The 113,944-nt window shown below is 43.2% G+C and overlaps 1 protein-coding gene across 1 annotated transcript; it reads left to right on the forward strand.

Moving 5' to 3' along the window:
* The first annotated feature begins 6,729 nt into the window (after positions 1-6,729).
* On the forward strand, positions 6,730-100,125 carry LOC141089389 (uncharacterized). The gene is made up of 10 exons (XM_073575749.1): positions 6,730-6,896; positions 29,257-29,354; positions 29,655-29,733; positions 41,016-41,130; positions 42,084-42,268; positions 43,314-43,468; positions 53,764-53,926; positions 64,893-65,051; positions 69,795-69,962; positions 99,579-100,125. The coding sequence occupies exons 2-10, from the start codon at positions 29,266-29,268 to the stop codon at positions 99,774-99,776; spliced, it is 1,311 nt and encodes a 436-aa protein (XP_073431850.1). The 5' UTR covers positions 6,730-6,896; positions 29,257-29,265; the 3' UTR covers positions 99,777-100,125.
* Positions 100,126-113,944: the final 13,819 nt, after the last annotated feature.

Genomic DNA, 113,944 nt, shown 5'->3' on the forward strand with positions numbered 1-113,944 from the left:
TCTGAGCAACGATTTCTCACACAAAAGTACACTGCTCAAAAAAATGAAGGGAACACGTAAACAGAATATAACTCCAAGTAAATCAGACTTCTGTGAAATCAAACTGTCCACTTAGGAAGCAACACTGACAATCAATTTCACATGCTGCTGTGCAAATGGAATAGACAACAGATGGAAATTATTGGCAATTATCAAGACACCCTCAATAAAGGAGTGGTTCTGCAGGTGGGGACCACAGACCACATCTCAGGACCAATGCTTTCTGGCTGATATTTTGCTCACTTTTGAATATTGGTTGTGCTTTCACACTCGTGGTAGCATGAGACGGACTCTCCAACCCACACAAGTGGCTCAGGTAGTGCAGCTCATCCAGGATGGCACATCAATGTAAGCTGTGGCAAGAAGGTTTGCTGTGTCAACGTAGTGTCTAGAGGCTGGAGGCGCTACTAGGAGACAGTACACTAGGAGGTGTGGAGGGGGCCATAGGAGGGCAACAACCCAGCAGCAGGACAGCTACCTCAGCCTTTTGTGCAAGGAGGAACAGGAGGAGCACTGCCAGAGCCCTGCAAAATGACCTCCAGCAGCCCACAAATGTGCATGTGTCTGCACAAACGGTTAGAAACAGACTCCATGAGGATGGTCTGAGTGCCTGACGTCCACAGATGGGGGTTGTGCTCACAGCCCAACACCGTGCAGGATGCTTGGCATTTGTCACAGAACACCAGGATTGGCAAATTTGCCACTGGGGCCCTGTGTTCTTCACAGATGAAAGCAGGTTCACACCGAGCACATGTGACAGACGTGAAAGAGTCGACGTGGAGAGCGATCTGCCTGCAACATCCTTCAGCATGACCAGTTTGGCAGTGGGTCAGTAATGATATGGGGTGGCATTTCTTTGGAGGGCCACACAGCCCTCCATGTGCTCACCAGAGGTTGCCTGACTGCCATTAGGTACCGAGATGAGATCCTCAGACCCCCCTTATGAGACCATATTCTGGTGCAGTTGGCCCTGGGTTCCTCCTAATGCAGGACAATGCCAGACCTCTTGTGGCTGGAGTGTCAGCAGTTCCTGCAAGATGAAGGCATTGAAGCTATGGACTGGCCCGCCATTCCCCAGACCTGAATCCGACTGAGCACATCTGGGACATCATGTCTCGCTCCATCCACCAATGTCACGTTGCACCACAGACTGTCCAGGAGTTTGCGGATGCTTTAGCCCAGGGCTGGGAGGAGATCCCTCAGGAGACCATCTGCCGCCTCATCAGGAGCATGCCCAGGCGTTGTACAGTAGGGAGGTCATACAGGCACGTGGAGGCCACACAATACTGAGCCTCATTTTGACTTGTTTTAAGGACATTACATTCCACTTTAATTTTGTGTGACTCCAAATCCAGGCCTCCATTGGTTAATGAACTTGATTTCCATTGATGATTTTTGTGTGATTTTGTTGGCACATTCAACTTTGTACAGAGCAAAGTATTCAATGAGAATATTTCATTCAGATCTAGGATGATGTTTGAGTGCTCTTTATTTTTTTGAGCAGTCTAGTTTTCATAGACAAGCGCTTGAAGAAATGGTGAGTCCCTTGCTGTCCCTATTATCACTACAATACCTAGAAAAATCCCTCCCTTTAATGTTGTGCAGTCTAAATGAGCAGAATGGCCCACCAACAAGGCGTGTCTCCTCCTGAAGCACCTATGGACTCTGAACGTAGAACTCCATAGGCCAACAGAACCAATAAAAAAAGGCCAACCACAGTGCAAGAGAAGCGTAGTCACACATCTAGGAAGAATAATTCACAGGGAACATTGTCAAATTACACTTAGCCCAATCCTGGTGACTGATTCCCTTTATGGAATCCGAGAACAGCATAATGTAGGGACAGAGACCCTGAGTCCAGCCACGTCACTTACTGGGCTGCATGTTGTAGTTTCATATAATCATTGTTTTATCAGCTGGAGATTATCACTAGAGGACTAGTAAGAATACGAAAGAAAAACTAATAAATATACAGTATATATATGTCTCTATTTTTATGTATTCATGTCATATAAGGCATCTCCAAAGAAATATATTTTATTTGCCCTATACTAGTAACCCTGCTGGCAAGTTGTCCAACCCGCTCCCATCACTTATTGTCAGCTTTCTGCCTATGCACAGTGTACACAGAAGGCTGTCAATCAGTGGGGTTATACAGAGCACAGCACTCCGTGAACTGCAAGATCTGCAGCAAATAAAACTGATTTTATCAAAACTGCATCACCCAGCAAGGCCGGAGTCACGCCGCCGTGTAATATGGCCGCTTGCTGTGTGATAAAATGTTGCACTCAGCCCAGTGTTCTACTATGGGGCAGCTCAGATCTGCCATTTTCTCATGCCGATTCGGCAGCGAGACTCCGCTCGCTCGCACCCAACATCACACTGCACTCGACTGCAGTGCGATATACGCCGGCAGCAGGGGAGATGGAAGAATTACTTTCTCTGTCTTCGACAAAAAGGAGAGAAAGAAATAGGCCATGAGCAGGGGATCACCCTGAATAGGACATAGAATATATAATACAAATTTTATTAAACACAGCAAACAGCAAAAACTCTTAAAAACATTAAAAATGGTCACAAATGTGACACATACACAAATAATACAATGCTCATAATAGAGCAACCCACCTGCTACCAACTATCACCCTCACCGAGAAAGATGCCTATATCCCTAGGTCCATGTAAACAGGATTCTCAATAGGAGAATTAGTAAGCCCACACATAGGTAATATAGAGCATAGAGTCAGAAACACCAATAATATACAAATACAATGAAAAAATGATGCACTTCCAACCCAATAATTACAAAAAACAGTACAAGGGATAATGTAAACCCAAGAAGATGCTGATCACTATGAGGTGTACAAAAAAGATGCACACTAAATAGACCTCATATATGTGTAGAGGTACCCCAGCCCAAGATCAGGCATAGGGAACATCAAGGACCAGATCAGCCAGACCATTAGGGGCTAGAGAGGGTCTAAGTGGACAGAGAAAATCTCCATAACCACCCCAAATGATAACCACAGGTAGAGCCAGAGGCCCGACGCGTGTCGCCACTCTAGGTGGCTTTGTCAGGGGTACCCTTGATGTTCCCTATGCCTGATCTTGGGCTGGGGTACCTCTACGCATATATGAAGTCTATTTAGTGTGCATCTTTTTTGTACACCTCATAGTGATCAGCATCTTCTTGGGTTTTTTGTAATTATTGGGTTGGAATTGCATCATTTTTTCATTGTATTTGTATATTATTGGTGTTTCTGACTCCTATGCTCTATATTACCTATGTGTGGGCTTATTAATTCTCCTATTGAGAATCCTGTTTACATGGACCTAGGGATATAGGCATCTTTCTCGGTGAGGGTGATAGTTGGTAGCAGGTGGGCTGCTCTATCATGAGCATTGTATTATTTGTGTATGTGTCACATTTGTGACCATTTTTAATGTTTTTAAGAATTTTTGCTGTTTGCTGTGTTTAATAAAATTTGTATTATATATTCTATGTCCTATTCAGGGTGATCCCCTGCTCATGGCCTATTTCTTTCTCTTCTTTTTGTCAAACATATGTACTATTTAGGTCTAGGTTGGATCCCCTTAATTATCCTTTCGGTGGTGCCCCCATTTCTTTGTTTCTCACTTTCGCTGTCTTCTCCGCAGCGGTGCTCTTATCCTGCCATGCGAGAGAAGCGGAGCATGGAGCACAGACGACGCTCGCTCGTAGCAGAGCTGGAGCCGATGGTCCTTAGCATATCGGATTCCATACGCCAGTGTGACTCCAGCCTTAGTGATGAGTTGCTGGAATGTGGGTTTATGCCCCTACATCATGCTCCCGTCAGATGGACTGGGCAGCAATAACCAGGTGACAGATTCCCTTTAAACCTATTGTAGATCACTGTTCTTTGATTATGATTCATGGCAAAAATACACGTTTTGGAACATGGTGTCAAAAGCAAAAAAATAAATTATCAATTTTTTTTTTCATATATTTTAGTAGTAGAAGACAAAAATTAAAGTTTGGCATTGCTGTAATCTTATTTGTCTAAAGAATCACGTCACCAGGGCATTTTTCGGGATAATGAACTCTGCAAAACAAAAACCTCAAAAAACAAAATTGCAGTTTTTTTTTCACAGTTTGAACCCACCTGGAATTTTTTTTCTAATTTTCCAATAAATGATACAGTAAGATGAATGGCGTTAGGGCTAGTTGTGCCAAAAACAAACCCACATACGGCTGTCAACGGAGAAGTAAAAAGATAACTTAGGATACACGCCATTAGGCAAAGGATTCAGTTTTCAGCTGTCATTTTCTCCCCTATCTGTTGGAGGATCTCTGTGATGATGCATGGCGACCTGCAATCATCTAACCAAGGTTACCAGGCTCGCTGGAGCGTTCTGATAACATGTGGGTTTAGAGAACTTCACATTTGTCAGCAGACTAGAGGTGGCCAACTGTGCAAAACCCTGGAAAGCCCAACATCATCTAATCACAATGTTCTCCAATGATGGCAAGTGATTCCTGTAATAGCTGGAAGGGTTGCTATTTCTTAAAGGTTTATTACAATGGCTAGAAGGTGAACCTCTCCTTTAATTATGGGTCACTAGCTGAGAAGAGAGCAGCTGGGTGAGTAGGAAATGAAAGGTTACCTCTACGATGAGGCGCTCTCATGGGTTCAGCTTGTGCATCCCAGTCATGGACCAGAAGAACGTGCTATTATCTGATCGTATATGGACAAGTGGCGTCTATCATAGAGTTACAATTAATGACATTTGTGATCAGTCTGTGCAGATAAGAGAGAAGCGAGTGCACTGCTACGTCTGACTCGTATACTAAGGAACCGTTGTTTTAGTCTCTATTCATAAATCAATAGTACACGTGAAAATAAGCGACTTAGGCCGGTTTCACATTAGCGCTTTTTCAGCGCACGCACGGCCGGTGGTAGCTCCGCCCCCGAGCCGGCTCTCTGCCCGGCGTGCCCGCCCCTTGCTTGTAGCGCCGCCTACTAGCGGACAGCGGCGCCTGCGATCGGCGCACCCTAGTTGCGCTTTGACCTGCGCTGCGCACTTTTGACGGTGCGCCGTGCGCGCCAAAATCCGAAAAGTTCGATTTTGGCGCGCACGGCGCACCGTCAAGAGTGCGCAGCGCAGGTCAAAGCGCAATTTGCGCACGATCTGCGCACCCTATGCTAAAGATAGGGTGCGCCGATCGCAGGCGCCGCTGTCCGCTAGTAGGCGGCGCTACAAGCAAGGGGTGGGCACGCCGGGCAGAGAGCCGGCTCGGGGGCGGAGCTACCCCCGGCCGTGCGTGCGCTGAAAAAGCGCTAATGTGAAACCGGCCTTAGAATCAGATTTCTCTGGCGAGATATGTTACTATCTCCTTCCAGACGGATTATTCATCCTTAATGCAAGGGATAAATCTGTCTTCAGCGAATTCAAGTTTTCCCCTTAGATGACAGTTGGTGCTGATAACGTTCCATGGAGAAGTGTAACGGTCATTTTAGAATGTCTTGCAGCACAATGCCCGGGTCTGCCTCTAATGCAGGAGGAAAGAGAAGCAGATTTTTCTGAGATATGTTACAACGTTTCTTACGGTACATTGATTTATAAAATAAAAATTAAAACATTCGCTCAACCGATCACGGGTGGCAGCAGTGATCTGTTTCAGCCAGTGATTGGCTCAGAGGGCATTCCTGGTGGGGCAGATGGGTGCAATATAATGGGGGGCACTGTAGCATACTCGGGCATCAGTGACGGTGCCAGCTGTGACATTTCGGATTGGAGACTGTTAGAGGACAAACTGGCAGGGCATGCCGCATCATTCCTGAGTACTCATATGGTGGGCCACCATTTTTCTTAAAGAGGTTGTCCACTACTTTTTTCATTGATGACCTGTCCCGAGGATAGGTCATCAATGTCTGATCCGTCGAGGTCCAACACCCAGCACCCCAGCCAATCTGTTATTGGTGTCGGCTGCCAGACAGAAATACTCACTGATGGCGCTGCTCAGTCTACTGCTAGTGGCCGCGGCGCAGTACTGCATCTCCGCCTCCTATTCCAACCAATAGGAGGTAGATGTGCCATACCCTGCCATGGCCACTACCAGCAGCGCCATTAGTACTTCCGGCTGACACAGAGAACAGCTGATCAGTGGGAGTGTTGGGTGTCGGACCCTGGTTGATCAGAAATTGATGACCTATGCTAAGGATAGGTCATCGATGAAAAAAGTAGTGGACAACCTCTCTGAGTGGTCAGTCCTTTTTACCCAGAAGCAGAGTCATCCGCATTGGTTAGGCCTGTTTCACACTTCCGTTTTTGTGTCCGCCAAACGGATCCGTTTCCGTTTTTTTGACGGAAACTGATGCAAACGGATCCGGTTTTTTAAAAACGGATCCGTTTTTTTGACGGATCCGCGGTAACCGTAATGGAAGTCTATGGGACAAAAAAAACGGATCCTGCAAAAAATGGCGGATCCGTTTTTTTACGGAAAACAACGGATTTTGACGGATTTGAAAAAACGGAAGTGTGAAACAGGCCTTAGCGTTGGCTCTCAGAAACTAAAGGTAAAGCTGTAATTTATTGGTTCACTGCCCCTTTCCCTAAAACGAATGAATTTTCTGATTAGCCAATAAAGGTATCACTCCTTGAATACATTAAAGGTGTCCCCATTCTCCAGGAATACAGGGTGACGTGCCTGTCACCAAGCGGACAAAGCCTGGAAGCAGGGGGATGTGGCATGGCAGAGGGGCACAACATGGCTGACAAAGCAGCAGCAGCCCACCAACTCGCAGTGTCTGAAGCATCCACAAGGGGGCGCTCACTGCACACATTCTCACCACGGACAGAGTTTATTGACCGGATGGGTAAGACTACATTATGCCTTATAAAGCGACGGAGCGCTGTATTGGGGCAGCGGCTGCCACCGGAGACCCAGCAGTGTGAGGAATGTATAGAAACGGAAGTCTGGGCCCAGAATAACAACAATAACGTGTTTATTCTGCCGCTACTCGGCTCTCTGGCCGCCTCCATCACACCGGAAGTAGCTGCAGCCATGGCAACCGGCGCCGCGTCCTCCCGCCTACAGGAAGCGTGAGTGACTGCACAGAGAGGAGAGGCCGCCGGCCGCCGTGTTCGGGTAGTGTACACATTTGATAATACAGGGGGCAAACCACGAGCTCCTAAAATGTCGCCCCAACACTGCTCTTGCGTAGAAAAGGATGCGCCGGCGCCTGGCCGCGTGAGGTACAATGTATTGTAGGGCACCTAGCCGCCACTAGATGGCAGTGCTGCAGGGCAGACTCCTATATAGAAAAGAAGCTCTGCCTGTGCCTGTAATTGGGTGTAAATGTCATGTGACCCGCACATAGAATAACTATGACTACCGAGGCTGAAGTTGGTTTCTTATTTGTCAGTTTCTTATTCGGCAATTTTGTCTTTTCTGTTTTGTATAGGTTTAACAACAAAAAATAAGGATCACATTAATAGCATACAATGCAGTGAGGTGCCCTGATGTGAATACACACAAAAACGGGCATCAAAGTGGGCAACGAAGGGCGTTAAACAAAGGGTTAAATGACTTTGGGCCACTGATCTCACACTAAGAATACAAAGATGTGTAATGTGAGATCAGGGGCCCAAAGTCATTTAACCCCTTAAAAACTTCAGTTACTTCTTCAAATCTGTGAACATTGACTGTCTGCCCACTTTGATGGCAGTTCTGATGCCCAGAACCCATTTGGGCCAGGCTGGAGAAACCTGGTTTTGATGCCGGGCTCATATGTCCACAGTGTGAGATCAGTGGCCCAAAGTCATTTAACCCTTTCTTTAACGCTCTTTGGTGCCCACTTTGATGCTCATTTTTGTGCCAGTTTTATAGTTTTTGTAGTTGTTTTTAAGTGTATTCACATCAGGGCACCTCGCTGCATTGTGTTTTATTATTGTTATGCTTTTTTTGTTGTTGTTAAACCTATAAAAAAAACAGAAAATAAGAAACTGACGAAGAAGAAACCAATTTCAGCCTCGTCTTTGACTATAGGATACCCATCCTCCACTAAAGGCCAGCAACCCTAGTAATTTAATCATCAAGGTGATTGTGTGTTCTAATGATAAACATAACTTTGTACAATTAATGTGAAGCATCTACCTTCCACTGACTATAGAGAACAAGGGAAATAGCAGCATCGGTAACATAAAATAGTGCAAATTATAGGACCTTAATGGCCTGGAAGAATAAATACACTACCTTTCAAAAGTTTGTGGTCACTTAGAAATTTCCTTATTTTTGAAAGAAAAGCTCAGTTTTTTTCCAATGAAGCTAATATTAAATGATTCAGAAATACACTCTATACATTGTTAATGTGGTAATTGACTATTCTAGCTGCAAACATCTGGTTTGTAATGCAATATCTTCATAGGTGTATAGAGGCCCATTTCCAACATCCATCACTCCAGTGTTCTTATGTTACTTTGTGTTTGCTAACTGTGAAAGAAGGCTAATAGATGGATAGAATACCCTTGAAAACCCTTTTGCAAGTACAGGGGTTGGACAAAATAATGGAAACACCTAACGTTTTGGCATCATAATCTTCGAACATGTTATAAACATGCAAACCGTGACATATGGTAATGTTTTGTAGTTGATTAATTGTGTCATGTGATATGTGTATGTAAATTAACTGAATTGTAATAACATTGATGAGAACCTGATAAAATGGCAGACCTCTCGGGTTTTCAAAGAGGCCAAATTGTTGGTGCTCGTATGGCAGGCGTTAGTGTAACAGAAAGTGCCCGAATGCTTGGCGTGTCAAGATGTACTGTCTCCAAAGTAATGACTGCGTTTGAAAGAGAAGAAAAAACGTCCGCAGCAAAGCACAGGTCCGGCCGAAAGTCGAAGTTGACTGAGAGAGACCATCGGACTCTAAAGCGAGTTGTGATAGAGGATCGCAAGACCACGGCTCCAAAAATCACTGCTGAGCTCAATGAACACCTACAGAACCCAGTTTCCACGAAAACTGTTCATCGGGAGCTGCACAAATCTGGATTCCAAGGAAGAGCTGCAATTCGAAAACTGCTGCTCTCAATGACAAATGTTTCCAAGCGTTTAGAGTGGTGTAGAAACCTCCAGATTAGGTCCCTCGAGCAGTGGAAACATGTGATATTCTCAGACGAATCATCGTTTACCATACTTCCGTCCTCTGGCCGAGTGTACGTTTGAAGACAGCTGAAAGAAGCATTCCATCCAGACTGCCTTCTCCCAACCGTAAAACATGGCAGAGGTTCTGTGTTGATCTGGGGTGCTATTTCATGGAGATCCGCCGGGACAATGATATCCCTTCATGGAAGAATTTACAGTCGAGATTATTTAGGCATTTTGGGCGACCAAGTGCATTCCATGGTTCAAGCACTGTTCCCGGAGGGGAACGCCATCTTTCAGGATGATAATGCACCAATTCATACAGCTAGAATCGGTAAAGCATGGCACGAGGAACATTCTAATGAAATTGAGCATCTCATCTGGCCCCCACAATCCCTCCCCAGATGTCAACATTATTGATCATTTATGGTCGATTTTAGAGATTCAAGTTAGACGTCGATTTCCGCCGCCATCATAGCTCAAAGAACTGGAGGGTGTTTTAACTGAAGAATGGGCTAAAATTCCTTTGGAAACAATTCACACCTTGTATGAATCCATACCTCGGAGAATTGAGGCTGTAATCGCCGCAAAAGGTGGACCAACACCATATTAAACTAAATTTTGTTGATGTTTCCAGGTGTCTCCATTATTTTGTCCAATCCCTGTATGTTAGCACAGCTGAAAACAGTTTGGATGATTAGAGAAGCTATAAGCCTGACATTCCTTTGAGCTAGTTGAGATTCTGGAGCATTACATTTGTTGGTTCCATTAAACTCTCAAAATGGCCAGAAAAAAAGAACTTTCATGTGAAAGTCAACAGTCGATTCTTGTTCTTAGAAATGAAGGCTATTCCATGAGAGAAATTGCCAAGAAACTGAAGATTTCATACAACGGTGTGTACTACTCCCTTCAGAGGAGAGCACAAACAGGCTCTAACCAGAGTAGAAAGAGAAGTGGGAGGCCCTGCTGCACAACTGAGCAACAAGACAAGTACATTAGAGTCTGTAGTTTGAGAAATCGACGCCTCAAAGTTCCTTAACTGGCAGCTTCAATAAATAGTACACGCAAAACGCCAGTGTCAACATCTACAGTGAAGAGGTGACTCCGGGATTCTGGCCTTCAGGGCAGAGTGGCAAAGAAAAAGCCATATCTGAGACTGGCTAATAAAAGGAAAAGATTAATATGGGCAAAAGAACACAGACATTGGACAGAGGAAGATTGGTAAAAAGTGTTATGGACAGACGAATCCAAGTGTGAGGTGTTTGGATCACACAGAAGAAAATTTGTGAGATGCAGAACAACTGAAAAGATGCTGGAAGAGTGCCTGATGCCATCTGTCAAGCACGGTGAAGGTAATGTGATGGTCTGGGGTTGCTTTGGTGCTGGTAAAGTGGGAGATTTGTACAAGGTAAAAGGGATTTTGAATAAGGAAGGCTATCACTCCATTTTGCAACGCCATTCCACACCCAGTGGACAGCGCTGATTGGAGCCAATTTCATCCTACAACAGGACAATGACCCAAAGCACACCTCCAAATTATGCAAGGACTATTTAGGGATGAAGCAGGCAGCTGGTATTCTATCTGTAATGGAGTGGCCAGTGCAGTCATCAGATCTCAACCCCATTGAGCTGTTGTGGGAGCAGCTTGACCGTATGGTACGCAAAAAGTGCCCATCAAGCCAAACCAACTTGTGGGAGGGGCTTCTGGAAGCATGGGGAGAAATTTCTGCAGATTACTTCAGCAAATTAACTGCTAGAATGCCAAAGGCCTGTAATGCTGTAATTGCTGCAAAGGGAGCATTTTTTGATGAAAGTAAAGTTTGAAGGGGAAATTATTATTTCAAATAAAAATCTTTTATTCGAACCTTGTCAATGTCTGGACTAGATTTTAAATTCATTTGGCAACTCATTTGATTAATAAAAGTATGAGTTTTCATGGAAAACACAAAGTTGTCTGGGTGACCCCAAACTTTTGAACAGAAGTGTACATATATTTATCAAGATATCTATAGATGTATTCTATTCTGTGTATGCATTTGTGCATATATACAGCTCTGGCAAAAATTAAGAGACCACTGCAAAATTTTCAGTTTGTCTGATTTTTCTCTTTATAGGTATATTTTTGAGTAAAATGTAAATTGCTCTTTTATTCTATAAACTACTGACAACATGTTTTCGAATTTCCAAGCAATAAATTTTGTATTTATTTTCAGAAAATGAGAAATGGTCAAAATAACAAAAAAAGCAGTGCTTGCAGACCTCAAATAATGCTAAGAAAACAAGTTCATAATCATTTAGAAACAACAATACTAATGTTTTAACTCAGGAAGAGTTCAGAAATTAATATTTTGTGGAATCACCATGATTTTTAGTCACAGCTTTCATGCGTCTTGGCATGCTTTCCACCAGTCTTTCACACTGCTTTTGGGTGACCTTATGCCACTCCTGGTACAAAAATGTAAGCAGTTCTTTGTTTGATGGCTTGGACAATCCATTTTCCCCTTGATTACATTCCAGAGGTTTTCAGTGGGGTTCAGGTCTGGAGAATTGGGCTGGCCATGACAAGGAAATGATGTGGTGGTCCTTTATCCACACATTGATTGACCTAGCTTTGTGGCATGGTACATTGTCCTGCTGGAAAAACCAGTCCTCAGAGTTGGGGAACATTGCCTGAGTAGAAGTAATCAATTGTTTTTCTAGGATAACCTTGTATGCGGCTTGATTCATACGTCCTTCTCAAAGATTACCCTGCCCAATTCCAGCCTTGCTGAAGCATCCCCAGATCATCAGCGATTCTCCACCAAATTTCACGGTGGGTGCAAGACACTGTGGCTTGTACGCCTCTCAAGGTCTCCGTCTAACCATTAGACGACCAGGTGTTGGGGTGTTGGGCAAAGCTGAAAATTAGACTAATCAGAGAAGATTACCTTACTAAAGGCCTCTATGGTCCAATCCTTATGGTCTTTGGCAAACTTAAGCCTGGCTCTCCTTTGTTTCTCATTGATGAAAGGCTTTTTTCTAGCTTTACATGACTTGAGCCTTGCTTCTAGGAGCCTGTTACGAACTGTTCTTGCCGTGCACTTCACCCCATCAACCATTTGCCATTCCTTTTGTAGGTCACTTGATGTCATCCTGCGGTTGGTGAGTGACATTTGAATAAGATGACGGTCATCCCGGTCAGTGGAGAGTCGTTTTCACCCTCTGCTGGTCGGTAGCTTTGTTGTCCCCAATATCTGCTGCTTGACCTTGTTGTAATGAACTGCCATCTTAGAAATTTTAAGGATGGAGGCAACATGATGCTCACTGTATCCCTGTTCTAGGAAAACCAGAATTGAGCCCTTCTTTTCCTCACTCAAGACTTTTCATTTCAATGCCTTTGGCATGGTTAAAAGTTATTTTTTCATTCCTATTACTTTTGGGATATTACTAGTACTTGATTTGCCATCCAGCTTGTCTTATTGCAAGAGGATTGTGAACACCACAGCAGGGTTTCTTATACTTTCCTTCATTAAATAAGATTTGGTTCAGGTGATCACCTAATCAGAGGCACGTTAAGTAGAATGAGGTGTCCTCTGGTTGGAATTCAACTGACACTGGAATGGAATGACTGTCAGACATGTAGAGAAGATGATTTTTATAAAACGGTGCAGTAGTCTCTTAATTTTTGTCAGAGCTGTATATATAGAGGATCCCCAAATCCTGGTGTGAAAAACTTGTTACATCATTCCCAAGAAGACTCATTGCTGTACTAGCTCAAAATGGTGCTTCTACTCAATACTGAGCAAAGGGTCTGAATACTTATGACCATGTGATATTTCAGTGTTTCTTTTTATATAAATTTGCAAAAATTTCTACATTTCCGTTTTTTTTTCAGTCAAGATGGGGTGCATAGTCTATATTTATGTGAAAAAAATAACTTTTTTTTAATTTACCAAATGGCTGCAATAAAACAAAGAGTGAAAAATTTAAAGGGGGCTGAATACTTTCCGTGCTAACACTGTGTGTATGTATACATATTAATCCCCAATCCCCACAGTTTAAAGCGTGCCCTAAAAATGCATTTGTTCAGACTGGCCTATCGCCTCAGCGCATTAACCCAAATATCCCTGTTTGGCTCATTCAAATTGTTTTTTACCATAACCAGGTTCCTCTCATCATGTTCTCACATTTATGCATTTAATAGCCCTCTGTGTCTGTACTGGTACATATTTAGACTGTTAACTGGTTCATGCAGCATCACAGGAACACCCGCTTCTTTCACTAATGCTGGTCCGAACAATAAAAGCAATTGCTTGTGAGCAGGGCCCTCATTCATCTTGGTATCAAAACTGCCCTCACCTCTGCTAAACAGGCCTACTTCACAACCCTCGTATCTTCCCTATCTTACAACCCAAAACAGTTATTCAAAACTTTTAGCTCCCTCCTCCGCCCACCACTGCCTCCTCCAACCTCCCTCATCTCTGCCGAGGACTTTGCCACACACTTCAAAAACAAGATTGACCAAACAAGGCAAGTATTCATCACTCAACCACCACAACCCCTTTGTATACCAGACCAATGCCCAAACCCCATAACCTCACTCTCCAACATCACTGAAGGGGAGCTTAATCGCCTCTTCTCCAAATCGTACCTCACAACCTGTGCACTTGACCCCATCCCATCAAACTAATCTCCCGATACCTTCCCTCGCGTAATCTCCGGTCCTCCCAAGACCTCCTTCTCTCCTCCACACTTATTCGCTCCTCACCCAACCGCCTCCAAGACTTCTCCCGAATAGCCCCTATTCTCTGGAATTCTTTGCCCCAACAAGTCCGACTATCAACCACATTTGGATCCTTCAGACGGAACCTGAAAACCCACCTCTTCAAGAAAGCCTACAGCCTGCAATGACCCCGCTACCTCCTTCTCTCTTACCACTACCGGTGATCTCACCTCAACCAACACCGAAACTGCTGCAACCCACCAACCTACTGTCTCCTTCCCCACCATCCTGTAGCATGTAAGCCCGAAAGGGCAGGGTCCTCTCTCCCCTCTGTATCAGTCTGTCATTGTTAGTTTGTTTACTGTAAGTTATATCTGTAATTTGTATGTAACCCCTTCTCATGTACAGCACCATAGAACCAATGGTGCTATATAAATAAATAATAATAATATATCTGTTTTGATCTATGTATTAATTGCTATGCTGTAATGTCTATTGTCTGTAGAAGTCCCCTCTGTAATGTAAAGTGCTGCGGAATATGTTGGCGCTATGGAAATAAAATTATTGTTGTTTAATATATATATATATATATATATATATATATACAGTATATATATATTCACACACAGTGCTGCTCACCTTTATTGGCACACCTTCATTTTTTTCATAGACTGTACAATATCTTCAAATAAATGGAAATGTAGTCGTTATATCCTCAGAATTTTTTAATTAGTGGTCCAAAGTAATACAACAAACAATAAGACATTGTTTTTCAACTTACATGTTGAAATTTAAAAGAAGAAACAGAATCAACAGCATGTGCAGCAATAAAAGTACCCCTAATTAATACTTGGTTACACACCCTTTGGCATTGTTGATAGCCTCCAACTGTTTCTTGTAGCCATCTATAAGCTTCTTGCACTTCTCAGCTGGTATTTTCTCCCACTCTTCCTGTACAGTTTTTTGAAGCTCTGTTTGCAGGCTTCTTTTTCCCAATGGCAGATTTCAGCGCACCACAAAGATTGAAGGATTGAGGTCAGGGCTCACTGATGGCCATTTTAAAACAGTCCATTTTTTTTCTTTTTCCACCATTCCTGTGTTCCTTTGTGTTTGTGCTTTGGGTCATTTACTTGCTTGGAGTAACAATGATCTTTGACTAAAACCAAGTTTTCTTACACTGGGTAGGGCATTTTGCTCTAAAATCTCTTGATAATTCTCTGATTTCATGATTCCTGTGATATGGTCAAAGCCTCCAGTACAAATGCAGCAAAGCAACCCCATAGCATTATGGATCCTCCACCATGCTTAATTGTTGGTAGGGTGTCTCATTGCGCCATCTGTAAACAAACTGTTGTTTTGCTTTGCCAAAAAGGTCTATTTTTGTTTCATCTATCCACAGAACATTTTCCCAGAAGGATTGTGGTTTGTCAAGGTACTCTTTGGCAAAGATCACATTTTCCTTTTTTGGTCTTTTCTTCAGCAATGGTTTATTCCTTCGCCTTCTTCCATAAAGCTCTGCTTGGTTTAGTGTGCGGCATATGGTACTTGTTGAAACCAAGACCACAGACTGTTCCAGGTTGACCTTGAGGTCTTTGGATGGTTATCGTGATTATTTTCCACCATTCGCACCAACCTTCGAAGACATCTCTTGTCAATTTTCCTCTTTCCTCCACATCCAAGGGGCTTCTTGATGGTTCCATGCTTGGTAAAATTCTTAATAACATTGGGCACTGATGAAACTGGGATGCCAAGATTTTTGGAGATGGCTTTATACCCTTTGGAAGTCTTGTGTTTGCTAATAATAGCAGTTATGATGTAGCTCCTTTATCTTCACCATTATGACAAAGGAACAGGGCCTACAATGTGCCTTTTTAAAACACTGAAATCATCATTCATTGGCTAATTAATTTCACATGGGCATCGACAATTAATCACAGGTGATTCTCACTTGTGATTTACCACAGGCGAGGCAAAATGTGTTTCCATATTAATTAAATGTAAAGGGTGCCATTTTTTTCAGGAGATATTCCACATTATGTACTTAAACTTCATGGGTGCCAATAACGATGAGCACGACTGTATATATACAGCTCTGGCAAAAATTAAGAGACTACCACATCAAAACCCTATCATTGTCATCCCAATCTCCAGACCTGAACCCCATTGAAAAGCTCTGGAATGTAATCAAGAGGATGATGGATAGTCACAAGCCATCAATCAAAGAAGAACTGCTTTCGTTTTTGTGCCAGGAGCAGTGTGAAAGACTGGTGGAAAGCATGCTAAGATGCATGAAAGCTGTGATTAAAAATCATGGCTATTCCACAAAATATTGATTTCTGAACTCTTCTTGAGTTAAAACATTAGTATTGTTGTTTCTAAATGATTATTAAATTTATTATTATAACGCTATTTATTCCATGGCGCTTTACATGTGAGGAGGGGTATACATAATAAAAACAAGTACAATATTCTTCAACAGTACAAGTCACGACTGGTACAGGAGGAGAGAGGATCCTGGCTGTGAGGGCTCACAATCTACAAGGGCTGGGTGAGGATACAGTAGGTGAGGGTAGAACTGGTTGTGCAGTGGCTTGGTCGATCGGTCGTTACTGCAGGTTGTAGACTTGTCAGAAGAGGTAGGTCTTTAGGTTGTGTTTGAAGGTGTTTATGGTAGGCGAGAGTCTAATATGTTGTGGTAGAGAGTTCCAGAGTAGGGGGGATGTGCTGGAGAGATCTTGAATACGATTGTGGGAAGAGGGAAGTAGAGAAGGAGATCTTGTGAAGATCGAAGGTTGCGTGCAGGTAAGTACCGGGAGGCGAGGTCACAGGTTGTGGATGCCTTTGTATGTCATGGTTAGGATTTTGAACTGGAGTCTTTGGGTAATGGGGAGCCAGTGCAGGGATTGACAGAGGGGAGAGGTCAGGGAATAGCGGGGGGACGTGTGGATTAGTCGGGAAGCAGAGTTTAGAATAGATTGGATGGGTGCGAGAGTGTTAGAGGGGAGGCCACAGAGCAGGAGGTTACAGTAATCAAGGCGGGAGATGATGAGGGCATGGACTAGGGGATTTTGTAGATTCTTGGTTGAGGAATGTACGGATTTGGGAAATATTTTTGAGTTGAAGTTGGCAGGAAGTGGAAAGGGCTTGTATATATGGTTTGAAAGAGAGATCAGTGTCAAGGATAACCCCGAGGCAGCAAGCTTGTGGGACTGGGGAGTGTGGGCAGCCGTTTATTTTAATGGATAGGTCCGTTGAGGGGTCGAGTGAGATGGGGGAAATATGATGAGTTATGTTTTGTCCATATTAAGTTTTAGAAATCTGGCGGAGAAGAAGGATGAAATAGCGGACAGACATTGAGGGATTCTGGTTAGTAAAGTGGTGATATCTGATCCAGAGATGTAGATCTGTGTCATCTGCATAGAGGTGATACTGAAAGCCATGAGATTCTATGAGCTGTTCCAGGCCGTAGGTGTAAATGGAGAAGAGCAGAGGCCCTAGGACTGAACATTGTTATCCTCCGACAGATAGGGGGCACGGTGAGGAGGTGGTGTGTGAGTGGGAGATGCTGAATGTCCGGTCTGTTAGGTATGACGTGATCCAAGATAGGGCCAAGTCTGTGATGCCAAGAGATGAGAGGGTCTGTAGTAATAGGGAAAGGTCCACTGTGTCAAAGGCAGATGACAGGTCCAGGAAGAGGAGAACAGAGTAGTGTCACTTGGCCTTGGCAGTTAATAGATGACCTTTGTTAGGGCAGTTTCAGTGGAGAGGTGTGCCCGGAAGCCAGATTGTAAGCGGTCGAAGAGGGAGCAAGAAGAGAGGTGAGAGGACAGTTCAAGATGGGCGTGTTGTTCCAGTAGTTTTGAGGCATAGGGGAGAAGTAATATGGGGCGATAGCTAGATACAGAGGATGGGTCAAGAGAGGGCTTTTCGGGGATAGGTGTGATTGAGGCATGTTTGAAGCTTGAGGGGAAAACACCAGTTGTTAGTGATCGGTTGAAGAGATGGGTTAGGGTTAGGATGAAGACTGTGGTGAGGTTTGGGATGAAGTGGGATGGGATTGGGTAAAGTGCACAGGTGGTGAGATGTGATCTTGAGAGTAGAGTAATGGTGGAGAAGTTGATTTTGGAGGAGGAGGGCTGGGCAGTTAGGAGGAAGGGCTCTGGGGATTGTCGAACAAAACTCTCTGATATCAATCTTATGCATAAAAAATGAGGCAAAGTCTTCAGCTGAGATGAGTGGAGAGGGAGGAGGTGCTGGGGGACGGAGGAGAGAATTGAAAGTGCTGAATAGCTGTTTAGGGTTGTGAGACAGGTAGGATATGAGAGATGAGAAGTAGGTTTGTTTAGCTGTGGCGAGATGGCCTTGAAAGTAGTGAGGGACTGTTTGAATGCAATGAAGTCCTCTTTGGAGTGGGATCTTTTCCATCTCCGCTCAGCAGCACTGGAAGCCCGTCTCAGTTCTTTGGTCAGGATGGTGTGCCAGGGCTGCCTGTTGATTTTGCGATCTTTGGTATGTGTGAGATGGGCAACTGATTCCAAAGCTACAGCTATTGTGGTGTTATATAGAGTGGCAGCGGCATCCACATTGTGTAGGGAACTTATGTCTGTAAGAGGGAGAAGTTTAAGACTTCTGAGAGGGTGTGCAAGTTTGTGGAGTGGGGACTGTGGACCTGGAGAGGAGAGGGAAGAGAATGTAAGTAGGTTGTGGTCAAAAAGAGGTGAGTTAGAGAAGTTAGATAGGGAGCAGAAGCAGGTAAAGATGAGGTTCAGTGTGTGGCCATCTTTGTGAGTGGCTGCAGAAGACCATTGAGTGAGGCCAAAGGAGGAAATGAGCGATAGAAGCTTAGTGGCAGCTGAGAGGGAAGTGTCAATGGGGATGTTAGTCATTCAAGATGATAGTGGGGATGTCAACGGAGAGGAAATGAAATAGCCAGGTGGTGAAGTGGTCAAAGAACGTGATGGCTGGACCTGGGGGACAGTAAATGACAGCCAGTTGGAGGTTAGAGGTGGAGTAGATGAGCACAGAGTGCACCTCAAAGGAAGGGAGGGTAACAGAGTGGTAGAGGGATTGGGCTGAAGGAGCAGTTATCTGACAGGAGAAAACCAACTCCTCCACCATGCTTGCTGCTTGGGTGGGGGATATGGGAAAGGTGGAATCCACCATATGAAAGTGCATCAGGAGAGGCACTGTCAGAGGGGGTGAACCAGGTTTCAGTGATGGCGAGTAAGAAGGTTTGTTAGTAATAAAAAGATCATGGATGTAGGAAAGTTTGTTGCAGACAGAGCGATTGTTCCACAGAACTCCTGTTATTGGGATGGGAAGCTGGGGCCGGGCGAATGGGTATAAGGTTAGAGAGGTTACAGAAAGTTGTGATAGAGTGTGGATGGAAGGTTGAAATGACTGTGTGGATGTGGTGAGGAGGACCAGGATTTTGAGAGATATCACCAGCAGTGAGAAGGAGCAGAGAAAGTGTTAGCAGGTGGGAGCAGGAGAAGGCATGAGGCGGCTGTCTGTGTTTGGAAACAGAGGATTGTAAGCGAAGGGACAGTTCTGTTGAGGAGTTGAGATGGATGGGAAGGATTGAAGAAGGGATGAACAGTTCCTTACTTTGTGTAGGGATTAGGGGGGTTAGCAGAAAGTGCATGATTATAGGCATCAGAGTGAAAACAATCAGAAACATTGCTTACAGTGATTGTATCCAGTTACCTTCAGTTCCCTTCTGGTTCAGTTCTGGAATAATTCATATGTCACACTTGTATGATACACACTTATAGGTTACTGTGCTATGCAATATATGTGCTACAAAGTGCATTCAGTTGTGAAGCAGAGAGGAGTGGTATGTGCTCATCTTGGTCAGAGAATTAAGAGTGGACCAGATACATGTGATCAAGCCAGAGTAAACAAGGTCATAAATAACACTGGGGTAAAGCAGGAGTTAGTTGAAAGACATACCAAGTGAATACTAGGAGCAGAACTAAGAAAAGTCTGTGTGGAAAACTGTGTGACGCACCTGTGTGGAGAATAGACAAATAGACATGCTGGTTAGAGTTGAGCGAAACGGGTCGGTCAAATTCATAAGTCGCCGACTTTCGCTAAAGTCATGAAACAAAACCCAACCATAGCGTGAGGTCGGCCATGAGGTCGACGACCAGAGCGCCAAAGTCGCGTTTCAAATTATGCTTCCAGCGCCCTTTTTCATCCAATGATGGAGGACGCACACTGTGGGCAACGCAATGACATGGGCAGCGGTCACCACCATCTTTGAGAAGGCCATGCAAGTGATTGCCTTGCTTTGTGTAGCGTCACAGGGGCTATAAAAGGGCGTGCACGCCGACCGCCATCTTCTGCCGATCTCAGCATAGAGAGAGGTTGCTGCTGCTGATTCTGAATAAGGGAGAGCGTTAGGCAGGGAAGAAGAAAAAAAAATGCTGCTGGTAGCAATTTTCACTGTACAACACAGTTTGTGTGCAGTGACAGGGGAGAATATATTTTTGTGCATCAGCTCTGTTGGTTATTAGCCTGCCTTATAAGGCTCCCCGATAGCTGCATTGCTGTTTGCACACTGCTGTGCAAACTGCTTTTTTAAAAGCAAAAATACTTTTCTTCCTCTTTTCTGCACAGTTACCAAGCATTCATTTTTCCACACTTTTGTGTGCAGCAGTCCTGCTTATTAGGCTGCCTTCTGCCATACTTGGACTGAGAGCATCATTGTCAGCCTCCTAAAATCTCTAGGGAGATTCAAATTATCCCCAATACTATATACACCTTGTACCTTGTCATACACCAGCCAATTTCAGCCTGTTAAATTGAGGTGTAATCTATAGTGGGCCTGAGATAATAGTTCAGTCTCCTAAAATCTCTAGGGAGATTCAAATTCTCCCCAATACTATATACACCTTGTACCTTGTTTTACAGTACCATATAGCTGGTGGTATTTTGGGCACATTTTCCCAAAAATGATGAAGTATGGTGGAAGAGGCCGTGGAAGTGGGCTGGGGTTGCCAGCTGGTACTGATGGTGGTGGTGGTAGTGGTGCATCTGCTGGTAGTGGCACAAGCACAATAGCACCTAAGGCAGGAGGTGTTGAGCCTGCGTCATCGTCTGGCTCCACAAGGCCTCGAAGGCTCCCTTTTCTGGGAGTAGGTAAACCGCTTTTAAAGCCGGAGCTTCAGGAGCAAGTTTTGGCTTACATTGCTGACACAGCCTCCAGCTCTATCGCCTCCTCTTCTGAAGTTTAAAAAAATAAAAGCACTGAGTCGTCAGTGGAGGCTCCTGGTCAGGAAGAACCCCTTTCCTTGTGTCCTTCACCCCCATCAAAAGTGAATGATGCAGCAGACCACACTTCACATTAGTCCATGTAGCTCTTTCTCACATACCATGCCTGAGTTATCAAGTCAAATCGTGAATTCCCTAGTCCAAGATGAATCTGACATGGAGTGTGGGTCGCCAGCCAGGGCAGTGGGGTTAATCGGTACCGGGCCGGTGTCTCAGAGGGATGTGTCACGGTGGTGGTGACCCGGTCCGTGACCCTGGGCGTCCATGCAAAGGGGTGAATTACGTTTATAGGTGAATGATACGTGATTCCACCTGTGGTTTCTGATCAGATTGACCAGCGCTGCAGTGTCGCTTCTCTGGGACAGATGTTGTGGTGCAGCTAAGATGTAGAAGCCCTGCACAGGTAGGGCCGTAGTCGCAGGGCAAATGAAAGAGTTGGTAGATGGTGTGCAGTGCAGGATGTGGCAGAGCCGTGCGCCAGGCGCAGAAGAAAGATGACAGACAGTCGTGCAGTTCCTTTACCTGTACTTGGTAAGTGCCGTCCAGTACCCAGAGTACAGATGGAGAAGGAGTTGGTCAGCCTGGAAGCAAATTAGGAATTCTCTCTCTGCAGATAGGTAGTGTAGCCTCCGTTCTAGCGCTTATCTGAGGTACTCGCAGTACTGAGTTCACTGAAGTTCCCCCTGTTGACTCTCTTTTGGAACTTTCTCATATGTCAGGCAGCCGTAGCCTTTTCCTTCTGGCTCACACACGTCGCTGCTGGGGCCTCCGAGCCTTAGTTGGGAACAGAGCATTTACAGCTGCTTCTTCGGTTTCTGCTGCAAGACCGTCAGTGTCCCTACAAATTCGGAGACCGGAATCCAGACCATGCGCTCCAGCTAGGAGTGAGCCTTAACTCTGCTCATCCTCCAGCTCCCCTTCTGACGTCCACACACTTCCCCTTCCCTTCACAGACTGCCCTAACTTCTCTCCTCCTGACCACAGAGAGCAGCTCCTCAGCAGTCAGGTTCAGAGCTCTCCCTGCTGGCCTGGAGTGGGAACTGTGTTGTGTGTTGGTTTAACTGCTAGAGCAGGGGTCCCCAACCGCCGGTCCGCGGCCCAGCACCGGGCCGCTGCAGAGCCATTGCCGGTCCGCGGACACAAGGGGAGCCAGGGGCGGTCAGTGGCGTAGCGGGGGCTGGGTCGGCGCGCAGCAGTTCTTAGCGGCGGCCAGGGAGCGATCAAGCAGCTCCGCTGCCTGCAAGAGGGAATAGCAGGAGCGGAGCTGCAAGGACCCGTCCAGCTTCCTGCCCGCCTCCCGCGCTTCCTGTCTCTGACACAGAGAGGAGAGCGCGGCCGCTGCTGTGTCAGAGTGAGGAATTGCGGGCGGCGGGCAGGTGAGAGGAGAGAGGTGGTGTCTGTGTGTGTATGTATAATGTGTGTGTATGTATGTCTGTGTGTGTGTGTGTGTGTGTGTGTTGGTCTGTGTTTGTGTAGCCTGGCCCTGGAGGAGATGGGGACATGAGGAGAAGGCCATGAGGGGAGTGATGGAGAGACGGCAGTGATGGGGAGAGGGGAGTGATGGGGTGAAGGCAATGATGGGGAGACAGCAGTGATGGGGTGAAGGCAGTGATGGGGAGAGGGGAGTGATGGGGTGAAGGCAATGATGGGGAGAAGGGAGTGATGGGGTGAAGGCAATGATGGGGAGAAGGCAATGATGGGGAGAGGGGAGTGATGGGGTGAAGGCAATGATGGGGAGACAGCAGTGATGGGGTGAAGGCAATGATGGGGAGAGGGGAGTGATGGGGTGAAGGCAATGATGGGGAGAAGGGAGTGATGGGGTGAAGGCAATGATGGGGAGAAGGGAGTGATGGGGTGAAGGCAATGATGGGGAGAGGGGAGTGATGGGGTGAAGGCAATGATGGGGAGACAGCAGTGATGGGGTGAAGGCAATGATGGGGAGAGGGGAGTGATGGGGTGAAGGCAATGATGGGGAGAAGGGAGTGATGGGGTGAAGGCAATGATGGGGAGAAGGGGGTGATGGAGCACTTAATCAAAACCTATGGTGAGTTGAGTCACATTATAAATGTTATTTAATTATAAGTATGCACTGCTACACTACAACCGTGTCCATAGCCCACGCCCCCTTATGACCAAAGCCCCACCCCTGCCACACCTCCATCCCCGCCCTGCCGGGCCATGGAAGAATGGTCTTGCTTGAAACCGGTCCCTGGTGCAAAAAAGGTTGGGGACCACTGTGCTAGAGAGATCCTTCGTTGCTCCAATCTTGACATCACACTCCCTAGGAGGAAGGTAATGCCACTGTGGCGACCGTACTCCTGGGGGCGCCACAAGTGCACTGATGCCCAGCCACTGCTAGATGATTCTGCTGGTCCATTGACCCAGACCACTACATTCCCATCGCACTCTACACAGCCAGAATCTGACCCTGATGAAACTCAGGTTCCCCTTCCCGCATACTAGACCACCTTACACGGAGACAAAGAAAGGTGCAGATGAAAGTGCAGGTTCCTTAAGCAGGTGGGGGGGGCATACTCATGGGCGACGGCACTGGCACAGGGCCCCTCATAGTACGCAAAAGTGTCTCTGCTGTACTATGAGGGGCCCTGTGCCAGTGCCGTCGCCAACTAGTGGGCCCCCCCTGCTTGCTCAGGATCACAGCACTTGCAAAGTTGAAATACCTCTCCCTGCTCCACCGCCGTGACGTCTTCCGCGTTTCCTGACAGTGATATTCTGGTCAGAGAGCGCGATGACATCACATCACATCACGCCCTCTGCCTAAACAGTCCAAGTGCAGAGAGATGGAAGATGGGGACGACGAGGAGTACAGGGATTCCCTAGCGAGGAGACTTATTTAATTGTTTTAAAGGTTGGGAGCAATTTTTGGGGAGCACTATACTCTGGAGAATGATATATGGGGCCCACCATACACTGGAGCATTCCAAAGGTGGACATCAGACTCTGGAGCAGCGTTTACAGGGCCCATTATACACTGGAGCATTAGAAATGGGGCCTATTATATATGGAGCATTATTTGGGCCCATAAGACACTGGAGCATCATCCATGGGGCCCATCATATACTGGAGCATTGTAAATGGGGCAGATTATATATGGAGCATTATTTGGACCAATCGTACACTAGAACATCATCCGTGAGGCCCATCATATGCTGGAGCTTTCCAAATAGGGGACATCAGACACTGGAGCAGCATTTACAGGGCCCATTATACACTGGAGCATTAGAAATGGGGCCCATTATATATGGAACATTATTTGGGCCCATAAGACAGTGGAGCTTCATCCATGGGGACCAACATATACTGTAGCATTATGTGGAGCTCATCATATACTGTATCGAACATTATATGGGACCAATGATTCTGTATGGAGAAATATACACTCACTGGCCACTTTATTAGGTACACCTGTCCAACTGTGTGTTAAGACTTAATTTCTAATCAGCCAATCACATGGCGGCAACTCAGTGCATTTAGGCATGTAGACATGGTCAAGACAATCTCCTGCAGTTCAAACCGAGCATCAGTATGGGGAAGAAAGGTGATTTGAGTGCCTTTGAACGTGGCATGATTGTTGGTGCCAGAAGGGCTGGTCTGAGTATTTCAGAAACTGCTGATCTACTGGGATTTTCACGCACAACCATCTCTAGGGTTTACAGAGAATGGTCCGAAAAAGAAAAAAAATCCAGTGAGCGGCAGTTCTGTGGCCGGAAATGCCTTGTTGATGCCAGAGGTCAGAGGAGAATGGGCAGACTGGTTCGAGCTGATAGAAAGGCAACAGTGACTCAAATTGCCACCCGTTACAACCAAGGTAGGCAGAAGAGCATCTCTGAACGCACAGTGCGTCGAACTTTGAGGCAGATGGGCTACAGCAGCAGAAGACCACACCGGGTACCACTCCTCTCAGCTAAGAACAGGAAACTGAGGCTACAATTTGCACAAGCTCATCGAAATTGGACAGTAGAAGATTGGAAAAACGTTGCCTGGTCTGATGAGTCTCGATTTCTGCTGCGACATTCGGATGGTAGGGTCAGAATTTGGCGTAAACAACATGAAAGCATGGATCCATCCTGCCTTGTATCAACGGTTCAGGCTGGTGGTGGTGGTGTCATGGTGTGGGGAATTTTTTCTTGGCAATCTTTGGGCCCCTTGGTACCAATTGAGCATCGTTGCAACGCCACAGCCTACCTGAGTATTGTTGCTGACCATGTCCATCCCTTTATGACCACAATGTACCCAACATCTGATGGCTACTTTCAGCAGGATAATGCGCCATGTCATAAAGCTCGAATCATCTCAGATTGGTTTCTTGAACATGACAATGAGTTCACTGTACTCAAATGGCCTCCTCAGTCACCAGATCTCAATCCAATAGAGCATCTTTGGGATGTGGTGGAACGGGAGATTCGCATCAGGGATGTGCAGCCGACAAATCTGCGCCAACTGTGTGATGCCATCATGTCAATATGGTCCAAAATCTCTGAGGAATGCTTCCAGCACCTTGTTGAATCTCTGCCACGAAGAATTGAGGCAGTTCTGAAGGCAAAAGGGGGTCCAACCCGTTACTAGCATGGTGTACCTAATAAAGTGGCCAGTGAGTGTATAGGCCTCATTACTCTGTATGGCGCACTATGCGGTGGCCATAATACTGTATGGAGTAATATACTGTCCGTTTTTAGAGCTATTGGAGAATTTAAAATGGATATCAAGTCATGTGATGTAAGAAGTGAAGTATTTTTCATTGTACTATACCGCTATTTCTCTGCCGTATCAGAGGATCATGAATTGTGGCATGTGTTAAAGGAGCCCAGTGACACTCTTTGGCCCCGGGCCCACGAAAATCTGGAGCCAGCCCTACCCCCCCCCACAACTTTAGCCAAATAACCCCCTGTTTTCAATGCCTAACTATTATTATAAAGTAAATTAAGGTTGACAAGCTTAAGTAATAAGAATTGATGTTTTTGGCATTAAAATGGGCACTGTGGGTGTGTTTCCTGTCCGCCACTCACTGCTGACTTTTCTTCCCCATTGACTTGCATTGGGTTTCGTGCTTCAGTCGGCCTTCGACTTTTCACGATAATCGGCCGATTGCGTTCGACCCGACTTTTGTGAAACCCGACTTGACCCGAAAAAAGGCAAAGTTGCTCATCTCTAATGCTGATTAAATTATTATGAACTTGTTTTCTTTGCATTATTTGAGGTCTGAAAGCACTGATACATATTATTTAATTTTGACCACTTCTCATTTTCAGACAAAAAATACAAAAATTATTGCTTGGAAATTTAGAGACATGTTGTCAGTAGTTTCTAGAATAAAGGAACAATTTATATTTTACTCAAAAATATACCGGTAAAGAGATAAATCTGACAAACTGAACATTTGGAAATGGTCTTATAATTTTTGCCGGGTTGGGACCATCAGTTGTGTTGTGCAGAAGTCTGGTGGATACACAGCTGATAGTCCTTCTGAATAGACTGTTAGAATTTGTATTATGGCAAGAAAAAAGCAGCTAAGTAAAGAAAAACGAGTGGCCATCATTAAAGAAATGAAGGTCAGTCAGTCCGAAAAATTGGGAAAACTTTGAAATTGTTCCCAAGTGCAGTGGCAAAAAACATCAAGCGCTACAAAGAAACTGGCTCACATGAGGACCACCCCAGGAAAGGAAGACCAAGAGTCACCTCTGCTGCGGAGGATAAGTTCATCCGAGTCACCAGCCTCAGAAATCGCAGGTTAACAGCAGCTCAGATTAGAGACCAGGTCAATGCCACACAGAGTTCTAGCAGCAGACACATCTCTACAACAATTGTTAAGAGGAAACTTTGTGCAGCAGGCCTTCATGGTAAAATAGCTGCTAGGAAACCACTGCTAAGGACAGGCAACAAGCAGAAGAGACTTGTTTGGGCTAAAGAACACAATGAATGGACATTAGACCAGTGGAAATCTGTGCTTTGGTCTCATGAGTCCAAATTTGAGATCTTTGGTTCCAACCACCGTGTCTTTGTGCGACGCAGAAAAGGTGAACAGATGGAGTCTACATGCCTGGTTCCCACCGTGAAGCATGGAGGAGGAGGTGTGATGGTGTGGGGGTGCTTTGGTGGTGAAACTGTTGGGGATTTATTCAAAATTGAAGGCATACTGAACCAGCATGGCTACCACAGCATCTTGCAGCGGCATGCTATTCCATCTGGTTTTCGTTTAGTTGGACCATCATTTATTTTTCAACAGGACAATGACCCCAAACACACCTCCAGGCTGTGTAAGGGCTATTTGACCAAGAAGGAGAGTGATGTGGTGCTACGCCAGATGACCTGGCCTTCACAGTCACCAGACCTGAACCCAATTTAGATGATTTGGGGTGAGCTGGACCGCAGAGTGAAGGCAGAAGGGCCAACAAGTGCTAAGCATCTCTGGGAACTCCTTCAAGACTGTTGGAAGACCATTTCCGGTGACTACCTCTTGAAGCTCATCAAGAGAATGCCAAGAGTGTGCAAAACAGTAATCAAAGCAAAGGGTGGCTACTTTGAAGAACCTAGAATATAAGACATATTTTTAGTTGTTTCACACTTTTTTGTTAATTATATAATTCCACATGTGTTAATTCATAGTTTTGATGCCTTCAGAGTGAATCTACAATTTCCATTGTAGATATGGTCTGTACTATATATATATATATATATATATATACATAGATAGATAGATAATTTAAATCTATATTTATGTATATAAAGAAAACACTCTGGCCTTAAAACTAGATGAGAGGTGCCACCCTACAGGTTGCGACTGAACATTTAGGTTATACAGAAATTAAAAAGCATAGGCTCATGTGTACAGAGACAGAATACTCCTGTGTGAGACAAAGTGACAGCCCTACTCTTATTGCAGAGTGAGTACAGGTTTCCTAAGTACAACAGACATAAGTGGGATCACATCTCGCACACTGAGAAATCTAAGTTGCTGTGGTGGTGGGTGCTCTTTCCTTTGAGTGTTGCTGCCTTCTTATGAGTGATCATCATCGTACAGGGAGAAGTACACACCCCCAGTGAAAGCTGTCTGATAGCATTCACCTTAAAAGTTAACTCATTAGGTACAAATACTTTGAATGCTAATATCTTCGCAACAGAGAGGTGAAGTAAAAAAAAAAGTTTAATTCCACTCTGTAGTCACTATTACACTCTGTGTCCCGTTCAACATGAAAAATGTGGTGACAGGTCATCTTTAAAAAAGGCTGCCATACAATAGCTCAACAAGAATTGAAGTAGGCACAATAAGCAATTAAGTTATATGAGCACCCTCTACTGGAGACCAAATAAAATAAAGTCAGTAGGTCAAAACTAGTGAAACAACAGAGAAAGAAAATAACTACACTAAACTAATAAAATTTGATGGAAAAATTACAGGACGGTTTATCAGTAACACAGAGACTGAAAACAGCTGTTAGGCCACGGGCACACGTTGAGTATTTGCCGAGTTTTTTGTAAGCCAAAACCATTAAAAGGTAAAAATTACAGAAGTGATGATGTGTTGCTTTTACACTTTTTTCCTCTCCTGGTTGTTTATTTACAAATACTGAGATAAAAACCTGACCAAATACTTAACGTGTGAACGTGGCCTTAGGTATATAAATCCACAATGTGTCCCAATTAATAATAATAATAATTTTTTATTCCTATAGCACCAACATATTCCTCAGCAATGTTGTCCTCTACTTTTTCATTGATGGCCTAGCCTTAGGATAGGTCATCAATGTCTGATCGGCCGGGGTCCGACACCTGGCACCCCCGCCAATCAGCTGTTATTACCATCTTCATCCTTCTCCTTCATCAGTCTGACAGCTTTATACTGTATCAGCACAAGGAGACTGACTGCAAAGAATAAGAAAGCAAATAAACATTGGGAAGAATGAATCTAGAGAAAACTCCACATTGTGCTCAGTGAGCTGAGGATGTATTTCGTCACTCATCACAGCTCTGCTCCCGGCTGACTGAGGTGTGCGTGAAAATGCTCTTCTGTCAGTTAAAGCATGCACATATTTATATACGGTGTGCATATATACACCTGTTTAAGCACTTATTCATGCTTTTTTTATTGTTTTAGAAAGAAAACATGGAGTCTACAAGTTTTGAAGTGGAAGGAGAATATATTAGGAACCTGCAACAACAGATATACTTTCTTGAACTTGAGGCTAACTTCCTATATCCTTTAGTGGCGAATTGTTGGAAGAGTGCATACAGTACAATAGCGTTATCTGAATGACATGGCTATACAGTACCTAAAATTGTAATAGATTCAATATTGCGTTATGCCATTCAGTATATCATAATTCAATTAAGACACTCAAATATTGGAGATTTGGTTTATTAATTTATTTTAGACCTGGTTTTTGCCAGAGTAAAAATAATATCTAGAATAAAATATAACTGTCTGCTGGTTTTACCATATAACAGAGCTTATTCACATGATCGTTACATAGATCCTTAATTGCAGATCCTTACTCGTGAGCAGACTAAAAAGGCTACAGACCTTCAGCCCCAGCTCACACTAAAAGCGGATCATCTGTACAGGAAGCTCCAGGTAAGAGACCAATTATTATCTCCTAAATTGACCAAATACTAATTGGTGAATCTACAGACACCATATAATATTTACAATACCATCCCAGGGTGTCAACCTATGGGGCATGTATAGGTGAAACCAGAAGTTTACATACACTATCCAAAAAGACAATTATGCATGTTTTTCTTAATATCTGAAATGAAATAAGAATAAATCTTTCCGTTTTAGGTCAATTAGGATTACCATAATTATTAATATTTGCCAAATTCCAAAATAATGAGAGAGAGAGAATGTTTTAAGGCATTTTCATTACGTACTGCAAAGTCAAAAGTGTACATACTCTAAGATTACTATGCCTTTAAACAATTACTGACTACCCGTATGATGATGTCATGTGTTTGGAAGCTTCTGATGTATTTTAATACACACCTGAAACACATTGCTTCTTTGTGTAGCATCATGCAAAATTCTAAAGAAATCAGCCAAGCTATCAGGAATAGAATTGTGGATGTACTTGCTTTGGTCCGACATGTGCATATCAACCTAAGGTCAAAATCAAAAGACCTTGTGAAGATGATGGCGGAAGCTGGTAAGATTGTGTCAATATTCTCAGTGAAACAAGTACTGTATCAGCATGGGCTGAAAGGCCACTCTGCCAGGAAGAAGCCGTTACTCCAAAAGAAACATAAAAAAGCCAGATTAATATTTGCATAGGCACACAGGAACAAATACCTTAATTTTTGGAGACATGTCCTGTGGTCTGATAAAACTAAAATTTTACTTTTTGGCCATATTGAAAACCGTTATGGTTGGAGGAAAAAGGGAGAAGCTTGGAATCCTAAGAACACCATCCCAACTGTGAAGCACAGGGGTGGCAGCATCATGTTTTTGGGTTCTTTTGCTGCAGGAGGGACTGGTACATTTCACAAAAAAGATGGCATCATGAGAAAAAAAGATGTGGCAATACTGAAGCAGGATCTCAAAACATCAGCCAGGAAGTTAAAGCTTGGGCGGAAATGAGTCTTCCAAATAGACAATGACCCTAAGCATACTGCCAAAATGGTAACAAAATGTCTTAAGGATAACAAAGTCAATGTTTTAGAGCGGCCATCACAAAGCCCTGACCTCATCCCTATTGAAAATTTATGGGCAAAGCTGTAAAGACAGGTGCGAGCAAGGCGACCTACAAACCTGGATCAGTTACACCATTTTTGTCAGGAGCATTGGGCCCAGAGTCTGACCAACTATTGTGAAACTTGTGGAAGGATATCCCAAACGTTTGACCCAAGTCATTCAGTTTAAGGGCAAAGGTGCTAAATACTAAAGAAATGTACAGTGAGGGAAATAAGTATTAGATCCCTTGCTGATTTTGTAAGTTTGCCCACTGACAAAGACATGAACAGTCTATAATTTTAAGGGTAGGTTAATGTTAACATTGAGAGATAGAATATCAAAGATAAAATCCAGAAAATCACATTGTATAAATTATATAAATTTATTTGCATTTTGCAGTGAGAAATACCGTATATTTCTGAATATAAGATGCACTTTTCCCCAAAAAATTTGGGAGGAAAATGGGGGGTGCATCTTATAGTCGGAATGCGGGCTTACTGGGGGGGTTGCGGCAGTGATGTAGCAGCGTCCCTTCCTTAGGGAACCATCAGCTGCAGGCATGTGGTGATGCTGCAGCTCGGTGTCGACAGTGAGCATTGTGGAGTGCATCATTGGTTTCCCTGCGGCCGTCGTCTTGAAGCCGTGGGCCGCCGGAGGCGGTGCATGAGCGGATTGAGATCTCGGCTGGGCCTCTTGCTCTCCATTTTCCTGAGGCTGTGGGCTTCAGGAAAATGGCTGTCAGAGGCCGCGCATGTGCAGATTGAGATCTCTGTGGTTCTCGGCTTCAGGAAAATGGCCACCGAGAGACCAATGAGCAATGATGCACTCGGCTCTGCTCACCATGGACACCGGGCCGCAGCATCGCCAGATTTATGCCGCCGGCATCCTGAGGAAGGGACCGTGCTCCATGCAACGCACTCTGCTCTGCCTCATTGCCGACACTGGACCCGCAGCATCCCACTGCTGGGATACCCCATGACTGCAGCATTGCCCCACTTCAGCAGCCGCCAGCTTCCTGAGGAAGGGACCATGCCTCCTGTGACCCCGCTCTACCACTGCCGGTCCTCAGGTAAGATACTTTAAATTCGGACGATAAGACGGACCCCCATCTTATAAAAATCTTTTTTTTGCTATTTTCCACCCCAAAATTTGGGGTACATCTTATAGTCCGGTGCGTCTTATAGTCCAAAAAATACAGTAAGTGTTTCATCTCTCTGGCAAACGACTTAATACTTGATGGCAAAACCCTTGTTGGCAAGCACAGCAAGTCAGACGTTTTTTGTAGTTGATAATGAGGTTTGTGCACATGTCAGGAAGAATTTTGGTCCACTCCTCTTTGCAGACCATCTCTAAATCATTAAGATTTTGAGACTGTCGCTTGGCAACTCAGAGCTTCATCTCCCTCCATAAGTTTTCTATTGGTTTAAACTTTTGACTTTGCAGTAAGTAATAAAAATGCCTAAAAACATTCTCTCTCTCTCTCTCTCTCTTATTATTCTGGCATTTGGTAAATATTAATAATTAAGGTAATCCTAATTGGCCTAAAACAGGAAAGGTATATTGTGATTTCATGTCAGATATTGAGAAAACATGTATATGTGTCTTTTTATATAGTGTATGTAAACTTCTGGTTTGAACTGTAGCCCATGGAATGCACACCATATCTGAGGGCATACTTGCATTGTCCTCATACTGCAGTATAGCGTTTGATATTTAATATTTACGTTGTGCTACCTACCTGCACACCATCCACTAAAAAGCCGTAATGCAGAGCACTGCAATGTTGTCCTGCTGAAATTAATAAGAAAGCACTGCAGTAGCCTGCATCATCACTACTAAGTGATGACACGATGGGAGCATTAAAGGGAATCTGTCACCCCTTTTTTGAGATATCATATAATGATATCATTCAGTTGTGTGTCACATAAGGATTCTCTTAGTACTTTTGCTTCCCCCTGACCCCGCACCTTTCATGCATAAATACCTTGTTTATATCGGTTCAGATGTATGTAAACTGCCGCTGTCCGGTCCGATGGGCGGGGCTTATTCAACTGCTGCCCCTCCCTGTCTTGCTCTACACAAGAAGAAATGCATAGAGCAAGACAGGGAGGGAGGAGCAGGTGAATAAGCCCCGCCCATCGGACCGGACCGTGGCAGTTTACATGCATCTGAACCGATATAAACAAGGTATTTATGCATGAAAGGTGCGGGATCAGGGGGAAGCAAAAGTACTAAGAGAATCCTTATGTGACACACAATTGAATGATTTCATTATATGATATCTCAAAAAAGGGGTGACAGATTCCCTTTAAGGATATTGCAATATTCACCCAAGCACCATGGCTTTCTCAAACCACTCATTGGTAGTGGTGTTAAGAGATAAAGAGCTTGTATCACACATTTATGACATAAGCACAAGGAGCCCATATAAAGCACTCTCTATGTTTTTATACTTTCATTGCTTTGACATCATAACTTTTACAAACTTCTATGACAGGTACAAGATTACACATACAGTGACATGTGAAACTTTGGACACCCCTTGTCAAAATTACTGTTATTGGGAACAGTTAAACAAGTTGAAGATTAAATCATCTCTAAAAGTTAAAGATGAAACATTTCCTTTATATTTGAGACAAAAAAGCGTATTTTCATCTTTTACATTAAAAAATTACAAAAAGGAAAATGGGTCAATGCAAAAATTTGGGCACCTTTGGAGATTTGTGTACTCAGATAACTTTGACCAAGGTTTCAGACCTTAATTAGCCTGACCTTCAGAAAGATTTAGTAGACTCTGGAGTTGTGGTACATTGTTCTACGTACTGTTCAGAGGCACCTGCACAAATATGATCTTCTTGGAAGAGAGTCATCAGAAGAAAACCTCTCATCTGTCCTAACCATAAAATTCAGCCTCATAAGTTTGCAAAAAAAATCTAAACAAGCTTGATGCTGTTTGGAAATACATCCTGTGAACCAATGAGGTTAAAATAAAATTGTTTGGCCACAATGATCAAAGATACTTTATGTGTGGATAAAAAGGGCACAGAGTTTCAGGAAAGCAACACCTTGCTAACCATTAAAGGGAATCTGTCCCCACTTTTTTCACATATCAAGTAAAAATATGATTGAATTCAGTGTCAACTATGCATTATACCGGTATTTTTTATACCCCTTGACTCCCCACTTTTGATCAATAAATACCTTTTATATTCCACCCGCGATGTATGTAAATCTCCTTGGCCCGGTCCGATGGGCGGAGCATATTGTTCCTCTCTCCCCCCCTCCTGGTTTGCTCTACGCAATTATTTGGTGTAATTCCTGCGTTCATGTAGATTTAGCTCGCGTGCGCATTTAAATGTCCTCCCGTGCGTTCTCAGCATGCTTTGACCAAATGTGGGCAAAGCATAAAATCATTATTGCGCATGCGTCAACATATGCCATTACGTTCTATGGCCCGGAAGTATCGCAATACTTCTGGGCCATAGAACGTAATGGCGTATGCCGGCGCAATGGGAAGAGAGTGGGTAAGTGCTGGAATTGGCGCATCTTACAAATGCGCCTTTTCTGGGGTGGCTGGGGGCAGATTTGTTTAGACAGGGGTGGCCCAAAAACAATGGTCCCTCTCTAGGCTATTAATTTCTGCCCTCAGTCACTGGCTTGCCCTCTCTGGTGGAGAAATTTGGGCGGGAGTCCACGCCAGTTTTTTCCGTGAATTAATCCATTAATTAATGTTAAATCCTTTAATTTAACACCTACAGCTCCAAAATTTTACACACACTCTACTAACATTATTAGTGAGGGACATATAAAAAATAATGGATATGCAATGGTTTACTGTATGTAAACCATGTCTCATATCTAGGGATGGGCGAATCTACTCGTTAGGACTCGTTACTCTGCGAGTAGTAGGGGACTCGCAGGAGTCGGTACTCTGCGAGTTTCCAAGCGATTACTCGCACAGTAACGAGTCCAATGCAAATAAGGCTAAGTGCACACGTACCGGAACTCTCGCGGAAATTACCGCGAGAATTCCGGAATTCCATTCCGTGGGAAAATCGCATTTTAAATTCCCGCGATTTTCCCGTGGAAAACTAGCGATTTGCAAGCGTAATTAGCTTGCAAAATGCTAGCGTTTTCCAAGCGATCTGTAGCATCGCTTGGAGAACTGATTGACAGGTTGGTCACACTCGTCAAACATAGTGTTTGACAAGTGTGACCATCTTTTTACTACTGAGGCCGCCTATGCGGCTTCAGTAGTAAAAGATAGAATTTTAAAAAAAAAATAAAAAATGGTGTTATTCTTACCCTCCGACGTCCCGCGCAGCCTTCCCGCCTCTCCACGCATCCGTTCCCAGTAATCCTTTGCGAAAATGCCCGCGATGACGTCCGTTCTCGCGGGATCGCGATGTCTCGCGGTAATTCGCAATGACGTCGCGCGAATGACCGCGAGACTTCGCGATCCCGCGAGAACGGACGCCATCGCGGGCATTTTCGCAAAGGACTACTGGGAACGGATGCGTGGAGAGGCGGGAAGGCTGCGCGGGACGTCGGAGGGTGAGAATAACAATATTTTTTATTTTTAAATTCTATTTTTTACAGGGATATGGTACCCAAAGCCCGGAGGACAGTCTCCTCTCCTCCGGACCGTGGGTACCATCCGCAATTGTTCTGCTTACTTTCCACATGGTGTGCACAGCCACATGCGGGAAGTAAGCGGAACAAAAAAAATGGCAGCACAGGAATCGCTGCAATACTCGCATCCCCATTCATTAACATTGGACTCGCTAGACTCGCAACGAGTAGCGAGTTTCCGAGTCGGACTCGTTAGAGTCTAGCGATTCCGAGTATTTCAGGATTCGCCCATCCCTACTCATATCCTGTCGGGTTCTGTAATGATTTTACAGATCCCGACAATTGATTTTTCACCTATTCTGCTAACTATATCTCTATGAAATATATCTAATATATAAAGCTCAATGTGTGTATGTATGTATGTGTGTGTGTATGTCCGGGATTGGCATCCGCACCGTCGCAGCTACAACCACAAAATTTGGCCCAGTCACACGTCTGAACCCCGAGAGTGTCCTAAGCTATGTTGTGAGGCGAAATTTTAACTCTGCGCGTTCCAATTCACCAAACAATTTTGCCCCTATCTACATAATGGGGAAAAAGTGTGTGTGTATCAAGCCCCGCCCCTCATTATGTTGTCATAATGGTTGCCATGGCAACGCTGATGTCATCATAGGTTGCAAGCCCCTCTGCTCATTATGATGTCATAATGGTTGACTATGGGATGGAGGATGTGTGATGGGTATATGGGCACTAGACTATGGGATGGAGGATATGTATGACGGGTATATGGGCACGGGACTATGGGATGGAGGATGTGTGATGGGTATATGGGCACTGGACTATGGGATGGAGGATATGTATGATGGGTATATGGGCACGGGACTATGGGATGGCAGATATGTATGATGAGTATATGGGCACGGGACTATGGGATGGAGGATATGTATGATGGGTATATGGGCATGAGACTATGGGATGGCGGATATGTATGATGGGTATATGGGCACGGGACTTTGGGATGGTGGATATGTATGATGGATATATGGGCATGAGACTATGAGATGAAGGATGTGTGATGGGTATATGGGCACTCGACTATGGGATGGCGAATATGTATGATGGGTATATGGGCATGGGACTATGGGATGGAGAATATGTATGATGGGTATATGGGCACTCGACTATGGGATGGAGGATATGTATGATGGGTATATGGGCACGGGCCTATGGGATTGTGGATATGTATGATGGGTATATGGGCACGGGACTATGGGATGGAGGATAATTATAATTTGCTATAACTAACCACAGTTAGTTACTATGCCCGGGCAGCGCCGGGCTCTTCAGCTAGTATATATATATATATATATATATATATATATATATATATATACATTATATATATATGTGTGTACAATGTGTATACATGTATTCTGTCTAATCTATTTTAACATGTCAGTGTGATTTTACAGTATAGCACACTGAATTGCTGGCTTTTCTAAAGGACACCGGTGCGTATTTCTCGCAAGTCACACGCATGGTCCATGTGTAATCCGTTTTTTTCTCGCACCCATAGACTTGTATTGGTGAGTCTTGGCCGAGATATTTGGCTCGCACGTATAAAAAAAGAGAAAAAAACAGATGATGGGAGCTGCCCCATTGATTAACATTGGTCCAAGTGCTATGCAATTTTTTCTATCACATAGCACTTGTCCGTATTTCTCTCTAGTGTGACTCTGGCCTTATACTGAAGCTACAGAAGCAAGGACTGGGGGAAACGATATGAGATGGGTAAGGAATTGGCTAAATGACCGGAAACAAAGAGTTGTCATAAATGGTACGTTCTCTAAATGGGATATAGTCAGCAGTGGGAACCGCAGGGATCTGTGCTAGGACCGATTCTTTTTAACCTCTTTATTAATGACCTAGTGGATGGGATTGAGAGTAAAGTGTCAGTCTTTGCTGACGACAACAAACTTTGTAGGATAGTAAAATTTGATCTTGACATTACAATATTGCAAAACGATCTGGATAAGATGTCTGAATGGGCAAACACTTGACAGATGAGATTTAATGTAGATAAGTGTAGAGTAATGCACCTAGGATGGAGTAATCCTATATCTGCATATACAGTAAATGGGATTATACTCAGGACTACAGAACAGAAGGAGGCCTAGGGTATTCTGGTTGCAAGTAAACTGAGCAGTAGTACTCAATGTCAAGCTGCAGCCGCAAAAGCAAACAACACTTTAGGATGTATAGAAAGAGAGATAAAATCCTGCAATCCCAATGTATTATGACCCCTTTATAAATCACTGGTGAGGTCACATTTAGAATATGAGGTCCAGTTTTAGGCTCCACACTTTAAAAAGGATATTCAGAAGTTAGAATCAGTTCAAAGACGTGCAACTAGATTATTACAAGGGATGGAAGGCCTATCATATGATGAATGGTTGGAAAAATTGGGCTTTTTTAGCTTAGAAAAAAGATGCCTCCGAGGAGAACTCATTTACATGTATAAATATATGTGTGGCCAGTACAAAACACTGGCACATGACTTATTCCTTCCAAAGACCATACTAAGGACCAGGGGGCACTCATTACAGATGGAAGAAAGGCGGTTCTGACAGCTAAATAGGAAAGGGTTCTTTACACTTAGAGCAGTCAGACTGTGGAATGCCGACCACAGGAGGTAGTAATGACAGACCTATAACAGCTTTTAAAAAAATAGCTGTATAAAAATTTCCTTGATACACATAACATTGCGGGTTACAAATAAATTAATGACAAAATGTACAATTGGTAGAGAAAGATTGAACTTGATGGACCTAGGTCTTTTTCAACCTACGTAACTTTGAAATTGTAAGTATGCTTTAGGTGATTGATTCCCCCCCTTTTCTTCATTATTGGGCCGTGCCCTCTTTCTTTTCTAAACAAGCCCCTTATACCTTCTAATTTTGCCAAATTTTGTGACTTTTGGCATTCCTACTCCCAGTCCCGGCCAGCTTAACCAAAATGGGCAGACCTTTGCTAAGCCTCCCATCTAATTCATGACAATTTATGCCATTTTAGTGGTGTAAATTTTGCCCTAAATGTACTCCAACCCTTGACTGGAGAAAAATTTCTGGCGGAGGTGCACAACACTTGTAAATTGCACCTAATTATTTAAGTGGACAGTGCCTTGTAATGAATTAAGCATATGTCACTCCAGAGGCCCTGGTCATTAAGACTGGCATGCACAATGCTATTCCTATTGAACCTATTCAATACTCCTATTGAATATTGGCCCTAGTACTATGTGGGGCACTATTACTGTCTTGGGCATCTGTTAAGGACAACGGGATGGCTAAGGATGGAAAATAGATAAGAAAAGCAATAATCCAAAGATTTCTGGGCAGCAAACTCTGCAGGTAAGTTATGATTGGGACGAGTCAAGAAAGGTCAAGGGAGATTGAAGTAAAAAAAGGAAAGTGGATGACTGTAATCAGGGAAGGTGTCATCTCAGAGGCTTTAGATTTTCCTATACTATAGCCTCTTATATACAGTGGGGAAAAAAAGTATTTAGTCAGTCAGCAATAGTGCAAGTTCCACCACTTAAAAAGATGAGAGGCGTCTGTAATTTACATCATAGGTAGACCTCAACTATGGGAGACAAACTGAGAAAAAAAAATCCAGAAAATCACATTGTCTGTTTTTTTTTTCATTTTATTTGCATATTATGGTGGAAAATAAGTATTTGGTCTGAAACAAAATTTCATCTCAATACTTTGTGATATATCCTTTGTTGGCAATGACAGAGGTCAAACGTTTTCTGTACGTCTTCACAAGGTTGCCACACACTGTTGTTGGTATGTTGGCCCATTCCTCCATGCAGATCTCCTCTAGAGCAGTGATGTTTTTGGCTTTTCGCTTGGCAACATGGACTTTCAACTCCCTCCAAAGGTTTTCTATAGGGTTGAGATCTGGAGACTGGCTAGGCCACTCCAGGACCTTGAAATGCTTCTTACGAAGCCACTCCTTCGTTGCCCTGGCGGTGTGCTTTGGATCATTGTCATGTTGAAAGACCCAGCCACGTTTCATCTTCAATGCCCTTGCTGATGGAAGGAGGTTTGCACTCAAAATCTCACGATACATGGCCCCATTCATTCTTTCATGTACCCGGATCAGTCGTCCTGGCCCCTTTGCAGAGAAACAGCCCCAAAGCATGATGTTTCCACCACCATGCTTTACAGTAGGTATGGTGTTTGATGGATGCAACTCAGTATTCTTTTTCCTCCAAACACGACAAGTTGTGTTTCTACCAAACAGTTCCAGTTTGGTTTCATCAGACCATAGGACATTCTCCCAAAACTCCTCTGGATCATCCAAATGCTCTCTAGCAAACTTCAGACGGGCCCGGACATGTACAGGCTTAAGCAGTGGGACACGTCTGGCACTGCAGGATCTGAGTCCATGGTGGCGTAGTGTGTTACTTATGGTAGGCCTTGTTATATTGGTCCCAGCTCTCTGCAGTTCATTCACTAGGTCCCCCCGCGTGGTTCTGGGATTTTTGCTCACCATTCTTGTGATCATTCTGACCCCACGGGGTGGGATTTTGCGTGGAGCACCAGATCGAGGGAGATTATCAGTGGTCTTGTATGTCTTCCATTTTCTAATTATTGCTCCCACAGTTGATTTCTTCACTCCAAGCTGGTTGGCTATTGCAGATTCAGTCTTCCCAGCCTGGTGCAGGGCTACAATTTTGTTTCTGGTGTCCTTTGACAGCTCTTTGGTCTTCACCATAGTGGAGTTTGGAGTCAGACTGTTTGAGAGTGTGCACAGGTGTCTTTTTATACTAATAACAAGTTTAAACAGGTGCCATTACTACAGGTAATGAGTGGAGGAAAGAGGAGACTCTTAAAGAAGAAGTTACAGGTCTGTGAGAGCCAGAAATCTTGATTGCTTGTTTCTGACCAAATACTTATTTTCCACCATAATATGCAAATAAAATGAAAAAAAAAACAGACAATGTGATTTTCTGGATTTTTTTTTCTCAGTTTGTCTCCCATAGTTGAGGTCTACCTATGATGTAAATTACAGACGCCTCTCATCTTTTTAAGTGGTGGAACTTGCACTATTGCTGACTGACTAAATACTTTTTTTCCCCACTGTAGACTGTGTAACACCTGTGTAATACTAAACTCTATATGGCCAGTGTATGGTGGTAATATTGGTCTTTCTATAGTGCACTTTATTCAGGACCAGTGTGGTAATATTATTGAGTCCATTGACTGATGGAGGTACGATTTGCTAACAACAGTTTAATATTCGAACATTACATGGCAGTATTATGTGGCCATTGAGTGGCGGTATTATTTGGTAATTGTATTACATGGTAAATACTGTTCTTTAACGGCTGTACAGTACTGCAGACGGACATTCGCTGTAGGTGTTTGATACAAGGTTGTGTTCTCCCAGATAACAGAGTCATGTCTTCTGCTCAGCCTGCTGTAGAAGGGAATGGAGAAAAAGCAATCTGCACAAAATTCCAAGACCAGGAAAAACCTTTACAAAAATATATTGGGAAAAATCACATATCTACCCCCACAAACTAGTACGTGTTTTGTATTACTCAGGATCTTCGTTCTGAATGTGAAGGTCTGAAGTTGGAAGGGAAGCGCAAAGATGCTCATATGCTCATGGTCCAGCGAGATCAGGAGTCTCTCAGAGGACAGATCAGAGAAGCTGAAGGTTTTATCTACATATAAATTCATCTTTACGCTTTATTTTTCCATTTTAAAGTGCAACCGTGAATGAAAAAGAATTATCCTTAGGAGTATATTCCCGTGTGTAAATTTTGTTGCAGAAAGTTCTGCGTCTGTTACATTCACATTGCTTGTATGCTTGTAGCCAAATCAATAATATTCAAGTGAAGGGAGAAATTTCTGCAACAAATGTAACTCTTTTGAATATACCCTCACAGAGACCCTAAACATTTTTCTTTGACTGGGTTCACACACTGCTAACCTTTGCATGTTTTTTTTGCTATGATTTTCTAAATGGTAATGTTGGAAACTCTCAAAAACACAGCAGTTTATAAAATATATCATTTTAAAATATCAAAGTGTAAGATGCAGCTTGTTTAATTCATCTATGCAGGTACGACTTAAAGGGAATATCCTGGTCACATACCGCTCCTGCCAGCGATTAAGCTGCCACTTCTGACACCACGTTGACAGAGAGATGGCTTTTTTTCCACCCTGCTCTGTCAAAGGGGTGGGACTGTCGACGTCATGCTGTCGTCAGAACGACGTCAGCAGTTCTGCCCTGTCAACGGAGCAGAGAAGAAGCCACTGCTCTGTCATTATGTTGCCAGCAGAGGCAGCTGAATCACCAGCATGATCGGTCTGTGATCGCTCTGTGCTGACGAAGAACAATGCCAGGCACAACAGGCAGGTAGGTAGCAACTACCTGCCTGTTAGTGTTTAGGCACATTGTTTTTGTCCCGGATATCCCCTTTAAGTATTAAATACCTTTTGAGATGTTCGGAGATCACAAATGTCAATAACTCAACCATGATGTTGCATTCTACACTGTAGTGATATGTTGGTATTTCTGCAACGTTGCAGTATTTTTTCTTGTTCCAAAAAAAGTAAAAAAAAAAAGGTATCTCCCTTGCATATTTACTTGTATATTTACTGTAGAGTCCCATTCCAAAGAAAAGCAACAACTCATTGAAGATATTGTTAGACTGAAGAAAGGGAAGGAGCTTACTGACAGAAGGATGTCTCAGAAGGAGATGGAGATACTTCTAAGCAAGCAGGAGTTAGAGCGTCAGATGACCAATGTAACTAACAGTGGGCAAAGAATATCTACTTTTCAGACAAAGGTACAGTATCTAGTAGACATAAAGGTGTAAGTGTGGAAGTCACCTCTTGTCTTGTTTACCGCTCACTGTGTAACAATGGCAACAGTATTATGTCAGGAGAGGTGGGGGCTTTTCCCCTTCAAGTGGCCATAGTCTCCCATTATTTGGGTGACATGGTGTCTGGGAGAATCGGCCATGACTGTAGGCTACTGTCTAGGGCTTTCTAATGAAGAAGGGGCCTGACGTGACACTGGTTATGAGGGTATTTTATGGCTCTGAAAATTAAGAATGACCTTTACATTTATGTCTTGTGTAAAGCTATTATTTATTTACTATCTATATACCCGTTATTTTTGCTCTGTTAGATCTATCTCTAATTTCAGTTATCTCTGACATTGTGCATGGAAATTAGCTGCCGGGGTTTCTTCCCTTTCACAGTAATGTACACACAGAGAAATAGACTCCTGCTCTTTTTTTTCTGTAGCACACAAACAAAAGCAGCAGCATATAGAATATATCATACAGCATCATTGACACGTGTAACTGTGAATCCAGCACTGCAGTGAAAGAATAGTTTTGCTAAAAACTGCAGCATTATCTGGCTGTGTCTGCTTGTCTTACGCTGTGCTGAGTGCTCCTCACTCATCCCCTTACCTTCTCCATAGTGTATAATATGGCTGTATGGAGAGGGGAGCTCAGCTTGTAGTCCCTTTTGCTTTGATTAGTAAGGATTTGGAGCTGACTATGTGCTGAGTTCAGGAGGTGGGAGCAGGAGAGGAAGTGGCTTACTAGCAGAGAAAGAAGACATTTTTCTTTGATCAAATATATTACAAAGTCTCTTTATTTGCTTGTATTAATGATTCATGGAAAGTTGGTTGACAGTGACCATTTAACCTTTTTGTGCATAGAAGAGAACCTGAATCATTGTACTTTATTCTATAAGTCCATAGCTATGCATGTTTTTCCATATGAAGTAATGAGAGCAGCGTCGTGTCTGCTGACATACCAGTACTTTGTCAGTTGTGTATACTTTTGTCAAGTTTGTCATTTTTGCTGTTTTGTACAGCTGAAGCAAAGAATGGAGCAACAAAAAGAGATGGAAAAACAACTGTCACAGAAGAGAATTGAGCTGCTGAAAGTGAATTCAGCCAGGCATGAAATGGAGGAAAAACTGATCAAACACACAACCGTGACTCAGAATCAGCTGACACAAGATTTAAGGTGCACAGATCTGTTTCCTCTGACAGCTCATTAGTACATTGGGGTAAAAGAATGATCTGTCTGAGGCCGGTTTCACACCTCCAACACTTACAGTCCAAGTGAAAATCGACCGCAGGTCTCCTAACATTGCGGTCAACAATCGGATTGCAAATGTCAGCTGCGTGAAACGAGTCTGATTTCTAAAAACCATAGCTAGCATTCAGGACACCTTATTGTGCTGCGGCTCCTAGCCTCAACCCTCCAAATCCAACTCTGACTGCAGTGTCAATATGGTGTTTTCCAATTCCCGAAAGACCTAATTATCAATATTAATGACCTTCCACCACCCTAGGAAAACATGCTACAGTGTTGCCACCTTGCATATATTCTTCATTGTAATATCCATATAGTAGGATAAAAAAGCAGTGTACCAGCTAGTTAATAAGATGAATGCCGAATAGATTAGACCATTGTGCCCACCACATACAGAACTGTTTGTAAAATTCTACACCAGCAAAGGGGTGAATATAATATAATCCCATAAAAGTGCCATAGTAGTAGGCCTCAGATCATAAATGTTCTTCCTGAACTTTTAAAGACGACCTGATTTGGCTTTTATCCTAAGTTATATAGCAAGGCTCATTAAAGGGTTGATATTGACTATTAAGATTACTACTTCCAGTAGGTGGCACTAGAGTTCAAGTCCTTTCATCTGCGAAGAGACAATTTGCATATTTAATTTCCCAGAAGAGCACTGCATGGCCTACAAATCTCCTTACACTGGCATGTCACTCTTCAGGAGCACAGATGTTACTCCTTACACCCCACCAAGACCTACTAGATGAGACATATATAGAACCCTTAAAGGGGTTGCCCCATGAACAAAGTTCATTTTAATCAATAGATTTTGCAGAAATAATGATTTCCACATTTGGATGTGTAAATTATGTGTACTATGTAATGGTTGTTTCTGACCGTGCAGGAACATGGTCTAATCATACCACAGCTCCTGGGCAGGGGAGGAAGCAAAAGGGTATACAGTCAATGCAGCACGGGATCACAAATAATTCTTTCTTTGAGATAAAACATTTTTTCAAAACATGCAGGGAAATGTTTTATCTCACAAAAAGAATCTGCTGTGATCCCATGATGTAATATCTGTATACTCTTTTCCTTCCTCCCCTGTCCAGAAGCTGTAGTATCATCAGACCATGTCCCTGTACGGTCAGACACAGCCATTACACAGTACCAGCCAGGGTAAATATATAAGATTAACTCGGCACAGGAACATTTTATTTACACACATCCAATTGAGGAAATTATTATTCCAAGATGTATTTATTAAAATCAACTTTAATATTTACTTTGTGTGAAAATCAGTTTAAGCCCTTCATGACCTTGGGCGTATCCTTACATCCAGATCGATAAGTACAAAAACCTTGGACGTATGGATACCTCCAGGTGATTGTATACTGGAGCTGTGTGCGTGTGATCACCGCCAGGTATTCAGCGATTCTGACAGCTGACACTCAGCACTCACTGCCAAGAGCAGTTCCTGCACCACTCACATCAGACTAACCCGGTAAATGCTGCGGTCGATATCGATCGCAGCATTTACAAGACAGAAGGAGAGAGCCCGCTCTGCCCTCCTATCGGCACCATGCTCCTGCATTGCTATGCTTTATAACTGCGATCAGAGCGCTGAAAGTCAAAGTCTCATAGTAGAACTAAGTAAAAAAAAGTCTTAAAAAAATAAATCACATAATAGTAAAATATATACAGTGTGTCTGTAAAGTCATGGTGCACTTTTGACCAGTCACTGGAAAGCAACAAAAGACGATAGACATGTGAAATCTGCTCCAGATAAAAGAAAAACTCTCTCCGTTTCATACCTATTCAGTGCAGTTTGATGTGGGCTCCATTTGTTGCCCTACACACATCCAAATGATAGTGAAGTTCTTGCCACACACGGGTAAGGATGTCTGGTGTAACAGAGTGAATAACGTCTGTGATTCTCTGTTTTAAGTGACTAATGTTGTTGATACTTTCAATGTACACATGTTGCTTGACATAACCCCAAAAGTAAAAGTTTAAGGGCGTCAGATCCGGGGATCGTGGTATGTATATATATATTTATATATATATATATATATATATATATTAAAAAGGAAAAAAGTACACATATTTTGTATCGCCACGTCCAGAACAACCTGCCCTGTAAAAATGTCACACTAGTTAACCCCTTCAGTGAACATCGTAAAAAATAAAAAAACAAGGCAAAAAAATGATGCTTCATCATCATCATCATCATCATCATCATCATACAGCAGAACAAAAAGTGGAATAAAATACCATCAAAAATATGAATGTAAATAAAAATGGTATAGCTTGAAACATCAATTCGTCATTTGGTTCATCAGCAGAAAAATAAAAAGTTATAGATCTCAGAATAAAGCAATTAAAAAAAATATGTATTTTCTATAAAATAGTTTTTATTGTGTAAAAAAGCCAAACATAAAAAAAAATAAATGTGATATCACTGCAATCGTACTGATCCGAAGAATAAAGCTGCCATATCATTTTTACCACAAGCGGAATGACATTAAAAAAAACCCCAAAAAGAACAAATTCCTCAATTGCTGGTTTTTGTTCTTGTTCATTCTGCCTCCCAAAATCGGAATAGAAAGTGATCAAAAAATGTCATGTGACCAAACATTGCACCAACAAAACAGCAACTCATCCCACATAAAACAAGCCCTGAAATGACTCTGTCAACAGAAATATGGCACAATTATAGCTATCAAAATATGGCACTACAAAAACTAGTTTTTGCAAAAATAGTTTTTTTTCGTGTGTGATAGCAGCCAAACATAAAAAACTCAAGATAAATCTGGTATTGCACCGATCCAATCAATAAAGTTGTCTAATCACTTATACTGTACAAGGGACTACGTAAAAATAAATAAAAACAATTGTTCAAATTCTGTTGATTTGTTAATTCTGTCTCCTAAAAAATAGAGTAAGGCTCAGCTCACATTTATCCTGCGCTCTACGCTTAGAGTTTACACCAGCATCTCCATGTAAATCTCTGAAATATGTCATTCAGACAGAACCCCCAGCGGAAGATTCTCTATAATAAGGAAGATGGAGGCACTGTGAATGCCGTCTGACCTGTGATTTGGCGGTGTCCCTCTTTTTAGGCGTGCATAAAAGTGTCGTCAGCCACAGTTTTGTACATTTCTGAAAAGAAGGATACTCGTGAACAGAGGCCAGACAGAGTCCAGAGTAACACTGCTGGCTTATTATAGTGAATGGATCACGTCACTCACAGATTTAGATGAAAAAAAACCAATATAAGTGCTCAGGGTAGAGCGCAGGATAAATGTGCTCCCAAATGTTATATTAAATGTTCCTAACAAAAGCTTCCCACTCAGGTCCATCTTCTGTCAATGGAAATATAGAGGGCTTCCAGATTACTGATAGCACAAAGGCTCTGAAAAAGTTAAATCGCTCCTCGCCCCCAAAATAAATTCAACAAAGTCTGCACTCCCAAATCCAAATGCCCCTCTCCATTCTGAGCCCCAGTGTGCCTAAACCACATTTAGTGTCCACATGTTTGGCATTTCTGTAGCTATGACAACCTGCCTAATTTATGGACGTATGTCTCCAGAAGCACAAGCTGAGCACTACAACATTTTTTGGTACTACAATGTACTGGGCACTACAATGGTAGTTTGCAATTTTTACTTAGCAACATACACTGCTGGTTGTTTCTGGAAAACACCCATGGAGTCAAAATTGTCACTACACCTGTACATAAATTCCCAAAGGTGAATAATTTCCAAAATGGGGTCACTTGAGGGATGGATTATTCTGCTCTTCCAGGGCTCTGTATATGGATTCTGCAAGTTATTCTAGGAAAATCTGCGCTCGAGGAGGCAAATAGCGCTCCGTCCCTCCCAAGCCTCGCCGTATGGCTAATGGCTAAGCAGGACTGTATAGCCACATATGGGGTATTTCCACTATTAGCAAAAATTGGTGGACACATTTTGATGCCATTTTTACCCACTTTCCCTTGTGAAAATTTAAAATCTGTGGCTAGGACTAAATTTTGGTGGTAAAAAATTAATTATTTTTTCTTCACTGCCCAATGGTATAAAATTCTGTGACACACCTGTAGTGTTAATGTGATCACTGCACCCCTAGATAAATTCATTGAGAGGTGTAGTTTGTAAAAGGGGTCACTTATGAGGGTTTCTGCTGTTTTGGCACCTCAGACCAGTGGGTCATGGCACCTGCAAACCTTAACAGAAAAATATGCACTATAATATGGCACTCTTTCCCTTCTGAGCTTTGCACTGTGCCTGAAAAATATTTCCAGATTAAATGTAGGGTATTGGCGCAGTCCAGGGAAATTTTTACAACAAACTGACGTCCATTGTTTTTCCATTAGCCCTTATAAAAATTAATAGCTTGGGGGCTAAAACAACATTTTAGTGGTAAAAAAGTAATTATTCTTTCTTCACCTTCAAATAGTATAAAATTCTGTGAGGCACATGTGGTGTCAATATGATCACTGCAGCCCTAGAAGAATTCATTGGGGGGGGTGTAGTTTGGAAAATGAGGTCACATGTGGGAGGTTTCTCCCATTCTGTCACCTCAGGAGCTCTGCAAATGTCACATGGCACTCTCAAAGCATTCCTGCAAAATCTGAACTTCAGTATGATTCAACCACATATAGGATATCGGCGTACTCAGAAGAAATTGCACAACAAATTTTGAGGTTTTTCTCCTGTTATCTTTGTGAAAATGAAAAAATTGGGACTAAAACAACATTTTTCATTTTCACAGATCAACTTTATAAAATTCCGTGAAGCACCTAGGCTTCCAAGGTTCTCACCACACATCTAGATAAATTCATTGGGTCTAGTTTTCAAAAGGGGATCACTTGTAGGAGGGTTTCAGTGTTTAGGCCCATCAGGGGCTCTCCAAACGTGACGTGACATGACGTCCGCAAACCATTTAATCAAAGTCTGCGTTCCAAAATTTCACTCATTCCTTTCTGAGCCCTGCCATACACTCAAACAGTGGTTTCCCCCCACATATGGGATATCTGCATACTTTGGAGAAATTGCACAACAAATTTTGGGTTCCATCTTTTCTTGTTACCTTTTATGAAAATGCAAAATTTGGGGCAAAAAAAACATTTTTGTTGGAAAAGTTTGATTTCTTTAATTGTACGGCTCAATGTTATAAACTTCTGAGAAGCACCTGGGAGTTCAAGGTGCTCACCACACATCTAGATAAGTTTCATGAGGGTCTAGTTTCCAAAATGGCGTCACTAGTGGGGGTTTTCTGATGTTTAGACACATTAGGGGATCTCCAAACACAACACGGCATCTGCTAATTATTCCAGCAAATTTTGTATTCAAAAAGTCGAATGGCAATCTTTTCCTTCCGAGCCCTGCCATATGTCCAAACAGTAGTTTTTCCCCACATATGAGGTATCAATGTACTTAGGAGAAATTGCACAACAAATTGTAAGGTGCAGTTTCTCCTGTTACCCTTGTGAAAAGAAAAAAATTTGGGTTAAAAAACTGATAAGAAAAGAAATACACCGCGCTATACTGGGAACTGAAAAAATAATATAACTGAGTACTTGCTGGTGTGTGAAAAAATCACGTGGTGGTGGATGTATAGCAGTATTCTGAGACTATTCACCATGTCATAGATGTATATTGCCTTGCATTTGGATGCCAAAACTGCTGAGTAGATAATATAGGGTTAAATGGGGGTGAGCCCGTTAGTGTGTTTCAGAGGGAAGAAAAAAAAAAATAAAATAAAATATGAACTAATCTTGATTTACTCACTTAAGGAAATCAGAACCATATAAAATACATGCTGTAAATGTAGCCATTGCCAAGTATTAAGATTGGAATGTTGCAGCCTGTTTCTGATGTAAAAAAATATAATAGTTGAAAAATAAAATGAAACACAAAAAAAAAAAGAGGGGGATAAATAGATGTTTGAGATGATAACTGAATGCTGACCTTACTGCATGCCAATTTCAACAGGCGAGGTCAGAATGATTAATCCTGTGCAAAACAAATGATGGCACAGTTCCTGCAAAGTGAATGAGCGTTAGTGACAGCTTGTGCCCACTAGTGGAACGAGGTGCTTAATTCTGGTGCACTTACTTGCAGGGCCAGTGCTCAGTGAGGCAGGCTTGGGTGCTCAGCGTGGGGGCTGGGGCTGCTGCTGCTAATCCGTATGGATGTGGAGACCGCCGCTGCCTCGCGTTCTCCGGCCGAGAGCAACGCTGAGGGACTCGGCGTGTGATGGGGCAGGGCTAGCGTGACGTCACACTGGGGGTAAGACGGTGGCTCAAAGGCAGCACAATACCGACATGTTTCGAGAGATAGCTACTCTCTTCATCAGACAACCCTGATGAAGAGAGTAGCTATCTCTCGAAACATGTCGGTATTGTGCTGCCTTTGAGCCACCGTCTTACCCCCAGTGTGACGTCACGCTAGCCCTGCCCCATCACACGCCGAGTCCCTCAGCGTTGCTCTCGGCCGGAGCACGCGAGGCAGCGGCGGTCTCCACATCCATACCGATTAGCAGCAGCAGCCCCAGCCCCCACGCTGAGCACCCAAGCCTGCCTCACTGAGCACTGGCCTTGCAAGTAAGTGCACCAGAATCAAGCACCTCGTTCCACTAGTGGGCACAAGCTGTCACTAACGCTCATTCACTTTGCAGGAACTGTGCCATCATTTGTTTTGCACAGGATTAATCATTCTGACCTCGCCTGTTGAAATTGGCATGCAGTAAGGTCAGCATTCAGTTATCATCTCAAACATCTATTTATCCCCCTCTTTTTTTGTGTGTTTCATTTTATTTTTCAACTATTATATTTTTTTACATCAGAAACAGGCTGCAACATTCCAGTCTTAATACTTGGCAATGGCTACATTTACAGCATGTATTTTATATGGTTCTGATTTCCTTAAGTGAGTAAATCAAGATTAGTTCATATTTTATTTTATTTTTTTTTTTTTTATATTTTTTCCCTCTGAAACACACTAACGGGCTCACCCCCATGTAACCCTATATTATCTACTCAGCAGTTTTGGCATCCAAATGCAAGGCAATATACATCTATGACAAGGTGAATAGTCTCAGAATACTGCTATACATCCACCACCACGTGATTTTTTCACACACCAGCAAGTAAGTACTCAGTTATATTATTTTTTCAGTTCCCAGTATAGCGTGGTGTATTTCTTTTCTTATCAGCTTTAGCTCTTTTAAACAGGCACCAGCACAGAGCCTGTTATTCACCAGCTGCATCTGGGAATAGTGGACCTTCCTTCTCTGTCCAAGTGGACTGGCGCCAGTGTGTTAATCTTAAACTAATCTATTGGGTTAAAAAACATTTTTGTGGGAAAAATGTGTTTGTTTTTTTATTTTCACTGTTCAATGTTATAAACCTCTGTGAAACACCTGGGGCTTCAAGGTGCTTACCACACATCTAAATACATTCCTTTAGGGGTCTAGTTTGCAGAATTGGGTTACTTGTGGCGGGTTTCCACTGTTTAAGCACATCAGAGGCTCTACAAACACGATGTGGCATCCTCTAATTATTACAGCAAATTTTGCATTCAAAAAGTCAAATGGCGCTCCTTCCCTTCCGAGTGCTTCCATGCGCCCAAGCAGTGGTTTTCCCCCTCATATGGGGTATTGTCATGCTCAGGAGAAATTGCACAACAAATTTTAGTGTATATTTTTTTCTGTTACACTTGTGAAAATAAAAAAAATTGGGTCTAAAATAATTTTTTTGTGAAAAAAAGTTAAATGTTCATTTTTTCCCTCCACGTTCTAAAAATTCCTGTGAAGCACCTCAATGGTTAATTAACTTCTTAATTGTCATTTTGAGCACCTTAAGGGGTACAATTTTTAGAATGATGTCACTTTTGTCACTTATTTCCTGTCATACAGACCCCTCAAATTCACTTCAAATGTAATGTGTTCTCTAAAAAAAATGGTTTTGTAAATTTTGTTGAAAAAATGATAAATCGCTGGTCAAATTTTAACCCTTATAACTTCTTAGAAAAAAAAAGTTTCAAAAAATGTGCTGATGTAAAACAGACATGTTTGAAATGTTATTTATTATTAACTATTTTGTGTGATATAAAGTCTCCGATTTAAGTGCATAACAATTAAGTTTGAAACTTTCAAAATTTTCTTCAAATTTCCATTTTTTTCCCCAAATAAACACGTCATATCAAATAAATTTTGCTACTATCATGAAGTACAATTTGTCACGAAAAAAAGCAGTTTACGAATCAGTGGGATCCTTTGAAGCATTCCAGAATTATTACCTCATAAAGTGACAGTAGTCAGAATTGTAAAATTTGGCCTGGTCATGAAGGTGCAAACAGGCTTGGGGGCTAAAGGGGTTAACAAAAATGTGGATAACCTTGGAATGAGACATCAGGTCATAGATACAGTTAGGTCCATATATATTTGGACAGAGACAACATTTTTCTAATTTTGATTCTAGACATTACCACAATGAATTTTAAACAAAACAATTCAGATGCAGTTGATGTTCAGACTTTCAGCTTTCATTTGAGAGTATCCACATTAAAATTGGATGAAGGGTTTAGGAGTTTCAGCTCCTTAACATGTACCACCCTGTTTTTAAAGGGACCAAAAGTAATTGGACAGATTAAATAATTGTAAATAAAATGTTCATTTCTAGTACTTGGTTGAAAACCCTTTGTTGGCAATGACTGCCTGAAGTCTTGAACTCATGGACATCACCAGACGCTGTGTTTCCTCCTTTTTGATGCTCTACCAGGCCTTCACTGCGGTGGTTTTCAGTTGCTGTTTGTGGGCCTTTCTGTCTGAAGTTTAGTCTTTAACAAGTGAAATGCATGCTCAGTTGGGTTTAGATCAGGTGACTGACTTGACCATTCAAGAATATTCCACTTCTTTGCTTTAATAAACTCCTGGGTTGCTTTGGCTTTATGTTTTGGGTCATTGTCCATCTGTAGTATGAAACAACAACCAATCAGTTTGTCTGCATTTGGCTGGATCTGAGCACACAGTATGGCTCTGAATACCTCAGATTTCATTCGGCTGCTTCTGTCCTGTGTCACATCATTAATAAACACTAGTGACCCAGTGCCACTGGCAGCCATGCATGCCCAAGCCATCACACTGCCTCCGCCATGTTTTACAGATGATGTGGTATGCTTTGGATCATGAGCTGTACCCACGCCTTCGCCATACTTTTCTTTTTCCATCATTCTGGTAGAGGTTGATCTTGGTTTCATCTGTCCAAAGAATGTTCTTCCAGAACTGTGCTGGCTTTTTTAGATGTTTTTTAGCAAAGTCCAGTCTAGCCTTTTTATTCTTGATGCTTATGAGTGGCTTGCGCCATGCAGTGAACGCTCTGTATTTACTTTCATGCAGTCTTCTCTTTATGGTAGATTTGGATATTGATACGCCTACCTCCTGGAGAGTGTTGCTCACTTGGTTGGCTGTTGTGAAGGGGTTTCTCTTCACCATGGAGACTATTCTGCGATCATCCACCACTGTTTGTCTTCCGTGGGCGCCCAGGTCTTTTTGCATTGATGAGTTCACCAGTGCTTTCTTTCTTTCTCAGGATGTACCAAACTGTAGATTTTGCCACTCCTAATGTTTTAACAATTTCTCGGATGGGTTTTTTCTGTTTTTGCAGCTTAAGGATGGCTTGTTTCACCTGCATGGAGAGCTCCTTTGACCGCATGTTTCCTTCACAGCAAAACCTTCCAAATGCAAGCACCACACGTCAAATCAACTCCAGGCCTTTTCTCTGCTTAACTGAGAATGACATAACGAAGGAATTGCCCACACCTGTCCATGAAATAGCCTTGGAGTCAATTGTCCAATTACTTTTGGTCCCTTTAAAAACAGGGTGGCACATGTTAAGGAGCTGAAACTCCTAAAACCTTCATCCAATTTTAATGTGGATACCCTCAAATGAAAGCTGAAAGTCCGAACTTCAACTGCATCTGAATTGTTTTGTTTAAAATTCATTGTGGTAATGTCTAGAACCAAAATTAGAAAAATGTTGTCTCTGTCCAAATATATATGGACCTAACTGTATCAAAGTATAACTTTATTTAACTTTCTAGGACCCTTTAGACGGCTTAGGAAGGTTGATCCTACTGACAGGTGCCCTTTACAGGGTTAAAGATGGACCCTTTTTAACATATATAGAGTGGAAGTGAAATAGGTGTAAAAACTGATAATATTTGGTTTTGCAGGAATGAAATAAGTTTTCTCCATCAGCAAATTCGTGAAAATGAACTATTTTCTGAACAGGAAAGTGTGCTGAGACAGAAAATGATGAGCGACTGTGCAGATCTGACCAGTGAGAACAATGCCTTACAAGCTCAACTATTGGAACTTACCAAACAGCTGGAAATAGTAAGAATCATTGCTTAACTAAACTAAATGTCACCACATTAACAGAAGATTGGTGGTTTCACACTTAACAGACAATTATATTTGGCCACATTTTAAAGGAAATTCGTCACCAGGTGTTTGCTACCCTGGAGCAGCATAATCTAGGAACAGAGACCCTGATCCAGTGAGGCGTCACTTAACAAGCTGCTTGCTTTCATTTTGATAAAATCACAGTCCTAGTATGCATGGCCCCCCATCTCATCCCAGTATGCATGGCCCCATCCCTATCCTGGTATGCAGGGATCCCATCTTGTCCTGGTATGCATGGCCCCATCCCTATTCTAACATAGTAACATAGTTAGCAAGGCTGAAAAAAGACATTTGTCCATCCAATTCAGCCTATATTCTGTTAGAATAATTCCCCAGATCTACATCCTTCTAAAGAACCTAATAACTGTAAGATACAATATTGTTACGCTCTAGGAAGACATCCAGGCCTCTCTTGAACCCCTCGACTGAGTTCGCCATCACCACCTCCTCAGGCAAGAAATTCCAGATTCTCACTGCCCTAACAGTAAACAATCCTCTTCTATGTTGGTGGAAAAACCTTCTCTCCTCTAGACGCAGAGCATGCCCCCTTGTGACCGTCACCTTCCTTGGTATAAACAGATCCTCTTAGAGCTATTTGTATTGACCCCTTATATACTTATACATGGTGATTAGATCGCCCCTCAGTCGTCTTTTTTCTAGACTAAATAATCCTAATTTTGGTAATTTCTCTGGGTATTGTAGTTCCCCCATCCCCTTTATTAATTTTGTTGCCCTCCTTTGTACTCGTTCTAGTTCCATTATATCCTTTTGGTATGCATGGCCCCATCCTTATATTTGGCCCCCACCACCATCCTAGTATGCATGGCCTCAAAAACAAACCATTACACTTACCTTCCTGCGCTCCCTCGCAGCGTCCTACTCCGGTGCCGGCAACTGCTTTATGCTTGTAAGCAGCGCATGGCAGGGACGTCACAAGCAGAGCACAGTTGCCGGAATACTTTCCGGGACTATGTGCGCAAAGCCACCAGCTTCCTCCTGCTGCCGGCGGTCACATATGCCACTACTTAAGAGAAATGAATATTCATTGCTCGATTGGATTCAGGTCTGGGGAACAGCTAGGCCAGTCAAAAGCATCCACGCCTTCATCAGGCAGGAATTGCTGACTCACTTCAGCCACATGAAGCCTAGTAATGTCATGCATCAGAAGAAACCCAGGGCCCAATGCACCTGCATATAGTCTCACAAATGGACTGAGGATCTCATCCCAGGACCTAATGGCAGTCAGGGTACCTCTGTCTAGCACATGGAGGGCTGTGCGTCCCTCCAAAGAAATGCATCCCTAACCATTACTGACCCACTGCCAAACTGTTCTTTCTGGAGGATATTGCAGCCAGCAAAACATTCTCCATGGTGTCTCCAGATTCTGTCACATCTATCACATTTGCTCACTGTGAACCTGCTCTTATCCGTAAAGAGCACAGGGCGCCAATGTCAAATCTGCCAGTCTTGGTGTTCTCTGGCAACTGCCAATCGCTCTGCACAGTGTTGGGCTGTAAGCACAACACCCACTTGTGGACGTCAAGCCTTCATACTAGTCTCATGGAGTATGTTTCTGACAGTTTGAGCAGACACATGGATGTTAGTGGCCTGTTGGAGGTCATTTTACAGGGCTCTGGCACTTCTCTTTCTGTTCCTCCTTGCACAAAGGAGGAGGTAGCAGTCCTGCTGCTGGGTTGTTTCTCTCCTATGGCCCCCTCCACGTTTCCTGGTGTACTGACCTGTCTCTTGGTATCATATCTGCTCTATGTTCTTGACACTGTGCTGACAGACAGAGTTACCCTTCTTGCTACAGCTCGCATTGATGTGTCATCCTGGATGAGCTGCATTACCTGAGTAATTTCTGTGGGCTGTAGTAGACACCGCCTCATGCTACTTTACTGTACCTCTAGGGGTGAGAGCAAAGACAAAATGCAAAAGTGACCAAAACAACAACCAAAAATGATAAGAACGGAACCACTCCTTTATAAATGTTGTCTTGCTAATTTCTTATCACTCCTACATGTTGTCTATTCCATTTGCACAACGGCAGGAGAAATTGATTCACAATCAGGGTTACTTCTTAACTGGGCGAGTGGATTTCACAGAAGTGTGATTGACTTGGAGTTACATTGTGTTGTTTAAATGTTCCCTTTTTTTTGAACAGTGTATATTGGTTGCACAAGTCGTAAAATTTTAAAAAAACACATGTCCTACTTTTTGTATTAATGTTATATATGTTTAAGAGCTGTGATGCACTTTTTGGACAGTCATAATAGAGGGAAGCTTTCTGTAGTACAAAGCTAGATACCAAACAGCCAAACAGCATGACATACAGGATTGACACAGTGTTCATTTATTAAAAAGTTGTCCCCCCCCCCGAGTCCATATTTATTATATAATACGTGTAATAATGATCTAAATATCTTTCAGACTTCATATCATGTTTTTTATATTCACATTTGCCTAAGGCCTCTTTCACACATCAGTTTTTCGCCATCAGGCGCGATCCAGCTATTTTTACGAAAACCGGATCGGGCGAAATGCAATGTCGGATCCGGTTTTTCCCCATTGACTTACATTAGCGCCAGATCGCGCCGGATGGTCATGCGTTTCATCCGGTTTTGGCCGGATCCGGCAATGTGTCGCAATCCGGCGTCTGGAAAAAACGGCAACTGTAACTTTTTTTGTCTCCGGCAAAAAAAAAGACAGACCCACCGGATCCGGCGCGTCCGGCTTTTTCACACAATGAAAGTCTATGAGCGCCGCAATGTGCCGGGTCCGGCCAAAGCCGGATCCGGTGGGCGGATCCTTTTTTTTGGTCTGAGCATGCTCTGTAGCCCTGCCCACAGCAAACATATATAAAACCATGACAGTGGGACCCTAAGCCACAGCCAACATGCCACCCAAGAGAGTCGACAGCCGCAGGAGAAGGCAGGAGACCACTGCACCACCAGCACCACCACCCCAAATGGAGCGAACGGACCATGGTGACCATGCGGAGGGGAGTCCACCAGCAGATGACATACGGTAATTATCAAATCCCCCATTCCTCAAAAATAGGGCCATGGAATATCAATATATTCAGTGGCCCTTTGTTTCTCTTTATTCACCAGCAGAACACGCCGTATAGATGCAGCAGCACCGGCAGCAGCAGCATCAGAAGTGGAGACTGGTCAGCAGGAGGACACCACATCTTCTGGGAGCCCTCCCTCACATCGTCAGCGTTTGACGGTAAGTTTTTATTTAAAAAATCCATCATCTCTGGAATATATGTCTATTCATTGGCTTTTATTTCAAAACAGGAATCACAAGCTGAAGAGGAGCTCCCAGAAGAAGAAGGAAGGGGTGGACAGATACCTGGAGTGGGCTCGCAATTGGTAAGTTTCCTGCATCAAACGCAGAAACACAACATCACACTACATACAACACATAGAAAACAATGTAGCGCAGATATCACACAGCAAACACATACAGTGGGGCAAAAAAGTATTTAGTCAGTCAGCAATAGTGCAAGTTCCACCACTTAAAAAGATGAGAGGCGTCTGTAATTTACATCATAGGTAGACCTCAACTATGGGAGACAAACTGAGAAAAAAAAATCCAGAAAATCACATTGTCTGTTTTTTTTCATTTTATTTGCATATTATGGTGGAAAATAAGTATTTGGTCAGAAACAAGCAATCAAGATTTCTGGCTCTCACAGACCTGTAACTTCTTCTTTAAGAGTCTCCTCTTTCCTCCACTCATTACCTGTAGTAATGGCACCTGTTTAAACTTGTTATCAGTATAAAAAGACACCTGTGCACACCCTCAAACAGTCTGACTCCAAACTCCACTATGGTGAAGACCAAAGAGCTGTCAAAGGACACCAGAAACAAAATTGTAGCCCTGCACCAGGCTGGGAAGACTGAATCTGCAATAGCCAACCAGCTTGGAGTGAAGAAACCAACTGTGGGAGCAATAATTAGAAAATGGAAGACATACAAGACCACTGATAATCTCCCTCGATCTGGTGCTCCACGCAAAATCCCACCCCGTGGGGTCAGAATGATCACAAGAACGGTGAGCAAAAATCCCAGAACCACGCAGGGGGACCTAGTGAATGAACTGCAGAGAGCTGGGACCAATGTAACAAGGCCTACCATAAGTAACACACTACGCCACCATGGACTCAGATCCTGCAGTGCCAGACGTGTCCCACTGCTTAAGCCTGTACATGTCCGGGCCCGTCTGAAGTTTGCTAGAGAGAATTTGGATGATCCAGAGGAGTTTTGGGAGAATGTCCTATGGTCTGATGAAACCAAACTGGAACTGTTTGGTAGAAACACAACTTGTCGTATTTGGAGGAAAAAGAATACTGAGTTGCATCCATCAAACACCATACCTACTGTAAAGCATGGTGGTGGAAACATCATGCTTTGGGGCTGTTTCTCTGCAAAGGGGCAAGGACGACTGATCCGGGTACATGAAAGAATGAATGGGGCCATGTATCGTGAGATTTTGAGTGCAAACCTCCTTCCATCAGCAAGGGCATTGAAGATGAAACGTGGCTGGGTCTTTCAACATGACAATGATCCAAAGCACACCACCAGGGCAACGAAGGGGTGGCTTCGTAAGAAGCATTTCAAGGTCCTGGAGTGGCCTAGCCAGTCTCCAGATCTCAACCCTATAGAAAACCTTTGGAGGGAGTTGAAAGTCCGTGTTGCCAAGCGAAAAGCCAAAAACATCACTGCTCTAGAGGAGATCTGCATGGAGGAATGGGCCAACATACCAACAACAGTGTGTGGCAACCTTGTGAAGACTTACAGAAAACGTTTGACCTCTGTCATTGCCAACAAAGGATATATCACAAAGTATTGAGATGAAATTTTGTTTCAGACCAAATACTTATTTTCCACCATAATATGCAAATAAAATGAAAAAAAACAGACAATGTGATTTTCTGGATTTTTTTTTCTCAGTTTGTCTCCCATAGTTGAGGTCTACCTATGATGTAAATTACAGACGCCTCTCATCTTTTTAAGTGGTGGAACTTGCACTATTGCTGACTGACTAAATACTTTTTTGCCCCACTGTATGCCTACATCCAACCACATAATTTTTTTGCTTTTCTTTTCTAGTCTTCCCAATCTGGTGCTCGGCCAAGAGGTCCTCACAGTGCCTCCCAGGGTCGTCGGCGACAGCGACGCGGCGGTCACCAGCGTGTAAGTATAATATTTTTGCTTTGGTTTTTTGGAACTTTTTATTTGATTTCTTGTGTTGGCTAATTATTTTATTTTTCTCTTTTTCTTTAACAGCCTTCACAGCGTGCTCCCGACACTGATGGTGAGGATGGAGGGATTGATGTGGACCACCTCATCGATCTTGTTAGATAAATGGAGCCGCTTTGGAATATGGCTGACCGCCGGCATGCTGATCTAATTGTGACCCGACGACTCTGGGAGGAAATCTGTTCGCTCCTTGTGGACCGCTCGGAGGACCTTGAAGCTCGGGCCCAGATTCAAGAGCGTAAGTATATACAGTTCCCGTTGCTTGATGTCAAGCAGTGTTTCCCGAACTCCAGTCCTCGTGGTACCCACGGGTCATGTTTTCAGGATTTCCTTTTGAGCAACACTATTGGAATCCTGAAAACATGACCCATTGGGAACCACGAGGACTGGAGTTTGTGAAACACTGATGTTGTATACTAACCACTTTGTGCTTTCTCGTTTCAGGGGAGAGAATTGTGAAGCGGTGGCGGTCTGTGAGGGATCGTTTCAAGAAGGAGTTCAATAAAGAGATGCGGGCCCCGACTGGATCTGGAGGACGCAGGAGCAAGTACAAGTACGCACTAGCCCTGTCGTTCCTCCGGGCAACAATGGTCACCAGAAGGTAAATATTACACACCCCATGTCCAAAAGTAATGTTTACATGTCTAATTTTTTTTTCAGCCAGGGCCAATGGCATGTTAGTATATTAATTGTGTTTTTTTCTCTTTGTTCCACAGTACGGTGACCAGAACTCGGGAGCCTGCACGGTTGGACCCTTCTGAAGCGATCCCTGAGGAGACCGGCACCGAGGGACACTTCGACCGCCCCGGTACATCTGCACCTTCCCAGCCTTCCCATACATTCGACCAAACTGTCCCATCCACCAACACAGGAGCATCGTGGCCGCCTACATTACATGAAGCTGCTGGTGAGGAGATCGCTTTCCCTTTACCCCACCCTTCTGCCCCTGCCACCTCTAGTATACCTGCGGGTACTGGGCGGCAACGGCAGAGGTGTCAGGAAAAGAGCTATGCCCCAGAGTTCTTGCATCAGAATGCATCTTTCCAGAACTGTCTCAAAGTCTTGTCCGAGCAAATGTCCGCAGGCTTTCAGCAGCTCAACTCCGGCATTCTGGAGTTGAAGACACTTCTGCAAACAATGCATTCAGAAGCAAGATCTTCTCCAAACCACACCTTTTTCAGGTCTGTTGTGGAGCCCATGGCAACACTATCTCCTACCCAGCAGATGCATGTAATGCATTCGTGCCACGGTGCTCTACAGCAGGTTACCTCCCAACCTCCACCTCCCACCACTGTAGTTCCTTCACCTGCACCCCCTCCAGCCACTGTCCATACTCCCGCTCCTATTCAATACCAGCCACCTCCTCAGTACCAGCCACCTCCTCAGTACCAGCCACCTCCCCAGTACCAGCAAACTCCCCAGTACCAGCAAACTCCCCAGTACCAGCAACCTCCCCACTTCCAGCAACCTGCCCCGTACCAAACTACTTCCCAGTACCAAACTCATTCCCCCTACCACTTCGCAACCACATCATCTGCTACTCCATTCCCTGCCCAACCCTCCTCTCCACCACCCACCACCTGTTCTGCCACCCACATGTCCACCCATTCTCTTGCTTTTTCCACCCCTTCACCTCTAACTGTTCCTTCCCCACCACGATCCCAATCCTCTCTCCACACTCCCAGTGTCGAAGTGTCCCGCAGCCCCTCCAGCAGTATTTCCACCCCACACTACACTCATTTATAAATGTGTGTATTTAAATAAAAAAGAGAAACATTTTTAACAAACAGTTTATTAAAAAAAAAATTTTTTTCAATAAAAGATAAAGTATTGGTTTACACTGGTTGTCTGTCTTTTATTTCTGCGGCGAACTATGGTATAAAAAATGGTTAAGTACAGGGTATACAAAAGGTAAAAAGGTATACAAAACCAGGTACATTACTGTGGGTAAAAGGTAAATAAATTTTACCTTTTGGCCACAGTTGTGTTCCTGGTTGTGTTTTAGACAAAGTAATTCACCTTTTACCAATAGTTGTGTATCTTGTTGGGGATTTCCTAACAATGTACACAACTTTTGGTAAAAGGTGAAAGACTTTGCCTAAAACACAACCAGGTACTCAACTGTGGTCAAGGTAACAATAGTTAAACCATGACAAGATAGAAATTGTCCCTCATTCGTGACACCGTCACAGAACTTCTATTGGTAATGTTCTGGTAATCTTGCAAGGTGGTTTCTTCAGCGGTGTCCTTAATGGAAATGGGTTCCTTGCACATAACAAAATTGTGGAGTACCACACAAGCTTTGATCACCTCATCCACAGTTTCTGTCTTGAGGTTGATCGCAGTCAATAGGACACGCCATTTGGCTGTCAGAATACCAAAGGTACATTCCACCATTCTTCTTGCTCTTGTTAGCCGTTAATTAAAAATGCGTTTTGTTCTTGTCAATCCTCTGCTACAGTAGGGTTTCAAAAGGTGTTCTGACAGCTGGAAGGCTTCATCCCCTACACAGACAAAAGGCATAGGTGGACCAGATGTTTGCGGCAGCGGTCTAGGGGATGGGAACTGGAAGGTGTTTCCATACAGTTTACGCCCCATGGCAGACAGTTTGAAAACTTGAGAGTCATTTGAGTGGCCATAGGCCCCAATATCAACAGCAATAAATTTGTATTCCGCGTCAGCGATGGCCATGAGGACAATGGAGAAATATTTCTTGTAATTGAAATATTCCGATCCCGATCCTGCTGGCTTTACAATGCGGATATGTTTCCCATCCACAGCGCCCAAGCAGTTCGGAAACTGACATATCTGTAGAAACTTTTCAGAAATTTCAATCCACCTCTCTGTTGTGGGCTCTAGTAAAAACTCTTCAGCTAAGGAGTCCCACAGTGCACGGCATGTGTACTTCACTATTCCAGATATGGTTGAAATCCCGAGTCTGTACTGGAAATGCAGTGACGAAAGGGATTCTCCAGTTGCAAGAATTCTGTGGGGAATTAAAAAACAATAAATTAGTTAAAAATCACAGCATTACATACCAAAACTCAGCTATAACACTTGGAGATACAAACTACCACCAACAAGATTGCAGTGAAAGTGTGCTCTGATGCGAGCATATCCAATAAATGTGGCTTACCTTAAAGTCACCATCAGACGCTCTGTGGGTGAAACGGAGAAACGGCAATAGGTGTCAGCTTTTCTTATGAGGTGTGCAATGCGCTCCACCAAGTAATCAAAATTCTCCATTTGCATCCGAACATATTCAAAAAATTTATCCGGGTTTCGTCTAAGGTCCATGCAGAGTGTAGAATAGACCCTACGCGTCATTCTCTTGGCTGTGATGGGGTGGATCCACAAACGGCGTCGCTGATGCCTGATGCGCTGCTGTCTTGCTCTCTCCTTCTACAGAACAATCACCCTCAAACGGTTCGCCTCCGCTGTAAAATCCACCACATTCTTCAAAATATTTGCAATCACAACATCCATCTTCGCCAGTGACTTGCTCTTCTCTCCAACCTGCACTTTCTCCTCTACAACCTGTCAAAGATGGGCTGTAGGAACACAGTATATATAGATTTCAGCAGCCAATCCCGTTTCGAAGCCCCCAAGGGGGGTTTTTAAAACCGGATCCGGCGTAATCCGGCGGAAAACGGATGGAAAAACGGATGAAACTGATGAGACGGATCCGGTTTATGGTCTGACGACCAAGACGGATCCGGCAGAAAACCAGATCTGTCACATCCGGTTTTACATAACATTTGCCGGCTCCGGCGCGATGCCGGATCGCACCTGACGGCAATGTGAAAGCATCCTATAGGCTCACACTGCGCCAGAAGTGCATAACAGAAAAAACACTATCACCAACATGTAGGTTTTAATTGTTTAACATATATGGAATAAAATGTGAAGATTTTATCTATTTTTTGGAGGTGCCGAACAACTTTATTTTTCTTAGATATTAATACATATAAGGAAAAAATCCAAAATACACAAAATCATCTATGCTGCCGATTTTCTGGAATATGGCTATAAAAGAAGATACTCTTTAAAGTTCTTACTAATAAAGTTATGTTTATCATAACCATCCACATTTATTTCACCTTGTTCGACAGCTGTTCAATGGCAAGCTGTTTTTCTCCTGTCCCCCATTGCCCCGGCACATAATAATATAGAAGGGGCAGAGGTACGTAGGTATTCCTAGTTTTTTCACTTTTTGACACCCACTCACCCTGACCTCACAAGTTGCCAAGCAACAAATGCAGATTTAGAATATGAAACATATAGTGATGTAACGTTGGCTGACTCATGGTCTGCGTCGTGTTGTACTGCTCCCTGGAAGGTATGGCATGGCAAGCGTTCAGGATTTTATATGATTTAGTGCCTGCAGTTCTGACTCTCGGCTTGTGTCAATGCAAGCTTGTGCATTTCGATTCATTGATGTCTGATCGCCTATGTGCACAAATTAAGATTTCTAGAAATATGGACACATCATACTTTTCTTATTAGATGAAAGATGATTCATGATAAAGGAATTCTGGTGTTGGATATAGTTAGGGCTTGATATAACAAAGCTTGTGCTTGGTAGGATTCACTGTTAAAATACAAGAAAGGTTGTCATTTATTTACAGTACATGTTCCTCTGCTTTTCAATTGAAGTCCTTAAAGATTAACTAAACTTATTTTTTTTATCAATTTGTCCAGCATGGAAAGTTATGAAAATTAAAAAAAAACAACACTTTTTATTAGAGGATTTGACTTTACTACTGTAAATAAAAATGGCATATAAGTGTCTTCCAAACCCTTGCTTTTGTCCAGCAGCTTTTACCTGAATTGTTTTCAGAATTTACTAATTTAAAGTACAGATGATGGCAGTGATGGCACCTATGTCTCATTAACTCTGGGCACAACACTCAGAGGAAGAGACGAGTGCTGACCCATCACTGCCATCATCTGTACTCCAAGTGATTGTTTTCTGATATCAGTTCAGCTAAAGGCAGGCAAATAGACTGAATAGACTGGGAAAAGGCAGGGGTTTGGAAGCCACTTGCAGGAAGTTTGTACAGGAATGAAGACAAATCTCATAATAAAGTGATTTTCAAAGTTTCATAACTTTCCATATTTGACCAACTCATCATTAAAGCAAATAACAGTTTAGTTACTCTTTCATCTATTTTCTTTTGACAGGGAACAATGAATGGCCATATGTTTCTGAGTATATGGACATTATTCTTGTCAATGTTTACATAGTTAAAGCATAAAAGTCTACAATTGCATACTTCCCAATATTAATATTGGTTAAATATGGATGTTTAAGTTCCGCCTGAGATCACCCCCGCCCACACCTAAGAACACCCCCAACTGCAAGGCTCTGCCCACTTTTGGGAAGGTTTGCACAAACTCCTCCTCTATTTGGTCGGGGACAGCCCCAATCTGCTGGGATTATAATTGTAAAAGCCGAGCAGTCTCAGTTATGCTAATGTACACGTGAAGCTACTTTATTTTATAAGAGACATTTTACTGCCCTGTTTGACAATCTGTGCCTACAGCCTCCTGACATCTAATCCATTACTAATGATTTTAATAGTATTGTAAATTAAATTAACAAAAATTGCATTTTATTATTCCAGCAGAAAGCACTTAAGGAAGACAACTATACCCACAGTTCTGCTAGTGTGGCGCAACTTCTAAGTGTCAAAGACAAAGAAGAGCAGCTTATCAAGCAGGTGCAAATGCAGGAGGCGTTTCTGGAAAAGGAGAAGGAGCATTTCAAGGATTTGATGGGACAGGTAAGGTTAACATCACAGTGGTGTCATGTGTTTCTTATAAGACCAGTTTCTCCAAATCCAGTCTTCACGTCCCCCAACAAATAATGTGTTCAGGATTTACTTAGTATAGTACAGGTGATGTCTAGTGATGAGCGAGTATACTCGTTACTCGGGTTTTCCTGAGCATGCTCGGGTGTCCTCCAAGTATTTTGGCGTGCTTGGAGATTTAGTTTGTGTTGACGCAGCTGCATGATTTGTGGCTGCTAGACAGCCTGAATACATGTGAGGAATACATGTTTGTTAGGGAATTCCCACATTTATTCAGGCTGTCTACAAGTCGCAAATCATGTAGATGAGACGAAGAAAACTAAATCTCCGAGCACGCCAAAATACTCGGAGGACACCAGAGCATGCTTGGGAAAACCTGAGTATACTCGCTCATCACTAGTGATGTCCTGATAATAATTCCATCACGTGCAATACTAAGGTGATGCTGAAGACATAATCTGTTGGGGGGCCAAGAGGACTGGAGATTGAGAAGCACTGTAATAGACCAATGACAACTGTAAACCCTATTCCATCCAAGTGTTTCTCTGTTTGGAGTTAAATTCCTATTTATGGCCAGAAAGATGCTAACGAATTCTAGTTATTATTAGACCAAACCCAAAAATATTTCATAAGCCCTGGAGTGACAAAATATCCCAAATTCTTAATAGAGAAATAAAGAAAAACCTTTTTTGTGATACAGGAATTAGGAAGCACTACCAAGAAAACATATGAAACATTACATCTCAAAAAATAATCTTAATACTCTATATATAGTGGCACTACAAGTACTAGAGCAGCAGTGTTTTTTCTCTTTTCACAATGTGTTTAAAATTCTATTCTAGGGCGTAAAAAAAATGTATAGCTGAGAGCTGTGCTTGTGTAGGCATTTCTTCCTTCACAGCTTCCACAAGATGGGAGCTGGGACCCAAATCTTTCAAACATTTCTGACATATCTTGCAACTATGACATACTGTAGCTATCTTAAGATGGGAATAATGTATGTGATTAAGAAAAAAATCTTCCAAATTTGAAACAATGTATTTGTAACTGCTGTTATTTTGTCTGTGTTTTGATGCTTTTGGACCAGTTGCCTCTAAGAGCACAACCATCAAGTTACAAAATGCTATGCATTAATGTTCCAGGTTTCTTAAACCCTTTAACAACAGGAGACACATTTGCGGCTCTTAGTTGAAGATGAATGTAGCGGGTTCAAGAGCTGAGCCTGCTCCTTTCCCGGCAGATTATGGCTGCATTATTCACCCATCTGCCTCTAACAGCCATGAGTTAAACCACGTCTGTTAACCTGTTGAATGCCCTTGAATGTTTTAACCACTCATTCGACCCCTCGCAACACTATCACAGGGCACTAATGGGTTTCTGACAACCAGGGGCCTGCTGAAGCCCCCTGTGCCTGTCATGGCTGTGCTCCTAAGACTGTCAGCCTGTGACTGGTGTTTATACGAGACAGTTTTGTGCGATATACAGTAATCAGCCGATCGCAGGCTCAAGTCCTTTAAGGGACAATATACCATAAAAAATGTTTTAAAAAATATTAAAATAAAAAAAATGAAGCACTCCCCTTTTAAAATAAAGATCTTAAAAAAACATGCGTCTTTAAAAGTCCGACCTATCAAAATATAATATTACAACACCCAATTGATAACAAAGGTTAAGAGAAAAAAAAATCGAAACGCCTGTATTGTTTTTTTTTTTTTTTATATCTTTACAACTCCACAAAAAATGCAATAAGAAGCAATCAAAGCTTCGTCTCTACCCCAAATCATATCAATAAAAACATCAGGTAGCCCTGCAAAAACAAGCTTTCACACAGCAACTGAAAAGTGAAAATGTTACTGGTCTCGGAGCATGGCGACACAACAAATTAGTTTTTATTTTCTTTATGAATTTCTGTATTTTTTTGCACCACTTAAATAAAAATTAAAAAAAGCTTATTTGGTGTCACCGTAATTACACCTGATCTGGAGAATCTTTTTTCCAGGTAATTTTTCTGAGCAATGAACACTTTATAAATAAAACCCAAAAAAACGAATGTGTACAGTAATTACGTTTTTTTTTTTTCTTCACAATTTCCCCTTGCTTGGAAATTTTCCCCAGTTTCCACTACATTATATAGTAAAATGAATGGTGTCTTTCAAAAGTACAACTAGGCCCACAAAAAATAAACCCTCATACAGCATGTGGGTGAATAAATAAGAAATGTCTGCCTCTTGGAAAATACAGAGGAAAAATGAAAGCTCAAAAATGAAAAACCGCTCTGCCTTTAAGGGGTTAAAGAGGATATTTCACTGAATTTTTTAATCTAAACTGAGAACCAACTTGAAATTGTCGCTGCTCCACTGATTCTGGAACAGATATTATTTTTCTTCTGTGCCCCTATATTCCAAAGTTTGGACCCCTGGTGCTTAAAGGGAGTCTGTCAGATGATTTTCTAGTACGATACTAATGGTATCATGAAATAGGGCTTGGGCAGCCCTTTCAGAATGTGTAGCTTTTATCGCTGACGCTTCTCCGGTTTTCTTGCTGTAAGCACCAGAGAATTCATAGCCACGTGCCTGTTAGTCAAGCATACTGTATGTAAATCCAAAATGAATATGCACTGCTCCCCACGCCCATAATCTGCCCTGGCATCAGTGATAGTAAATATCTTCACTGTCATTTACTGTCACAAAGGGGTGGGAGTGGGGAGCAGTGCAGATTCATTTTTGATTTATATATGCTCTGAATTCTCCAGTGCTTACAACAAGAAAACCAGAGAAGAAGCTACGGCAATAAAAGTTACATACTAAAAAATCACCTGACAGATTCCTTTTAAGAAGCAAATTTTCCCTTCCTCTAACTGGGCATTTACCACAGAACTTCTCTGTGGGTGTTTGCTTTTTCTGCTTAATGACACTGGAAAATTAAAAAAAAAGGAGACGAAGCAAATGTCCACAGAGAGTGTCACAGCTGCAGCTGGTTTAGCATCTTCTCCTGAGATTTATCTCACGTGAACATGCTGAGAACTTTGCAATCGCCGTGCCCATTCCTGCTATTGGAGCGCCTGAGCATGGGAGAGCAGCAGCGCTGAAAAGGTGGAGAACAAGAGAAAAGCATCACTTGTACAAGTCGGTTCCAGCACTCCAGCTCTCACTGCTTCTGCTCCCCTATGCTCAGATGCTCTAATAGCAACAAAAGACTCGGCAACTGCTTCGTTCTCAGTGTGATCATGTGAGACAAATCTCTTCTCAGCAGAACATGATGAGAATTCCGCAGTTGCCATGTCCATTCCTGCTATTGGAGCGCCTGAGCACTGGAGTGCAGCAGCGCTGAAAAGCTGGAGAACAGGAGAAAAACATCACAGTATATCAATTGTATAAGTCGGTTCTGGCACTCCAGCTCTTCAGTGCTTCTGCTCTCCTGTGCTTTTGCGCTCTAATAGCAGCAAGAGGCTCGGCAAATACTTCGTTGTCAGCGTGATCATGTGATCACAAATCTCATCTCAGGAGAATACGCTGAGAATTCCACAGTTGCCATGTCCATTTCTGCTATTGGAGCGCCTGAGCACTGGAGAGCAGCAGCGCTGAAAAGCTGGAGGACAAGAGAAAAGCATCACATTATATCACTTGTATAATTCGGTTCTGGCACTCCAGCTCTTTAGTGCTTCTGCTCTCCTGTGCTTTGGCGCTCTAATAACAGCAAGAGACTCAGCAAATACTTCATTGTCAGCGTGATCATGTGAGACAAATCTCATCTCAGGAGAATACGGTGAGAATTCTGCAGTTGCCATGTCCATTTCTGCTATTGGAGCGCCTGAGCACTGGAGAGCAGCAGCGCTGAAAAGCTGGAGAACAAGAGAAAAGCATCACAGTATATCACTTGTATAATTCGGTTCTGGCACTCCAGCTCTTCAGTGCTTCTGCTCTCCTGTGCTTTGGCGCCGTGATCATGTGAGACAAATCTTATCTCAGGAGAATACGCTGAGAATTCCACAGTTGCCATGTCCATTTCTGCTATTGGAGCACCTGAGCACAGGAGAGCAGCAGGTCTAAAGAGCCAGTGCTCCAATATGGTGACTGCGGAGTTCCCAGTGTGGTCATGTGAGAGAAATCTTATCTCAGAAGAACAGGCTGAACCAGGCTGCAGCTGTGACCCTCTCTGCCAGTGTTTGCTTTTTCCCCTCTGTGATGTTGTCGTGATTTGATTGGCCAGCATCAGAAGAGAAAACTCAGATGCTCAGAGGGAAGTTCTGTGGTAGACGCCCATTTGGTTGAAGGGAAAATTAACATCATTATTACCTAGATGCATAACTTTGGAATGGATGAGCACAAAACAAAAAGAAAACCTGTTCTAGAATTTGTGGAGCAGCGCCAAGTGGAGGAGGTCATTAATTTACATTAAAAAGTCCAATGAAAGTTCCTGTTTAAATAACTCTGTTACTAGTTTGCTGTTCATACTTGTATTTACTGTACATTCATTATATATGTACATCTGTTTATCTTTATTCCAGGTCCGAAACAGTTTGCACAATATATATCTAATTTTACAATTAAAATAGAGAACTTAAGTGAGAGCTTGTCATTTGGAAAAGATGGTATCCTGGTAAACTTAGTTTTGTTTCATAAAGCCACTGTTGGCATGTGTAAGCCCAACACCTATGCCCTGTGAGTATGTACAGAGTACACGGTCCACATTGTGTCAATGTCTTTTATTTACTAGATTGACCTGCTTCTTAGTGGGAATGGTCTACAAGATTTAAGAACCACTACATTAGGCAGTCAGATTGCTGAGATACAAGCTATATTAATCAAGGAAGAGCAAATCAACACAGAATTAAGAAGAGACAAGGCATTGTTGGCCGACCATATTTCTTCCTTGCAAACACAGGTAATGAACCAAAAAGTCATTGACAATTTTATTGCTCCATGTTATTGTATTGGTCACTTTGCAATTTTCAGCTTTGGTTAGTCAGTAAATGTCTGTATCCATTTAATGAGTTAACTTCTAATAAAATAGACAAAACTTCTGTCACCACATGTCTCAGACTCGTTGTACTTGCCAACTCTTCCAGGATATTTGGAACTCTCCCAGGAAAAGGAGGCCTCCTGGACTCCCCAAGGAGTTGGCAAATTTCCCAGGTGCTGATGAAACCTCTCAAAAATTAGCGATTCCAGGAGGTTTCTGGCACATTAAGCTGGTGTGCACCATAATCCTATGAAGCACTGACATCCAATTGTTCATATAGGAGAAGGGAAATGATTCTATAAGGGAAATAAAGGAATGTGATCTGTGAAAAGTCCATGGTTTGGGAACATTTTTGGTGACATACTTTGCTTACCTGTGTAAAAAGCATTCTCATGGTTCTATACATTTTTTGGTAATGAGAGAAAGAAAATTTTATCAATTTGTTCTCTCTGCTAATTCAAAATCTGCCAACTGTTTAGGTTGCTCATCATCCTAAATGTAGGGTGGGTGAATAATTTGGTTATATCTTCAGATCTGACCCTTCATGTTGTGATTCTGTTTTGGTGCAGCTTAGTATATTGTCCGTATTTTTAGATATCATTGAATACTAGTATGAATACCATATAGAGTAGCTGGAGAATATGATTCACTGTACAATAGAGAAGTGAAATATTCACAACTTTGGGACTTACTATATATGTACAAAACTCACTGTTGGCTGATACATGGTCATATTCCTTTTATATACACCCTAATTCTTGATGAGGAAATGATTTTAGATTTTAGCATAATGGAGAACACAAATGGATAACCCAACATTTATCTAATACCTTTATCTAATACCCTCAGGCCTTTCCTGAATATCCCTCAAAGTAATTTTACTATTATGTAGCAGTACATTGCACTAATGATGCAGGAGCAGGTGCTGTGCCTGCACCTGCCAATGCCTAGGGTTAGTAGAGATCTGTTTTATTCTATTGAGGCTTAACAGATTTCCGGATGGATCTACTGCCTATATGTATTTATACCTATGGTTTGTACAACAGCACTTTATGGCTAAATATATCTATCCTTTATGTGACCCATCGCTAACCTAAGATATTACTATTTACTCTCTATTGACTATATAACATTAGGTTTAATTTGTCAGTACAGTCTTACTTTGCATAACACTTTATTATTAATATTTTCTTCATGAATATCATTAACATCGAACATTGGGATGAACGAGTGATGTGTGCTGTCCCTATGCTTATGGATTTAAAAGTGGTATATTTCCAAATATGTGGTTACTACTTATAATTATGCAAAGGGAATAACTGACTGCTGCAGGCTTCCTATTAAGGACATTGTACTTATTTTGAGATATGACAAGTACTACATTTCAGTAATATCTGATGTATTCACTACCGTATTTTGATTTCATTTTGAGTTAAGAGATAGAGATGTATCCCCAAGTGGTCTTTACAGTGGGTAATTAAGTATGATTATCATCTATAGATCAATTGGAGATATATTTTTCGGACTATGAGACGGACCGGACCATATGACGCACCCCAAATTTTCAGAAGGAAAATAGGGGGAAAAATAATGTGTCAAATGAGGGTCCGTCTAACAGTCTGAATTCAGCTTACCAGGGGAAATCTGGTGGAGTGTGGTCACAGGGGGTGTTCGTTGGTGCGGCGATGATATGACTCTCATCCCAGACTGGTGCGGCAGGTTCTGCGGTGCTCGGAGCGCCCCCGCAAATCCATTGCTTTGAAGCGGTGGCCTCCGGGAAATCCCATACCAGGCTGGTGCGACAGGTTCGTCAGTACTCAGTGTTGCAGGGGCTCCGACGACATTTTGTGATCAACTGCTGAGATGCGGTGGCCTCCGGGAAAATGGCCGCTAGTGGCGGCTCATGCGCAGATTGAGATCTCGGCACCGAGATCTCGGGACAAGATCTCGTCGCCAAGATCTCAATCTGCGCATTTGCCGCTTCCAGCAGCAATTTTCCCGGCGGCCACCTATCACAGCAATGGAAGTGCGGGGGCTCAGGGCTTTCACAAAATGTCGGTGGAGCCCCCGCACCATTGCACACCGCAGAATACCGCCGCACCAACCTGGGAAGGGAGTGTGATCATCCTGCAGCGTCGGACCACCGCAGAATCGCCGACTCCTGCTGCCACCACACTACTTGTAAGTATATTCCAACTATAAGACGCACCCCCATTTTCCCCAAATCATTTTTGGGGGAATAAGTGCATCATAGTCTGAAAAATTTGATATCTAGATATAACCAAAAAAGAGACAGATTTAATTGATCCATAAATTGAGTCTAAGTGAATTTGTAAAATATTTATTGTGTATATAAATTTAGTGCAAGGGACAAGTAGGGATTTAAGGGACAGCCGTCGTAGAGCGGGGGTGCTAGGTCGCTCATTTAGGGTGCCAACTTCCACTGGCAGGTATGCCATCAGAATTTAGGGCCTACCAGGGTAATATAGGGGTAATACTAAAGTATATTTATCTTCAGACTGCTGATATACCCTTACCTCTGTGGTGTAATGACTGCTGTGTCCACTAGGGGGCGCTGTGCGGATGTCCTAGGAGAAAGGATGAATGGCAGAACCATGAAGGACCGTTATGTATCTCAAGGTGGGTGGCCTTGAGATGGAGACTGATGCATTTATTGACCAGCAGTGATACTGCTGAGGTGTCGTTTCTACGTGTTAGGGAGAAGTCTCCAGGTACCTAGAGATTTGGGCGGACCTGGTTACCTACAAACCCACCCAAGGGATTTGTCGGGAAACGCCTGTAGTAAAGATGTGTGAGTGCTTGAAGGACCTGTGATGAGGACATAGCCATGTGACCCGGAGGGCGTGGCTACGGACCATATAAGGCGGCCAGGGTAGGTCACATGTGTATGCAGGGACCTGGTTGGTCCAGAGCGGAAGGTCCCGCTAGGAGAGTTGTCTCCTGGCACACAGCAAGAGAAGTGGCTGTGTGGAATGGTTGCCAGAATCTGGAAGTTCCCAGAGGAAGGAAAGGAACGTTTGCAGTGAGCCGTAACTGCCATGAGGTAAACCCTGAGAGGGGTGAGGAATCTGTGAGGCTGAAGAGCCTGAGTACTGGACATTGAGACCCTGTGTGACCATAGGCTTAACAGAGGACAGCTCTGTAATGGACGCTATCCTGATGATATGAGCTGTATGTTATTGGTCACGGTTTATGCTGCATAATAAACCGCAGGGACTGATATAGCTTTATGAAAACCTGTGCCGGACGTGATTATTCGCTGCCAAGAGAGTGTTCCCCAACCCTGAATGACAGCGCTACCTCACAAATAGTGGAGAATTGCAAAGGGCAATATTGTAGCCTTGTTGCTAGGGGCAACGGAAAAGGACTGCAAAACTCAGTTGCTAAGGGCTGCAGTTCCAACAGCACATGTTGCAGTGCTGGCAACGCTGAGCCAGGAGGGCTGACGGTTGTGAAAGCCATGTGATATACTGACAGCAGGTCAGTGAAAGAGACTGGTGATTGCTAGGGTGCCTCTGCGGATAAGAGGTACCCGAGGACCTGTGTGGCCGACACAGGTAACAGACTGGTGTTCGTTGTTGTACTGACCTGGGTCAGTGAGCACGGTCCCGGAGGGTCAGTGTTGGGAGGTTCTGGGAGAAGAATCAGATCCCTGGAACACGTGGTATGACCTTGGACCTGGTGAGGCGTGAGTGTTGGGCAGTCTCAGGCGGAGACAGATGTCCTGAATAGCACCCGCTGAGCCCTGGACCTGGTGGGGCCAGTGTGTTGGGAAACCCTGGGAGGAGGGTCGGCTCCCTGAATAGCACCCAGTGCGCCCAGTGTGTTGGACGGTTTCAGGCGGAGACGGTACGTCCTGAATAGCACACAGCCAGGACAGATGAGTTTTTTTGTGTGGTGTTTTTTTCTTTTTTCTCAAATCAGCCTGCGGTGGCTCAGTGGGAGTCACGAAGGAGACAAGCGGCTTCCGGTAACTCTGCGGGGTTACGAAGGGGACAAGCAGCTTCCGGTGGATCGGTGGGTCCACGAAGATGGCGCAGCAGGAGCTCCAGTGACACCAGCAGCTGCTTATGAACGGCAGCTGGAGGTGCCAGTGACTTGTGACAGCAGGAGCTGTGGCAGCGCCCGAACGAAGGAACTGGTGTGGTGTTGTGCTTATAGGGCCAGTACCAGCCACAAAAAAAAGACATAAACTGGACTGTGTGAACTGTGGCATAAGAGGTTCTGCAGAACAGACATGGAGAAATTCGGAAAGGGGGCGGTGGCCCAAATTGGGGTGTTAGCCCAAAAGGGGGTGGAGTCCCAAAAGGGGGTGGTGACCCCAATTGGGGTGGTAACCCAAAAGGGGGGCGGTGACCCAAATTGGGGTGGTAACCCAAAAGGGGCTGGAGTCCCAAAAGGGGGCGGTGACCCAAATTGGGGTGGTAACCCAAAAGGGTGGAGTCCCAAAAGGGGGTGGTGACCCAAATTGGGGTGGTAACCCAAAAGGAGCTGGAGTCCCAAAAGGGGGCGGTGACCCAAATCGGAGTAGTAACCCAAAAAGGGGTGGAGTCCTAGGAGGGGTTGGCGACCCAAATTGGGAAGGTTCAGGAAATAGCAGCACTGGTTGCCTCAGTGGGTATGTCTGGGGAACCGCAGTTTGGTGTATGTCTTGGGAGGAATGCGGTATGTCTTTTCCTGATAACGACGGGCCACAGGTGTGTACCGTGATGCTGCACCGGGAAGGAGTCCCTGGTAGTCTGGACTCAAAGAGTCAGGTGACTGACAGGAACTCCGCTCGTTTTAGCTCTGACTGAGAAAAAGGTCAGAGTTCGCTACGTCCACGGGGTCATTGTGAATTATAAGGTGGACAGAGTCCTGATCGAGATGACAAAGGGGGAGTGCCAAGGAGGTAGTATGCCACCAAACCTAGTGCATACCTTTGAGAGGCGCCGGGACTTTGTCATGTTTAAAGATGTGGGGCAGGAGGATAGAGACGTTTCTACTGTAGGGCTAGCAGACACTGAGACGCTGACTCCTCCTAACATGGACAGGCCAGACATAGGGGCGACCAGAGAAAGAATTGCGTCAGACGAATTTACGGACCTGACGTCACCTAAAGGATACCACAGTGTGAATGAGAATGGTGTGGTAAACAAAAAGAGCGGAGCTGACACACGGATACAGAGTGTCTTGGGGGTTCACCGTACAATGTGGTGTGACTGTGACGTGTTGTTGCCAGTAGCCACCACTAGGACAGAATCTAGTGCTGTGCTGACTGAAACTCGTGACAGGACTGATGGTAACCTAATCGAGAAGATAACAGGAGTAGAAACACGGTCAGAGGGTGACCGGAGGGTTCACTCGACTGACGGGACTGACTCAGCGGTACCCTTTGACGATATAATTAAAGAATTAGTGGTAGGACACGTGCTGGCCAAAAGAGAACAAGATCAGGAGATACAGTTAATAAAAGAGACACTGGAAGAACATGTCAAACGAGAAGGAATCTTGAGACAATTGGCCGAGCACAAGGTGGAGGGGCTCGAGAAAGAAGTCTTGGAGCTCAGAGGTCACCTGTCCACCTGGCACAGTGTGAACAAGGGCCTTAAAGAGGAGATGGAAGAACTCAGAGGAGTAGTAAAAGGTCTTCTGTGGGAGAAGTGTCATGATACCAGTGCTGGGTGACCGGCACTGCTGGGGTTAATGTTCTGACCTCAGTGCAGACTCTCATCTGCACACCTGGGACCTATTATGGTGGCCTCTCATTGGTTCTGGGGAGGCTTCTTATAGCCTCAGGAAGCTCCCATCCCCCGTCAGTTATACTTTCGCCCTTGGCATTGTGTGGTGACCCCTGAGTGTGTTAGTGCTGTGTTCTGGTTGCATGATTCTCTGTGTATGACTTGGTCTGTTCTCTGGATATTGCTTTGGATTCTGCCTGGTACCTTCTACGTCTGTTTGGTTTTGATCTCTGCTTGGCTCTGACTATCCGTTCTGTCTCATCTCTGGTACTTTACTGATATCTTGTGTATGACCTTTGGCTTTGTCTGACCTCCCGTCTGTTTATCCCTCCTGTACCTCGCTTGCCTGTACTATGCATGACCCCCACTTTGCCCGACTTTGAGTTTTCTACCTTCTTTGAAAGCAGGACGCTAAGCCCCGCCGTAGGTCCTGTGCCGGCTTGCTAAACTTCTACATTCAGGTCCTGTGCATCTTTATTTTCCGGCTGCTCTTGTCCCCAAGGGTCCCTACGGTGCGGGTGAGTCCCTGCTTAGCGGAGGCTGTACACCGGTGCTGTCATGACCCAGCCAAGAAGAAGTTGGACGAAGACTTACCGCGGGTGAGCGCGAGTGATAGCAAGACGGAACTGCCAGTATCCATCGTGGCCAAGGGTCATGAAGATATCAAATTGTGTGAAGTTTGTGAGTTAAGAACTGAAGAAGACAGTCACCCGTCGGGTCAATTGTGGTGAGGGAAGTGTCTGTGGTCAAGCCAGAGTCTTCTGTCCAGGAGGAGAGCAAGACCACGACCTTCAAATCTATGATCGAGGGACCCGAAGACATGCAGGAAGCCTGTGCGGAGGAAGGTGTTCATGAGGCTTTCAAAGAGGCGGTCAAAGCGTGTGATGTACACTGGGCACCTGAGACTTGGCAGTTGGTGGTAATATCAGCCAGGGAAGATACATCAAACCGAGTAGCTGGCCTGAAAGAAATGCATTTACTATGTCTCCACGCCAAACAGCTGGTCAGGCGGAGTAATATGAAGGCTGCTCGATGCCTAGAGTTAGCGAAGGAAGCTATGGATCGACTGGGTTTGTGGAAAGGTGTGGTTCCGGTACCCAAGGCTCTGATTGGAAGAATCATTGGAAGATCCGGGAAGGTAATGCAAGACCTTGTGAATATCTCCGGTGTGGTGAGGGTGAGGATCCCTCCTGATGATAAAGACCAGGTATCCTGTGAAGTGGATAGGATTCCCATCACGGTGGTTGGCTCCCTGGAAAGCCTGAGAGACTTTCGGATGCTCCTGGAGTATCGAGTGGAGTACCTGTAAGAAATCGAGCAGTTGAGGCTGGACCATCGGCGAATTAATAAAGAAATAAGGGATACCAGATGGTGGCCGCCTCCAACCCAAGATGTAAGGACCCGAACGGTTCCTCCAAGAAGTGACATGGCAGGTGGCCGAAGAGTGTCAGCAAGGGGTAGTTCGACTGGCAGGATGATGTTGAATGACCGTAGTTCCTGTGAGACGCTGAATGGGTCAGACTTAGGCCAGACAGTAGGCCCGATTAAAACTGATGACCGTACCAACTGGGGGAGCCGGTCAGTGAGAGAAAGGTCAGGTGACGAAGCGCACTATAAGAGTGTAGTGACTAAACAGTGTCTGATGATGCAGACAAACCGGGACTGGAGGGTCAAAGACAATGACCGGTATTATGACCACTGGGAGCGGGGGAGGCCTAACGTAGAGATGAGGCCGTATGACAAATGGAGACGGTTCTCTTGACCCACGGGGCAAGGTGTAGTGAATGCCCGGTCTCGAGAGCCGGGGGTTATGCTGTGTGTTCAACCCCACAGGTTTGAACATGGGGGGAGGTATGTGGTGTAATGACCGCTGTGTCCACTAGGGGGCGCTGTGCGGATGTCCTAGGAGAAAGGATGAATGGCAGAACCATGAAGGACCGTTATGTATCTCAAGGTGGGTGGCCTTGAGATGGAGAGTGATGCATTTATTGACCAGCAGTGATACTGCTGAGGTGTCGTTTCTACGTGTTAGGGAGAAGTCTCCAGGTAACTAGAGAGTTGGATGGGCCTGGTTACCTACAAACCCACCCAAGGGATGTGTCGGGAAACGCCTGTAGTAAAGATATGTGAGTGCTTGAAGGACCTGTGATGAGGACATAGCCATGTGACCCGGTGGGCATGGCTACGGACCATATAAGGCGGCCAGGGTAGGTCACATGTGGTGTATGCAGGGACCTGGTTGGTCCAGAGCGGAAGGTCCCGCTAGGAGAGTTGTCTCCTGGCACACAGCAAGAGAAGTGGCTGTGTGGAATGGTTGCCAGTGTCTGGGAGTTCCCAGAGGAAGGAAAGGAACGTCTGCAGTGAGCCGTAACTGCCATGAGGTAAACTCTGAGAGGGGTGAGGAATCTGTGAGGCTGATGAGTCTGAGTACTGGACATTGAGACCCTGTGTGACCATAGGCTTAACAGAGGACAGCTCTGTAATGCACGCTATGCTGATGATATGAGCTGTATGTTATTGGTCACGGTTTATGCTGCATAATAAACCACAGGGACTGATATAGCTTTATGAAAACCTGTGGCGGACGTGATTATTTGCTGCCAAGCGAGTGTTCCCCAACCCTGAATGACAGCGCTACCTCACACCTCATACTTTAACCCTAAGGCCGGGGTCACACTTGCGAGTGTGTTGCGAGAAACTCACTCATCAATACTCGGCACTGCCACCGGCACTCGGGACCGGAGTGTGTGACTGCATAGAAATACATGCAGCCACACACTCCAGTGCTGAGTGCCGGCGGCAGTGCCGGGTATTGATGCAAGAGACTCGCGCGAGTTTCTCGCATCACACTCACAAGTGTGACCCCGGCCTAATTGGTGTGTCAGGACATTTTTTCAATTTTAATAAGTTATTAATGAAAACATCTTTTTAGGAGTATTTTTTTTTGGTCTGTTTGACCTATTGTTAGCATATTCTTAGTTTGGTTGGTTTTCAATAGTTCCCCAAAAGCTATGTCAGCTATGTGAACATCCCTACACATTAGATTGAATTCAGATGAACCTGCAATTTTCTGTGAGACCAGCTAGCCATGTAATGTATATGAAGGCTTCACAACATCATGAGACGAGGTTCATGCAGTTTGAATCCATACACCCCGTCCTTTTGTTTTCACTTAAGATAAGCTGTCACTATACATATCTGGCAGCGGTTTTCTCCTCTCTTTCTATTGCAGGTAGATGGACACTCAGGCATGCTAAATGTTCCTGTACATGAGGAAGTCCAGACTAATAGCTTTTAGAAGAATGAGCATTTGGCCAACAGCTATGAAAGTCTATGAGGACCCCTAAATACCAAAAAAATCAGTATAAACTATTTTGTAATTACATTTCTTTCCACTAGATGGCAAAAGGACTTTACCTTTTATAAGAAAACCCAAAAATATCCCAAATGATGTGCTATTTATTCTACTGAATTAAAGGGAACCTGTCGCCAGTTTTTTCATGTCTGAACTAAGACTAGCACCTTAATCAGCACCTGTGCTGCATTCCATAAAAGGGTATTTAACCCCCTGACTCCCCCTGAACACCCCTAAAAACCTTTTCAAACTCTCCAATGCTCTATGTAATTCCTGCCGGTCCGGTCTGATAGGCGTCCATGTCTGTCCTTCTGATCACTGTCCTCCAGCTCTGATTGAAAATGATGACACCTACTGCGTCATCCACATAGCCGGGCAAAATCTCGCTCCTGCACAGAGACATCGTGGGCTTGCGCCTGCCCACTATGCTCTTCCCTACTGCGGGCTAAGCCTATAACATAAATGCTCATACGCCCTGCTTTGGACAGAGCTTAAAACATAAATGCACATGCGCCCTTATGTTTTAGGTTTTGTGCCCGCATTAGGGCAGAGTAAAGTGCGCAGATTTTGGACCAGGTCGGCAGTATTTACATAGAGCGCTGGAGAATTTCAAAATGTTTTGGGGGGTTTACAGGGGGTTATATACCCCTTTATGGAATGCAGCACAGGTGCTAGTCTTAGTTCAGACAGGAAAAAACTGGTGACCAGTTTCCTTTAAGTGGTGAAGCTATTTGCAGCTTGTAATTGAATAATGAATAACTCTTCATCTTTTGTTATGTATTTGTATGTAGCATGTCAACATTTTAGAAAATTATAAAAGCAGCACTTTTTATTAATTTTCAAGTATGTAAAATCTTTTAACTTTGCAGTCAGCTTAGCTATGACGTCAATGAGCTGAAGTCTGTGATTCTCAAATCGTTTAGAGTACATGGCTGCTGCAAGATGACTGATGGCTGAGTGATGACTCATTTTCTGTTCTGTTAAATGTAAACCAAATATATAGATTCTAAGAACAAATACAGCTGAAAAAGAACAAAGGCCCAACAAGCTCAACCAGTATAACTCAGAGGCAGAAAATTCTGGTGAAGTGATGGGAAAAAAAAAATAAAGTCTGATAACATCTTCCAGATGAAAGAGTGCAGGGGTAGTATAAATTATCATCTCGCCATGCTTTCACTGCCTGTGTTATCAGATACAACTGCCCTTACTTGCAAGTAAAGCTGATACCAGAAGAGGAGAGGGCACTGAGTTTGTCAACTAAGCAAAGTCACCATCCTATTATGCTGCCCAGTTGAGTCTCTTCCTCTGTCTTCTCTTAATAAGTGACATGAGGACCGCACAGTCCCTTAGTGTTAATAAATATGCAATGTAATTTCAGTGATCAGGTGAGGCACAGTTCCCTATTTAAATCCTTATGTGTCACTATTCCAGTGCCAGTTGTTGTGTTTAAGTTTGGTCCTAATTACTTTTCTGATGCCTGACTGTTTATAGGTACTTTGCTGCTTAACCACTCAGATTATTATTTAGACTTGACCCTGGTCTGGGAGAGCCTTATAATGTGATTGGTTTTGTAATCCGACTTGTGTGTGATGCACAAGCACTAAATAGTCTAAGTTGGTGAAGTAAGAAAAAAATAGGCATAAATTAAATTTATGGGATCAAATAACTAAAAATTGTCATTTGTATATGTATTCATCCCTTTTGCTATGAAGCCCTTAAAATTTTTTGCTTCAAGCAATTACCTTTGTCAGTCACATGCTTAGGCTAGTTTCTTACTAGTGTATGGCCGAGGTGCGGAGGGCTGCCGCGCCTCCTCCCGTCAGCTCCGCCTCTGTCGGCATGTGTACCCTATCCTTAGCATTGGGTACGCAGGCCATGCCGATGAATGCAGATGCCTCCGCTTGCGTGTTTTTGACGGTGCGGCGAGCACACCAAAATGCAACATGCTGCGTTTGGCGAAGGCCGCCGCACCATCAAAACGACGCATGCAGAGGCATCTACATTCATCGGCACGGCCTGCGTACCTAATGCTAAAGATAGGGTACGCAGGCCGCATTCCAACAGAGGCAGGGCAGAACGGACGTGGCCAACTGTAACTCTACTGCCCATGGTGACATATTGAAAGTTATCATTAGTCCCAGCACCAAATTGGTGATGACCCAAATGGCTTTGTATAAGTAGTGGGGTTATTCTTATCAGGACAAACAATACTAACATGTCTCACCATCAGAAAGATGTGGAAAAATTGATCCTGGACCATGAGATCTTCTAGTTCCTCAAAGCTGAACACAGAAATTCCTCACAAATTCATTGGCAGAAAGTAATTTTCTAGCTCTTCACGACTCCCACATACTAGACTACAGAACCTTACCCAATATACTTCTCATGTAAAAGTTGTATTTTGTAATGAAGGCATCTTTTATTGTGTCATTGTCAAGCACAGTGTAGGAAAGACTAAGTATAACACGAAGGCATGAGGGGAAGGGAGCCCAACACTAGGGAAGGGGGAGTGGAGACACCTAGGCAGAACTAAAGTCATCATATCTGCCGTAAACATCCCTATATAGGTTCTGCAACTATCGCCGAGCAGGAATCTAATCCCTGCCTGACCCTGGCGATAAGCCCTGCTTAGGGAATGAGGGGATGACTAGTTGATCCCCACTACCACTAAAGACAGCTGAGATAGACGAACAAGGGGAACACTTATTGTTCTGTCCTCACTAAATGAGGCAGGCTGACGTAGCTATACAGGCAGATAAACCGCTATACAGGAGTCCAATAAGGAAACTGTGGTTGAGTCTGTGCTTTTAATGAATGTTATAGTATATTGATGCGGTGAAACTGTAAACAATCATATACTGTACATACAATCAGTGCATGGTACAGCATAAATACATACTACACATTTTATACATTATTCATTGACATTTACAAAGCTAGTAACTGACCAAGGGATACAATTGACTAAGCTAGGCTAATATTAGAGCAGAAATTACCTACAGAAGGCATAATTACATACCAGCAATGCAATCGCAAGGCGACAGCAATGGATGTGCGCTTTCTTGGATACAGGATGAAGGAAAATGGAGAGAAATGACCGCAAACATGACTAAAGATTATGGTAAAGATTATGAATATACAAGTTTCTCTATACTCATACTAATAAATAACTGTAAAACTATGTAAACAGATAATCAGAGGTAACAAATTAGATGTCGGAGAAAGAACACTTATCTTGCGACTCAGAGATGTAACACAGACGTCCTCCAGCAACACCAAAGAGGAAGATAGTCGACTGCTATAGCTCCAAGCCTCAACACTGGGAGATGGAAATATCACTGGCAACTGCCAGTAGCAGGCTGGGAGTCTATAAATACCCAGGTCCAGCTGTGTTAATTAGAGCCAGAGAGACGTTGCCATTGAGTCAAAGAGCCAGAAGCGTTAAGAAGGTGTCTGCAGACAAATGCGGAGACCTTCTGCAGCTAGATGCAATGCAATGCAATGTCTGTAGCTTCTGGTAGCAGATAGGCCATAACTTTCAAGGTTTTTCTTTTTAACTTTGGAGTTAAATACTGAGGCGATTGATCACGGGCATATGGTTTTTGTTGCACAGCTTCTGGATACCCAAAGTTGCAGTAGAAACTTCACAGAGCAGATTACATGGGATAACAAGCTTTTACCTCTCAGAACATGAGGTAAAGGAAAAATGCACAGTCATTCAGTGCTGCACCAGGAAGAAGTAAACAAAACTGAAAGTACAAGAGAGACCTTTTCTTTTACAATGCGTTAAGCAGGGAAACTTTACACAACAACGCCATCGATTGTCAGATCAGCATAAAGTCCTCCTTCACATAAACAAAGAAGTCCACAACTGTTGCATATACCAACAGTTTTGCCTTCGTGTTTTTTTAAACCCTTACAGAAAAGTGTGCCAGTCCCCATTTTTCTCCATCACAGAAAAGTTTTTCAAACGGTGTACTTGGATTCATGTCTGGACTGGGGTAACTGAGAATTGTTACCTCTTTTTAATCTGACCGTCTCCAACTGTATCCAAGCCTGAAAGTTTCCAGCCTCTCTCTCCACCTGACATTGTTCAGCAGCAGCCTGTTGGTACTATCGAATAAGCTGTAGGCGCAGACTAGCATTACATGCAGCCAACTATTGCTAGGACATTTGCAAAGAAAAGCCCATGCCCTTTCCAAGAACTGGAGCCATATGAGTAGCCTCAGGAGAAGCTATTTCCAGGACAAGGTCCACTGCTTGGCTCCTGTGAGACGACCTGCCTCTTTTCCCAGGTACCACAGTACATTGCTCCTAGTCCTGCTCCATCAAGGCTCCAATCAGCAGATCCTTTGACTTGTCTATGGGCTCACAGAGGTTAAGCTGGTTCCTGTAAAAGGCCACAATGTTGGTGACAAGCCTTTGCCAAATGCAAAATACAAAAGAAAAGCAGAAAAGGGGAAACAGTTTACAAGTATCATAAATAAGCACTAAATTAGCCTTTGTAAGGATACTGCCAAACAGTGAATCTATCTCTGCCAGTTTTCATGGTGCATTGTACAAAGTTAGCCATGTGGATGTCATGCTTCTATCCTAACTGCAGTGAACTGATATGACAACATACCTCAGATAGGTGAAGTGTTGGATTGGAGGATATGTTACCAGTCTCCCTTTGGACTATATTATTTACTAGCTCTAAATTTAGATTTCTTATTTGAACCTTGATGATCATTAAAAGTCACTTTAGACTTCTACCCCATTAATGACCAGTGTAAATTTTTTTTAAATCTGACCAGTATCACTTTATGTGGGTAATAACTCTGGAACGCTTCAACATATCCCACTGATTCTTGGACTGTTTTTGTGGCACATTATATTTTATGATAATGGTAAATTTAGGTCAATATGTTTTAGGTATATTTACAAAAATATCACAAATTTGACAGAAATTTTAAAAAATTTGCAATTTTCAAACTTTGAATGATTTTCACTTTATTCCAGACGGTAAAGTGAAATAACACATGTATAAATAACATTTCCCTCCCTCTTGTTTGCCTTACATCAGCACCATTTGTAAAATGTTCTTTTATTTTGTTAGCATTTTAGAAGATTTAAAAATGTAGCAGTAATTTTTCATGTTATCAAGGAAATATGCAACATGTATTTTTTCAGGGACCTATTCAGTTATGAAGGGACTTTGGGTGACTTATATTTTGGAAAACCCCAAAAAGTGAGACCATTTTAAAAACAGCATCAGTCAACAACAAATTCTTATCAGGTAGTTTATTAACCCTTCAGATGCATTTCAGGAATTAATGCAAAATGGCATAACATGAAACAAAAATGTTATTTTTATCACCTAAATGTTCCTAACTTCTAAACAGGCCACTATAGCCAGCAGACACCATGGCAAACGTCAGGACCACACAGTCATAATCTCAGGGTGCTGATGGATAGAGATGAGTGAATTTGTTCGGATTTTGTCCCCGAATCTTATTTTGACATATTCGAGCCATGTTCGAACAATATTTGTGCTGAATATGTGTCTTATGATCGGTTCCAAACATATTCGGCAATTTCTACTCCCATTGACTCTAAGGGTCCCGTTACACTTAGCGACGCACCAGCGTTCCGACAACGATACGACCTGGTAAGGATCGCTGGTGCATCGCTAAATGATCGCTAGTAAGCTGCCAAACAGGCAGATCTCTTCAGCGGCGCAGCAAACGTCCAGCGATCCTCGGCGGTCGTTGGTACCTTGTCACACAGCAGCGTTTTTAAATGATTCCAGCCTGTGTCCTGAGTTCTGCGTCACTGACGAGATCGCTCATCGGCATCAAACACAGTGATGCGAGCTGGCCAGCGGGACGCCGACAATGAAAAAATGGCACAGACCTTTCGCGCACGATCAGAGATATCCAGCAGGTGGTGGCTGGTCGCCGCTGAGTGTCACACAAAGCGAGATCACTGTTGCGTCTCAAAATCGCTGATAGATAGACATAGTCAAAGCCAATTTACTAGTAGAAAACAAGAAACAACTGGAAACTAACATGTAGTAGAACTTCAACAGTGCAATGAAACTTGAAAATGTCCAACTTAATTAGTCATTCATTTAAAGGGAACCTGTCACCCCCCCCCAGGGCCTATTAAGGTAAAAGAGCCACCTTCTCAGCACTAAGGCTGCATTCTGTGAAGGTGGCTGTTATGTTTTTTATCCCTCTTACCCCAGAAATAATGACTTTTATAAATTTCGCACCATACCTGTATTGAGTCAGGGATGTATGTTTTCTCCCTGACTCAAGCGCCTCGCATCCATCCATCATGCCCCTCTGGCTAGTGGGAGCGGCCTCCTCTGTGTCTCCTCACGTCACCGATGCCTGCGCTGTACAATCATTTTTCGGGCATGCGCCATGCATACTGTCCTGGAACTTACATCCACTGATGTATGGAGATCACACCTGCATGTAGCGGAGGCCCCAGATCCCGTCCTGCAGTGTGTTCTGATTTATTCACACTGCAGGGATGGGAATCTGGTGCCTGCGTACGGAGTCTCGCTGCACCTGTCCCCATCTCCCTCCGCCTCTTTCCGACGTATTACAGGCGCAGAGATCCGCACTAGACAGGCAACATATTCTGCCCCGCAGGAGGGAGATGGGGATGTATGAATACATCATAACACACTGCGGGGTGGGATCTGGGGCCTCCGCTACACGCAGGCGCGATCTCCATACATCAGTGGATGTAAGTTCCAGGGCAGCGCGCACGGCGCATGCCCAAAAAATGATTGAATATCGCTGGCGCCGGTGATGTGAGGAGACACAGAGGGGACAGCACCCGGGGGACTGAGGGGGATGATGGACGGCTGCGAGTTGCTTGTGGCAGGGGGAGAAAACATACTTCCCTGATGCAATACAGGCATGGCGCGCAATTTACAAAAGTCAATATTTCTGCATAACTCGGGATAAAAACATAAGAACTACCTTCACAGAATGCAGCCTCAGTGCTGCAGAAGGTGGCTCTTATACCTTAATAGGCCCTGGGGGGGTGACAGGTTCCCTTTAAAATGTGGACACTTAAATAAACTTATGGTAAGTAATTTACTTCAATGATCCTGTCCTTCAATCGGCAAACAGTGACTGCATTCACGCCTGTGCAGTGGCGTGGATCACTGTGCTCTATAGAAGCTGCAGTACCCAAAGTCTTGTGAGATTTGTGAAGTCTCGCGAGACTTTGTCTTTGTGCAATTTCAATAGATCACAGCGACCCGCGCCACTGCGCAGGCATGAATGCAGTCACTGATTGACGCAGGAGGGGCGGCAAATTACAGGCTGTGGGGCAGATATTATAGGCGGCAGGGCGGGTATTACAGGTGGCGGGGCGGCTCGCTTTCCTGTGAGCCACATGTCAGGAGCAGGTGGTGGGGCGGGTATTACAGGCGGTGGGCGGGTATTACAAGCGGCAGTGCGGCTCCCTGGGGACTTCTTTTCTGTGACCGTCGGTGAGCCACATGTCAGGAGCAGGCGAGTCACATGTGGCTCGCGAGCTACGGGTTGGGGACCCCTGATCTAAGGAGATAAGCGGCACTGTTAGTGCCAACACTGATCATGGCTGATGCATTTAGTGTACTGCTGACAGCTGCTGATTTATCACCTGTATGGGGATGCTATTCTCTTATATCTCAAATCAGTAAAAACATGTATTGGTGGTCACTAAGGGGCTAAAACAGTGACATTGAGAATTAAAATGGCCTTGTGGATTCTATATCAACAGAATCCAGTAGACTAAAAGAGCTTTTCTGTTTGTGTTATATAGATAATTATCCTGAGATTAATAGTTTAATTAAAACGCCTAATTACTAAAGAACAGTTGTTTAATTTATTCAGTTTCATACATTTCAGATTTCTTATAGTAACTTGCAATTAATTTGTTTGATTGGGGACACGATGCAGATTGCAACCCAACGATGTCGCTTTCACACACAATATTTTATATTAAAATGGGGAAAACACTATTGTTAACCACCAGTGATATGATTTGGGCTATAACTCCTAGTAATGTTTTGACATCCCAAGTGTCTAGTGCAATAGTATCTGCAACTGCCAACAGCTGGATAGCATGTCATTCATTGTCTGGGGACACTCTGGCTCATGGCTTCAATATTAGGGCTGTTTAGGTTACATGACATCAAAATGATGAGTTTAGCTTTCAGCTGTCTAAACTGCAAATGTTGTTATTATTATTATCTAATAATGAAGGTAGATTAACACTATAAAAATAGGAAAATACCCAGCTCACTCACAGTAAAGATTGCGACTTACAATTGCATATGAAACTTCTCTACAGCAGGGAATAGTCTGAATTGGGTAAAAATATAATAGAAAGTAAACATGTTTCAAATGCCCAAACCGTCCTTAATCCCTTCCCGATATTTGCCGTACATATACTGCTCTGTGGGAATTGCGTTCCCACAAACAGCAGTACATGTACAATGACATGATCGCGTGGCTTCACGCTGAGCGCCCTGGCGATCATGTGCAGGTGTCAGCTGTGTAAGAGCTGACACCATGCAGCAATGCCAGCGATCGGTACTAGCACCGATCGCAGGCATGTAACTGCTCTGATGCCGCTCTCAGCAGTGACAGGGACATAGAGGAGCATCGCGCAGGAAATGGGTTGTCCTGATGGCCTCCATGGAGACCCTCGGCCGCAAGATGGCAGCAATGTTCTTCGGGGACCTGCAGGGAAGGTAGCTTGTGAGCGCCTGCTGAGAGCAGACGCTGACTTGCCTCCTTCCTTGCATGTCAGATGCTGATGTGATACTCTGCAGCGCAGAAGCATTGCAGAGTATCAGATCAGCGATCTGACACTATACAATGATGTCCCAGGATGGGACAATGTAAAACAGTTTTTAAAAAATGTTAAAAAGTGTTAAAAAAAAATTTTTAAATCCCCAAATAAAGAAGAAAAAACATTTATTTATGTAAATAGAAAAATAAACAAAGTAAATATATTTTGTATCGTTGAGTCCGTAACGACCCGCTCTATAGAACTGTCCTACTAGTTAACCCCTTCAGTGAACACCGTAAAAAAAAAATAAAAAACAAGGCAAAAAACAATGCTTTATCATCATACCGCCAAACAAAAAGTGCAATAAAACGCGATCAAAAAGATGGATGTAAATAAAAATGGTACCTCTAAAAACATCATCTTATCCCGCAAAAAACAAAACATCATACAGCTTCATCAGCAGAAAAATAAAAAAAGTTATAGCTCTCAGAATAAAGTGATGCAAAAGTAATTATTTTTTGTATAATTGTTTTTATTGTGTAAAAGCGCCAAAACATAAAAAACTATAGAAATGAGGTATCGCTGTAATCGTACTGACCCGAAGAATAAAGCAGTCTTACTAATTTTACCACACTCGGAATGGTATAAAAAAACAAAAATCAATTCCTGAATTGCTGGATTTTGTTCATTCTGTCTCCCAAAAATAGAATCGAATAGAAAGCGATCAAAAAATGTCACGTGCCCAAAAATGGTACCAATAAAAACGTCAGCTCGTCCCGCAAAAAAACAAGCCATAACATGGCTCTGTCGGCCAAAATATGGAAAAATTATACCTATCAAAATATGGTGATGCAAAAACTAGTTTTCACAATAAAAAGCATCTTTTAATGTGTGACAGTTGTCAAACCTAAAAACCCAATATAAATCTAATATCGCTGTAATCACACCAACCCAAAGAATAAAGTCGCCTAATCACTTGTCCTGAACGAGGAACGATGCAAAAAAATAAATAAAACCAATTCTTCACATGCTGTTGATTTTTTCATTCTGTCTTCCAAAGATCAAAGTAAGGCTCGACACACATCTATCCTGTGCTCTATGCTGAGCACTTACTACGGAGTTTCCGTGTAAATCTCTGAAATACATGATTCAGAAGGAACCCCCGGCAGAAGATTCCCTCTAATGAGGCAGATGGAGTAACTATGTATGCCATAGGACCCGTGATCTAGCAGTGTCTGTCTTTATAGGATTACATAAAAGTGCCATTGGCCATAGTTTTGTGCACTTCTGAAAAGAAGGACAGAACAGAGGCCAGACGGAGTCCAGAGTAAATCTGCTGCCTTATTATAGTGAATGGATCCCTCGGGGGTTTCATCTGTTACGTCACTCAGAGATTTAGATGGAAACCCCAAAGTAAGTGGTGAGCGTAGAGCGCCAGATAAATGTGATCATAAGTGTTATGTAAAATGTTCCCAATAAAAGCTTCAACTTAATCCACAAAAAAAACAAGCTCTCACTCAGGTTCGTCAACTGTTAACGGAAATATAGGGGGCTTCCAGTTTAGTGGTAGCACAAAGGCTCTTGAAAAGCGAAATGGCTCTTTGCAAAAGAAATTCAGCAAATTCTCTGCTCCCAAATCCAAATGCCCCCCTCCCTTCTGAGCCCCAGTGTGCCTAAACCACATTTAGCGCCCACATGTTTGGCATTTCTGTAGTGAAGAGAACCTGCCTAATCTACAGGTGTGTGTCTCCAGAAGCATGACCTGGGCATAATTTACTGGTGACTGTGACTTACTTGTCACTACAGAGTACTGGTCACTACAGCACACTAGTCACTACAACGGCAGTTTGCAATTTTCACTCAGCAACATTCACTGCTTCTTGTTTCTGGAAAACACACATGAAGTCAAAATTGTCACTACATCTTTAGACTTATTCCTGAGGGTTATAATTTTCAAAATGGGGTCACTTGAAGGGGGATTCTGCTTTTCTATTACTTAGGGGCGCTTTATATGTAATCCGCAAACTATTCTAGGAAAATCTGCGTTCCAGGAGGCAAATAGCGTTCCGTCCCTCCCGAGTCTCTCCATATGGTTAAGTAGTACAGTACAGCCACATATGTGGTATTGCCACGTTCAGTAGAAATTGTAGGACAAATTTTAGTGACATTTTAACCCATTTCCCAGTATGAAAATGTAAAATCTTGATGGTAATAATTTAAATTTTTTTATCTTCACTGTCCAATGGTATAAAAGTCTGTGACACACCTGTGGCGTCAATATAATCACTGCACCCCTAGATGAATTAATTGAGAGGTTTAGTTTGGGTCATTTCTGGGGGATTCTACTGTGTTGGCACCTCATGGGCTCTGACAATGTCACATGGCACCCTCAAACAAATGCAGCAAAATCTGCACTATGATATGGCGTTTCTTCCCTTCTGAGCTTTGTACTGTGCCTCAAAAGTAGTTTTCAATGACATATGGGGTATCGGTAAACTCGGGAGAAGTTGCATAACAAATTTTGGGGTCCATTTTCTCCTGTTCTCCTTGTGAAAATTCAATATTTGGAACTAAAAAAGATTTTTGCAGGAAAAATTTTATTTTTTTATTTTCACGGCTCTACGTTATAAACTTCCGTGAAGCACCTGTGGGTTCAAGGTGCTCAATACAAATCTAGATATGTTCCATAAGGAGTCTAGTTTCCAAAATGGTGTCACTTCTTGGGGGTTTCCACTGTTTAGGCACATCAGGGGCTCTCCAAACATGACGACATCTGCTAATTATGCCAGCAAATTTTACATTCAAATAGTGAAATGATGCTCCTTCCCTTCCAAGCCCTGCTGTGTGTCCAAACAGTAGATTTCCCCCACATATGGGGTATCAGCATGCTCAGGATAAATTGCACAACAAATTGTATGGTCCATTTTCTCCTATTCCTTGGGAAAGTAAAAAAAGTTAGACCTAAAGGAAAATTTTTGTGAAAGAAAAGTAAATGTTTATTTTTTCTTTCCACATTCCAAAGATTCCTGTGAAACACCTGAAGGGTTAATAAACTTCTTGAATGTGGTTTTGAGCACCTTGAGGGGTGCAGTTTTTAGAATGGTGTCACTTTTGGGTATTTTCTGTCATATAGGCCATTCAAAGTGACTTCAAATGTGAGGTGGGCCCTAAAAAAATGGTTTTGCAAATTTTGTTGTAAAAATGAGAAATCGCTGGGTAAATTTTAACCCTTATAGCTTCCTAGCACAAAAAAAGTTTCAAAAATTGTGCTGATGTAAAGTAGACATGTGGGAAATGTTATTTATTAACTATTTTGTGTGACTTGACTCTCTGATTTAAGGGCATAAAAATTAAAAGTTTAAAAATTGCAAAATTTTCGCCAAATTTCCATTTTTTTCCACAAATAAACACAAGTAATATCAAATAAATTTTACCACTTTCATAAAGTACAATATGTCATGAGAAAACAACCTCAGATTCAGTGGGATCCATTGAAGCATTCCAGGGATATGACCTCATAAAGTGACAGTGGACTCAATTGTAAAAAATGGCCTGGTCAGGAAGGTGAAAACAGGTTTCGGGGTGAAGGGGTTAATAGTGACATATAAACAACAATACAGATTTCACTTTTAGGGTGTGTGCACACGTTGCGGATTTGGGTGCGGATCCGCAACGGATTTGGCCCTGCGGATCTGCAGCAGTTTTCCATGCGATGTACAGTACCATGTAACCCTATGGAAAACCAAATCCGCTGCGCACATGCTGCGGAAAATTCCGCGCAGATTTGCTGTGGTTTATTTTCCACAGCATGTCAATTCTTTGTGCGGAATCCACAGCGTTTTTACACCTGCTCCATTATAGGAATCCGCAGGTGTAAAAACGCAGGCGAAATCTGCACAATATCTGCATTAAATCCGCAGGTAAAACGAAGGTTATTTTACCTGCGGATTTAGCAAAATCCACGCGGAAAAATCCGCACTGGAATCCGCAATGTGTATTGTCATTCACATGCCACTCATATGACTTTTGTTTTTATACATCACAAATTAATAAAATTTAATAGACCAAATATAGCTTACTATGCTAAGAATTGCAATGTATCTGTAAAATTCAGATGCTAAATAGCTGATCCATATGGCATCTGAGGTTTTTGTGCACTCCTAGACTTGGATAGGTGAGTCTCAGCCAAAATATGCAATGGTCCAAATGCTGTCTGTGTGAGGACAGCACTCAGGCTGAAATTACGTTTGAATGCACCATTAGGCCATGTTCAGAAGGGAATATGAAAAAATTCAGACAATTTTCATTGATATTGTTGTCTATAGTCAATCCATTTGCCATTGTGTGTCCATATTTTATGTCCATATATAGCTGTGAGGATTCTCCAGTGCCAGCAGCAATTAACCGCAACTATGTGATTTGCATACATTCAGCTATGTGCCGACTAGATGAGCGTGGCCTCTCTCAATGCAAGTGTATTGAGCGATCCTCACACAATCTAGTTGGAATGTGGCCGGAAGTATGCATATCAAATATCAAAAATGATCGTCTGCTCCCAACACTGGAGAATCCTCACAGTGTTTGCAATCAGAGGATTCACAAGTATGCAGTCACATAGAGTGATTACAGACTTATAGCTTAAGACCGGACAACTCATTTAAGTCAGACCTTTTTGAAACATCTTTGAGGGCTGAATGTTTGGAAGTGGATTATGGGTATCATGCCTCAGGATTCGATCAAGCAGTCTTGTGGTTGGCTGCTGACATTTCTATCCACTGGAGATCCTGTCTCTGTTCAGGTGCTGATTTCCCTTTGCCTATTGTCACTCCTTTGTTACAGCACATGTTTTCCATTTGCTATTTGGTCTATCCTATCACACTGCAGTTCCTTCACACTTACAACTACCCAATTTTGTGGTGAAGGAATAGTTATTATTTGGGACAGTTGCTGTTTACTCTAGGAGTTTACTGTGTGCTTTTTGTAGTGTGTGTATTACCTTATCCCCTCCCATTTGGTTGGTCGCTCATATTGTTCCCTTGTTAAATAGTTCAGAGTGCATTCAGTAGCATAGTAAGGTGGGAGACCCAGGCCTCTCTACCTTCGAGAGTACCCCTGGGACAGGGATAGTGAGGGCCCCAGCTCCAGGGACAGTTGCAGGCCCCTTCCACTTCAGACCGGCACATCGTGACATATGGTTAGTTAAATTGCTCCTTGGAATATCATAATTTTTTTCAATTCTCATTCCTAAATCTGTCAATCCCTTCTATCCTAGATTGTAATGGAAAAAAATGGGTTAGATATCCTGATATGACACTACATTTAAGATGAATGTTGTCACTGTTCTATTCCATATTTAATCAACAACATTTTTCACAGCGCAGAGACATCAGTCCTGTGAATTCATTTCATGTAACCATTACATTTGTAAATTCCATTTCCCCGATTCTTCATTATAAAAATGTCTTTTCATAGTAATACTTATCAATGTCTAAAAATGTGATAAAAGGTCAAAGCAACGAGTAGGCACAAAATTTAATCCCAAAGTCAGTACTTTGTTTTTTCAGATGCCTTCCACAGATCACAAATTCAGCACATCAAGATTTTCTTTTATTCTACTAGGCTCCTCAAACGATGCTTCAAAGTTATCAGATTTTCTGTTTTTCCTCCCATTCCTCCTTATGTTTATTTGACCACTAGATGGTGGCCCGATTCTATCGCATCGGGTATTCTAGAGTCTCTGTTAAAATAAAAAATAGTGATATACTCACCTCCTGACGGCCCCTGGACTCTTTCCCTCCTCTCACCACGCTCCCGGCATCTTCCGGTCCCAGTAATGCTTAGCGCGAAACACTGCTGATGACATCGCGCTCTCGCGAGAGTGACGTCATCACCGGCCCTTCTCACTAAGCATTACTGGGACTGGAAGATGCCGGGAGCGTGGTGAGAGGAGGGACAGAGTCCAGGGGTCATCGGAAGGTGAGTATATAACTATTTTTTATTTTAACAGAGACTCTAGAATACCCAATGCGATAGAATCGGGCCACCATCTAGTGTATTATACTCCTGTTACACCCGGAGCTGCTGTCACTGTTCTGCTGTTACCTAATTTATTGTACTCCAGTTACAGCCAGAGCTGCAGTCACTGTTCTGCTGTTACCTAATGTATTGTACTCCAGTTACACCCAGAGCTGCTGTCACTGTTCTGCTATTATCTAATATATTGTACTCCAGTTAATCCCAGAGCTGCAGTCTCTGTTCTGCCTTTACCTAATGTATTGTAGTCCAGTTACACCCAGAGCTGCAGTCACCGTTCTGCTCTTACCTAATGTATTATACTCCTGTTACAGCCAGAGCTGCAGTCACTGTTCATATCTTACCAAATATATTGTACTCAAGTTACACCCAGAGCTGCAGTCACTGTTCTGCTGTTATCTAATGTATTGTACTCCAGTTAATCCCAGAGCTGCAGTCACTGTTCTGCTTTTACCTAATGTATTGTAGTCCAGTTAGACCCAGATCTGCACTCACTGTTCTGCTGTTACCAAATGTAGTGTACTCCAGTTACACCCAGATCTGGAGTCACTGTTCTGCTGTTATCTAATGTAGTGTACTCCAGTTACTCCCAGAGCTGCAGTCACTGTTATGCTTTTACCTAATGTATTGTAGTCCAGTTACACCCAGAGCTGCAGTCACTGTTCAGATCTTACCTAATAGCTGTCTACAAATATCTAAAGGGCTGTCACATTGTAGAAGGATCAACTTTATTCTCATTTGCACAAGGAAAGACTAGAAGCAATGGGATGAAACTGAATGGGAGGAGAAACAGATTAGATATTAGAAAAAACTTTTTGACAGTTAGAGTGATCAATGAGTGGAACAGGCTGCCACGAGAAGTGGTGAGTTCTCCTTCAATGGAAGTCTTCAAACAGAGGCTGGACAGACATCTGACTGGGATGATTTAGCGAATCCTGCTTTGAGCAGGGGGTTGGACCAGATGGCCCAGGAGGTCCCTTCCAACTCTACGATTCTATGATTCTATGATTCTATGATTCTAATGTATTGTACTCCAGTTACACCCAGAGCTGCATTCACTTTTCTGCTGTCACCTAATGTATTGTACGCAAATTACACCCAGAGCTGCAGTCACTGTTCTATTGTTACCTAATTACCTAATGTATTGTACTCCAGAATATGTACAGGACTGTGCCTGTGTAATGAGCAACGCAGCAGTGATGCCTTTAATGGCTGTAATGTGCCTGCACAATAAGCAGTGCGGCCGTGTTGCCACGACGACTAAGCAACTGTCACTGATTGGTCACAGCCTAACTGCCGCGACCAATCAGCGAGGTGGGATTTCCATTACAGACAGACAGACAGAATTAGAAAATTATATAGTAGATTGATTTCTTATAACATAAGGGATACCCTTTTGAGATTGTATTGTGATGCATCCATTTTCAGAACTATCCCCATACAGCTCTAAAGGGTCATGTTCAGATGAGCCAAACCTGACCCTTGTTTTAAAAGAATACCATATTTTTCGGATTATAAGACGCACTCTTTATCCCAAAAATTTGGGGTGAAAATGGGGGTATGTCTTATAATGCGGATATACCTTACCGATACCGTTGCTGCAGGCTGGGATGAGGGGGTGTACGGCAGTGCTGCGGGTACCCGGAGGTGCTACGGGGGTGTCCGGCGCTGCGGGGGTGTCCGATGCTGCTGCGGGTGTCTCCGGTGCTGCAGGAGCTCTGCTGACATTTTGTGAAAGCCCAGAGCCACTGCAGTTCCATGGTTTCTTATCTGGTGGACTCCGGGAAAATGGCGCATGCACAGATGGAGGTCTCGGCACCAAGATCTCGGGAGATAAGATCTCATCTCAGCACTGAGATCTCATCTCCCGAGATCTTCGTGCCGAGATCTCCATCTGTGCATGCGCCGCCCCTTGCAGCCATTTTCCCAGAGTTCACCGCATAGGAAACCATGGAACTGTGGGGGCTCTGGCCTTTCACATAATGTCGGCAGAGCCCCTGCAGCACCAGAGACGCCCGCAGCATCAGACACCCTCAGCAGCATCGGACACCCTCAGCAGCGCTCGACACCCGCAGTGGCGCGCTGCACATTGGAACACCCCCTCATCCCAGCCTGCGGCCTGCAGCATCATCCCATTCCTGCCTCCTCCAGCAGAGACCCTGGTACCCCGCCTCACCGCAGCCACCACCCCTGGTAAGCAATTAGAAGCATGGATTATAAGAAGCACCACCATTTTGTTAAAATAAAAAATCCTATTTTTCTCCTCAAAATTTGGGGTGCGTCTTATAATCCGAAAAATATGGTATATGTATCTCCTTGTAAAATTAAATACAGCTAACCCACTAATGACCACCAATGCATCTTTTAATTGACCTGAAATATAAGAGAATATCATCCCCATACAGGTGACAATCCAGCAGCTGTTGACTGTACACTATAGCTGACAACTTGCTGCATCACAAATGATCAGTGTTGGCACCATCCATATCTGTTTAACCCCATAGATGCTGCTGTCAATAGTGACAACATCATATAAATGGTTAACAGAGCGTGCGGGCTTCCTTTCCCATCAAGTGTTCTGAGATCATGATTGTGTGGTCCTGATGTTTGCCATGGCAGTTCGCGACCAAATAGCGGCCTTAGAGTCTGACTGCTGTAGTAACCTGTTCAGAAGTTACTGACATTTAGGTGGTAAAACACACTTTTTCATTCCTGTCATGTCACTTTGTATTAATTCCTGAAATTTACCTGAAGGGTAAATAAACTCCTTGACAGAAGTTTTCAATATGTCAGGGGTGCTGTTTTTAAAATGGTATCACTTTTTGGGGGTTTTACAATATATAGAGCCCCCAAAGTCACGTCCTTAAAAAATAAATTTTGTAAATTTACTTGAAAAAATGCTGCTACATTTTACAAATAGTGCTGATTTAAAGCAGACATGTGGGAAATGTTATTTATTCAGATTTTTTTATGGTATGACTATCTGGATTAAAGGGATAATCAGTCAAAGTTTGAAAATTGCTAATTTTTTAAAAAAATTCTCAAATTTCTGATATTTTTTGTAAATAAACAAAACATATCAACCTAAATTTACCATTATCATAAATTATAATGTGCCACGAAAAAAACAATCTTAAAATTACTGGGAATTGTTGAAGTGTTCCAGAGTTATTACCACATAAAGTGACACTGGTCAGATTTCAAAAATTTGGCCCGGTCACTAATGGGTTAAATATGTATCCACAAAGAAATGGAAAGGTTTTACAGGCATGCTGAAGCACTTGTGTGTTTTAACTCATTGTTTCTCATAGTATTAACACCTAGACTGTTTTTTTGTGAGTAATCATGCTCTAGATTAAGGTTAGGCCTGTTATCTGCAGTGTTCTTGGCTTCATTTGCCAGTCGGTTTCTGTACTCGTCTGTAGTGACTTGTGACCTTGCTCGTGTTGTGTGCTTTGTTATCCCTTGTTTTCCTACCTTTTCCATCAGTACATTTGTTCCTATTTATTCATGTGCTTGTAAACCTTTCATTGGATAGCTACAGAACACTGAAGGACAATTCGGAAAGCTGATCATAGAAATTCTCAGCAGTTTCCACTGACAATCTAATGTGGATTTTCATTCTCATGGGGAACTAATTTTGTTGTTTGTTCTAGATACTTGTATACCAGCCTGTCATCATAGTCCATCTGTTACAGAATATCATCATATGTTGCATAACCAATAGTGAAGTCATTTCAGTATCATCAGATAAGGTCCCTCTTACTGTAAAAAAAAAAAAAAATAGGCATGAAAATAAAACATTTACCCCTTAACATCCAATGACGGGCAGAGTCTGTCATTGGACGCCTCCCCCTGTTTGGTGCGGGCTTCGGTGATGAGCCCACACCTTTTCTGGCACATGACAGCTGATCTGACCAGCTGACTTGTGCCCCTAACAGCCGCTAGTGGAATCGCGATCTATTTGCGGCTGTTAATAATGTTAAATATCGCTGTCAAACTCTGTGGGTCCTAACTTCTATCGCCTTAAAGGAGCACCGGCGTGTGCTAACCCCCGGCTCAGCGATAATGCACCAGCAGGGCAGGTGGCCTGGTGTCTCACAGTGCCCATGCTGCAAGACTGAGTCCCATTGACTCCAGACTGCACCGCCCAACAAGCATAAAACCACAGCAACAATGGCCGCCATATAGCACCAGCACAAAATGAAAGGAGCCTAACCATGATGTACCGTATTACATAGTCACCCAGTGAGCATCATAAAATACTACATTTAGGCTGATTCATCAAGGCTATTTTGCATGTCGGTCTTGATGAACAATGCATTGGAGTACGAGGATTGTGCTTCTTAATGAATTTGGCACTTCTTTCAGCTGTGATGTGCTCCATAAAACTTGGTGTGTATGTGCAGTGCAATATTTTAGTCTCTAGAAATATCTTTAAAGTGAACCTGTCAGCTTATATATGCCCAATCCGTGGGCACCTTGTATCGGACACTGCTTGTATTATTCTAGCCGGGCATGTTTGACTCTGAAACACTGCAGAGTTTCAGAGAAAAACATCAATTGAAAGCCTCTGGGGACCGAGAAGTGCTGTATCTGCTGTGGGCTTCTCCTCGCCTGCTACCCTTTATTGATGTATAGGCTGAGACCTGTCTGTCCAGAGCAGCGGGCAGGGAGAAGCTTCCAGGGACTAGCGTGTCCGACTAGTCTATACATGATCTCGGTCCCTTTATTGATGTACAGGCTTAGACCGGTCAGTCCAGAGCAGCGGGCAGGGAGAAGCTTCCAGGGACCAGCCTGTCTGACTAGTCTCTACTTGATCTGGTTGAGATAATACAGCCAGTGCCTAATACATGCTACAGATATAAAGCTCTTGCCCACTTTACTTTTTTACGCTATGGAAAAAGATGTTAATAATAATCTTTATTTTTATATAGGGCTAACATATTCCGCAGCGCTTTACAGTTTGCACACATTATCATCACTGTCCCGGATGGGGCTCACAATCTAAATCTTTAGTACAGTTTTGTAATCCGCACACGTCATTTTCTTTTGCAATTACCGTAATATGCACTTTATTTACAGATTTTCTTCCTAGACTTGAATGAGGTGCCATAATTTCCCAAATGAAAAAAGATTCATTTGTAATCTGCACACAAGTTTACCAAAAAAGTTTCATGAATGCAAAGCTATTGAGCAAGAAACATATTTATAAAAAAAAAAGAGGTTTTATTTTAAACTTTACCTATTAGAAATAGACAAAAGATGAATATAAAGGAAAATAGCATTAAAAAACCGCAAAAATTTAAATTAGCTAAATGGTGCAGAAATGTTGCTCAAAATTCATGGGATCAAAAATGCACCATGGGACCTTAGCCTAAAACGTTATCTAACCAGAGATTAACACTGTATTTTCAAGTATTTGTATCTGCAAGAAGATAAGAGAAATGTAACAAATGAGCCTATAATACTGTTTCATTAGATGTTACAATTACAAATTGTTTTCATGATTTTAGTTGATTTTGTGACTTAAAATGATCTTCTTTCCAAGGTTGACTGCCATACATTAGTTTTCAGACTTTATAAATTCTATTGATTACTGTTTTTTTTCTTTATTTTAAGATTACCAAAAAGGAGTCTGAACTTCTGCACGTTTCTTTTAAAATAGAAGAACTGGATAAACGTCTTTCATCTGTTCAATCTGATCACTCTATGCAGCGGTCTCTGCAGTCAGTCAAGTGGAAGGAGATCTCCGACTTGGCAAGGTGCATGAAGAAACTCTCCAAAACATTGCCTGATCCACACCTTGACAAGCATTAATGTACCTGTGTCTTACCATTCTAGTGACACGGTCAATAATTCTTATACCAAAAACCCCAGACATCACTTTTTAGAATTTTTATAAAATCTGAAATTTAATAATCAGCTATTACTTCATCACTTTCTAAATGGTTTTGTGTTTTGGATTTGTGTTTTGTTTTTTTATAAATCTTTGTCTTTTTGTGTTCACTGATCATTTTAAAAATTGAGGCATGTACTGACTACCATGCTGGCAAGTACCTATATATAACATGTAACATGTTTGTAACCAAGTAATGGAATAGGTAGGAGATATTTAGAAAATAACTGAAAATGATGTATCATGAATAAAGAAAACTGAAAAAAGTAATGCAATAGAGACTTTATATAGATCACCTCTTCAAGAAGACCACACTCTATAAATCCATACCAGTTCTCAAGTGACAGATTTACAGTTCTAAGCATACTAATCATGTACTTTAACCCCTTTCCAATGTTGGGCTTAATAGTACGCCCACGTCGGAATCCGCTCCGTTGCTGAGCCCACATCTTTCCCAGCATATGTCAGCTGTTTTGACCAGCTGACGTGTGCCTCTAACAGATGTGGGTGGATTCACGATCCACCTGCAGTTAACCTGTTAAATGCTGCTGTCAATCTCTGACAGCGGCATTTAACTCGTGCTTACCAGAACGTGCCGGAAATCCCACCCATCGGTGACCCCATAACGTTATTGCGGGTCACCGATGAGTTGGCATGACAACCAGAAGTCTTCAGCAGACCTGTATGGTTGTCATAGCCGGATTGCTACGAGCCCGGTGGTCAGCGCTCATAGCAAGTGAACATTTCTGCTACACACAGGCGATCTGATTATCGCCTGTGTGTAGCAGAGGCGATCAGACAACTGCAGCTTCTAGTCTCCCATGGAGACTATTGAAGCATGCAAAAAGTTTTAAAAAAATGTTTTAAAAAAAATAAAAAATACAGTATATAAAAGCTCAAATCACCCCCCTATCACACCATTCAAAATAAACAGTAAAAAGAAAATCAAATATACACATATTTGGTATTGCCGCGATCAGAATCGCCCGACCTAGCAAGTTAAAAAAAAAAAAAAAGAATCCGATCGCTAAATGGCGTAACGAAAAAAAAAAAACAAATGTCAGAATTACATTTTTTGGTCGCCGCTACATTGCAATAAAATGCAATAACAGGCGATCAAAAGATTGTATCTACACCAAAATGGTATTACTAAAAACATCAGCTCGGTGCGCAAAAAGAAAGCCCTCACCTAGCCCCAGATCCTGAAAAATAGAGATACTACAGGTCTCGGAAAATGGTGTCATTTTTTTTTTTTTTTTTTTGCAAAGCTTGGATTTTTTTTCACCCCTTAAATAAAAAAGAGTCTACACATGGAGAATCATAATGGCAGGTCAGTTTTAGCATTCAGTGAACATGATAAAAAGAAACTGGAATTGCACTTTGCAATTTCACCGCACTTGGAGTTTTTCCTATTTTCTATTACATGATATGTTAAAACCAATGGTGTTGGTCAAAAGTACAATTTGGCCTGCAAACAAACAAGCCCTTACATGGCCATTTTGACCAAAAAATAAAAAAAGTTATGGCTCTGGGAAGGAGAGCAAACAACGAAAATACCTCCGATCATGAAGGGGTTAAGAACACCATTCCTTCGCTCCAGAAGACCACTTATTTAATGCAAAGTAAAGTGATCCTCTCAACAAAGTTTCACTATGCAAAAAGTAAGAATGCTTACAAAAATCGAAGTATTAATTTTTTTATATCAATAAACAAAATGCAAAGGGAATGAACAAAAGATAAATATAAATCAATCAATATTTGGTGTGACCGCCCTTTGCCTTCAAAGCAGCATACATTTTTCTAGATATATTTACATGCAAGTCTTGGAAAAACTCAAAATAGAGAACTAACTACAGTTCTTCTTTGGATTTAGACTTGCACAAATCTTTCTTTCCTTTCATATAATCCCAGACAAACTCAATGATAATGAGATCTGGGCTCTGTAGGAGACATTTCATCACTCCCAGGACTCACTGTTCTTTTAGACCCTGAAGATAACACTTGTTCTGCCTTCATACATGTTGACACGGTGTGCAATCTAGCATACAGCATAAACCACTTTTCTGTCTTCCAAATAAGCGGACTGTTTTCTGTAGTCTAACTTGTTTATTGGTGAACAGTATAGAACATGTGGTAAAACTATAAGAAAACAAACAACATAGATAAGTATTGGGCAGATGATCACACAGCTAACACTTAGTTACAGGAAAGTATACAGTGTGATGCAAACTATACATGGATATACACAGGTTTCTAATCACACCTCCTATGTACTGGCTGCTATACAGTTAGTAATATCTCTGTACAACACTGCATTGCAATAAAAGATATTAATCTTACTAGATATGCTTTACCAGGATAGCAAACTCAAGTTGGGGAGTTACAGGAGGACAAATAAACACGTGTGTCCTATGAAATACACAGAAGAAAATGGCATCTTCTTCATCCCATATACCTTGCTTCAATCCCACAATGCAACACTCCGGCTGCTATTAAAGACACAGGCTATAAATGCTATTAAAGACACAGGCTATAAATTCAGCCACTAGATGGTGCTATAACAAATAAACCAGCACATAATACAAACATATTGCCCTATATTCAGAGGGCAGAACACTCCCTGCTTGGCATCAACTAATGCCACTTACAGGCGCTTTTGGCGAAAGCAATAAAACTAGTTTCGCAACTGGTCTGAGGAATAGTTTACTCTCCCCAGCCTTCCACACTTTGACCTCGACCTTGCGCACCTTCTCGTCCTTGCTTGGGAATATCTTGGTGATGAAGCCTAGTGGCCACTCATTTCGGTGTGATTGGCTGTCCTTCATGAGCACAATATCACCGGGTTTGATGTTCGGCTTGTCGATCTGCCACTTCTTCCTAGGCTGTAAGGTGGAGAGATATTGCTTTCTCCATCTGTCCCAGAAAGTATTGGAGAGACTTAGAACTTGTCTTCATTGACATATGTAGAGGTCTTTGTTGCTGAATTCTCACCAATGGAGCGCTGGGAGTGTCGGTTTTCTGAGTGAGTAACATGGCGGGAGTGAGAATGGTTGGATCTCCAGCGTCACTGGAAAGTGCAGTCAATGGTCTGGCATTAAGCCTTTTCAAGACACTGTTACTAGAAATGGGTTGACCTTTGTTGAGGTTGTCTATTTCTTTGGCATAACACTCACGTTGTATGGTACGAATTATCGTATTCTTGGCATTTTCCAGGTTTGGAGCGATAAAGGCATTCTTGCCATGGTGCCAACCTTTACAAGGCTTCTGCCTGGCAGGTGATGTTGAGTTGTAAGACTGAGCCACATTAATTAAACAAGCAATGGCACAAACAAGCGAGTTCCACATTGAAACCCTGGTGAAATGGTGGGATTTGAGGTAATTGTCTGAAGTCGCCATACATAGAACGGATACCTGAGGACGGATTTCTTCATCTGCATTTGGATCTACCAGTTCAAAGGTGTCTAATTCGTCACTGTAAGATGTTGAACGGTATAAGAATGCAGGGTCCGTAAATCAGGTTGTGTCCTTAAGGTGTCTTGATTCAACAGATCAAGTTGCATGGTCTGCAGGATTGTGGTGTGTGGACTTTGCTCAGGTGTGCTCAGGTACGGATTGCATTTAAAGTGGTCTTGCTTTTAATGTATCTAGGAGGCCGTAATGGCACAGTGTTTATTAAAAACGTAGAGTAGGACCCCCCACATGAGATTGCCTTGGCACGGCGGGGTGGCTCAATTGAATTGATCAATTTTTTTGCTAAATATCTCATTTTGAATACAGTTAGATGTTATGTGCAAATGCACTTTATGTTATGCGTTCAGACCTTGGCAACGCTGGCTTCTCTTTTCTTTTTTTGTACATTGGTATGTGGCTGACCACCACTATTGCCGTGCGCGCTGGGTTGTGTTCGCCATTTTTTCTGTGTTCACTGTGATGGATCTAGGCTGCTGTGCACACATACACAGCAGCCCCACCCTGCCCCAAGCTTTATTTAATTGTGCACCTGTATCTGAACCTGCATTGCCCTTCATCTATGCTTGCTGGTCAGGCAATGTGTGGAGGCTAAACCTGACACGTCTGCATTCAGACCTGGTTGGCCTTCATCCGCACTTGCCTTTTCTGGCATCATGGGAGCGATCCAGAAATGCTCAGGTACGGATTGCATTTAAAGTGGTCTTGCTTTTAATGTATCTAGGAGGCCGTAATGGCACAGTGTTTATTAAAAACGTAGAGTAGGACCCCCCACATGAGATTGCCTGGGCGCGGCGGGGTGGCTCAATTGAATTGATCAATTTTTTTGCTAAATATCTCATTTTGAATACAGTTAGATGTTATGTGCAAATGCACTTTATGTTATGCGTTCAGACCTTGGCAACGCTGGCTTCTCTTTTCTTTTTTTGTACATTGGTATGTGGCTGACCACCACTGTTGCCGTGCGCGCTGGGTTGTGTTCGCCATTTTTTCTGTGTTCACTGTGATGGATCTAGGCTGCTGTGCACACATACACAGCAGCCCCACCCTGCCCCAAGCTTTATTTAATTGTGCACCTGTATCTGAACCTGCATTGCCCTTCATCTATGCTTGCTGGTCAGGCAATGTGTGGAGGCTAAACCTGACACGTCTGCATTCAGACCTGGTTGGCCTTCATCCGCACTTGCCTTTTCTGGCATCATGGGAGCGATCCAGAAATGCTCAGGTACGGATTGCATTTAAAGTGGTCTTGCTTTTAATGTATCTAGGAGGCCGTAATGGCACAGTGTTTATTAAAAACGTAGAGTAGGACCCCCCACATGAGATTGCCTTGGCGCGGCGGGGTGGCTCAATTGAATTGATCAATTTTTTTGCTAAATATCTCATTTTGAATACAGTTAGATGTTATGTGCAAATGCACTTTATGTTATGCGTTCAGACCTTGGCAACGCTGGCTTCTCTTTTCTTTTTTTGTACATTGGTATGTGGCTGACCACCACTGTTGCCGTGCGCGCTGGGTTGTGTTCGCCATTTTTTCTGTGTTCACTGTGATGGATCTAGGCTGCTGTGCACACATACACAGCAGCCCCACCCTGCCCCAAGCTTTATTTAATTGTGCACCTGTATCTGAACCTGCATTGCCCTTCATCTATGCTTGCTGGTCAGGCAATGTGTGGAGGCTAAACCTGACACGTCTGCATTCAGACCTGGTTGGCCTTCATCCGCACTTGCCTTTTCTGGCATCATGGGAGCGATCCAGAAATGCTCAGGTACAGATTGCATTTAAAGTGGTCTTGCTTTTAATGTATCTAGGAGGCTGTAATGGCACAGTGTTTATTAAAAACGTAGAGTAGGACCCCCCACATGAGATTGCCTGGGCGCGGCGGGGTGGCTCAATTGAATTGATCAATTTTTTTGCTAAATATCTCATTTTGAATACAGTTAGATGTTATGTGCAAATGCACTTTATGTTATGCGTTCAGACCTTGGCAACGCTGGCTTCTCTTTTCTTTTTTTGTGGACACATAGCGCCACTGTTTAGTGCAAGTGGACTTCCTGATCTTTAGCACCCGATTGCTGACGTAAACATAAAAGCGTTGAGTTTTGTTGCAAATGTACCCAAGCACTACCTTGCTGCCTGAGTAGAACTCAATGTCCTTGATTTCCAGGTCAATTTCTGTCAATATAAGTTCAGCTAATTCTACTGCTAGCACAGCCACACAGTTACAGTCTGGGTATTGTGTGCTCCTGGACTGGCGCTAGTTTAGTCCGGCTCATAACAAGCCTTACATGGCATTGTTTTTTAATGTCAGTAGCTTTCAGATATGCTACTGCTACAATCGCTTTGGTTGAGGCATCGCAGAAGATACAGAGCCTTTGCATCTTGAACTCTGTTGATGGTACGGAAGCGTATGGTCGTGCCACGTAAAGATTCGACAAGGCTTCTAAAGATTTCTTCCATTTTGCCCACAAATCTCTCTTCTCCATGGGAAGTGAATCATCCCATTCAGACATCTCTTGGGTGAAGTCCCTCAACATCATTTTACCTTTGATAGTTACAGGGGTCACAAATCCTAGAGGATCGTACAAGCTGTTTATCACGGACAGGACGCCTCTACGCATCAAAGGTTTCTCTCCTTTGTTGATATGAAAGGTAAATGCATCTCTCTACAAATCCCAGAGCAAACCAAGGCTCCGATGCATGGGAAGAAAGTCTGTGTTTAAATCCAAGTCTTTTAGATCAGTTGAGTAATCTTGAGAGGGAAAAGCTGCCATCATTTTTTGGCTGTTGGAAGCAATTTTGTGCAGCCTCAAATTGGACAAAGTGAGCATTTCTTGTGTCCTTTTTAGGAGACTAACTGCCGATTCATCTGTGGGTGTGGATTTCAAGCAGTTGTCCACGTAGAAATCCTCCACAAATGCTCTAACATCCGAATCGTACTTTGCTTTGCCCTCTCTGGCTGAATGTCTAAGACCATAGATGGCGACAGAAGGGAAAGGGCCGTTCCCGAAGATGTGTACTTTCATCCGATACTCCACGATGTCTTTGTAGGGGTCATTATCGCGGTACCAGAAAAACCTCAAATAGTTTCTATGTTCTCTTTTGACAAGGAAGCAATGAAACATCTGTTGTATGTCAGCCATGAATGCCACTGCATCTCTGCCGAAGCGAAGAAGTACTCCTAGAAGTCTGTTATTGAGGTCTGGGCAAGACAAAAAGACATCGTTTATCGAGACACCTTCATATCTGGCGCTTGAGTCAAATACTACTCTTATCTGACCAGGTTTCTTAGGATGATACACGCCAGTAGTAACACCAGAAGCTTTTAATTCAATAACTAAAAACATTAGTGAAAATGGCTAAAAGAAGGAGGACAAAAATGAAGGGAAAAAACTGTTTTAGTTCTCTTCAGTTATCACATAATGGGCCACCGGCTAAATTGCCCTAGTCAGCCCTAGTTTAACCCTTCCTAGCCGCGGAGGTTGGCACCCTAGTTGTAGACGATATGGCGCCCCCGCTCAACGTCGGTATCCCTAATGACTCCTACGTCTCCCTACATATACAAAAAGGGACACAAAAAAGAGACACACACACACTTATAATACCGAAAAAAATATATAAAGAGACATGAATGGTCTCATAGATAATACTAAATTGCTATGAACTTATCTCGTAGTATTTCTGATGGTATGAAAACCCCAAAAGAAACTTATCTCGGAGTCAAAAGAATGACTTCTGGTGTTACTACTGAATATATAATCCCATTGATTAGTTCTGAGATGATACACGCCAAAAATGGGTAAATACCAACATTCCTCAGAATCTTGAAATTCAGGTGGAATTTCTGCGTGGCCATTCTAAAATATTTTCTCCATGAAGGCAAAGAAGTGCTCTTTCAGGTGCCTTCTAAAGTTTGCATTTGAGGGAGACAAATTGACCGTAGACAAGCTCTCTGTTGTTGGGTAAGCATTGCCTCTGGGGTTTAAATGGTAGAGGGGCCATCCAACTCTTTGACTCATCTCTTACCATCTCTCGATCCAAGATGTCCAAAAACAGTCTGTCTTCTATGGACATTGCTACCTTGTTGTCTTCTCTTGTTCTGTGGAAAACCTTGCACCCTATGTGATCTTGGTCGCCGTCAAATGTGTGGTCTTCACAAGAAGGATCAGCTAATGGACAAGGTAGAGGAGCATTGTGTGGCAACTCTTTTATCAGGAAGCTACTCTTACATGGCTGGAAGAGAGACGGACGTCCATTTTCAAGAGTGCTAGTGAACATACTGCTGACTGAGGTTGGTTTGTGTGCTCCACCTAAACAGACGTCTTCTGCAATGACCAGTCCTAGGTCAAGTCTCTGTGCGTATAGGGCGTTTTGTAGGCCATTAATCTGTCCTCGAGCTTTATGGACTCGTAGTATGTCTCTTCCGAGGAATAAGACAATCGGAGCTTCTTGATCCAGTTTCGGTATCAGATGGGCTATACGTTTCAGATGAGGATGGTGGGCTGCTACCTCTGGCGTAGGTATCTCAGACCTATTGTCAGGAATCTGGTTGCACTCCAGTATTGATGGCAAGGCTATGCAGGTCTGACCATCTTTCGACTCTACCTTTAACCCAGTTGCTTTTCCCCCGCCGTCTCGATAGTACCCACACATGTTTTCAAGGAGTAAGGAGAACTGGGGCAAGCAAGGTTGAATGTGTCGAAGAGAAAGGACTTGGCTAGAGACCTGTTGCTCTGATCATCCAAGATTGCATACACCTTATTGCCTTATCCCGGTGGCTCGCTGGGTAGACTGACAAGGCAGATCTTCTAGCAGGATTTTCCTGTTACAAGTTCCTTACAGATCTCTGTACACTGAGAAGTGATTACTGGAGTGTCTATGTCGGTGACCATCGGTCTTTCCCCGCACTCTTCTACTTGTGATGATACCTCTGAAAGTGGTCCAGAGTGTAAGGCTGTGTTGTGCTCCACGCTACCACATTCCTCACATTTCATACTGGTTTCACAGTTCTTAGCGAAGTGCGAGGTTGTCGCACAGCACCTGAAACATATCTTGCTTTCATTGAGGAAACCTTTGCAGTCTTCTAGAGTCTTTTCCCTGAAGGCTCTGCATTTTAGCAGAGGATGTGGTTTCTTGTGTAGGGGGCAGTGTTTGCTGAGATCCTGATGTTTGTCTTCCTCTGGGGAGGACTTGTTGCCCTGTAAGGAAAACCTGTGGGAGTAACATTAGTTTTGTGAACTGTCACTGGTGTTTTACAAGGTTTGACACCAGGGGCAGTGCTATACGACATAGTGAAATCAAAACTGGGGTAATTTCTAACTCTTGCTTGTTGAGTAACCAAGTCTACGAACACCTTGAAAGGGGGAAATGAGACCTTATGAGTCTGTTTGTAACGGGACCTGTGACTGATCCACTTCTCTTGTAGGTTGTAAGGGAGTTTTTGAACAATTGGGTCGACACCTTTGGCAGTGTCCAGGAATGCCAACCCTGGCAGGTCCCCTTCTATCTGAGCAACATGTACCTCCATTAACAAGTCACTCAGTTCCATGAGCTTTCGAAGACCCTTATTCCCTTTTCTGGAAACGTCATCAATTCTTTTATACAAAGCATTTTCAATAGCTTCTACTGACCCATAATATTCATCAAGTCTCTCCCACACCATACGGAGGCCTATGTGTGGGTAATTTATGTTAATGTTTCTGATTCTTTTGACATGCTCAGCGGACTCGTTCCCAAGCCACTTTACCAGTAGATCTAACTGTTCACTACTAGAAAGATCTAAATCTCTAATGGCATTCCGGAAAGAGGCTCACCATGCTCTATAGCTCTCAGCTCGATCGGTGAATTTTACAAGTCCCTTGGTCACCAGCTCCCAGTGAGCAAAGAACCTCGCAAAGTTCATAGTGGCTGGGCCAGCGCCAACATGAGCTGGTGTGCAGTTGTCATGCTGTGTGTGTGGTGCATCCTCATACCTGTAAGGAGCTTCTGGCTTAGGACAGTCTGTATAATACTGTTCTGATGTAAAGGGTGCCCCTTTTCTGTCTGGGTGACGGTTGTACCTTCTGTTCTGTGGAACGGTAGCTGTGGTCGACATCTCTGTGCTGGACGTATCCTCGCCTGTGGTAGTGAAGTTTGGGGTTGGATTGCTGGTAATCGGCATAGGCTGGTCGATGTGGTGCGTCAGGGCTGTCATCCATGCTGGAATGTTGACGGACGTACTCTGCGACACGCTGCACTGGATCTTGCTGCTCTAGATCTGGTCTGGGAATGTTGCTGCGCCTCTCACTATCAGGATCCTTCATAGCTTCCAAATACTCTGCTTTAGCTATTGCAGCTGCTGTCCCTTTGTCTGCCACAAGTTTTTCCAGCTCTGCTTGCAAACGTGCAGTTTCCGCCTCTCTGCCTGCAAACGTGCGGTTTTGGCTTCTCTCTCTGTCTGCAGATGTGCGGCTTCCGTCTCTCTCACTGCCTGCAAACATGCTGCTTCTGCTTCTTACTCTGCCTGTCTCGGCTTTAAGTGCATCTCTCTTTCGACGTAGGAGGATCTTGCTTTGGCTGCTTCGGCACGAGTGACAGCAGCGAGCTCTGCTATTGATGACCTGCTGGAGCTTGCTCATGACCTCGTTTTGAGTGAAGATGTGCTGTTTCGCGACATTGTGCGCTTAGCTGCGTACTGCTGAGTATACAGTTGTGGCCAAACGTATTGACACCCCTGCAATTCTGTCAGATAATACTCAGTTTCTTCCTGAAAATGATTGCAAACACAAATTCTTTGGTATTATCTTCATTTAATTTGTCTTAAATGAAAAAACACAAAAAGAATTGTCCTAAAGCCAAATTGGATATAATTCCACACCAAACATAAAAAAGAGGGTGGACAAAAGTATTGGCACTGTTCGAAAATTCATGTGATGCTATTCTCTAATTTGTGTAATTAACAGCACCTGTAACTTACCTGTGGCACCTAACGGGTGTTGGAAATAACTAAATCACACTTGCAGCCAGTTGACATGGATTAAAGTTGACTCATCCTCTGTCCTGTGTCCTTGTGTGTACCACATTGAGCATGGAGAAAAGAAAGAAGACCAAAGAACTGTCTGAGGACTTGAGAAACCAAATTGTGAGGAAGCATGAGCAATCTCAAGGCTACAAGTCCATCTCCAAAGACCTGAATGTTCCTGTGTCTACCATGCGCAGTGTCATCAAGAAGTTTAAAGCCCATGGCACTGTGGCTAACCTCCCTAGATGTGGACGGAAAAGAAAAATTGACAAGAGATTTCAACGCAAGATTTGGATAAAGAACCTCGACTAACATCCAAACAAGTTCAAGCTGCCCTGCAGTCCGAGGGTACAACAGTGTCAACCCGTACTATCCGTCGGCGTCTGAATGAAAAGGGACTGTATGGTAGGAGATCCAGGAAGACCCCACTTCTTACCCCGAGACATAAAAAAGCCAGGCTGGAGTTTGCCAAAACTTACCTGAAAAAGCCTAAAACGTTTTGGAAGAATGTTCTCTGGTCAGATGAGACAAAAGTAGAGCTTTTTGGGCAAAGGCATCAACATAGAGTTTACAGGAGAAAAAAGAGGCATTCAAAGAAAAGAACACGGTCCCTACCGTCAAGCATGGCGGAGGTTCCCTGATGTTTTGGGGTTGCTTTGCTGCCTCTGGCACTGGACTGCTTGACCGTGTGCATGGCATTATGAAGTCTGAAGGCTACCACCAAATTTTGCAGCATAATGTAGGGCTCAGTGTGAGAAAGCTGGGTCTCCCTCAGAGGTCATGGGTCTTCCAGCAGGACAATGACCCAAAACACACTTCAAAAAGCACTAGAAAATGGTTTGAGAGAAAGCACTGGAGACTTCTAAGGTGGCCAGCAATGAGTCCAGACCTGAATCCCATAGAACACCTGTGGAGAGATCTAAAAATGGCAGTTTGGAGAAGGCACCCTTCAAATATCAGGGACCTGGAGCAGTTTGCCAAAGAAGAATGGTCTAAAATTCCAGCAGAGCATTGTAAGAAACTAATTGATGGTTACCGGAAGCGGTTTGTCGCAGTTATTTTGGCTAAAGGTTGTGCAACCAAGTATTAGGCTGAGGGTGCCAATACTTTTGTCTGGCCCATTTGTGGAGTTTTGTGTGAAATGATCAATATTTTGCTTTTTGCTTCATTCTCTTTTGTGTGTTTTCATTTAAGACAAATTAAATGAAGATAATAATACCAAAGAATTTGTGTTTGCAATCATTTTCAGGAAGAAACTGAGTATTATCTGACAGAATTGCAGGGGTGTCAATACTTTTGGCCACAACTGTATTAGCTGGAAACAGTCTATGAGTGGCAGCTTCCACGTGGCGGGAATGATGAAGCACTTGTTGGTGGGCTGCACTCTCGGTACTTGCGACTGTATGGCGGCTACTGCAGTATCCGCAGGCAGTGCGGTGTGGGTACAAGCAGCTCCTCAAGTCGTATTCACTATCGCAGGTGTCTAGTATCTGTTTTACTGTTCTGCCTTCATACACGATGACACAGTGTGCACTCTAGCATACAGCATAAACCACTTTTCTATCTTCCAAATAAGTGGACTGTTCTCTGTAGTCTACCTTGTTTATTGGTGAACAGTATAGAACATGTGGTAAAACTATAAGAATACAAACGACATATATAAGTGTTGGGCAGATGATCACACAGCGAACACTTACAGTTACAGGAAAGTATACAGTGTGATGCAAACTTTACATGGAAATACACAGGTTTCTAATCACATCTCTTATGCACTGGCTGCTATACAGTTAACATCTCTGTACAACACTGCATTGCAAGAAAAGATATTAATCTTACCAGATATGCTTTACCAGGATAGCAAACTCAAGTTGGGGAGTTACAGGAGGACAAATAAACACGTGTGTCCTATGAAATACACAGAAGAAAATGGCATCTTCCTCTTCCCAGTATACCTTGCTTCAATCCCACAATGCAACACTCTGTCTGCTATTAAAGGCACAGGCGATAAATGCTATTAAAGACACAGGCTATAAATTCAGCCACTACTATATGGTGCTATAACAAATAAGCCAGCATATAATACAAACATATTGCCCTATATTCAGAGGGCAGAACAACATTATTGGCTGATATTTGTGATTGTTGTCCTGCTGCAGAGTAAATTTGTAGCTAATCACATGCTTCCCTGATGGTATTGCATAATGTATGAGCATCTTCCTGTATTTCTCCATTGGGGACACAATCCTCACCAAATCCTCAATTCCATTTGTTGAAATTCAGCCCCAAACTTACAAAGATCCTCCACCATGCTTTACAGTAGCCTGCATACTCTCATTATTGTACTGTTCTTAGCACTTCAGTATACAAATATCTAAAATGTTGACTTATCAATCCAGAGCACCTGCTGCCAATTTTCTGCACCTCATTTCTTATGTTTTTATGTATAACTGAGCCATTTAGGCTTTTTTTTTTGTAAATTTCAAAGGTTTGGATTTTGGGCTACATTTCTTCTATGAAGATCACTTCTCCAAAAAGTAGATGGGTGTAACAGGGTCCCACTGGCTCCTTTCAGTTCTAAGTTGATGTTGCTATGGAAATTTGGTTGGGATTAATCTATCCCTGTGTGTGCTGCAGCTGCTCCCAATTAAACTGAGTAGTTTGAGCGCTCAATGAAATGAAACTCTGTACACATGGTTACAGGATCGCATTCCTTCAATACTCTGAAGGTTTATTACATATACATGGTTTTATAATTACGTATAGAAAAGAGTGGTTAGTTAATTAACATAAGGTTGAGCTTCAATCCTATTGGCTGTTTGAGTACATGGAATATATCGTGATCAATGCATGACATAAAGGCTGGATAAGTTACTAAAGTGTAACTCTTGCATGCAAAGAGAAAAACGGAGCAAAACGGGTGAATAGAGTTAAAAAACATCATTTTTATTAATTTAATACATCCAAGTATAATTACAAGTAGTGATGGATAAAATCATAAAGAAAACAGCACCACAGGAGGAAAAGACAGAGACCCCCGGGCAAATAGACAGCCACCATATATGAAGTGGCATACAAGTGCATATAAATAAGTGATAAATACCACCTCACTACATCCACCAAAGAGTCACTGCACCGCAATATGTAGTTGTGGTGATACACCACGGGCGCTAAATGCGCCGAGTATAGCGAGCGGTATCTTACCGGGGATGGAGGCAGGAGCTGAATAAGCCCGGGGCCGGGTAGGGGAGAGCCCGACGCGCGTTTCGCGTGTATAAGAACACGCTTTCTCAAGGGAAGTATCGCGGGAATGGGTGAAGGACCTTCTTATGCCCCATGTGACTATGTCACGTGATCACCGGTGAACCAATAGGAATGGTTTCAAGCGGTGCATGCGCGATGGGCACTGCAAACGCCGGCGATGCAGGGAAAAGCGTCACACATCACCCCGGGCCAGGGGGAAGGGGGAAATTACCGAAGGCCCCATATTGCGGTGCAGTGACTCTTTGGTGGATGTAGTGAGGTGGTATTTATCACTTATTTATATGCAGTTGTATGCCACTTCATATATGGTGGCTGTCTATTTGCCCGGGGGTCTCTGTCTTTTCCTCCTGTGGTGCTGT

The sequence above is a fragment of the Dendrobates tinctorius genome, unplaced genomic scaffold, assembly GCF_039654945.1.
Source record: "Dendrobates tinctorius isolate UK_male_01 unplaced genomic scaffold, ASM3965494v1 ptg000046l, whole genome shotgun sequence".
Taxonomy (NCBI): domain Eukaryota; kingdom Metazoa; phylum Chordata; class Amphibia; order Anura; family Dendrobatidae; genus Dendrobates; species Dendrobates tinctorius.

Coding starts and splice junctions, on each gene's coding strand:
- LOC141089389 (XM_073575749.1), top strand. CDS start 29,266: ATGGAGTCTACAAGTTTTGAAGTGGAAGGAGAATATATTAGGAACCTG. Junction 29,734..41,015: donor ATCTGTACAGGAAGCTCCAG/GTAAGAGACCAA, acceptor TGTATTACTCAG/GATCTTCGTTCTGAATGTGA. Junction 43,469..53,763: donor CAGCTGACACAAGATTTAAG/GTGCACAGATCT, acceptor TTGGTTTTGCAG/GAATGAAATAAGTTTTCTCC.